Source organism: Bos mutus, chromosome 15 (assembly GCF_027580195.1).
Source record: "Bos mutus isolate GX-2022 chromosome 15, NWIPB_WYAK_1.1, whole genome shotgun sequence".
Lineage (NCBI taxonomy): Eukaryota > Metazoa > Chordata > Mammalia > Artiodactyla > Bovidae > Bos > Bos mutus.
In genome coordinates this window covers 1,825,319-1,969,497 of record NC_091631.1, presented here as the reverse complement: position 1 = coordinate 1,969,497, position 144,179 = coordinate 1,825,319, and the positions used below count along the sequence as shown (strand labels likewise).

The 144,179-nt window shown below is 44.5% G+C and overlaps 3 protein-coding genes across 4 annotated transcripts; 2 read left to right on the top strand and 1 right to left on the bottom strand.

The window, feature by feature from the left end:
- Positions 1-36,782: 36,782 nt before the first annotated feature.
- Positions 36,783-84,504, bottom strand: LPXN (leupaxin). The gene is made up of 9 exons (XM_005907376.3): positions 84,348-84,504; positions 77,114-77,271; positions 69,019-69,065; positions 62,378-62,477; positions 57,509-57,676; positions 49,644-49,817; positions 49,460-49,541; positions 38,070-38,218; positions 36,783-37,253 (listed from the first exon to the last, which is right to left on the bottom strand). Exons 1-9 carry the CDS (start codon positions 84,358-84,360, stop codon positions 36,984-36,986), a joined length of 1,161 nt encoding a protein of 386 aa, XP_005907438.1. The 5' UTR covers positions 84,361-84,504; the 3' UTR covers positions 36,783-36,983.
- A 3,264-nt stretch (positions 84,505-87,768) lies between these two features.
- ZFP91 (ZFP91 zinc finger protein, atypical E3 ubiquitin ligase) lies at positions 87,769-127,445 on the top strand. 2 transcript variants are annotated; one of them, XM_070383278.1, is made up of 11 exons: positions 87,769-88,154; positions 93,490-93,518; positions 117,114-117,323; positions 117,573-117,609; positions 118,002-118,103; positions 118,631-118,765; positions 119,414-119,464; positions 119,896-119,974; positions 120,856-120,970; positions 123,378-123,477; positions 123,683-127,445. In XM_070383278.1, exons 1-11 carry the CDS (start codon positions 87,823-87,825, stop codon positions 124,191-124,193), a joined length of 1,701 nt encoding a protein of 566 aa, XP_070239379.1. In that variant the 5' UTR covers positions 87,769-87,822; the 3' UTR covers positions 124,194-127,445. The 2 variants fall into 2 exon arrangements, with proteins under 2 accessions (XP_070239379.1, XP_070239378.1); XM_070383277.1 differs by having other exon boundaries at positions 87,770-88,154; positions 117,999-118,103.
- Positions 127,446-128,784: 1,339 nt separating this feature from the next.
- On the top strand, positions 128,785-134,260 carry CNTF (ciliary neurotrophic factor). The gene is made up of 2 exons (XM_005907375.2): positions 128,785-129,266; positions 130,490-134,260. Exons 1-2 carry the CDS (start codon positions 129,153-129,155, stop codon positions 130,973-130,975), a joined length of 600 nt encoding a protein of 199 aa, XP_005907437.1. The 5' UTR covers positions 128,785-129,152; the 3' UTR covers positions 130,976-134,260.
- Positions 134,261-144,179: the final 9,919 nt, after the last annotated feature.

The following is a 144,179-nucleotide window of genomic DNA, read 5'->3' as shown; positions in this document are numbered from 1 at the left end:
AGGTTTGGAGCTGAAATATATTGAACTGAAAACATATATTTGGGTTTCAAAATGTGATAATATAAAACATTTGTTTTCTAATTGTTAAAAAAAGAAAGAAAGAAACTAGGTGGCTTCTGCTGCCACTTAAGTTACGCTGTGCTGTGCTCAGTCACTCGGTCATGTCTGACTCTGCGACCCGTGGACTGCAGCCCGCCGGGCTCCTCTGTCCATGGGGATTCTCCAGGCAAGAATACTGGAGTGGGTTGCCATGCCCTCCTCCAAGGGATATTCCCAACCCAGGGATCCAACTCAGGTCTCACACATTGCAGGCAGATTCTTTACCATCTGAACCCCAGGGAAGCCCTAAGTTACACTAAGTAACATCAACATTTCCTAAAGCTACCCGAAGATGTAATCCAAATGCCTTTTCTATTATTAATAGTTTTTCCTTCTCTGGTCAGAACACATAACCACCAACATCCTTACAAGATGAAATCAAATGATAATAGGAGAAGCAGGTTATGGCTTCCTCTTTGTGCTGAGGTCTAATTTCTCTTTCTTGAAGTATAAGTGGCATATAACAGTAGGTTAGTTTCAATGACTTGATATTTGTGTGTATTGCAAAATGATCACCACAATAAGTCTAGTTAACATCCATTCCCATACAGTTATATTTTTTTTTCTTGTGATGAGGACTTTTAAGATCTACTCTGTTAGTAGCTTTCAAATATGCCATACGAGATTATTGACTATAGTCACCATGCTGTAGATTTCACCTCCAGGACATTTATTGTATAGCCGTAAATTTGCACCTTCTGAATTATTTCATCCTCTTGATTACACCTTTTGGGACCGTAATTGGATTCCTTGGCACTGCATGTCAAACCTCAAAAGTCTTCAGTTCTAGATTTCTTGCTTCAGAGGGGAACAGAATAAACTCCTTAACATCACTTAGCCTCACTTTCTAAAACTTTTTAATGGAATTACTAATAACCACTCTTGATGTTTTTACAGAGTGCTTTGAGGATGAAATAAAACAAAAGATGTGAAATGCTTAGTAAATCACTCAGTCTCTCTAAAAGATTCCTCTAGTTATCAGGCGGTGCTGCCCAAGGTCATCCTGACTGATGCGCCACGGCAACGTCCCTGTGACGGTAAAGGCCTCCAGCTCTGAGACCCTGAAGACCACCTTGTGAGAAAATAAAATCAAGTGAACAAGGTTGCCCTGGGCACCAGGGTTTCTCACTCTAGTGAGTTTGAATGAAGCCAGACTGGGATTTAAGAGTCTGGTGACTGATGTCTTGAAGGGGATTATTTGGACATGAAGCTCTCAGGAACCAGTTCTCTGGGATTCATCCACAGCTCCATGCCTCATGTACTGAATATTTTAATTAAAACCTTGCCTGTGGGGACCAAGTCCTTAGGGAACTTACTAAGGAAATTCATGGCTGTATGAGTTGTTATTTCTTCTCCAGTATACCCATCTGTTCTCAAAAATCAAGAAAATGAGGCTATTAACATTCTTGGAAGCAGCTGATGCGGACATCAGAGAGCAGGAAAAGGAACACGGGGTGGGGCATAGAATCACAAAGGCCTCAGACAACATTATTTCCATCAGTCCTGTGGGGTTTTTTTTTTCCTTCTTTTTTTCTCTTTGGCTATATCAATAAATATCCTTTTTTTTAAAATTAGGGTACAGTTGCTTTACAACGTTATGTTAGTTTCTGCTGTGCAACAACGGGAATCAGTCATATGTACACATATATCCCCTTAGACCTCCCTCTCAATCTGCCACCCCACCCCTGTAGGTCACCACAGAGCGCCAAGCTGAGCTCCCTGCACTATACCGCAGGTTCCCACTGGTGGTCTATTTAACACATGGTAGTGTATATATCGGAGAAGGCAATGGCACCTGCTCCAGTACTCTTGCCTGGAGAATCCTATGGACAGAGGAGCCTGGTAGGCTGCAGTCCATAGGGTCGCTGGGAGTCAGACAGGACTGAGCAACTTCACTTTCACTTTACACTTTCATGCACTGGAGAAGGAAATGGCAGCCCACTCCAGTGTTCTTGACTGGAGAATCCCAGGGACGGGGGAGCCTGGTGGGCTGCCGTCTATGGGGTCGCACAGAGTCGGACACGACTGAAGCGACTTAGCAGCAGCAGCAGCAATGTATATATGTAAATCCTAATCTCCCAATCCACCCCTATTTACAGTAGCCAGGACATGGAAGCAATCTAAATGTCCATCAACAGATGAATGGATAAAGAAGATGTGGCACAGATATCAAGGAATACTACTCAGCCATTAAAAAGGAATGAAATAGGGTCACTTGTAGAGATATGGATGAACCTAGAATGAAGTTAATCAGAATGAGAAAAAGAAGTATTGCAAATATGCTTCTGTGTCTACTGTGCCCCTTGTATTCTGAAGTCAGACCTGACTATGAGTAAAATCATATGAGTAGCAAATGACAGCTACTCCAACTTTATTCTCATCCAACACTAATCTTGGTTTCGTTTTATGAACCTTCAGATGAAATTTCATTTCTTGGCTTTCTTACAATTAGATACGAGTTGAGTGGTTTCGGAAGTGATTTATTTCTAAGTGGTAAAGACCAAGACTCCTTACATTAAAAACATTGATATTACAAGTGACTCCAAAGGTTTCTGTGGGTTGGAGGAAAGAGGGGGAATAAAAAAAGCATGTGGAGTGCATATATAATGTAGAGAGCGATGTATAATATCTTACAATATATTTAATTTTAGAAGCCACAATCTAAACTATCATGATAAGCTACCTCTTATTAAATACGATGACGCATGTCATAGCAAGCATTCTATATACATATATAAATAATTACTCATTTGTCTAAGCACTGCTTTTGAGCACTGCATACTATATGTCATGCTTATCTACACCAGTATTTCTGTCTTGGGTCAGAATTTATTTCAGCCTTTGCAGAGTTTTTCCATTTCTGAGGATATGAAGGCCCAAAATTCTCTTAGAGAATAAGAATTTTTAATTCCTCAGGAGACACAGCATCTCTCCAGTATGCCCTGCAAAATTCAAGGTGCTAATTTGAGTCATTTATCTTCTGTGCATTTAAGTATTCATCAAATTCTGAAAGGCGGTTCATGAAACAAAAAAGGCTAAGGACCACAGCTAGAACTGTTATGACTGAAGCGTAGCTGCTCTGTTCATGAGGAGCTGGATTTGGCACTTTTCTCCCCAGTCTGGGTTCTGTATGTTCAGTGCCAGATAAAAGCTCTAGATGGGCTTTTTTGTCAGAGCCCTGTGGAATGCTGGTATCATTCCATAAATCCTAAAAATAATCCAGTGTCATCAAAATTGTTAAAGTTTGGAAACTATATTTCAAACATCCCCATCCTAGAGTTCAAATGCTCATCAGCCTAATAAAGATGCTGAGAAGTATTGCAGTCAAAGCTGTTTGACGCGTCTCCTCATGGAAAAGCTTTTTCCTGTGTAAACCTATTAACTCCCGCATAGCATTAGTGTTTGGAGGGGAAAATCTCTATTAGACAGAAGTGTGCAGTCCATGAAATTCGTACAAAGTATCCCCTGGGAGCAATTTATTTCAGAGTTGTATTCTTTGAACATTTCATGCCAACTTTCAGAAGAACCGTATATAATTTGCCATATATAATTCATGGTTCTCTCTCATTATGCTGAGCGTTTTGTGAGGACTCATTTTTTGACATGTTTACCTTTCAAATGCCATCAAAATGCCTGAATGTTTTAGTTTTCAATAAAGGCTTCATGCATAAATGAATGACTTAGAACCTTTTGTTTGTTTTATTGATGGGGAAGCAAGTAACCAACCAACTGTTCCAACAGAGGTTTCCCAGGACTGGAGTCTTTCTACTAAATCTGGAAAATTCCAGGCAAATTGAGACAAGTTGAACACAGGTCTCCTGTATTGCAGGTGGACTCTGTATTGTCTGAGCCACCAGGGAAGCCCAGTAGGTCATGCTCAGTGGTGGTAACTTTTTGTTTTGTAATTTTTATTTGCAGCAGTTCTATTTGTTCACTCTGTGTGTATATGTGTGTGTGTGTGTGTTGGCAATTGAGTTAAACATAGGTCATGAATTTTTTCTTGTCGTTTAATCCTCACAATCATCCCAGGAAATGAGGTATTCTCTTGTCTCTATTTCAGTGACAAGGAAATTAAGACAGCGGTTTCATACCTGGCTCAAGAATGTATAGCCTTCCTCCAAAGAAAACCATATTTGAAAAGATACATGCACCCCAGTGCTCATTGCAGTTCTATTGACATTAGCCAAGACATGGAAGCAGACAATGTCTATCGACAGATGAATGGATGAAGACGTTATGTGGTACCTGACACACAATGGAATATTACTCAGTCATTACAAAGAATGAATATGTAAAATATTAAAATGATATGTAAAAGCTTAAAAAATGATATAAATGAAATTATTTAGAAAACAGAAACATACTCCCAGACTTTGAAGATAAACCCACGGTTACCAAAGGGGAAATGTCTGGGGAAAGGATAAATTAAGAGGTGGGTTAGGACTAACAGGCACACACTACTATATATTACTATAAAATATATAATCAACAAGGACCTACTGTATAGCTCAGGGAACTATACTCAATATTCGGTAATAACCAATATGGGAAGAGAATCTGAAAAGGAACGGATATATGTATGTGTATAACTGAGTCAGTTAGCTGTACATCTGAAACTAACACAAAAATTGTGTTAATTTGCATGCATAATCAATTATGCATGCAAAGTCGCTCCAGTCGTGTCCTACTCTCGGCAACCCTATGGGCTAGTATGGCTTACCCTCTGGAGTCTGGTAACCCACTGGACTCCTCTTTGTCCATGGGATTCTCCAGGCAAGAATACCGTAGTGGGTTGCCATGCCCTCCTCCAGGGGATCTTCCCTGGAGGGCATAGAACCAGGAGCTTGCAGTTACCAGATGCAAACGATCACATGCAGAATGAATAAACAATAAGGTCCTACTGTATAGCATGGGGACTAAGGTCAATATCCTATGAATAACCATAATGAGAAAGAATATGAAAAAGAATCAATTATACTTCAGTATAAAATAAAAATTAAATTTAGAAAAATTTAAAAAAGAATACCTCTGGCCCTGGAGCTACTTCTGTCCTGCCTTCCAAACTGGATTCTGCAGGTACAGCAAAGAGATAAGGTCATGAAATTCATCTTTGAAAATAAGCACTCAGTAATTCATGTGGGAAATAATGTGGACAAGGCTAATCCACTTCCTGCTGGGGGAGATAGAGAGGAGAAAGAAAGACCTGGAAAGCTATCATCTCGACATTAATCCAAGAGGCGAGTAAATTTGAATATGAGTTTTTAATATGTGATAAACAGGCCAAGTGAGCCGAGAGACATCTTTAGCTCTGAGTTATGAAACGCAGTCACATGGGGAAGTGGCCTACATTTTCAGCATTGTATCCGGTGAGGAGCTTCGTCACCTAAGTGAAAGTGACATTTTGCCAACCATTGGCCAAAGGGACATGTTTGGCCAAGGCAGCTGGAGTCCTACGAATTCTGAGTGTGCTGGGCAGGAGTCTACTTGATGTTGAGGGGCAGGAGACGGGAAATCTGGGCCCACTCTCGGGCAACATGTCTCGCGTGGAGCCACTTAAAGCTTCGGTACCTCAGTTTCCTCATCTGAGAAACAGGAGACGGCAGGAAGATCAAGATACAGTAAGAGGCGTGGAGAGCCAACAGTGTGGGCTAGAATCCTGCTTCTGTCCCTCAGTTCCTGTGCATCTGAACTTCAGTTTCACCATCTGGAAAATGAAAAAAAAAAATTAATTCACCTCTCACAGATTTAGTATGAATTTTGAAGAGATGATGTACATTAAAATATGGAAAACAACTGGCATGGTAAAAGTGCCCAATAAAATCATAAATGCCTCGCCCTGAATGTTCAGCCATCCATCCACTCAGGAAGACGTGCTGAACACCTGCTGCGTGCCAGGCGCTAAGTTGGGTGCCGGGGACTCGCAGGCAGAGATGACAGAGCGGCTGTTCTCAACTCACTCATTGCTTAGGAGGATACGGTGACTCGCCTCCAGCTTTTCATCCTTTAGGAAGTCACTCCACATCCTTAATCCTTGGCTTTTATCAAGCATAAAATGAGCGATGGCGTGGGAACTTGGAGTTAATCAGATGCAAACTATCACAGGGAGAATGGACGAACAACAGGATCCTCCTGTAGGACACAGGGAGCTATATTCAATATCCTATATTGAAAGTGAAAAAGAATGTGCGTATATGGACAACGGAATCACTTTGTTGTACAGCAGAAACCAACACAACTTTGTAAGTCAACTACACTCCAGTCAAAAATAAATAAATAAATAAATAAATAATAAAACTAGGATACCAGGGCGAATGCTAATAGAGTAATTGGGAGAAACAAACGTGCTCAGCAGCTCCTGGAACACAGAAAACCCTCGGAAACATTTAAGAAAGGGCGGGGGTGGTCTCCTAGGCTCTCTACCTCTATAGGGAATATGAATGCTGTGGTACTACCCTCAGGGCTGTTACTGTCTTCTTTCTTCAGAAAACAAGTCTGGAGGTTTAAGAGTCCAGCTCTGATAGTTAGCAATAGAAATCATGATCCTGAGGGAGGTAAAGCAATCAGAAACTATCATAGAATTAAGAGTGAGTGAGGAGACTTCTTTTATCATATTCACTGAGAAACGGGCTCTGAGGCTAAGATTCACGTGCGTGTGGCTCAATGGGGGTGCCTTAGGGTCAGTGCCTACGAGGGAGACGTGGCAGCCAGACCAGGGCTATGATGCGTTTTCAGTCAGTGGTATCCGACTCTGTATGACTGTAGGGACTGCAGCTCGCCAGGCTCCTCTGTCCAAGGGCCTCAGCCAGTCCCTGCATGAGCTCTGCAGTGGAGACAGACCTGGGGAACTGTCAGCTGCCACAAGGAGACAAGGGCCCAGGCCGCTGTGTCCCTCACTGACCAGTCTTGGGTGCGAGTTACCCTAAAGGAGATGGCTCTCTTCAGCCGAACATAATTCCTGAAGGGAGTTCAAAAATGAGGTTGAATCAGAAATGCAAATCAAAATCACAGAGGGGTACCATCCCACACTGGTCAGAATGGGCAGGTTTTAAAAATCTACAAGTAACAGATGCTGCAGAGGATGTGGAGAAAAGGGAGCCCTCCTACAACATTGGTGGGATTCAAGCCGGTGCAGCCACTGTGGAGACCTGTATGGAAGCTCCTCAGAAACTAAAAATAGAGCTACCTGATGATCCGTCTTCCCTTGTAGCTCAGTCGGTAAAGAGTCTGCCCGCAATGCAGGAGACCAGGGTTCGATCCCTGGGTTGGGAAGATCCCCTGGAGAAGGGAATGGCAACCCACTCCAGTATCCTTGCCTGGAGAAGCCTATGGACAGAGGAGCCTGGCGGGCTACAGTCCATAGCATCGCAAGTGTTGGGCACAACTTAGTAACTAAACCACCACCACCACCACCACCATATGATCCAGCAATCCCACTCCTGGGCATAGATCCAGACAAAACTAAAATTCCAAAAAATACATCCACCCCTACATTCACAGTGGCCCTATTGACAATGGCCAAGACATGGAAATAACCTAAATGTCCATCAACATATGATGAAGAAGATGTGGTACATATATTCAAAGGAATACTACTCAGCCACAAAAATGAATGAGATAATGCCATCTGCAGCAACACAGATGCAGCTAGAGATTATCATACCAAATGAAGCAAGTCCAGAAAAGAAAGACAAGTACCATGGGATATCATTTATATGTGGGATCTAAAGTCTGGCACAAATGAACGTATCTGTGAAACAGAAAGATTCACAGACTTAGAGATCAGACTTGCGGTTGCCAAAGAGGAGTGGGGGGAGGGCTGGAGGGAGAGGGATAGACTGGGAGTTTGGGGTCAGTAGCTGCAAACTATTAGATCTAGGATGGGGAGACAACAAGGTCCTACTGTATAGCACAGGGAACTATACCCAGTCTTCTGGAGTAAATCATCATGGGAAATGATACAGAAAAGAGTGTGTGTGTGTGTGTGTGTGTGTGTGTGTGTGTGTGTGTGTATATGTGGTTGTTGTGTCAGTCTCTCAGTTGTGTCCGACTCTGTGACTCCATGGACTATAGCCTGCCAGGCTCCTCTGTCCATGGAATTTTCCAGGCAAGGAGACTGGAATGCGTTGCCATTTCCTTCTCCAGGGAATCTTCCCTACCCAGGGATCAAACCCAGGTCTCCTGCATTGCAGGCAGATTCTTTATCATCCGAGCCCCCTGGGAAGCTCCATATATTTATATAGGGTCCAAGCAGCTCACCACGGCATCCCCTCTGGGAGACACTATCATTGACATAGAAGACGTTCGGAGCTGAAAGGGGAAACGTTAAGAGTAGCCAACTAGGGAATCAAAGAAGAAGACGCTGCAATTAACTTGAAGCGCAGCAAGTTGGCTCTTGGATATGACTTTCTCCAGCTCTCGCCAGGCCCACGTGTCATGCAGGTATGAAGTGATGTTTTCCGAGAAGGCAGCAAGGAACGTGTTTATAAGACAAAGGATGATGCTGTCAGAAACACCCAAGGAGAAGCAAAAGTGGGTGTTCTCCAGCACAGCCTGGGTGGAGGCCCCAGCCGGAGTGCTGCAGTGTGTGAGGTGTCAGCGGCGGTGGGGTATGTCCCAGGGTCTGCCTCGGCCACTTTCTGGATGGGAGACCACTTCTCCTCCCTGGGCCTCGACTTCCTCATCTTAAACACGCAACAGTGGATGGCACTAACCCTCAGGTCTCTTTTATTCCTGTGTACAAATAACTCCAGATCTGAATCGACCTTGTCAGCAAGAAAATGCGGTTAAAAAAATGGATGACTTGGCAATTGCTTAGCTTTCTGCAGGAAGTTTAATTTTGTAGCAAGGCTCTCTCTGTATCATTCATTTTCCTTCTGTCGTGCCCGTTGAAATGCTTATGGACTTTTGTATTACTGAGTACTTTTTTCCTATTCTTTTGCCGTTTTAAATTTCTACTCTATTTTTCAATTTCTTGTCTCCTGTTCACTGTACACTCCCTGGATAATTTTCGCTCACGCGATAGATATATGTTATGTGTGTTACAGAGATCTGCTCAGGCGAACATAAAGGGGGAAGATGGCGGTAATTGAAAGGACATCAAGAGGCTCAAAGGGAAACTGGACCAAAGCAGCAGGTTATTACTGTTGTTCAGTCGCTAAGTCCTGTCTGACTCTGTGCGACCCCATGGACTGCAGCACACCAGGCTTCCCTGTCCTTCACCATCTTCCAGAGTTTGCTCAGACTCGTGTCCATTGAGTCAGTGATGCCATCCAGCCATCTCATCCTGTCATCCCTTCTCCTCCTGCCTTCAATCTTTCCCAGCATCAGGGTCTTTTCTAATGAGTCAGCTCTTCGCATCAGGTGGCCAAAGTGTTGGAGCTTCAGCATCAGAGGAACTAAAGCCGTTTTGGAGGCTAAGGAACAATCAGCAGCACAGAAACCATGGCGTGACTGCAACGCCCGACCTGAATCCTACCAACGGAGCAAGCAGCTCTGAGCCCACACGCTTCCCTGCTTCATTTGCTGCAGATTTAAGCTGGGGGAAATGAGAACCTGTTACTGGCTGAACTGAGGAGTCCTGTGAGGCCCCTCTGCCCCCCACACGGCACAGCTCGCAGATCTCTCGACAGAAGGCAGGTGGGGAAAGATGCTCGTTGCCTCGGTGTCCACGGACTTGGGTGGGCATGGGGATCCTCTCATCCATCCAGTAACTGAGACCACTCTCCAAGGAAGTCAGAACACTTTCAAGAAGGAATATGGATTCTGGACACATCAAGAAATGGTGACTCGGTATGACAGATTGTAGGCTCTGTTATACTGAGTGAAGTAAGTCAGAGAAAAATGAGCATTGTATATTAACGTATATATATGGAATCTAGAGAAATGGTATGGATGAATCCATCAGCAGGGCGGGAATAGAGAGGCAGACGCAGAGAACAAACACACGGGGCGAACTGAGAGAAGCTGTGACGTATATACACTTCCGTGCGCAGAGCAGACAGCTGATGGGCGCTGCTGCAGAGCACAGGGAGCTCCGCCCGTGCGCTGCGATCACCGAGAGGGCTGGGGTGGGGGTGGGAAGGAGGTCGAGAGGGCGGGGACGTAGCATGCTTGTAGCTGGTTCACGATGCTGTACAGCAGACACAACATTGTAAAGTGAGTCTACTCCAATTAAAAATAAATTTTAAAAGAAAGTATATAAAAAATGAATCAGTATGTAGGTAAACATCAAAAAAAAAAAGATCAATGGCTGCTCCAACAGGTGCTGAAACAACTTTTTAGGTGGCTATGTGCTCACACATAAAATGCTGGACAGGTTGCCGAAAGCGAACAAATGCTTCGTTTTAAAATAGATGCAGAGGCAAAGCCGTTTTAAGTGTTCTCCTGCAGTAGCTGGGATTCTGCCTTGAGCTCTGGCAGCTGCACAATATCTAAGCTTTCTTTAATGGTGCGAAAATCTATAGTGTAAACTTGAAAGCCTTAATCTGAAAGAGAATGGTCTCCACAGTTGGGCACCAACTCACAGGCTTCCAAATTTATTTTCGATTATTTTTCTTCAAGAATGTTACATTTCAGACAAACAAGACTATTTGCTGAGTACATCTGCATACTGTCCTTGTCATTTCCCTACATGTCTCTTTCTTGTCCAGAACAAATGCCGTGTTCTTCAAGTCTCCACCATGGGATCGAGCCTTCCTCTCTTCTGCCACAGCATTTTATGTGCCTGTCTTGTAGTTGTTTATAATTTTCCACATATAACTAAAGCTACTTATACCTAGATATTGTCCTCACTTTATACCATAAACTTCTTTAATACAGGAGCTGGTTGATATACTCTTTAAAAAACATTTCTGTTGTGAAATACACCCTATACAGAAAGCATAACCGAAATTTACACAAACTCCTTTAATATAGGAGGTATATTTGATTTACCTTGTTACCATTTTTACTGCGAGACATATATATATTTTAACTGCATAAAACATGCAGGTTTAGTTTAATAGTGGAAAACCCCACTATATCTACCATCCAAGTCAAAAATAGAACAGCAGCCTCTGTACATCCACTCCCATACATCTGTTTGTATCCATTTGTGGTTTGCTGTCTTTTTACACAATAAGAGGAAAATGGCTGAAAGGTCTGGGGGAAAAAAGTACATGTGTGTTTAATTTCATCAGTAATCAAATAAATGCAAATTAGGACAACAATAAGAAAAACACTGACTTCTCTCCAAATTGGCATAATTTAAAAACCCAGTTATACCAAGCGTTGGCAGTGGGAATTCACACACTGTTGATGGGAAGATAAGTTGGCACAACCACTTTGGAAAATAACACATATTATTTAGTAAAGTTGAAACTGGATATAGCCTATGATTCAGCAATTACACTTTAAAATAGATACACCCTAGAGAACTGACTGCATATGTGCACTGAAGTACTTGACAAAAATGGTCGCATCAACATAGCTCATCTTTACCCTAGAGATAGGGTAAAGATGAGCTATTTGGTTTACCCTAGAGATAAACCAAATCAACATGAACAATAGATTGAGCAACTAAATTTTGTATTTTTCTATTGGGTTGTCTGACTTTTTCTCACTGATTTGTAAGAAGTTTAAAACAAACATTTTATACAAACACAAGTGCAGACACACACTAACTTTTTAGTTGGTTAAGTACACTACAAAAATATTATCCAATTCCCCCCCACACACACACACCTTGCTTGTGAGTCAATCACAGACCAGCGACTGAGAAATCCCATGTTACGAATGGGCGATAGGACTCCTGGGCTTGGATCTGGACAGGTGAGTGGTGATATCCTACAGAAGTTTCCCCATAAAGTGGAACTTCTCTGGGGGGAAACAGCTGTTCTTGTAAGTCCAGGTTCTTCACACAGTTTGATAGGAACAAGTCTCAATTGTCTTTATTGCAGCATCAACAGTTGAATGGATAAAGATGTGGTGTGTGTATACATTCATTACTCAGCCATAAAAAGGAATGAAACTGGGTCAGCTGCAGTGATGTGGATGGGCCTCGTGTCTGTTACGCAGAGTAAAGTAAGTCAGAGGGAGAAAAACAAATATCCTACATTGACACACATGTGTGGAGTCTAGAGAGATGGTACCACCAGTAAGCGGTAGAGTTTTGACTGGAGGCTAATTCTTCCGTCTTGGAATTCTGGACGTTCTCATCATCCCTTCAGAGCCTGGCTCAAGTTCTAACCTCTTCCAGGGAGCTTTCCCCACCTTCGGGATTCTTTGTCACCTCTGAAGTGTTCTAAATATTATTTTCTTTTTTTAAATAGATAATTTATCAGATGCTTTCCAACTCAGTAACACAAGCTGAGACCACAGAGTTTGGGAAGATGCACACACCAGTGACACTATGTGTGAAGCAGATAACTAGCGAGGCTCTACGCAGAGCACAGGAGACCCACTCAGTGCTCCGTGGTGACCTGAATGGGAGGGAAATCCAAAAAAGAGGAGATGCATCGTGTGAGCTCTGTATCAGCTATACACATCGCTGTTCACTTTGCTGTACAGCAGAAACTAAGACAACACTGCAAAGCAACTACACTCCAGTAAAAATTCATTTTTTGAAAAAGATGAGAAACGAATTCCCAGGTCTTTCCCTTCCAACCATGTCACTGCCCGGATCTTTCGGTTTGTTTCTTTTCAAGCCTTGCTTAAAATGTCATGACTTTAGAGGGGCCCTCCTCCATCCATCATAGCTTCCTAAATGTTTTTTCTATACTACTCCCTTAACAATAATCGCAGGACTTCCCTGTTGGCACAGTGGATAAGATCCACCTGTCACTGCAGGGGACACAGGTTCGATCCCAGGTCCGGGAAGATCCCATATGCCATGGAGCAACTAAGCCCGTGCGCCACAACTCCTGAGCCCAGGTGCCTAGAGGCTGTGCTCCACGAGAGAAGCCACCGCAATGAGAAGCCCGGCCACGGCAGGCAAGAGCAGCCCCTGCTCCCCGCAACTAGAGAAAGTCCAAGGACAGCAACAGAGACCCAGTGCAGCAAAAGTAAATAAACATCGTTAAAAATAAATATAACCACAAAAGCCTTCAGTGGTCATCCATCTCAAAGTATGTGTCTTGTTCCACCGCACTATTTGCAAGCTCCTTCTGAATCAGGAACAATGCAGTCTATTCCTGGTTCCTTCACGGACCTCACACCATGCCTTTCCCGCTGCTTGTACCCAGTAAATCCTGGCCGGGGTTTGGCTGTCTCCGCGGGATGCAGCATTCAAAGAGCCTAGAATGACAAGAATGACATGCCCTGGTCCATGCAGCTTCCGTAAGACAGAGGAACACTTCCTGCCAACCAAGCCATTGAACACTGTCACGAATCCCAAAGTGCATCACATCAGTCATCATATATGCAGGAGGATTTGCTTTGTTGAAGTAGGAATTATATCTGATATCCTTAAATCTGTTTGTATTCTCCAGACTGCCTTGCCACACAGCAGGAACTTATCATGAAAAGCTGTCTTTAAATGATTTATACATCAAGTAAGTCATCTATTGAAATTTACTACAATATAAGGCTACTTTTCTTTTCTCAGAAGATTGAGCAGGGACGTCAAGATTTATGTTCAAATCTGGGCTCCTTTTGTTACCACTCAGCAAGTAAGTCAACTTCTCAAAGGGTTGATTTCCTCAGCTGTCAAATGGAAGCACGAAAATCCATCTCCAAGTGAACCAATGAAAGTAAAACTTTCTTTTGATACATCAAGAGTTTTACAGAAGGTAAAGGATGAATAAGAATCAAGTAAGATTTGTTTCTTGTGAGGTGAAGCAAGTTAAACTGCAGGGATCAGAGTTTTCAATTGTAAAATGAGAGAATTGGTGTAGATTATTTTTAAAGTCTATCTTGGCTAAAGAGTCTATGAGTCTGTAATGTTCACTTCAATTGTCCAGGACTCCACATATTTTAATTTTTCTTTCCATATACATAAAACCTAAACAAATTATCTCATCCACAAAGGGAGACTCTTATTTAAAATAATTCAATCATGAATCTTTATTCAAAAGGATAATCTACCCTGATGTAAATAGTTGTCCCAATTTATGTGTGTTTTGCATTCTGCTTTTGGACATTTCAGGACGGAATTCCTCCTCGGCCTTTATTGTGCTAACTTGAGTTGCAGGCCTTACTCAGTGTCTGTCCTGCCTCGGACCACTCCTGCAGGGAGAAGGTGGGGGTTGCTAATAACCAGATGAGCATATAGTCTCTGTTTGACAGATTTCCCATGTGGACATGAAAATTTCTGTGTCCCCACAGTAACTGGAAACAAGACGTCTCCTTCTGAGTAGCTTGTGTAAATTAACGCTCACGTAATATCAGCTTGAAATGGGTCTGCTTGAGGGACAGGAAGGTAAGTAATGGATGGGCATAAAGGCTTGGACCCAAATAGCGTGGACAGAGTGGAGCAGCTCAGGAGCCAAAAGTGGAACCTACAAGAACGGTTAAGTGAGAGCTATTATAGGAATCTCAACTGTATCAAACATGCACTCATTATGATGGGCCTGTTGACATACTTTATTTTATGTTATCTTTACCGTTTAGGGCTTCCCGGTGGCTTGGTGGTAAAGAATCCACCTGCCAATACAGGAGATGCAGGAGACATGGGTTCAGTCCCTGGGTCAGGAAGATCCTCTGAAGGAGGAAATGGCAGCCCACTCCAGTATTCTAGCCTGGAGAATCCCATGGGCAGAGGAGCCTAGCGGGCTACAGTCCACAGGGTTGCAAAGAGCTGGACATGGCTAAGTGACTAAGCACACACACATCTTTACAGTTTATTCCAAATGTTAGGTTCAAAACAATCAAATGACTTTCTAGAAGTCATAGCACTGAGAATAGTAAGAATTTTCATCCAGCCCTTGACACTAGAACTAGGACCTTTACCCTGATTTGCCATCAACTGTAGTGCTAGTGTGAGGTGACTCCAATGAAAAGAGAGGCAATGTGCAGGCGTTAGGCTTTTAACTCTTAGAAGAGCCACATACTTTTTGGCCTAAACTGGGAAATAGAGGCAGAAAGAAACATGCCCAGAAACACACATTACTTGGTACTGTCATAGTTTTAATACAAAAAAACTTTAATTTTTCACAGGACCTAATTGCTTAGTGGTGAGAGAAGTTCTTGCCCAGGCTGAGGTTGAAAAGAGGATGAAAAGAAAAAAGGAACACGAAACAGGAAGAGGAGAAGGGAAAAAAGGAAGTAGAAAAAGAGGAGCAGGAAGAAGAGGAAAGGGGCTTTCCTTGTGGTCCAGGGGGTGAGACTGCTCCCAGCGCAGGGAGCCCAGGTCTGGTCCCTGGCTGGGGAACTAGGGCCCACATGCCTGCTCCGACTATGAGTCCACGGGCTGCAACTAAGACCCAGCACAGCCAAAATAAATAAATGTTTTTTTTAAAGGGGAAGAAGAGGAAAAATTTAATGATATCTATCAAGGTAGGAAAAGAAACTGAGCTATGAGTGGAGTAGACTCGATGCTCACATAGCTGCTTCCAACACTCACCTCCAAATCAGGCGTGGTGAGCTCTGTAACTCCTATGAGATGCTGAGAAGGACCCCTCGGTGAAGTGGATCCTGGCCATTAAAGCCTGTTCTCTGGTGTGTGTGGCTGAAAAGTCCTCACTGCCCAGGCAGGGGGGCAGGAGGGTGGTGAGGCAGGTCCAGGCTGTCAAGGCTGTGCATCCACAAGAAGCCCCCAGTGCATTCAGGTGATGGCGCCCAGGTGCTAGGGAAGGTCTCTCCTCCAGCTTGGACTCATGTCCGTTTCTGCTTCTCTCTCCATAAGACCCATGCTCAACCCTCCTCAGACCGAGGCTGCCCTGTGCGTGGTAGAGTTTGATCATCTCAAAATCAACTTGACCTTCTAAGCTCCCTGAGTAGCCCACTGAGATTTCTGGTCTTGGACTTCCCTGGTGGTCTGGGGGCTAGGAGTCCCCTGCCAATGCAGAGGACACAGGTTTGATCCCTGGCCCGTGAAGATTCCACACTTGGTGGGGCAACTAAGCCCACGCATCGCAATTCCTGAGCCCCTGTGCCGAAGCTATTGAAGCTCGTGGGCCCTAGAGACGGTGCTCACAAACAAGAGGAGCCACAGCAAGGAGAAGCCTGCAGACGCAACTAGAGAGGAGACCCCGCTCAGCGCAACTGGTGAAAAGCCTGGGCGTGGCCACAAAGAGCCACCATAGCCAGGAGTAAACAAATTAATAAAACCTTTTTTAAAAAAGACCTCTGGTTTTCACATTTAAGGTAAAAAAAAAATATTGAGATCTTGAAAACATGAAGTATGTGACAACTTAGATTCCTGGTAACTATAAACATCAAGCAGTTGATGAGAAGTAAGATTAATCACCACTCCCTTCCCACATACTCACATCCGTTCACACCGCCTAGGCCACCAAAGCAGACGTGAAGGTGAACTTTGGCTGTGAGTCATGGTCATTCCGATCTTAAGAAGTACATTTCCGCAGGCTTTTCAACTTTTGCTCATCTAATTACAGAACATCTGAAAGGAACAGGATTTTCGGAGGTGAACTGAATTATTGAAAAAGCAGAAGCAATGAGGGCACAAAAAACTTCCATGTGTATTCATGAGATTCACCAAACTTAGGGGTGAGAGACACAAGCATTTCACTCAAAGACAAATATCCTTTATCATAGCCCTTGGGCAAACTTTTTTTTTTTTTTTTCTTTAAACCTTCTGCAACCTTTGGTAGTTATGTTAGATCAAGGCCAAAAGCATAGAACAGAGTGCAGGCACTCGAAAAGGAGCTATAGTTATGCGAGTTAAATTTTAAACAATTTAACGACTGAAGCAAGGTGGCTTACTGTTTCCTACCAAGGTTGTGCTAACACTTTAACAGGAGGGACTTCCCTGGTCGTCCAGGAGTTAAGATTCTGAGCTTCAGTCCTTGTGTGGACCTAAGATCCCACAGGCTGCGTGCTGCAGTCAGTAAATAAATACCATGTGGGGGACACTTTAGCTGAAGGAGATGGAGAATACAAAGGTGTTCAACCTGTGAGTGAGGTTGGGAATGCGAGCAGGCGAGAAGGGTGCTGGGGGGAAGGACTTCATACTTGGACCAGCGCCCTATCCTTTCAACTACAACCTTCTCTGAGACCCTATTTAACATACTGAAACCTCCTTTGTCAGCATTAGAAACTTTTAACTTTCAAATCCGTGGATCAAAGAAATGAAAAGCATAATTCCATGATAAATATTATTCAATGAAGATGTCGTCCTTCTACCCAATTTTTGTAACAAATGGAAATTTCCTCCAATTAAAATAAGGAGAGGGCAATTCAGCGCACTCGGTCTATGCTTTGATCTTCTGCTTTAAAGCATGTCAGGAAATGAACGCAAGAAAGATTTAAACATCCCAGGGTGTTGTTCACTAAATATAAGGTTATTTCTTCTGAGTGAGACATTTCAAAGGGCTGCTTTTTACCACTTCACCTAAGCGCAGAAGTAAGCACTCTTCTTGGAGAAGAAAGAACTGAAATCTGCCAAGCCTCAAAGATGAGATGGCATCTAAATCTGAGGGAAACTTCATCCATTAGTACCTGCCTACTGCCTTGTCGTTGCTGTTTTTCAGTCGCTCAGTCGTGTCCGACTCTCTGCGACCCCATGGACTGCAGCACGCCAGGCCTCCCTGTCCATCACCAACTCCCAGAGTTTGCTCAAACTCATGACCATTGAGTCGGTGATGCCATCCAGCCATCTCATCCTCTGTCGTCCCCTTCTCCTCCCGCCTTCAATCTTTTCCAGCATCAGGGTCTTTTCTGATGAGTCAGCTCTTCACATCAGGCGGCCTGTGTATTGGCCTACCTCCTACTCACACTGAAAGACTGGGGATTAGGTTTGTTGAGTATTTTCCAGAGAGCACTTTTCACTTCTTTGTTCCTGAGACTGTAGATCAAGGGGTTCAGCATGGGAATCACCCACCCCATAAAACACAGATGCTCCCTTGTCCGTGTCCACCAATGGGTGGAGTTGGGCTGTAAGTACATGACAATGATTGTCCCGGAGAAGATGGACACGGCCGGGAGGTGGGACGCACAGATGGAGATGGCCTTCTTCCTTCCTTCTGCAGAACGTGTGTGTGCCACAGTGATGCATGTGAAGAGGGAGATGAAGATGACTGGGAAGTTGAAAAAGCCATTAAAGCTCAAGAGGAAGAAGACCGCCAGCTGGCTGAGTAGAGGGGTACCGCAGAGAAAGTGATTGATTTCATTTGAACCACAGAAGGAGAGTCTGAAGGTGTCTGCGTAAGAGCCCACTGTCAGGAGGGCACACGCGCCTGCAGTCATGGTGTTGGTGTGGTGAAGGGGCCTACACGTGGCGGTCATAGGCCATGGAGGCCAGGAGGAAGCACTCAACAGTGGCAGATCCCCCGAAGAAGGAGGACCAAGCAGCACATCCGTTTAGGAGGTGACTTTGTTCCCTGAGGGCAGTGCCGTCACCATCTTAGGAGCTATGGCTGATCAGTAACCCAGATCTGAAAAGGAGAGGTTGCTAAGCAAGAGGTGCATGCAGTGTAGAGGTGGGGGTCCGAGTAGACGACCACCATAATCCCCCCATCCCCACCCAAAGTGATGAGGTAGATGGACAGAAATACCAGAAAGAGGGGAACCTGGAGGTTGGGGTCCTCTGTTAATCCCAAGAGGCGGAACTCTGTTGCTTCTGTGCTGTTCTCCATTGAGGTTTACTTCAACTCAGCCTAAGAAAAGGAGCTGTAAACTCAGATGAAAGTATAGAGGAATGATATAAAAATAGAAAAAGAACATCTGTCGAGAAAGTCCTGTGTGTGAGGCGCATGCTAGACCCTTCTATTACATTGCAACAGTTAATCCTGTAAGGCAGGTACTATAGAGGATGAGATGGCTGGATGGCATCACTGACTCAATGGACACAAATTTGAGTAAACTCTGGGAGTTGGCGATGGACAGGGAGGCTTGGTGTGCTGCAGTCCATGGGGTCACAAAGAGTCGGACAGACTGAGTGACTGAACTGAACTGAACTGATTATGCCCACTTTACAGATGAGGAAGTTAAGGCCTGGGTGCTTAAGAGTGACCAGAACAACCTAATTAGTAGAGGTCAGAACTAAATTCCCATCTTTATACTTCTGAACCCAAAGTCTGTACACTCAAAATTTGAATTATTACCTGTTTACATCCTTGGGAAAACCACGATATGTTTGATAGACTAGTTTTTGAGATTTTATTTATTCGGTTTTAAGATGTGGAGGAAGGAGAGAAAGGGAGAAAGAAGGAATTCAAGGGAGAAAACGCTTCAGCTCTGCGTGACCTTGGTTTATCTGCAACTGCAGCATTCAGACTGATAAGAGGCCTTTCTTATTACACGAAAGGAGACAGTCCAGCCTCTTGAGTTCAGATGATAATTACACACAGGAGTGTGGCAGCTGGCATCAGAAGATGGGCTCAGCTAGCCTGAGAAATGCTATCACTCAGGAACCATGGTAATACTCCAGTCCTAGCATCCACTTTCCACCATCGTAAACAGTGCTCCAAGGAATACCTTTGTAGATGTTTCTCACACCTTTTTCTTTTCCATTAAGATAAATTCCTAGAATTTTCTATTTTCATCTTTCCCTTGCTTATTAACAGATTTCCATTCAGTAATGTACCAATTAACTTCCCAACCTGGACCACTTTCTATCACGTTTCAGTTCAGTTCAATTCAGTCGCTCAGTTGTGTCCGACTCTTTGCAACCCCATGAACCGCAGCATACCAGAACTCCCTATCACCAACTCCCAGAGTTTACCCAAACTCATGTCCATTGAGTTGGTGATGCCATCCAACCATCTCATCCTCTGTTGTCCCCTTCTCCTCCAACCCTCAATCTTTCCCAACATCAGGGTCTTTTCAAATGAGTCAGCTCTTCGCATCAGGTGGCCAAAGAATTAGAGTTTCAGCTTCAGCATCAGTCCTTCCAATGAATATTCAGGACTGATTTCCTTTAGGATGGACTGGTTTGATCTCCTTGCAGTCCAAGGGACTCTCAAGAGTCTTCTTCAACACCACAGTTCAAAAGCATCAATTCTTCGGTGCTCAGCTTTCTTCACAGTCCAACTCTCACATCCATACGTGACCACTGGAAAAACCATAGCCTTGACTAGACGGACCTTTGTTGGCAAAGTAATGTCTCTGCTTTTTAATATGCTGTCCAGGTTGGTCATAACTTTCCTTCCAAGGAGCAAGCGTCTTTTAATTTCATGGCTGCAATCACCGGCCACAGGACTGTTACGTTTAGCCAGTCCTTTTTATTTTATTTTTTCCCTTTTGACATTTGGCTCTCTAAGTGAGCAGACGCAATGTCTCACCATCTACAGGAGGCAGTTCCCTGATAGCACACATGAGAACACTGGGGCCTCTTAATTGCAGTATCTGTACAAAGTCCCAGAGAGGGATTTATCAACGACCGTGCCGTTAATATTATGAGCTGAACAGTTGTTCGGTTCTAGGTGGCAGTGGCGGCGGGGGAAAGCCTGTCCTGTGCTTTGTAGGAGGTTTACAGTGTCCCTGGCCTCTGCCCACTAGATGCCAGGAACACACCCCCTTCCTCAGTTGCGACAACCAGCAATGTCTCCAGACCCTGCCAGAAGTCCCAAAGGCCCATAGCGTCATCCCTGGTCGAGAACCACTGTTCAAGAGATTATAAAACTCTACCTGTGTTCACAGTTCATGTGACCACAATGTCATGAGTTATGTGTATTATGTATTTCACGGCGTACATATATATTACAGACCATATTCAGGTATGTGTGGTGTGTGTACTCAGTCACCAGGTTGTGTCCGACTCTTGCGAGCCCATGGCCTGTAGCTCGCCAGGCCCCTCTGTCCATGGGATTCTCCGCGTATGTATGAAGAAACTGAGACCTGGTGAGGTAAACTGACTAGTTCAAGATCCAGAGCTCCAGCAAACATCGCTGCTCACTGGTGAGTGAGCCCAAGAAGGGAAAACTGCTGGCCAAGTACCTCGGTCCCTCAACTAAAGAGATACCCGCCCTCCTATTTCATAAACCAAATGTCTTCCCCAAAAAGAGCTATGATAAACAAGATGGAAAAACTCCAGGAATGAAAGGCAGCTGACTTAGCGTGGTCTCTGAATTCTATTCCAAAACATCTTCTCAAATGCTTAGTCAATTTTCTTGGTTAATGCTGACCACCCAATTATATGTACCTAAGCTGTAGGTCAGACTTTATTTTTGGGGGCTCCAAAATCACTGCAGATGGTGATTGCAGCCATGAAATTAAAAGACGCTTACTCCTTGGAAGGAAAGTTATGACCAACCTAGATATTGAAAAGCAGAGACATTACTTTGCCAACAAAGGTCCATCTAGTCAAAGCTATGGTTTTTCCAGTGGTCATGTATGGATGTGAGAGTTGGACGGTGAAGAAAGCTGAGCACTGAAGAATTGGTGCTTTTGAACTGTGGTGTTGGAGAAGACTCTTGAGAGTCCCTTGGACTGCAAGGAGATCCAATCAGTCCATTCTAAAGGAGATCAGTCCTGGTGTTCTTTGGAAGGAATGATGCTGAAGCTAAAACTCCAGTACTTTGGCCACCTCATGTGAAGAGTTGACTCATTGGAAAAGACTCTGATGCTGGGAGCGATTGGGGGCAGGAGGAGAAGGGGACAACAGAGGATGAGATGGTTGGATGGCCTCACCAACTCAATGGACATGAGTCTGAGTGAACTCCGGGAGTTGGTGATGGATAGGGAGGCCTGGCATGCTGCGATTCATGGGGTCGCAAAGAGTCAGACACGACTGAGCGACTGAACTGAACTGAAGTGAATTGAAGCTGTAGGTCTGATCTCTAACCTTTATTACCCACTCCCCATATTGAATTGCTCCAGAATGGCATCTTGGTACATTATTAGCCTTCAAAGTGTTTCTGTTCTCCTGATGGACAATCCTTTCCGTTATGCATTGCCATCACTGTTCATAAATGTGTCCAGATCCAGAGCAGCAGAGAGAATCCAGAGTCAGGGCAGAGACAGAAAGGCCCTACTTGTCCCCAGCACCCTCCCTCACGGCCTGAATCCACACCCCATTGCTGAGTGTTGTGCCCTTCCCACCAAAGCCCTCCAGAGAACAAGCTTTTCTGCATAGCCCTGAAATAAATACCAGAAGGAGCCTTGAAAAAGCAAAGAGATTTTAACAAATATTAAAGATACTGCTTTATTTAATAAGTAACAAATAAGAGGGAATCCTCGGGTGGTCCAGTGGTTAAGAGGCTGCAATTTCACTGCCAAGGGCCCAGGTTCAATCACTGGTCAGGGAACTAAGATCCTACAAGCCATGCAGTGTGGCCAAATAAATAAAAAACAAATGAGAAAGTGTGTTGAAAACTGAAAAACATTAAAACTTTAAGGATGAAGGGATTATAAAGTCAAAATCAGCAAGACAGATAATCTGCAAATAAAAGTGTTATCAAAATTGCTTCTAAAGGGGTTTGAAGAATCACCCTCAGCTATCACATTCCATGGGGGAATCTTCCAAAGAAGAATCTCAGTGGAAAACTATTAGACTAAATTCCATGAAAAAGAGATAAAGCGTGTACCTGTTCTGTGCATCAATCTCCCCTGCCTAGGCCAGTGCCAGGAGCAGAGTAGATTCTTAAATATTTGTTAAATGAACGGATGGACTAGAAACTCAACAGCTGAGTGAGAATCACAGCTTTAATGCTTACGAGTGTGGGCCTGTAGGCAAGCCAATTTCCTCTAATAACAGAGAATGCTGAGTGAGAACCACAGCTTTAATGCTCACGAGTGTGGGCCTGTAGGCAAGCCAATTTCCTCTAATAACAGAGACTTAAGTAAGATGGAATATGAGAAAATCTAGCCACTATGTGGTCTATGGTGGGTCCTCAATACAACTGAATTTACCTTTTTATTAAACTGTTGGTCAATCAAGAGAAAGCAAACTTATGGTTACCAAATGGGGAAGGAGGTTGGGGAGGGATCCATTAGAAGTCTGGGATTAACAGATACACACTACTGTATATAAAGTAGATAAACAAGGCCCTACCGTACAGCACAGGGAGCGATATTCAGCCTTTTGTGATAACCATAATGAAGAAGAATACATATGCATATAAGAAAGAACATATATGCGTATACACGTACACATAACTGGATCACTTTGCTGTGTACCAGAAGCTAGAGCAACGCTGTAAGTCAACTACTCTTCAATTAAAAGAATAAAAAAATTTTAAAAACCAACTGGTCAGTCATATAACCTCGGCTCCTGGATTTTATTAACACGAGCTGGTAGCCACGATCTACATAGAAACGACTGCGTCATTTTCTGTTTAAGAAAAGGTGACCCAAAAATTGCCCAGGTGATTTTGTCTCATCTCAGGTTTTCACACGACAGAGTAAAGTGGGAAAATGGAAGTGAGTCCTTTTTTACACCTGCTTCTGAGCCCCTTTCTCTTAGACAAACCCATCATTTTTATCAACAGTACAAAGAATGCTGGGGGGGAAATCAGAGAAATCAAACCCAGTTCCTTGGGAATTTTGAGGTCTTAATTCAGAGCTGCCTTCAACTACAGGGATTTTGAAGGCTGCAAAAGAAAAGAAGCGCTGTTCAGTCTCTGAAGGCCTCAGATTTCAAAAAGTAAAAGATTTCCTGAGGCTACGGAGTGAGCGCAAAGGCAGTTCAGCCCCTGTTACAGTTAGTTTCAGAGCTTAAGTGAGTGGCATCAAACTACAGGAGAGGCTTGGGACCTCTTGTGTAGACGTGGAATCCTCTGGGAGGATGTTGCCTAAGTTCTCAACCCCAACCCAGGGCTCAGAACCGCGCAAACAAGGAATCAAAGCACCGCTTTCCCGAGGGAACGAGACATGACTGTGATATGAAAGAGGCTGAGAGGCCCAGGGGACGGCCAGGCCTTCGAGCAAAGGCTAAAATGATTGATGATCAAGTTCCGTCAAAATGCCTTCAAAGGAACTGCTGGGTCCAACCATCCCCACTCTGCCCGTGGAAGACTTCCTGTGAGTATCAGGATTTGGCTCTAAAACTTGGAGACAGGTAGTGCGGTTCAGTGGTCTAAGGCCCCGGATTTAGGCTCCAGTCATTTTGATGGTGTGGCTTCGAACCCCGCCGCTGCCACACCTGGAGGGTTTCACTTTGGGGGCTTCCCTGGTGGTCCAGTGGCTAAGGTTCCATGCTGCAGGCAGGGGACCTGGGTCGATTCCTGGTCAGGGAACTAGATCCCACATGCCACAGATACGAGTGTGCATGCACAACGAAGACCCAGCACAGCCAAGTAATGAACATGCCTGGTCTTCCCTGGTGGCTCAGAGGGCAAGGAGGCTGCCTGGAGTGCTGGAGACCCAGGTTCGATCCCTGGGTCGGGAAGACTGCCTGGGGAAGGAAATGGCAACTCACTCCAGTATCCTTGCCTGGAAAACTCCATAGACAGAGGAGTCTGGTGGGCTATAGTCCATGGGGTCGCAAAAAGTCAGACACGACTGAGTGACTTCACTTCCTTCTAAGACTAAATGGGGAGAAATTTTAATTGTTATTTCACTTAATGTTCACTCAACTCTATGAGAACTCTATTATGTCTCCAGTCTTACAGTTGTAAAAACTTCAGTTTATACCTAGCACCCGAATCTTTGTTTCTAATAATAATCTCTAATAAAAGGAACCAGGGCTCCTTGGAGAGATGATTGCTTCCAAGACTAGAGCAAGGACTACACCAGTCAAACCTGGAGCATCTCGTCACTCCGGAAGTAAGGAGATGCTCAAGCCTGGCTCGCTCCGTCTACACTGCAGCACCGTGCTCTACTACTCCTTTTGGGGGTCCACGCACAAGAGCAGGGATGGTCTCAGAATCTAGAGACCGTCCTCTTTTCCACAGGGACTCACAGATGCATTCTCCAATAGAGTCGGCTAAAAAAGTGAAGCTTATTAACCTGTTTCTTATATGAAAATATTTTGCTTTACAAAAAAATTTGTGTTAGAATAAATTTAAGCTTTTATTAAAAAAGAATAATAATAAGTGACTAAAGTAAGTGGCAAGCTAGGTGCTGAAAGGGCAAAGATGTTTTTGCACCAGTCTTGGAATTTTGCGGATCTCAGCTTCTTGCACATCCTACTCTGAAGACTAGACCTTCCTCATCACTCTTTCATTTGATCACTATGCAATCGGGGGGAATGGAGAGAGAAAGAGGGAGGGAGATTTAAAAAGAGAGGCAGACAGGGGAGGAGAATGGGAGGAAGGAGAAGAGAAAGGAGAAGAAGGAGGAGGGGGAAGGAGGTTAGAGAAGGGAAGGGAGGGAGGAGGGGGAGGGGAGGAGGGGGAGGGAGGAGTGGGAGGAGGGAGAGGGAAGGAGGGGGAGGGAGGAGGGGGAGGAGGGGGAGGGAAGGAAAGAGAACAAGAAGGAAAAGGGAAGAGAAGAGGCAAAGGGAGTGGAAAGAAGGGAAAGAGAAAACTTCACCTTGTACGTCTAACATCCTAAAGAGACAATCTAGTCAGGACGTCTGTTTCCATAAAATAATTTAGTTCTCCCCTTTATCCGTGTTTAATATTGTAGACCAAATTAAACAGCTTAAAATGGAGACTGTTAACAAGGTAAAATGGAATAGTCTTGGGTGTTGGTGAGAGAGAACCCGCTGCTCATCAGTTCCCTGTGGTCCTGAATTTACCTCCCTCCTTTTCTCTCCCAAAGGCTCTGAGTTCCCGGGAGGGACACTTCCATTTGGACTCCTGTGGCTCCTTCACTGTCGGGAACCTCAGAAGATCAAGCCCAGACTTCACCATCAAACGGGTGTACTCTGGGGTTTTAGAAAAGTGAAGGAGAAGGAAGGGGCCAATCCTGACTTTTAAGTTAGCTCAAGGCCACATATCTTTGATTGAATGCTGCCACCTCGCGGCCACTGCAAGGCTTTCCTGCGATGAGCTTACTGGGGTGCCGGCTGGGGGACCAGAGCCTACGTTCCCCGGCACCCTGACCAGTGAGTTCACTGAGGAAAGACGCTTTGGACTTACAAAGAGTGAAGAAGCTACTAGTCTTCTTAAAATGCTAGTTTTGTGGACTCATGGATGTCAGTGCCTTTTAAGACTCAAGAGATCATGAGGGGTTAAGGTACCCAAAACAGCAGTGGCCCAGTGGAGACAAGGACCGTCCCTAGAGCCAGATGTACAGGTTCAAACCCTAGCTCTCCCCGTCCCCAAGCCCCCTGTGCCTGGAAGTCTCGGTCAAGTCACTTAGCCTCTCCATACCTCTCTTTCTTATTAGGGGGTTGTTGTAAGAATCAAGTTAGCAGACATAAAGTACCTAGAACACTGAACACTATAAATATGTGTTATTTTGTAAATATCTAATTTGATTGAGGATTAAACAGATTTATAGAGATGAAGTGGTCCACCCAAAGCCACAAAACTGGTTAGCAATATATTTGAAATTCAATGGACATGGTTGAGTGTAGGAGATAGTGAAGGACAGGGAAGCCTGGCATGCTGTAGTTCATGGGGTCGCAAAGAATCCAACACGACTGAGCGACTGAACGACAAAAGGCTCTGAGACCCCTGACTCATTTCCATCCACCAGTTTACCCAGAATCTCCCAAGCTTCTCTCGAGTCCTCAGCCCCACTGAGGTCTCTGCCCTTTCCACGGGCGACGCCATATGCTTTACTAAGATTGGGGCCACCTGGTTTTAATGTCACTTCAGTCGCCCCATCTACTTTCACACTGCCCCTTCTGCCTTCCTAGCTCGGACCTTGCCTTGCCCTCTTCTCCTCCTCCTCCTTGAAGTGTGCTGTTGATCCAGCCTCTGCTCACTCCTGTGAGAGTGTTACTGTAGCTACTGGCCCATCCTTCATACCTTCTCTCACTTCCTCTTACCCTGTGTGTCCTCAAGCATGCGTAAGTTACCACCCTTTCCCCAACTCTCAGAAGGCTTTCTCCCACCCTAACAGACCCTGTGCTCTCCCAGTATCCCTCCTTCTACCATTAAGATTGTCATCTGCATTGTCTCCTGCCGCACCCTCAAGCCACTGCACCACAGCCTCAACTGTTTCCACGTCTGTTCTATTGAAACGGTCTTCTGAAAGGCCACTCCAGAGCCTGCCTCACAGACACGCAGGCATTGCCATCATACAGGACCCGTGCGTAGGAGGGCTCCGTCCTTGGGGTTTAATGCTCTGCAGTTGCTCTTTTCAAGTTATTAGTAATTTTATCTTCAAATGTGTGTTTTGCAGGTAAAATCTCTGAACATGCCCAGGAGGCTTGGGACCTCCACTCATACCCACCTCTGCTTCCCCTTCTCTCTTCAATCCACCGTGTTCAGAACTGCCACGACTCGCTTGTTGCCTACAGGATAACATGCAACTTCTCCAGCCTGACAGTCAAACCCAACTAGCCCAACACACCTTTTTTGCTGTATTTCTCTCTCATTTTTTAATTTTACTTTTTATTTTATATCAGGATACAGTTGATTTGCAATGTTGTGTTAGTTTCGGGTCTACTGCAAAGTGATTCGGTTATGCATACACATACACGCATTCTTTTTCACATTTTTCATCACATATAGGTGATTACAGAATGTTGAATAGAGTTCCTGTGCTATACAGTAGGTCCTTGTTGATTATCTGTTTTCTATATACTCAGTGAGTGCTGTGTGCTAATTGTTTCAGTTGTGTCTGACTCTTTGCAACCCTTGGACCATAGCCCATCAAGCTCCTCTGTCCATGGGATTCTCCAGGCAAGAACACTGGAGTGGGTTCCTATGCCTTCCTCCAGGGGATCTTCCCAGCACAGGGATCAAACCCACATTTCTTATGTCTCCTGCATTGACAGGTGGGTTCTTTACCTCTAGCACCTCCTGGAAAGCCCATATAGTAGTATGTATATGCTAATTCTCTTTTGTTACTACCAAGTACCCTACTTCATCGTACACTCCCAAAAAGGCGCACAGTGGGTCCTCAGTAAAGGAACTCCTCTCCACCTACACACCAAGCACTCTTCCCCTTTGCTTACTTCTTGCCTTTCCCCTTGGGGTTGGAATGCTCCAGTTTTCCTTTCTCATTTTCACTTGAAGATTCAAATTAAAGCCATCTCCACCATGAAGCTTTTTGCTGAGATTATGAAAAACATATGTGTGTCCTTCTATTTATAACACTTTTCCAAATTGCCTTGTAATATTTTGTTGTTGTTGTTCAGTCGCTAAGTCGTGTCCGATTCTTCGCAACCCCGTGGACTACAGCACTCCAGACTCCTCTATCCTCCACTATCTCCCAGAGTTTGTTCAAATTCACGTCCCCTGAGTCAGTGACGTTATCCAACCATCTGTTTAGCTCTGTGCATCGTCTGCCTCCTCTCGTTTTCCTTCCTAGTTCCTCTGTCTCGCACTGCCCTGACCTCTGCTGCCAGGCAAGAAGTCCTTCTGTACAGACAAGCTCATCTCAGGCCTGGATATGTGACTTTCCTAGGCCGTAAGGTCCTCGAGGATAAGACTAAGGCTTACTCACCTCAGATTTTCCTCAGGAGCCTAGAACCGTGCCTGAAAACAGAATGAGCCTACCGAATTTTGCACCTTCTACCTGATTCTCGGTCTAATAAAGTGGACTAGGAACAGAGATGTCATTTGAGGAGCTCAATTTAAAAGAAATGTATTTGTCTCTAACTCACCAAACTAGCATTCAGATCATCAGACGTGGTAATCTTAAAAAAGCACTGTATGCTTCTCATTAGGAATGAAAATGGAAAAGTATCTATTTGTAGATTTGCAAACCCTGAGGGCTTTTTTGTCTGTAAAAAATAAAAAAGAGCAGCTTAAACTGGTGCTTTGAAATATCTCCCCCTCGCCTTTAAGAGAGAAACCAGCTGTGTCAGCTGTGTCCCAGAACATTGGCGTGTGTAAACGCACAGAAGCTGGACCCTTCCTAAAACGTCTCATCTCAGCCTCCATCTCAGCTGTTCCCTTTAGTATCATCTTCTTCATCTTAAGACGCATGCATGCTAAGATGCTTCAGTCGTGTCCGGCTCTCTGCAACCCCATGGACTGTAGCCCGCCAGGCTCTTCTGTCCATGGGATTCTGCAGGTAAGAATAAAGGGCTGGGTTGCCCTCCTCTGGGGGATCGTCCCAACCCAGGAATCAAACCCATGTCTTTTACGCCTCCTGCACCGGCAGGAGGGTTCTGTACCACTAGCGTCGCCTGAGAAGCCCTGGAGATAGAGCTAATGTAGGTTAAATGAGGCCATGAGGGTGGGACCCTAAACAACAGGACTATTGTTCTTATAAGAAGAGGAGGAAACACCAGGGAGACACACGCACAGAGCAAAGGACACTCGGGGACAACGGGGAGGAGGCGGCCAGCAAGACAGAGAGAGGCCTTAGGAGACACCAAACCCGTGGACGCCTGGATCGTGGACTTCCGGCCTCTAGAACTGTAAGAAAATAAATATCCGTTCTTTCTGCCACCCAGGCTGTGGTATTTTGGTATAGCACCCCTGGCGATACAAGTGATGATGATGGCAAGGACTTCCCTGGAATTTTGTTTGAATTGTGGTCAGGCCATTGACAGGCGGTGCCTACCAGTGCCTTGGAAGGCCCCTGAACTCTTCGCCCCTTGGCTCTGCTTCCTTAACCTGGGCTCACTGTTTTCTATCTACAGGAAGCAGCTAACAGAATAGATTTCCTGTACCGTGGAAATCATTTCGTCTTGAGCACTACTTTGTCAATATGTTGCTGCAAAGGGAGATTATCAGCTCACACTCGAGTTCTTCTCCTAATCTCCCAGCATTTTCAATTCCACCAGCTTTCCTCCTGAGCCCCGAAAAAGATTTATAAAATCATATAAATACAACTAAAACCTGCCATATTTTCATAGTTTCCATGGAAATGCTAGAGATGGAAGCTGTACTGACTTCCTCACGTACCTCTTGGACTATTTTGTTAACGCCTTTTATGTGTGGTTCTTGGAGGTTTACAAAGCTCTTTTGCACTTATTATCTTGGTTAATCCTCAGAGAAAACCCACATCAGATTATTACCCACATTTAGCATATTGTGAAACTGAAGTTTGGAGAAGATAAATAACTTAACTAAGGTTGACACCGTCTGTAAATGGTACCCCCAGCCTCTGAACTTGGGTTTGTCTGATGTCAAGGCTACAGTTCTGGCCACTGTATCCCAAACAACATAGGTTACACCTTTCTTGCCCCAGGGCCCTCAGCCATCCTTGAAAATTGGGCCTTATTTCTGAGATGTATTTCACACTGTTGAAGTAAAGCCTAAGAGAAAGTGTCCCAGGCAAGGGATTGTATGAGCAAGCATCAGCCCATTCTAGTGCTACCACTAAAATTGAGTAATCTTGGCCAAGTTGTGTAATTGTCGTTTTTCATGGGTAAAATGGAAATGCCCACTCTTTTCCTCCCTAAAGCCCCTCAACCATCGCTACAGTTGATGAAATGCATTAAGCTTTCTAGAACTGGGGACATTTTATTTTATTTTAATTGGGGTATTGTTGCTTTACAATGTTGGGTTAGTTTCTGCTGTACAACAAAGTGAATCGGCTTATGTAAACACATGCCCCTCCCTCTGGGACCTCCCTCCTCCCACCTGCCTCTCACCCTTCTAGCTCATCACAGAGCCCCAAGCCGCGCGACCTGTGCGATGCCCCCAGCTGTCTGTTGCACACACAGTCGTGTGCATATGTCAATCCCAATTTCCCAACTCACCGTAGCCCCCTTCAGCACTTGCACGCCACACATCTGTTCTCTACATCCCTGTTTCCATTCCCGCCCTTCAGCACTCGCACGCCACACATCTGTTCTCTACACCCCGTTTCCATCCCCGCCCTGTAAATAGGCTCATCTTTGGCACTTTTCTAGATTTCACAGGTGTGCATTAATATACAATATCTGTTTTTCTCTTTCTGACTTACTTCACTCTGTATGACAGACTCTAGCTAGGTCCATCCACCTCACCGTAAATGACTCAGTTGTGTCCATTTTTATGGCTGAGTAATATTCTACTGCATACATGAACCCTATTAAAGTTCTGAAAACAAACACTTACTATACATCCCAACTGGAGGAGGCCATGGCAGCCCACTGCAGGATTCTTCCCAGGAAAATCCCGTGGACGGAGGAGCCTGGCGGGCTACAGTCCATGAGGTCACAAAGAGTCGGACACGACCAAGCGACTGAGTACGAGCCCGCACTCCAAATGTGGTTTGAAGACGTTTCCAGTGAATTTCTTCTAACCGGCTTACCTCCTCAAACTCCCCCACCGATGCTCTGAGTTCCTGTGTCTGCTGGCCCTCACTACCTGGGGCAAATGATGCTTCCTGCTGAAAGCACCTGGCACTCAGATTAAGGGCTTTCTTTGGTCAGAAGCATATCCAGCTTGTGTAGAGGGCAGGCCAGAGGCAGCAGAGGTCGGGTGGGGGATTGGTTGTTGTCTCATGTGGTCTAATAAACCCCAGAAGTGGTCGAGAGTTTTGAGCTCCGACTTTCCACCCCAGTAAGCTGTTTGTTAGTGCGCGTTAGTCCCTGCCTCACTTCCCTACTCTCCTGCCTGTACACCCACAAGGCTTCTAAATAAACTACTGCACACAAATCCTAGGCTCGGGCCCACTTCCAGGAGAATCGAAACTAAGAGGCCCTGCAGGCCGAGCCTGTGTAAGGGGATTAGCTGGGTGCCGGGGCCCAGCCCCACCGCTGTCTCTTTCGCCCACAGAGTGCTGTGTGCCAGCCTTCTTCTTTCCCCATGTTTCCTGGAAGCCCGGAATTTCCAACTTGTGCAACTCACACATTCACTTATAGAGCCCATAACTCCCTTCCCTTCTTTTTTCCCCTTCTCTTTCAAAAATTTCAGATTATTTTAGGAAAATCTCTCTCCCTCGAAGCACCCCTTAGAGGCACACCTCAAGCACACCTTACCTCTGAGCTTCCAATATCTCTGAACTCGTGTCTGCAAGCGGAAGACCAACCAGACAGGGAAAGTCATATTTTCCAAGTGTCACTGGACATAATGAAAACCTCCCCCTCAGCCTCCAAAACGTTAAAAAGCGTCCCTACAAGCTCCTCTCAGAACTACTATAAATATCTTCTTTCTCTTCCTCAACTCTTTCTAACCCAATTTTCTTCAAGTACCAGTTTTCAGAATAAAGGTAAATACAATTCTCTTACAATCTTCCAAATTGTCTTTCTTTTTTTCTGCAAGTAAGACATCAAGTTTTTAGAACATTTTCTCACTACAAATACACAGCACTACAGTGACATTCAAGATCGAGCCATCTTCTACGGAGGGGCACCAGACAAAGCAGCACGTGTAGCGGGAATTTCACCTCGGGCGTTATTGGAGTGTGACTGCTCCAGAATGTGGTGCGACTCTCTGTTGTACGATGACACCGTGGTGTGCGTACATGTTTGGCCTCCCTCTCCGATCTTCCTCGCACCTCCCGAGGCCGTCACAGAGCGCCGAGCTGAGCCCCCTGTGCTATACAGAGGCTGTCTCTATTTCACACGTGGCGCTGTGTATGCGTCAGCCCCACTCTCCCAGCACATCCCACCCAGCCCTTCTCCCACTGTGTCCACACGTGTCTGGGTCTCTACTCCTGCCCTGCAGATAGGTCCATCAGCACCGTTTTTCTAGAGTCCACCTGTATGTGTTAATACATGATATTTGTTTTTCTCCTCTGACTTACCTCACTCTGTATAGATTTGGGAATAGATTCGAGACACTGCTGCCTTCTGGCTAAGTTGTACATCTGTAACAAGCACAGCTCAAGCTCCAGCACTGGTCTGAGGATTCTTTCCTCCTGATCCAGGATCTCTCAGCAGATTTCCATTTCCCCTTTCACCTCTAGGTTCTCAGCACGTACATGCTGCTCTGATGGAGAGTTTTATCTAATAACACTAACCTCACAGCATTTTGAGGGCAAGTAGTCACTTTCTCAGTCTCATATTTTAATGACTGCCACCTCTGTTCTTATTAAGGACCTGCTGACACCTAACGGGCTTCCCTTGTAGCTCAGAGGGTAGCAAATCTGCTTGCCATGTAGGAGACCCGGGTTCGATCCCTAGGTTGGGAGGATCCAGTTGAAAAGGGCATGGCAACCCTTTCCAAGTGTTCTTGCTGGAGAATCCCATGGACAGAAGAGCCTGGCAGGCTACAGTCCATGGAGTCACAAAGAGTCAGACACATCTGAGTGACTAACAGACTCAGTATTCTTGCCTGAAAAACTCTCGGGACAGAGGAGACTGGTGAGTTACAGTCCACAGGGTCGCAGAGAGTCGGACACGACTGAGTGACTGAACACACACTCGTACACAGCTGTGACGCTTGCCCTTAAACACAGTCGTCACTGCTCACTTTTATTTCAGCTAGATCTCCTTTCTCAGATTCTCAAACTGAAACTGCTTTGGATGCGTCTTAATGCTGTGCCCGCCCCCACACCCCACCCCCCACCCAGGTCCCAAGGAAGGTCAGAATCTGCCACGTGTTTCCATCACATCTGCACTCCGGGCTCCCCTCCGCTTTTACACTCTGTGACGTTCTCGGGCACGTTCCCCCGGGGCACTGGAAAGATCTGCTTGGTTACCTTCTGTATTATCTTGAAACTCTTTTGCTCTTCAACGTATATACTCACACAGAGTCAAGATTCAGCGACCTCTTTTGGTCAGTTCCCAGAGTTTTTAAGTATCCACATCTCCTGCACAGGGCCCTTGTGTTTTTAAAAACTTAGTTCTGACCCTAACTCTGGAAATGATCTAGTTTGGTTTAAGGCGGGCTGCATAGTACAATTACCCCTGCAAAAGTCACTGGTGGGTATGCAGACTTCCCTGGTGGCTCAGACAATAAAGAATCTGAGGGTAACGTAGGAGACATGGGTGCAATCCCTGGGTTGGGAAGACCCCCCCACCCCCGACCTACCCCCAAACCCCGGAAAAGGGAAAGGCTACCCACTTGAGTATTCTTGCCTAGGAAATCTCATGGACAGAGGAGCCTGGCGGGCTACAGTCCTTGAAGTTGCAGAGTTGGACATGAGTGAGTGATTTTTCTTCTTTTTTAATGTGATCTAAGCTAGTGCAGTTAGGATGAATCTCAGGACTTTCACTTGCAAAGCTAGAGAAAAGCACTCTGTCTCCCTCTACTGCTCACAAACAGGGAGCTTATGCCCAGTAGCCATCCTACAAGGTTACGTGCTGGAACTCGTATGGGAAAATGACTGTCGTCTTTGTCTAAGTATCACCTTGGAGGACTCTATTCCGAAGGACCATTGGCCAAACTGAGTGATTCCTCCTTGAGAGTAGAGTTCTCAATCAATGGCACATTCTTCTATAAAAATATTTATCCTCATGGGCAGGAAGAACTCTGTCTTTTGAGAGTAGGTTTTATTTTTTAAAAGCTATAAGGGGACTTCCCTGGCAGTTCAGTGGCTAAGACTCCATGCTTCCACTTCAGGAGTCACAGGTTCAATCCTTGGTCAGAAAACGAAGATCCTGCATGCTGCATGGCACGGCCAAAAAATAAAAACAAAATTTTGGAGACTTCCCTGGCAGTCTGGTGGTTAAGACTCTGCACTTTCACTGCAGGGGGCTTGGGTTCTAATCTGTGGTTGGGGAACGAAGGTCCTGCAAGCCACGTGGCACAGCCAAAAAAAATTAATAAAATTAATTAATAAAACCTATAAGTTATTCAGAACCAAGTAAAGAGTATATTATCAGTATGAGAAAAGTATTATTTTTTAAAAAAGGAAAACTTTTAACTTTTCAGTGGTTTCCTTGTTGCTGAAACACTAGTCCAGAAGACAGAATCCCCTTTTGGACAAATATAAAACCACTTGCATTATGAAAATAAAATTTTTCACTTCTTAATTTTACCTTAGTAAACTGCGGTTTTTCTTTGACATTTTTGAATACATAGGTTCTACTGAAATCTCAAAATAGCCAATCCTTAAAAAAAAAAAAAAAAATTCACCACCTGAACGTTCTTTCTGGTTAAAACCCCAAGTTTCTTTTGTTAAATGCCAAACCAACCATGAACACCTGCAAACACCATCACAGAGTCACATGCAGTCAAGAGGATGTTTAGAAACGGAATATGTATTTTGCTTAGTCTGGTACTCGGCCAGCGGGATGAAAGGCCAACTGGCTCCCTGTCTCATCAGCCTCCCTCACAGCTCGGGTGCATTTGGAGTTCCTATTTTGTCCAATGTCACTGTTACCACTTCCTTTTAACCCTCAAATCCCCCTTACCATTCACTCCAGTAAAGGGGGCCAACAGGATAAAGCTTGGCGAGAATCATTTCATCCATTCCTGCCCTCCTGGAAGTTCTGTCCCCACACTAATAATCTAAAGACATCAGTCTATTTTAAAAATTCAGCCCTATTTTAAAAAATACCTCCAGGGAAGGGGATTTCCTCGGTGATTTAAAAATTTTTCATAACAAATAATCGTACGGTTAATTTTAATATCATGGTAAGAGAGACACGTTACAGAGCATATCAAGATCTCTTTTGAGGAAGCATGACGCCCTTTAAAACTGATTTGAGATAGAACTTGAGCAAGTCAGACTCTTGAATAGTCTGACAAGCTTTTCTACAGGTTTACTCATAATATTTTTCAGAGGAACAAATACTTAGGTGGAGCTTTTTTTAGGGGAGTGAGGGTTGGATTTCGTAATCCAAACTGGAAAATGGTGAGGTGAGGTTTAAAGCACCCTTCTTCAGAGATGCTCTAAGAACAGCCATCCTGCGTGCTTTCATGCGACCACTGTGAAGTTGAAGGAAAAGGCACATTCCACTTTTTAAAATAGCCTTATTGAGATATAGTTGATATACAAGAAAACTGGACAAATGCATACAACTTTATGAGTTTGGAGATATGCATCCATATGCAAATATGAATTTGCAACTGCCTAGTGGAAATTATTTTCCTCTGAAGGTAAACGAAGCAATGAAAAAACTTTTAAGAAGCTTTGCCATCTTTTAATCAATCACTTAAGTGCAACAAAATAAAGTGGAAGCTACAGGCCCCAATTAAAAGTCAATGACTAGGAGTCCCTCCTTTTCATTTCTTCTGATGTAAACAAAAGGCCCGTTGTACGGAAGTAAACAAGAGGTATGATACAAACTTGATTGCATATTGTGCCTGGCATACAACATGGGAAGCAGAAAATTTATTTACCAAATTAATATGACACTGAGTCATTAAAACCACAAGTTCCTTTATTTATCAGTGATGTCAGGAGTCGAAGTTTTCCAGTTAAAATCTACTTTCTCTTGAAAAGGAGAAATACACTGAAGGGAAATACAAGGAACTTCAGAGTGACACCGTGATTCCTAACAGCAAGAATAAAGCCCTGCAGCAGTGACCACCTCAACACTGTAAAGCAATCATCCTCCTGTTAAAAAAAAAAAAAAAAACAGGAACAAAGCCCACAGAGGGACTGTGGGAAAGGCAGTCTCAGGGAAATGGGGTAGCCTAAAAGACCCAGTTCTAAGGCTAAGCACACAAGACCTACCCGTAGGACCATCAACAGAGGTGAGAGTGGAGAAAGCCGAGGAAGGCTGGAGTGGAGCGAATGTGTGCGTGTGAAAATACACGTGCAGAGGCACGAGACAGCAGGTCCCAGATCAAAATTCAACTGCATTATTAAAAAAAAAAAAAGGCTTGAGATCAAAACTTAAAGCCGGAAGCCAGCCACGCCACCTCTAGGCGCTCCCTTCCGTGCCCATCCCCTTTGCTTTCCCTCTAAGCCTCCTGAGCAGAAGGTCAGGAACTAGAAGTGTACTCCTCCCCCTCTTGGCTTAAATTTTCCAGCAGATCGGAAGAGGGCGCGTGTGGGCTCAGCTGAGGTTACACCGGGAAGAGCTTGTTGAAGCAGGGATGGCAGTACGTCTTGTCGTTCTGCTCCTTGAAGACCCCCTTGGACAGCTGCGTCAGGCAGAAAGCGCACACGAAGTGCTCGGGGTGGAACTTGTAGCCCATGGCGCTGATGCAGCGGCCCGTGATGGGCTGTCCGCACCCGTGGCAGAGGGTTCCTCGGCGCTGATGGTAGTGGAGCTCACAGAAGGGACGCCCGTCCAGCTCAAAGAAGGAGCCGGTAGAAAAACCGCTGAAGCACTCCTGGGAGGTGGGGGGAAGAGAAAGACAAGGGGTGCAGATGTCAAGAAGTAAAGTATCAGCAAAATTTCAGCCTGGAAATCCCTGCTGGTTTCCTGCCAGTGGACACACAGAGGTTAGGATATCGCCCCTCTGCAAACCAGACGAGCAAATGCCCACATGGATGATGTGTCTCGTGTTTCTTTTTTTAAAGAAACTTTAAATTTTGTATTGGAGTATAGTGGATGAACAAGATGGTCAACCATACATAAACATGTATCCATTTCCTCCCAAAGTCCCCTCCCATCCAGGCTGCCACATAACACTGAGCAGACTTCCCTGTGCTATTTGGTACGTCCTTGCTGGTTATCCATTTTCAGTATAGCAGGCTGTACATATCCATCCCAGACTCCCTAACTTTCCCTCCTCCTCAGCCTCCCCGCCTCCTCGGCAAGCATAAATTCACTCTCGACGTCTGTGAGTTTGCTTCTGCTTTGTAAATAAATTCATTTCTTCTGTTGGTGTTCAGTTGCTGAGTTGTGTCCGACTCTTTGTGACCCATGGACACAGCCTCTTTCTTTTTAGATTCCGCATAGAAGGATGTCATACTGTATTTCTCCTTCTCTGTCTGACTTTACTCAGTAAGACAATCTCTAGGTCCACCCACGTGGCTGCAAATGCCATTATTTCATTCCTTCTAGTGGCCGAGAAAAACTTGTATTTCTTTTACGAAGCCCATGTCAAATTCTCTTCCTGAGCTGTGAACCCTCTTACCAGCTGCACCCCAGAAAGAAGAACCCTGCCTTTCCTGAAACCCAAAAGATAAGCGGGGATACCCACCCCGCACACAAAGCACTCTGGGTGCCAGACGGTGCCCATGGCCGAAAGGTAGTTTTCCAGCACTGGCCGGTTGCAGCCCCCACACCTGGGTGCGAACATGCCCAGGAAGTCCTTCCGGCAATACGGCTTCTTGTCCTTCTCGTGAAAGCCTGGAGAGAGGGAAAGCAAGGGTTTGCTCTTGCGGTCTGAGACCTTAATCCAAGTTAGAGACGGAGAAGAGGGCAATGATGTAAACTCTCCCACATTGAAAATGCGCTAACAGACACCTACGTCGAGGGGCTGTTAGAAGAAACGCACGAGGCAGCGCATCCACAGTGTTTCTAAATCGGGCCTGAGTCTTTGCAATTCCATGAGCTGTAGCCCACGAGGCTCCTCTGCCCATGGGATTTTCCAGGCGAGAATACTGGAATGGGCTGCCATTTCCTTCTCCAGGGGATCTTCCCAACCCAGGGATCAAACCCATGTCTCCTCTTTACCTCTCAGCCACCAGGGAAGCCTGTCTGATTTGCACAAGTATTTAATAAGCGTTAAGGTCTATTCCTCCTCAACGCCGCTGCACTAAGTATTCCTCGGCCTCTGCATTCCCAGGCCTTGATATGGCGAGCCCCGCCTCGTGTTTCAGAAATCAGCTCAAATATCCTCTAATCAGAGAGAATCTCTGCAGCCTGTATCTATTTCTTCATCTCTTTTCCATTGCCTTTTCTCTCTCACTGGAATGTTTGCTCTGAAGGAAACTAAGTATTTCGGTCTGGTCACTTTATAATCCCCAGTATCTAAAACAGTATCTGGGGGGGAGAAAAGTGCCTAATATTTAAAAAGAAAGCAATATTAAATAATAATTTCCAAATTGATGCAGAAATCCAAATGTAATCATTCAAACCATACAAACACGTGAATTAGAAATGGATGGGGGCTTCCTTGGTGGCTGAGCGGTAAAGACTGCACCTGCCAATTCGGGAGACACAGTTAGACCCCTGATCTGGGAAGATCCCACGTGTCCCAGAGCAACCAAGCCCGGGCACCACAACTACTGAGCCTGCGCTCTGGAGCCGGGGCTGCAGCTCCCGAAGCCTCAGCGCCCTCGAGCCCGTCTTCCACGACAAGAGAAGCCACTGCAGGGAGAAGCCCGCGCCCCACAGTTAGAGAGGAGCCCCGCCTGCCAAAGCTGGAGAGACGCCCTCGCAGTGAGGAAGACCCAGCACAGCCCTAAATAAACAAATACTGTGTTTTTTTTAAATGCATGGGTTCCTCTTTAACTGGGGAATAGAAAACTGTGATAAAATTGGCTCAAATTTCAAAAGGAAGTTAAAGATGAATAAATTTAGCTACATTAAAAATATATAGGAATGACTTATGTATGGCCAAAACAGATCATTAGCAAAGACAAACGAGAAACTGAGGAAAATATTTGCTACCTATATATCAGAAAAATATAACTAAATCAAGGAGCTTCAAACTGGATATACGATTTCAATTATTGTTTTATAAAATGTAAAAAAAAAAAAGAAAAATCAATCTCTAAAATTTTAATCAAGTTTTAGCCAATTAACCATATATCAAATTGATAACATGACTAAAGAAGGCAACAATTCATTCAATGGCTCTAAAACACAGTATTTTGACTGTATAATTTATTTATACATAGGCTGTATTCTAAAAAGAGCTACAAAAATCTTTTAAACTTTTTTCATAAGGTTACAAAAGCATTTATTCATGGTAAAAGCATTTATTCATAGAAAAGCATTTTTTCAGTTTTCCTGTATGAGATGTATTTCAAGATAACTAAATAGTTAATGATGAAATGGTACTGTTTATATAATCCCATCTAATAAACGCTGAAAGAGTGATGGAAAAGTCACCATTTTACAGCTGAGATCACTGGTGATAGGCAATGATCACCAACAGGGAACTTGCAAATGGAGGGTGAGGCTAACACTGCTGCCACCAGGGTCAATCTTAGCATCAGTAAAAGTAGGTCAGGCTTCCCTGGTGGCTCAGACGGTAAAGACTCCGCCTGCAATAAAGGAGACCTGGGTTTGATCCCTGGGTCGGGAAGATCCCCTGGAGAAGGGAATGACAACCCACTCCAGTATTCTTGCCTGGAGAATTCCATGCTCAGAGGAGCTTAGCGGGCTGCAGGCCATGGGGTAGTAAAGAGTCAGACATGACTGAGCAAGTAACACTTTCATTTTTCAAAAGTAGGTCAACCAGTCATTGCATACCTCTAGATATGACTCAACAAGAAGTACATAGCAGCCAGTATCTATGACCTATTCTCCCCTAAATACTAAACCTAAACTGAATCAAGTCTCTAGATCTAAATTAACAATTTACAGAAAATACAGAAGTCGGGGTAAGATGAAGATAGAGCAAATGAGGTAAACTTCATTATGAGGCAGCAGCCAGTCAAATCAAGACTAAGGGACATTTTATAGAACATAGGTTCCAGTTTCTTAATGAATCAATGCTACAAAAAAGTGAGGAAGAGAGGATTGTTACAGAATTCAAAAATTTTGAGGGATAAAGCAGTCAAAGGCAGTACATAAAGGATCTTGCTTGGATCCTGATTCAAACAAAGCAACTGAATAACGGCATTTAGAAGCTTGAGAAATTGGGGTGTGGGTTTTAGATGAAAATAAGGAACTGTTAGTTTTGTGAAGTACGAAGGGTGTTTATCAGTTGGAGATGACGTGTGCTGAAGTATTTAATGGTGAGATGATACGATTTTTAGGATTTGCTTTTAAATTATTCCCTCAAAAGAAAAGGCTAGGTGGTTTAGTAGTGGTTAGAAGAAATTTGTTTGGCTAAATGTTGGTATTTATTGAAATTTCCATAATAAAAAGCTTAAAAATAAACATGTTGAGGTGTAAGTGCTTTCGTTTTAGTACTTGAAATGCTCACTGCTAGGTGCGGATTAGAAGACCCCTGGCTCTTAAAGATCCTGTGTCCAGGTGATGCGAGATAAGAAGCCCATGGCGACTGCTTTTAAAAATCTTTGAAATAAGTCTGCTTCACAAATAGACAACTAGCCCAAGAAGAAATACTTTTAGGGGTACTGTGTTCAACATCATGATTAAGAATGAAACATAGAAGAAAGTATTGAAGTTCCAAGTTTTACTGATTAGTAGTTTAATTTCTAATTTGCTAAGTAGTAGAAACAGTGTTAAATAAATATATACGCAATGCTGCAAAACATATGGAGGTATTCATATATTTTTATATTCCTAGTGACAAAGATAAATGTTACTATTCCATTATTCTTTTAGGAAGTCATTTGATAATGTGTATCAATATTTTTAAAATATATAAATATCTCGATCCTAGAAATTAATCTACATAAATAATTCAATAGAAGAAAATTCTATGTTTAAAGATGGTCATTACAGCTCTCCTAAGACAACAAATACATTTAGTTGTTTTCAGTATTTGGAACTATAAATAATGCTTTAGTAAACATCTTCAGGCATAGAGTCTTTTAAAATTTGTCTACATGAAGCCCTGATGGAGCAACTGATATTATTAAAATTATTATAAAACTATTAAACAACATGGGAAAATGCTTAAGTGGAAAAAAAGGAATTTCAGGTATACTGTAACTTTTATATATACACAAATATTAACAAATGGAGAAAAATATTGGTAGGACAAATTTTTTGTTGCACTAGGTTAAGAAGTTAATAGATTACAAATAAAATTTTATGCAAGGTTTTATTGTCTTCACATCACAAAAAAGAAAAATATAATAAACTGATTCATCCCCACTTATTCATGTAATATATTCCCTCTGCTTCAAAAATCATTTCCTAAGACACCCAGATGGTTTGGTTCTTCACTTAACTCAGGGGTCTGCTTAAGGGAACAACAGCTAGACCGCTTTGTTTCAAGTAGAACCCTGTTACTCTCCCTCATCCCCTCTCCTAAGGTACAGAGTAAGTTAGTTAATCGGTTAGTTGGCTAGTTTGATTACCGTCTGTCTTTCTCACTAGGACACACGCCCCACGAATTCAGGGACTTTGTTTTTTGTCACTGTCTCCCTAGTTCCTAGAATAGGACCTGATACATATATAGAAGCTGCTCAAAAAACATGCACCGAATTAGCAGACCTGTGAACAGTACTGCAAAAGCAAGGTTGGGACCATCGGCTTCAGAAGAGGGTCGCCCCGCGCCAAGATTAACGGGAACATGTATAAACAGGTGAACTTTTCTAGAAGAAACTCTCCTTAGAGATTCCACCTAAAACAAAGAGGACCAGCAGAACCCTGTTTTGGCAACACCTACTGTTTTACTGGTTCCGACTGAGGGCTCTCCCTGCAGGACTAAATCGAAATTAGATTCTTCATAGCAACCCTCCCATTTTACAAGGGAGAAAAGGGAAGCTCAGCAAAATTACAAATAACCAGCTAGGCAGTGGAGGAACTGATTCAAATCTAGGCCTAGCTTCAAAGTCTAACTTGGATGTCACATCCCTGACCTTAAAGGCATTGTCACCTTGATCTCTCCATGGGAACTGTGAGTATCAGCTGAGCTTAAATATCATAACCCAATAATTTGGTAAGTAGAAGAGTGCTCTGAATGTGCCCCACTCAAACAGCATGTAAGCAAAACACAAGAAACATTATTTCTAGAATATTACTTCTGCACTTTGACAGTAGCAACCGGGTCCAAAAAAGGCAACAGGAGAAGCCAGGGGTTCAAGCCCAAATCGCGCAGCCGCAGTGATCCATAACCTCAGGTCATTTTGTGATATGCCTTGCCTCGTTCAACTATGCTTTCTTTGAAAAGCAGACGATTTAATAGATTTCTGAGGCCTCTAGATCTAAGAATGTAAACCAATAATTTTTTTAGGCTGTCCTGTGTCCTTCCTTTCTGCCTCCGAGATAAAGAAGAGCTCAGTTGGTCTCTTTGTCAAAGAACGTCTAGAGTCTGATCAAGGACAGCTGAAAGCGGGCATCGAAGTCACTTCAGTCGTGCCCGACTCTTTGCGACCCTTTGGACTGTATCCCACCAGGCTCCTCTGTCCGTGGGATTTCGCAGGCAAGAATTCTGGAGTGGAGTGCCATTTCCTCCTCCAGGAGATCCTCCCGACCCAGGGATTGAACCCGTGTTTCCTTGTCACCTGCATTGCAGACCGATTCTTTACCTGCTGAGCCATCAGGGGAAGCCAAGCAAACCAACACCCACAGCCACCCTTCCTGCTTCTGCGGCACACAGACTACATCCGTCACCTGGAGACTCGGTCAGTACGCTGACTGCGTGGCCCCACCCCACCCAGCGCTTCTGATTCAGTAGGTCTGGGTTGGCGCTCGAAACTATGCATCCTTGACAAGCCCCCAAGCTGATGCTGATGTTTCATAAAACAAATGAGGTAGAACTGAGCTTGCCTAGAAGTAGGTGTTACTTGAGAAAATTGTGAGACAGGCCAACCGCCCTAGGAATGACCCTTGTCTAGGCATTTACAGGGTAGCTGGTCTCAAGCGTGAGACAGTAGGGAAGTAACAGCCTCTGTTTCAGCTCAGGTGAGCCCCAGGAGAGGACTCAAAAGCAATCAGCCCAACTCGCTGTGATACCCCTGCAGTGACTAATCCAACAAATTGAGAAAGTTTCAGCACTTAACTTTTTGGAGGCTCTCTCCGGGACCAATTACTCTGGAGGACAGATAAGAAACACTAACAATTTGCAAAAGTACCTTTGAGAGAAGAAGGGCATTTGTACTCTGGTGAGGCTCACAGCCACGGGGGAAATTAGGGGGCACTGGCGTGGCCTGGATAATGAACAATTAAAGAGAAAGACACGAGCACTGGGGACCCGGTCCCTGTGGGAGGATGCTAAGGGCTGGTGTGCTTAGCAACGTGAGCCTTAGAGAGGAATCCTCTGAACTGAAACAAAAATGCAGATGAATTTAATTTCCCAGGAGGCTCAGCGGTTGTGCTGTCATTACAGAAACTTCGTGTGTGACTATGTGACCTGGGGCCAGGCAGGATGCCACCTAATTAATGGACTAACCACATGGCAGGAGGCACGTTTACAGAAAACAATGGATGAAAGCAACCATACAACCCAAGAGGAGCTTCTGCTTAGTAAAGGGCCTTTTTTGTCACTTGTCTCAATAAATATGCTTTGAGCGTGGCTTCATATCGATTATATAAAGTCATAAATGACCAGTTCAGCCTTGTCTAGTTAGAAGGGGCCCAAGCCAAAAACAATACGAACTAGCTACCTTCAAGGCATTTCCTGGTTATCCTATGGATTGGGGTATTTTTCTTTTGTATTTAACTTATGTCTCTTCTTAAAATATGTATGCACTGGTGTCTGCTCTCAGGCACCTTCCACATCATAATTATCCATGGGCAGTATTCACTTGCTGACTCTTTTACCCAACACACCCTCAGACTTCTATGGCAACCAGTGTAATATAAATTGACCATGACTTAGATTAAATCTCGATGAAAAATGCTGTTTAACTACAGTGCAATCTAAACATGAAAGACCTAATGATTTGTGAAAAGCACTGAACAAGCTTGAGTGAGCAAGCAGATGACTACAAAGCACTTCACTAGTGGATTTTATCAGTCCTACTCTACCCAAGTCTGTCTTCAAATAAACTGTCCCGTGTCTATGCCAAGAAAGCAAAGAGACCCAACAGCAGAAGAGGATTCAGTCTCCATCAAGGGGCAGTTACGATGCAGAAAAAACATGGAACATGCAGAAATGAAACCTGAGTCTAAATTCCAGTTCTGTGATTTTCTAGCTGCATGACTTAAAAAAAAAAAAAAGTGACTTTACCTCCCTGATGCTCAGTGCTTCCACCTAATACTTGGTAAAATTATTCTCCCAAAGTTGTGCTGGGGATTAAGTGAATAACAGTCAGGAATACACATAGGGTTTCCCAGGTGGCACTAGTGGTAAAGAAGCTGCCTGCCAGTGCAAGAGGCATAAGACATGTGGGTTTGATCCCTGGGTCGGGTTCCATCCCTAGAAGAGGGCATAGCAACCCACTTCAGTATTCTCGCCTGGAGAATTCCATGAGCAGAGGAGCCTGGAGGGCTGGAGTCCACGGCATCACAAAGAGCTGGACCCGACTGAAGCAACTTAGCACACACACATGTTAACCTGCCTGATATTTAAGACCTGACCTCCAGGAGAACTAGCATAACATGGGGCTTATCTTCATACCCTTTATTTAAAACAGAAGGATTCATGGGAAAAAGGAGAAGAGGGAAGACCATGCCACAGGTGAAATATCAAAATCGTCTAAAATTTAAAGTAGGTGTTAGAGTGGCACCTCGCTTGGCAGAAACAAAATGAACAGCAACAACAAAAACCCTGAAACCTGATAATTAAAGAGGGAGATACTGGTAAAACTGAAGCCGTCCTGGGCTTCCTGGTGGCCCGGTGGTTACGCTCTGTGCTCCCACTGCAGGGGGCACGGGTCTGGGCCCTAGTCAGGGAACGGAGATCCCACGTTCCTCATGCTGAGTGACACGGCCAAAAACCCTCAACCACCCTGAGCTCCAAAACATCAAAGGGGCTTAGGCTCGGATTATTTTAAATTCATGAAATAGTCTTCAAGGCTGGAAGCAGGATTGGTCGAAAGTCTGAAGAACTGTCAGAAAATCAGATTCCCCATCCGAACCATAGATGCAATGATTATTTCTGTAAATTTCAAGTCAGAGGGTCTCAATGTTCAGGGATGCTGGACATTTGTTATAAGAAAAGAAGTCAAGCTTTCTACTAGAAGTGTTAGTCACTCAGCCGTGTCCAACTCTGCAACTCTATGGACGATAGAACGTCAGGCTCCTCTGTCCATGGATTCTCTTGGCAAGAACACTGGAGTGGGTTGCCGGTCCCTTCTCCAGGGGATCTTCCTGACCCAGGGATCGAACCTGGGTCTCCTGCATTGCAGGCAGAGCCACAAGCAGCTCAGAGCCATTATCGTCTGAGCCACCAGGGAGGCCTGACGGAATTAAAGTTCTACGTGTTTTAGTAAAAAATGGGAATTAAATAAAATTTGGCATACTGAATGGTAAAAACCCCATCCCCTAATCCCTTTTACTAATTTTTGTAAAGCTGACAGAGAGCACAACTCTTTGGTAAAATTTATTCAAGACAGAAGACCTAAAATATTAATATGCAAGGGTCTGCATATTAATACTGCAGCGCCCTACCTGATACCAGTCCACCAGTCAGTGCGTTCTGCCTCACCCACAGAGCTTCTGGTTAGCATTAAAGTGTCTCATTCATTCTTAAATAAAGAATGGGCAAGCAAAGCTCAGCAGCACTTGGCAAAGACCAATGCAACGGGATAGAGGGCATCAAGATGTGATAGATGTCAAAGTTCAAAGTGGGCGGCAAGACATCCCTCAGAGTAGATAGTTATGGACTATCTGCACAAATCTTGGACTCTTCACTTACACCTAGGATATCAAACAGGTAAAGAGAAAGGATCTTTTCCCTGATGCTGGGAAAGATTGAAGGCAGGAAGAGAAGGGGAGACGAAGGATGAGATGGTTGGATGGCATCACCAACTCAATGTCCATGAGTCTGAGCAAATTCCAGGAGATGGTGAAGGACAGGGAAGCCTGGCATGCTGCAGACCATGAGGTCGCGAGGAGCGGGACATGACTGAGCCACTGAACAACAACAAAGAGAAACAGAAGCTGAGACAGGGATTTCTTCGAGAAAGCTGTGCCAAGTGTGCTCCACCACCATCGCCAGGAGGCATGAGGTATGGTCCCGGGAACCTCAAGTCAAGAGAGGGACTGCAGCAGGACCACTCTGAGAGCTGGGTATGGGTGCCCTGCCAGGCGTGGGGTACAGGTGATGGTATTTGACTCATCCCCGGAAAAGATCCACAGGTGAGAGTCTGGTTAAAGGGCCTACGGCCGCTGAATAGAGAGAGGCACCTGAAATTAAGTGCGGTCATTCTAGCCAGCTTCCCTGGTGGCTCAGACGATAAAGCGTCTGCCTGCAACACGGGAGACCCAGGTTCAATCCCTGGGTCGGGAAGATCCCCTGGAGAAGGAAATGCAACCCACTCCAGTACGCTTGCTTGGAGAATCTCACCGTCAGAGGAGCCTGGCAGGCTACAGTCCATGGGATCACAAAAGAGTCAGACATGACTTGGCAACTAAACAACAACAAAAAGAAAGTCAGAGTGAAATATACACCAAGCCCAGAGAGGTCAAAGCAAATTAGACAACTTAGAACCTTTCTGCCCTCCAGGCTAAACCCTTCCACCCCTGTTTCAACCCTGGAGGGGTCAGCTATGGAGATTAGCAGTGGGTGTGAGAATAAAAGCAAGAAAGGACCCGTGACCGGCCACACCCCTCTTCCCTGGCCTCCTGCAGCTTAAAGATCCCACCAGGGGAGAGAGTAGCTGTCACTTTAGATAAGTTGGAGGCTTTAGTCATTATACAGAATGAATTACCTAAGGATTTAGACTTGTGTTTTGTGTCTTAAATTTACTTTTTTCTATTTAGAGTAGTTTATTAAAATAATCAAAAAGACATAAGACTGCCTCAAATTTTTATTTAGAAGAAAACTTTCCCTGTGAATTAATTCTAAAAGTACAGGAAAAGAAAAAAGAAGCTTTCTGATTTCATACACGAGTCATATTGGTTCAAAACAAACATAAAAAGAAGAAGTCAGGAAAGAAAAATCAAGACAATGCAGAAAACAGAAGGGAGTAAAAAGCCTGCAACAGGGGCAAAACTTGTCACACAGAAAGGGTCAGGAACAAGAACAAAATCTTAATAAAAAACTTTCAGCCACGGAGGCAGGAAGACAGTGAAGCACTGTCTTCAGAATGATGAGGGAAATTGCTTCTACCTAGAATTCTATGTCCAGGACACTTAAGGCAGACAAGATATTTTCAGATGCTCAAGGTTTCAAAGTTTCTACCAGGAGCTACTGGAGGGTGTGCTCCACCAAAATAAAAGCAATAATACATATTCAAAGATGGAGGAAAGGATTTAGTACAAGGGATTCCCGAGATAAAGTATTGCTTCTCAGCAGGCAGGCTGGAGCAGAAGGATGAAAGTCTCCTGGACAGATATCTCCAAGAAAAAAAAAAAGAAACGAATGGAACTGACGTATTACCAGAAGTGGATGACCATTTTGAGAAGGATTCCGCAGCTGTGTCAGATAAATTAGTGATAATTACAATGAGAATTAAGCTAATGAAAAAGGGATCCAGATGTTAATTTCAGGAAATAACACGTGTATGAAAAGGACACCATGATATTGATCGTCATCTTCGTCATCTTCATGTGCCAGGCACTGTTGCAAACACTACATTGATATTGTCTCTTAAAATCCTCATAATGACCCTATACAGTAAGCATTATCATTTTTCCTTACTTAAAAAAAAATCTTTTTGGTCATGCCACATGGCATGTGAGAGCTTTCGATTCCCAACCAGGAATCAAACCCACGTTCCTGCATAGGAAGCGCAGAGTCTTAACCACTGGACCACGAGGGAAGTCCTAAAGTAAGCATTATTATTAGGTCCATTTTACTCATGAGCAAAGTAAGCTCCAAAGATCCCTTTAACACCCTATGGCTATAAATGCCACAGCCCAGATCTGAACCAGGCAGACGAACCCCAAATCCTCCCCTGTACTGTATCACCATGTGCTACATGACTCAGTGGTGAGCAATATTTATGTGAATGTCCACATGTACACACTGAATACTGATCTGATTTATAACTATGACCTAATTATAACTGAGAGAATAGGGGAGGGGAATTATGTTGGGGGTGGGTGGAGGAGTAATAACATTTCTAAATCCTTATCTGTCTTGGTAGAAAGTTAACATGTAATGGCTAAAATTGGACAAAAAATCAATATAGAGGAATATACTGTCTAAAATATACAAGTAAATAATGTGCTGTGCTGTGCTTAGTCACTCAGTCATGTCCGACTCTGCAACCCCACGGACTATAGCCTGCCAGGCTCCCCTGTCCATGGGATTCTCCAGGCAAGAACGGGGTGCCACGCCCTCCTCCAGGGGATCTTCCCGAACCAGGGATGGAACCTGTGTCTCCTGCATCGCCAGGCAGGTTCTTTACCACTAGCGCCGCCTGGAAAGCCCCACAAGTAAGTAACAGAAGAAGTTAAAATATTTAGAGAGGAGAACTGGACTTGGGGGTGGAAAAAGAAAAGCAAGGGAGTGTTTTTGAATATTACTCTTGGCGTAGTATTTGCATTTTAAACTATGCATTTGTATGATTTTGATTTAAAATTTTCATTTAAGCAAAAGGTATCTATGTCAGATCAGGTTGGAAGGGATGGCGTTTGGTACCGAAATGGGCACCTGGGTGGTCGAGGCAGGAACCAGGACCAGCAGAGAAGATCAGGGAAAAGCCCTGCTAACCAGCCGGGCCGTACCTTCTTCACCGAACACCTCTCCACAGTGAGCGCAGAAGAAGTGCTCGGGGTGCCAGGTTTGGTTCATGGCCGTCAGCACTTTCTGGAAAAGCAACGGAGAGTGATTAGGAGGCTGCAGAGCTGTAAAACACGAGCCGGGCTCTAACAAAAACTGCGCGAAGGCGGGGGCAGCGGGCTCACTCACGTCCAGGATGGGAGCGGCGCAGTACGCACAGCGCGGAGAGAAGAGACGGTGGTAGTCCTTAGCGCAGTAGGCCAGGCCGCTCCGCTCGAAGAAGGGGCTGGAGCCGATCTCCGCTTTGCAGTGGGCGCACACGAAGTGCTCGGGATGCCACGCCTGCCCCAGCGCGTGGATCACCTGGAGGGTGAAGCAAAGCTTGGCGTGGGGGCCCGGGCACTCGGGGGTCCGCAGTGTGCACGACTCTGGGGCGTGCTCTTTCAACAGCATCCATGGAAACGACACCCCCTGCAGTTACGCCACACTGAGGCCAAGACCTCGGGTGCACTCACGCGGCCTGTGGTCCGTGGGTATGTGTGGATGTGTGAGTCGCTCAGTCGTGTCCGACCCTCTGTGACCCCGTGGACTGCAGCCGGCCAGGCTCCTGTGTCCCTGGGATTCTCCAGGCAAGAGTACTGGAGTGGGCTGCTATTCCCTTCTCCACCTGTGGCCCACACTTCACGGATAATGGCATGGTGTCCGCTTTCCCAACTTAATAAACGCTCACTCTGCTATACTGCCCCAGAAAATTACAGACACGAAATAGAGCACAGTGGTGACAGACGACATGCTTGGCCTGGAAGGGATCCCGGGAACAGGAGACCAATGACAGTTTTTATTCCTCTGATCTGGACACCTCATCTCACACCCTGTGGAAAGTCAGGTCTCGACGCCCTTTATAAGACTTTGGATGAAGGATGGTGCCCAAGCAGGAATTTGTGGTCATGCTATGATTCTGGGAGCAGCTGAAAGTCATAATCAGTCACTTTGCACTGGGAAGATTTGAACCAAGGGAGCAGAGGGAAAATTATTCTCCATAAGGCAGTAGAGGAAAATGGTTATGAGCTTGAACTCTCAAGCCAGAGTCTCCTGGATTTGGATCTTACATTCACCTCTTACTAGACCTTGGATATGTCAGTTAATGACCCTGGGCCCTCAGTTTCCTCATCTTTACAAAGAGCTTGCAACCACTGAAGGGCTGTGTGTATGCGTGCATGCGTGCTCAGTCATTCAGTCGTGTCTGACTCTCTGTGACCCCATGGACTGTAGCCCACCAGCCTCCTCTGTCCATGGGATTCTCCAGGCAAGAACACTGGAGTGGGCTGCCATGCCCTCCTCCAGGGGCTCTTCCCAATTCAGGATTGAAGGGATAATGCAACCATTAGATAAAAGAAGACTTGTACGGTGCTTAGTCCCACACCCGGAGCACTGTGAAGGATTGGTAAGTATCACTACATTGTCTTAGGTCATAAGAAGAAAGAGCAGTCCTTGGAGGGTGGAGACGGACACACACAGACATGGATGGCCGTAGCATCAGTGTCTTGGCCCGCCCCACCTTTCCAGCGATCGGTTTCTGGCAGGAGGCACAGTGCCCCTTGGGTACTGTGGCAATTCCCAGGTTCTGCAAGTCCTGCTCCAAGCCCCCCAGCATGGAGTCCAGGGAGGCCTTGTGATCCTGATTGTCGGATACGGGTTTCTTGCTGGCATCTGCTTTCGCTGTAACCTGTACCAAGAAGAGAACCACAAAGAGAGTCATCCTCATTGGCATCTTCTGCACTATCTCTTAGTCTTTCCTGAACTTCCTCCAAGGCGCTGGAAGAATCTAACATTGCAACACCAAAAAAAAAAAAAAAAAAAGCTTTCATCTCCCTTTCACTCTAAGTTCCTCAGGCTGAATGAACTCTGGCTAGTCTTCCTGTTTGCCAATCTCTTCTGGCAGTAGGAAATTGAACATAGGAAGAGGATACCTTATCTCTTGTGATGACTGCAGGTCAACAATTCATCTTTTTATGTATTTATGTTGCAGTGTTTATTGGGCAGCTAATTTCTGCCACTCACTGTTCTAGGCTCGTGGTGCAGAGCAGTTCTCAAGACTAACCAAGTGTCTGCCCTCATGGAATTTATTTTCTCTGAGTAACAGACAGTAAGCAATTAAAGAAATAACAGATGATATGATGTCAGGTTAGAGATATGAATTATATATTGAGACAAAGAGAGTGGGATGGTGAGGAAGAATGGATTCAGGCGAGGGCAATCCGAGAAGGCTAAGGAGCTGATACCTGAGCAGATATTTGAGTGATTTACTGAGACACAGAAATATTGATAATTGTGAGAACAGCATTCTAGAGGGGAGGAAGGCCCAGAGGGATGAGATAGTCTGACACATAAAAAGTAAAAAGAGGTCAGGAGGGCTAGAACAGAGGGAGTGCAGATGAGTGAGGCAGGAGAAAACAATGGAAAAGAGGCAATGATCACACAGAGCCCGCAGAGGACAAAGCTCGGTTTTATTAATAAAAATAAATAATTGTTATTACTTAATAAAGCTCAGGTTTTATTCCAAGGGTGATGGAACCATTAGGGCGCTTCAAGCGTGAGAGGGAAAGAATCTGATTCACAAGATCCCTGCGCTAGCTGAGTGAGGAATTAGGTATGGACAAAGCAAGAGGCATCAGAGGTGCTCGTTAGGCAGGAGACTTTCAACACAGCTGGGATCGGAGATGACTTGGGCCAGTGACGGTGGAGAGAAGGTGGTCAGAGGTGGTCAGATAAAACTTGGTGGCGGTTGGATTTATTAAAGGGAAACTGCAGTGCAGCTGCGATAAAACATTCAACAGGAGACTTTGAGTGACAGAACCGTTGCCCAGCCTCGTCTCTCTCAACTCCCAGTTTCAGAGGACCGCGCCTTCCGACCAGGGGGCTGCGGTGCTTCTCCCCGGCCTGCGGCGCTGAAGTCCCCAGCCCCCGCCCTGCCCCACTTCACCTTTCCCGTTTCATCTTGGATTACTCAGGAAAAGCCCCACTGTGTACAGCCAGCCAGGCTCCCGCAGTCTCCAGAAAGTGCTCCCCTTTGCTTCAGGCCTCTGCCTGGGACAACCTCCCACCATCTCACTAAGCAAAATGCTCATTTTCCTTCGAGAAACTTATCATTTGACACACTTCCTTCCTCTCCTATTATATAATGTTAGTTCATGCTCAAGAGATTCGTGTTCTAAAGGTTAACATCGAAAAGGCCTGAAAATAACTAAGTAAAAACACAGCAATGTGTCTGTGTCTATATATACAATTATATCTATTTGCTGGTATATTTCAGAGTGCTTCTGAAAGGATTATGTGAAAAATAGAAAATACTGAATACCTCAGGGGCAGAACTGGATGGCTGGGAACACTTCACTGTATACTGTTGTACTATGGATTTTTGTACAGTGTAAAGGTATGGCTATGCCAAAGCCTTTGACTGTGTGGATCACAATAAACTGTGGAAAATTCTGAAAGAGATGGGAATACCAGACCACCTGACCCGCCTCTTGAGAAACCTCTATGCAGGTCAGGAAGCAACAGTTAGAACTGGACACGGAACAACAGACTGGTTCCAAATAGGAAAAGGAGTATGCCAAGGCTGTATATTGTCACCCTACTTATTTAACTTCTATGCAGAGTACATCATGAGAAACGCTGGGCTGGAAGAAGCACGAGCTGGAATCAAGATTGCCGGAAGAAATATCAATAACCTCAGATATGTGGAAAGCTGAACAACAACAAAGAGAAACAGAAGCTGAGACAGGGATTTCTTCGAGAAAGCTGTGCCAAGTGTGCTCCACCACCATCGCCAGGAGGCATGAGGTATGGTCCGGAACCTCAAGTCAAGAGAGGGACTGCAGCAGGACCACTCTGAGAGCTGGGTATGGGTGCCCTGCCAGGCGTGGGGTACAGGTGATGGTATTTGACTCATCCCGGAAAAAAAGATCCACAGGTGAGAGTTAAAGGGGCCTCACGGCCGCTGAATAGAGAGAGGCACCTGAAATTAAGTGCGGTCATTCTAGCCAGCTTCCCTGGTGGCTCAGACGAGCAAAGCGCCTGCCTGCAACACGGGAGACCCAGGTTCAATCCCTGGGTCGGAAGATCCCCTGAGAAGGAAATGCAACCCACTCCAGCACGCTTGCTTGGAGAATCTCACGTCAGAGGAGCCTGGCAGGCTACAGTCCATGGGATCACAAAAGAGTCAGACATGACTTGGCAAACTAAACAACAACAAAAAGAAAGTCAGAGTGAAATATACACCAAGCCCAGAGAGGTCAAAGCAAATTAGACAACTTAGAACCTTTCTGCCCTCCAGGCTAAACCCTTCCACCCCTGTTTCAACCCTGGAGGGGTCAGCTATGGAGATTAGCAGTGGGTGTGAGAATAAAAGCAAGAAAGGACCCGTGACCGGCCACACCCCTCTTCCCTGGCCTCCTGCAGCTTAAAGATCCCACCAGGGGAGAGAGTAGCTGTCACTTTAGATAAGTTGGAGGCTTTAGTCATTATACAGAATGAATTACCTAAGGATTTAGACTTGTGTTTTGTGTCTTAAATTTACTTTTTTCTATTTAGAGTAGTTTATTAAAAATAATCAAAAAAGACATAAGACTGCCTCAAATTTTTATTTAGAAGAAAACTTTCCCTGTGAATTAATTCTAAAAGTACAGGAAAAGAAAAAAGAAGCTTTCTGATTTCATACACAAGTCATATTGGTTCAAAACAAACATAAAAAAAGAAGAAGTCAGGAAAGAAAAATCAAGACAATGCAGAAAACAGAAGGGAGTAAAAAGCCTGCAACAGGGGCAAAACTTGTCACACAGAAAGGGTCAGGAACAAGAACAAAATCTTAATAAAAACTTTCAGCCACGGGAGGCAGGAAGACAGTGAAGCACTGTCTTCAGAATGATGAGGGAAATTGTTTTCTACCTAGAATTCTATGTCCAGGACACTTAAGGCAGACAAGATATTTTCAGATGCTCAAGGTTTCAAAGTTTCTACCAGGAGCTACTGGAGGGTGTGCTCCACCAAAATAAAAGCAATAATACATATTCAAAGATGGAGGAAAGGATTTAGTACAAAGGGATTCCGAGATAAAGTATTGCTTCTCAGCAGGCAGGCTGGAGCAGAAGGATGAAAGTCTCCTGGACAGATATCTCCAAGAAAAAAAAAAAGAAACGAATGGAACTGACGTATTACCAGAAGTGGATGACCATTTTGAGAAGGATTCCGCAGCTGTGTCAGATAAATTAGTGATAATTACAATGAGAATTAAGCTAATGAAAAAGGGATCCAGATGTTAATTTCAGGAAATAACACGTGTATGAAAAGGACACCATGATATTGATCGTCATCTTCGTCATCTTCATGTGCCAGGCACTGTTGCAAACACTACATTGATATTGTCTCTTAAAATCCTCATAATGACCCTATACAGTAAGCATTATCATTTTTCCTTACTTAAAAAAAAATCTTTTTGGTCATGCCACATGGCATGTGAGAGCTTCGATTCCCAACCAGGAATCAAACCCACGTTCCTGCATAGGAAGCGCAGAGTCTTAACCACTGGACCACGAGGGAAGTCCTAAAGTAAGCATTATTATTAGGTCCATTTTACTCATGAGCAAAGTAAGCTCCAAAGATCCCTTTAACACCCTATGGCTATAAATGCCACAGCCCAGATCTGAACCAGGCAGACGAACCCCAAATCCTCCCTGTACTGTATCACCATGTGCTACATGACTCAGTGGTGAGCAATATTTATGTGAATGTCCACATGTACACACTGAATACTGATCTGATTTATAACTATGACCTAATTATAACTGAGAGAATAGGGGAGGGGAATTATGTTGGGGGTGGGTGGAGGAGTAATAACATTTCTAAATCCTTATCTGTCTTGGTAGAAAGTTAACATGTAATGGCTAAAATTGGACAAAAAATCAATATAGAGGAATATACTGTCTAAAATATACAAGTAAATAATGTGCTGTGCTGTGCTTAGTCACTCAGTCATGTCCGACTCTGCAACCCCACGGACTATAGCCTGCCAGGCTCCCCTGTCCATGGGATTCTCCAGGCAAGAACGGGTGCCACGCCTCCTCCAGGGATCTTCCCGAACCAGGGATGGAACCTGTGTCTCCTGCATCGCCAGGCAGGTTCTTTACCACTAGCGCCGCCTGGAAAGCCCCACAAGTAAGTAACAGAAGAAGTTAAAATATTTAGAGAGGAGAACTGGACTTGGGGTGGAAAAAAAAAGAAAAGCAAGGGAGTGTTTTTTGAATATTACTCTTGGCGTAGTATTTGCATTTTAAACTATGCATTTGTATGATTTTGATTTAAAATTTTCATTTAAGCAAAAGGTATCTATGTCAGATCAGGTTGGAAGGGATGGCGTTTGGTACGAAATGGGCACCTGGGTGGTCGAGGCAGGAACCAGGACCAGCAGAGAAGATCAGGAAAAGCCCTGCTAACCAGCCGGGCCGTACCTTCTTCACGAACACCTCTCCACAGTGAGCGCAGAAGAAGTGCTCGGGGTGCCAGGTTTGGTTCATGGCCGTCAGCACTTTCTGGAAAAGCAACGGAGAGTGATTAGAGGCTGCAGAGCTGTAAAAAACACGAGCCGGGCTCTAACAAAAAAACTGCGAAGGCGGGGCAGCGGGCTCACTCACGCCCAGGATGGGAGCGGCGAGCAATGCGCTGGCCGCGGAGAGAAGAGACGGTGGTAGTCCCAGCGCAGTAGGCCAGGCCGCTCCGGCTCGAAGAAGGGGCTGGAGCGATCTCCGCTTTGCAGTGGGCGACACGAAGTGCTCGGGATGCCACGCCTGCCCCAGCGCGTGGATCACCTGGAGGGTGAAGCAAAGCTTGGCGTGGGGCCCGGGCACTCGGGGTCCGCAGTGTGTGCGACTCTGGGCGTGCTCTTTCAACAGCATCCATGGAAACGACACCCCCTGCAGTTACGCCACACTGAGGCCAAGACCTCGGGTGCACTCACGCGGCCTGTGGTCCGTGGGTATGTGTGGATGTGTGAGTCGCTCAGTCGTGTCCGACCCTCTGTGACCCCGTGGACTGCAGCCGCCAGGCTCCTGTGTCCCTGGGATTCTCCAGGCAAGAGTACTGGGTGGGCTGCTATTCCCTTCTCCACCTGTGGCCCACACTTCACGGATAATGGCATGGTGTCCGCTTTCCCAACTTAATAAACGCTCACTCTGCTATACTGCCCCAGAAAATTACAGACACGAAATAGAGCACAGTGGTGACAGACGACATGCTTGGCCTGGAAGGGATCCCGGGAACAGGAGACCAATGACAGTTTTTATTCCTCTGATCTGGACACCTCATCTCACACCCTGTGGAAAGTCAGGTCTCGACGCCCTTTATAAGACTTTGGATGAAGGATGGTGCCCAAGCAGGAATTTGTGGTCATGCTATGATTCTGGGAGCAGCTGAAAGTCATAATCAGTCACTTTGCACTGGGAAGATTTGAACCAAGGGAGCAGAGGGAAAATTATTCTCCATAAGGCAGTAGAGGAAAATGGTTATGAGCTTGAACTCTCAAGCCAGAGTCTCCTGGATTTGGATCTTACATTCACCTCTTACTAGACCTTGGATATGTCAGTTAATGACCCTGGGCCCTCAGTTTCCTCATCTTTACAAAGAGCTTGCAACCACTGAAGGGCTGTGTGTATGCGTGCATGCGTGCTCAGTCATTCAGTCGTGTCTGACTCTCTGTGACCCCATGGACTGTAGCCCACCAGCCTCCTCTGTCCATGGGATTCTCCAGGCAAGAACACTGGAGTGGGCTGCCATGCCCTCCTCCAGGGGGCTCTTCCCAATTCAGGATTGAAGGGATAATGCAACCATTAGATAAAAGAAGACTTGTACGGTGCTTAGTCCCACACCCGGAGCACTGTGAAGGATTGGTAAGTATCACTACATTGTCTTAGGTCATAAGAAGAAAGAGCAGTCCTTGGAGGGTGGAGACGGACACACACAGACATGGATGGCCGTAGCATCAGTGTCTTGGCCCGCCCCACCTTTCCAGCGATCGGTTTCTGGCAGGAGGCACAGTGCCCCTTGGGTACTGTGGCAATTCCCAGGTTCTGCAAGTCCTGCTCCAAGCCCCCCAGCATGGAGTCCAGGGAGGCCTTGTGATCCTGATTGTCGGATACGGGTTTCTTGCTGGCATCTGCTTTCGCTGTAACCTGTACCAAGAAGAGAACCACAAAGAGAGTCATCCTCATTGGCATCTTCTGCACTATCTCTTAGTCTTTCCCTGAACTTCCTCCAAGGCGCTGGAAGAATCTAACATTGCAACACCAAAAAAAAAAAAAAAGCTTTCATCTCCCTTTCACTCTAAGTTCCTCAGGCTGAATGAACTCTGGCTAGTCTTCCTGTTTGCCAATCTCTTCTGGCAGTAGGAAATTGAACATAGGAAGAGGATACCTTATCTCTTGTGATGACTGCAGGTCAACAATTCATCTTTTTATGTATTTATGTTGCAGTGTTTATTGGGCAGCTAATTTCTGCCACTCACTGTTCTAGGCTCGTGGTGCAGAGCAGTTCTCAAGACTAACCAAGTGTCTGCCCTCATGGAATTTATTTTCTCTGAGTAACAGACAGTAAGCAATTAAAGAAATAACAGATGATATGATGTCAGGTTAGAGATATGAATTATATATTGAGACAAAAGAGAGTGGGATGGTGAGGAAGAATGGATTCAGACGAGGGCAATCCGAGAAGGCTAAGGAGCTGATACCTGAGCAGATATTTGAGTGATTTACTGAGACACAGAAATATTGATAATTGTGAGAACAGCATTCTAGAGGGGAGGAAGGCCCAGAGGGATGAGATAGTCTGACACATAAAAAGTAAAAAGAGGTCAGGAGGGCTAGAACAGAGGGAGTGCAGATGAGTGAGGCAGGAGAAAACAATGGAAAAAGAGGCAATGATCACACAGAGCCCGCAGGACAAAGCTTCGGTTTTATTAATAAAAATAAATAATTGTTATTACTTAATAAAGCTCAGGTTTTATTCCAAGGGTGATGGAACCATTAGGGCGCTTCAAGCGTGAGAGGGAAAGAATCTGATTCACAAGATCCCTGCGCTAGCTGAGTGAGGAATTAGGTATGGACAAAGCAAGAGGCATCAGAGGTGCTCGTTAGGCAGGAGACTTTCAACACAGCTGGGATCGGAGATGACTTGGGCCAGTGACGGTGGAGAAGGTGGTCAGAGGTGGTCAGATAAAACTTGGTGGCCGGTTGGATTTATTAAAGGGAAACTGCAGTGCAGCTGCGATAAAACATTCAACAGGGAGACTTTGAGTGACAGAACCGTTGCCCAGCTCGTCTCTCTCAACTCCCAGTTTCCAGAGGACCGCGCCTTCCGGACCAGGGGGCTGCGGTGCTTCTCCACGGCCTGCGGCGCTGAAGTCCCAGCGTCCCCGCCCACTGCCCCACTTCACCTTTCCCGTTTCATCTTGGATTACTCAGGAAAAGCCCCCACTGTGTACAGCCAGCCAGGCTCCCCGCAGTCTCCAGAAAGTGCTCCCTTTGCTTCAGGCCTCTGCCTGGGACAACCTCCCACCATCTCACTAAGCAAAATGCTCATTTTCCTTCGAGAAACTTATCATTTGACACACTTCCTTCCTCTCCTATTATATAATGTTAGTTCATGCTCAAGAGATTCGTGTTCTAAAGGTTAACATCGAAAAGGCCTGAAAATAACTAAGTAAAAACACAGCAATGTGTCTGTGTCTATATATACAATTACATCTATTTGCTGGTATATTTCAGAGTGCTTCTGAAAGGATTATGTGAAAAATAGAAAATACTGAATACCTCCAGGGGGCAGAACTGGATGGCTGGGAACACTTCACTGTATACTGTTGTACTATGGATTTTTGTACAGTGTAAAGGTATGGCTATGCCAAAGCCTTTGACTGTGTGGATCACAATAAACTGTGGAAAATTCTGAAAGAGATGGGAATACCAGACCACCTGACCCGCCTCTTGAGAAACCTCTATGCAGGTCAGGAAGCAACAGTTAGAACTGGACACGGAACAACAGACTGGTTCCAAATAGGAAAAGGAGTATGCCAAGGCTGTATATTGTCACCCTACTTATTTAACTTCTATGCAGAGTACATCATGAGAAACGCTGGGCTGGAAGAAGCACGAGCTGGAATCAAGATTGCCGGAAGAAATATCAATAACCTCAGATATGTGGAAAGTGAAGAGGAACTAAAAAGCCTCTTGATGAGAGTGAAAGAGGAGAGTGAAAAAGTTGGCTTAAAGCTCAACATTCAGAAAATGAAGATCATGGCATCTGGTCCCATCACTTCATGGGAAATAGATGGGGAAACAGTGGAAACAGTGTCAGACTTTATTTTTCTGGGCTCCAAAATCACTGCAGATGGTGATTGCAGCCATGAAATTAAAAGATGCTTACTCCTTGGAAGGAAAGTGACCAACCTAAATAGCATATTGAAAAGCAGAGACATTACTTTGCCAACAAAGGTCCGTCTAGTCAAGGCTATGGTTTTTCCAGTGGTCATGTATGGATGTGAGAGTTGGACTGTGAAGAAAGCTGAGTGCTGAAAAATTGATGCTTTTGAACTGTGGTGTTGGAGAAGACTCTTGAGAGTCCCTTGGACTGCAAGGAGATCCAACCAGTCCATTCTGAAGGAGATCAGCCCTGGGTGTTCTTTGGAAGGAATGATGCTAAAGCTGAAACTCCAATACTTTGGCCACCTCATGTGAAGAGTTGACTCATTGGAAAAGACTCTGATGCTGGGAGGGATTGGGGGCAGGAGGAGAAGGGGACGACAGAGGATGAGATGGCTGGATGGCATCACTGACTCAATGGACGTGAGTCTGAGTGAACTCCGGGAGTTGGTGATTGACAGGGAGGCCTGGCGTGCTGCGATTCATGGGGTTGCAAAGAGTCGGACACAACTGAGCGACTGAACTGAACTGAAAGATATGGCTAATTCAAAAAATAAGCATAAATTTTTAAATGTAAATAAACTAAGACACACGTTAAATCAATTTTAAAACATCACACAATTAAAACTGCTAATGTAGATTTTTTTTTTCTAGTATTTTCAGATATGGGGTTCCCTGGTGGCTCAGTGGTAAAGAATCTGCCTGCCACTTCAGGAGATGCAGGTTCCATTCTGGAGTCTGAATGATCCCCTGGAGAAGGAAATAGCAACCCACGCCAGTATTCTTGCCTGGGAAATCCCAAGGACAAAGGCTCCTGGTGGGCTATAGTCTATGGGGTTTTAAAACAGTTGGCATGATTTAGCAACTAAACAACAATTTTCAGATATACAATGCGATGAGGAATGCACTCAGCTTTATTGTAAATATTAAAAAAAACTTGTTTCTAATATTTATTCATTGTCTCTCTAATAATATGCATTACTCATAATGCATCAGAAACAGCACTGGAAAGCCAAAGGTGAGCCACAGAGATAAGATTCCTGCCCTTCAAGTCACACACATTTTTATACACTGCCTTGAAATTACTTCATAGTCACTTCAAGTGTGCGTATCAAATACCCCAACCAATTCAGAATGGTTGGATTCTCTACCTTAAGAATTCTAGCTCAATAACCTAAATGGGAAAAGCATTTGAAAAGGGTCCGTGTGTATATAACTGAATCACTTTGCTGGGCACCTGAAATTAGCACACTGCTGATCAGCTATGGTGGCGGTGGTGGTTTAGTGGCTCAGTCGTGTCCAGCTCTTGCGACCCTGTGGACTGTAGCCTCCAGGTTCCTCTGTCCATGGGATTCTGCAGGCAAGAGTACTGGAGTGGGTTGTCATTTCCTTCTCCAGAAGATCTTCCTGACCCAGGGATCAAACCCGGGTCTCCCGCATTGCAGGCATATCTTTACCAACTGAGCCACCAGGGAAGCCCAGAGACTAGACCAAGAGGGGTGGATTTTCTCTCAGTAAGAGTTTAGGACTCATCCTTCCTTTCAAAGCCACGCTTGCGCTCCCTTGCTATGCTCCAGCTTGCCATGGGTCTCCTCTGTCTTACTCAGGGAGGTCTCTTTAACAGCCCTTCCACACTTTATCCAGCTTTAGTGGCAAACAGTCTGTCTTTTAGTCTAATAAATATCACCTCATTTTATATCTCATTTTATTAAGCACACTCCAAGCCCCTTGAAATCAGAACCTGTATCACAGAGTCTTTTATATCCAGATAAGACATCTAAAAAAAACTCAGCACAAATAAACTTATATACAAAACAGAAATAAACCCATAGACTAAAAAAAAAAAAATTACGGTTACCAAGCGGGTAAAAGGCTTCCCAGGTGGTGCTAATGACAAAGAACTGCCTGCCAATGCAGGAAATGTAAGAGATGAGGGTTCGATCCCTGGGTCGGGAAGATCCCTGGAGGAGGAAATGACAACCACTCCAGTCTTCTGGCCTGGAGAATCCCATGGACAGAGGAGCCTGGTGGGCTACGGTCCATGGGGTCACAGAGAGTCGGACATGACTGAAGCTGCTTAGCACATTTGGGGGTAAAGGGTGGGAGGGATAAATTAGGAGTTTGGGATTACCATGGACACATTCCTATATATAAAACAGATAACCAACAAGGACCTACCACTGTACAGCACAGGGAACCATGCTCAATATTTTGTAATAACCTCTAACAGGAAAAAGTCAGATAGAGATATAGGTGGAGATACAGAACTGAATCGTTCTGCTGAACACCGGAAACAAATTCAACACACTGTAAATCAGCTACACTTCAGTGAGCTCATCCACTGAGTTAAACTGAGTCCGGCAGAATCAGTAAGGACTTGGGGGAGTTTCTGAAGCGGGAGGGCAGGGCGGAGGTCCACAGAGAGAAGCCCTGCGGGCTGCATCCCAGGACGGTGCTCACCTGATGCTGCAGCTCACACAGATGCGCCATCAGCTCATCCAACTGTGCGGCTGCTGAGGTTTTAGAAGCTGGTGGTGATTCCTTTGGCTCTTGAATCTCACTGTAAGGAGGAAAGAAAAAAATCAAACTAACACACCAAAACTCAAATAAGCGTTAGACAGTGCCTAAAATACCAGAAAATGCAGTTTTAACTATTAGCCCTTTGCATGCATGCTAAGTCACTTCAGTCATCTCTGACTCTTTGCGACCCCGTGGACTGTAGCCCGCCAGGCTCTTCTGTCCATGGGGTTCTCCAGGCAAGAACACTGGAGTGGGTTGCCATTTCCTTTTCCAAGGCATCTTCCTGACCCAGGGATTGAACCTGCATCTCTTACATCTCCTGCATTGGCAGGTGGGTTCTTTCCCACTGTGCCACCTGGTTAGACCCACTAACCCCTTAGATAGGACTAAAACTAGACCAATTCAGCAATTTTACTTCCGAGACTCTATCCTACAGAAAAATTGGACATATCTATAAAGATACGTACACAAAGACATTCCTTGAAACACAGAAGCAGTATAGTCTTATGAGCAAATTAAAACTAAATGGAGATACAGTCACATAAATTATGGTCCACCCACACTATAAAATACCCTATGGCTAAAAAAAAAATGTCAACAGATTTATATGAACTAAGGAAGACTTCTAATTTATACTGCTAACTTAAAAACCAAGGCCCAGAACAATATGAAAACTCTCCTTCCATCGACATCATTTCAGAAACACGGATCCATAAGTCTGGAGCTGCACACACAGATCTGTAAGAAGACAGGCCCGACAGCAGTTACCTATCGAGCTGGTAATTAGGTGGTGGGAGGAGAGACGCTGCTGGAGGTGGTCTCGCAGCTCACCCTGGATATTTCCGGTTTGTCTCACGTTTTTTGGTTTGCGTTTGGCTGCGCTGCGAGCCTTGCGGAATCTTAGTTCTCTGACCAGGGACTGAAGCTGAGCCCGGCAGTGAAAGCGCGAGTCCTAAGCACTGGACAGCCAGGTGGACAGCCAGGGAATTCTCTGCTTTGTTTTTTTTTTTTTTTTAAGACTATTTTTCAGAGCAGGTTTAGGTTTATACACAATAGTAAGCAGAAGATACCTCTTTGACTTTTTACATATGTGAGTTCATAAACTAATTGTGTGTGTGAAGTTATATTTTCAAAACAAAGGTCAGCTATCCTAGGAAAGAGACACTGAGAGAAGCCGGTGAGACGGCAGGAGCGGCAGGCTGGGCGTCAGCAGCGCGATTCTCACGCACAGGCACATTCACCAACTACGATTCCATTAAGTAACTTACGGTATACTACATTAATATAGTCACAATGTTGCGAGTCCTATGAAAAATTATGTTCAATATAAAATGAGTAATGTTAAATGTAGAACATTTTTAAACTGCTGCTGCTGCTAAGTCGCTTCAGTCGTGTCCGACTCTGTGCAACCCCATGGACTGCAGCCCACCAGGCTCCTCTGTCCATGGGATTTTCCAGGCAAGAGTACTGGAGTGGATTGCCATTTAAAACTGTAGAGGAATACAAAGAAAAAAATAAAAGCACATATTCTCCTCCTTTTGAGAGGCACTGAACACCCTAGACACGATGCCTTATGTTTTTACACTCTTCTATGATTGTGTATGATTTTAGGAAATTTGAATATTACTGGTTTTCTTCATGTTTTCGAGTTAACATTTTTCCCATCCCCTAATTCACATCCTTATCTATCCTTTGCAACCATAATAGTTAACAATTATTGAATGTGTATAGAACATTGCTGCTGCTGCTGCTAAGCCGCTTCAGTCGTGTACGACTCTGTGCGACCCCATAGACGGCAGCCCACCAGGCTCCCCTGTAACCTGGGATTCTCCAGGCAAGAACACTGGAGTGGGTTGCCATTTCCTTCTCCAATGCATGAAAGTGAAAAGTGAAAGTGAAGTCGCTCAGTCGTGTCAGACTCTAGCGACCCCATGGACTGCAGCCCACCAGGCTCCTCCGTCCATGGATTTTCCAGGCATGAGTACTGCAGTGGGGTGCCATTGCCTTCTCCAGTATATAACACTAGGCCCTCTGTAAAGAGTTTTACATGGGTTCTCTTTAAATCCTCATAAAAACAGTAAGAGGTAAGTAGTACTACCCCCGGAGAAGGCGATGAGCGACTGAGCGACTTCCCTTTCACTTTTCACTTTCATGCATTGGAGAAGGAAATGGCAACCCCACTCCAGTGTTCCTGCCTGGAGAATCCCAGGGGCGGGGGGGCCTGGGGGGCTGCCGTCTATGGGGTCGCACAGAGTCGGACACGACTGAGTGACTCAGCAGCAGCAGCAGCACTACCCCCAGATGAAGAAACTGGGGCCTAGGGACGTTAAAGCCTTTGCTGTACCCTATACAAAAGGCAAACATCAGAGTTTGGGCCTGCAGACTGCTCAGCTGGTGTTCTCTATCACTAAATTATCTTCTGAAAGATGTATAAAGGCTATACAGTGTGTGCTATAATCTATGGAACTGATCATTTATTGTTAGACACCTAGATTGTTCCTGATTTTCACTGTTGTAGTCAACACTGCTAAATAAATGTTTGATACCTTCACTTCCACAGAGTACATCCTGAGAAGTGGAATCACTGCGTTATACAAGTAACGGAATCTGGAGTAGTGTTTGTCATCAAGTTAATTAGGAAGCTTAGCTAACAACCCACCAAACTATGTGTGTGTATATGAGAGAGAGAGAGACACACACACACACACACATAAAGCCATAAATAAAGTCAAATATTCTAAAGCATTCACTAAATGTGTTTTCATACATGACAACAAAAATCTTACTATTTTACTTATTTTATATATTTATCAACTAGGGAAAAAGTAGAAGAAAGATGGACATCTTCCTCTCTTAACAAAAAAAGACCGTCTCTTGGGTGCAACATGTGCTACTGGCTCACGTACATTTGAACATCTAACAGCAAGGGCAATGTCGGAGGAAAGTGGATCTTTTCCCCTCTTAAAGGACTTTGTCCTTTAGGTACAATATGGCTTCCGGCCAGACACAAGTTTGGGTTTTTTTTTTTTCTTTTTTTGGAAGAACAAAAATGGTCAGGTATGCAAGTGACGGATTTAGTCTTTGGAGGTTTCCAAGGACAAAGTGCAAAGGAGCTCTCTCTCTCTCCCACAACTCTTTTCAGTCTTAATCCCTCAGGAACTGCTGCCACAGCACGTGTCTTAGGAGTACAATAGGTGGCAGGACTGAACACCTCTTTCCTGTGTCCCAGCGTAGAACAAATGCAGCTTCTCACGCCGCCCTGTATAATCCAAAAACCTGTTCATCCTGCAGATGGGCATCCTTGTTCTTAGTGAAAGGACTCTCACTGGTTAGTTCCCCCCATTTTTTTTTTTTTTGGCTGTGCTATGTGGCATGCAGAGTCCTAGTCCCCCAGCCAGGGATCAGCCCTGCGCCCCCTGCACTGGGAGTGCAAGCCCTCAACTGCTGCCTGCCAGGGGAGTCCCTCTCTCTAGCTGCTAACTAGACGCCTAGTGCATCGTAGAAAGAAAGAGAGATCGTTGTCATAATACCCTAGGAGTAACTGAGTCAACAGTATCAACTTCTAAATGAGAAAGGAAAGACCTCTTGAAGTGTCAATGATGACTTCACTATAGGAAACGCTCCTGAAAAGACTCAGCGCTCCTTTGATTTCTCCCTCCATCTCTAAGATGATGCGTGCTTGCTAAGTCGATTCTATCGTGTCTGACTCTCTGTGATCCCCTGGACTGTAGCGCCCCACCCCCCACCCAGGCTCCTCTGTTCATGGGATTCTCCAGGCAAGAGTACTGGAGTGGGTACTCTTCTCCTTCTCTAGGGGATCTTCCCAACCCAGGGATTGAACCTGTGTCTCTTAGTCTCCTGCACTGGCAGGCGGGTTCTTTACCATGGACGCCACGTGATAAAGCACGTAAGTATGCCATTAGTAACAATTTCATTATGCAGAGGTCTTAATAATACCAACAGGGGTGTCAGGATGGCCGAGGGGTCTAAGGTACCAGATTTGCTGTATAGTACAGGTATCTCAGCTCGGTGCTCTGTGATGACCGAGAGCGGTGGGCTGGAGTGGGGAAAGATCCAGAGGGAGGAGACATATGTATACTTAGAGCCAACTCACGTTGTTGTTCAGCAGAAACAAAGACAACTTTGTAAAGCCAAGTATCCCCCAATTAAGAAAAAAATCCTATGATAAACCATAAAAAAAATACAAATATAAAAGTTGAGTTCAAGACTTACCAAGTGAAGAGCTTTATTTTTTCCCCTATTTATTCCTCTGCAATATGTTTATGAAGTGTCCCTCCCTATTCTTAACTAAAATTATTTCGGGTCATATAAAAGATGTATTTCTAAAAATCATCATATTGTTATATCCACACCTGGTATTGAACATACTTTCAAGGTTGAAAGTAATGTTTGGTTAATTTAAGCAAGTCAGAGGGAATGGTGGAAACAGCAAGCAGGAGTCTTGCTTCTGTGTCTCATGCTGAATCTGCACACGGAAGCCTTGTGGGCTCCGAATTTTATCAGCCCGGGGTTTGGATCAGCCCGTTACATATTGACTAGGTCACCTGCATTTCATATCACTCTCCTACACAGATCGACATGGTGAGTATCCTTCAGTAGTGGTATTTGCATCGATTGAGATCTGCTCAGGAAAATTCAAAGACTGAGAGTAAGCAGAAGGAATTTAATTCAGCAATTTAATTACACGGGTGATGGAGAGCTCAGAAGCAGACAGGAAACACCGAGGGAGCTCAGAGATCAGGTTCAGCAAGAAGCCGTTAGTCAAAGGCACAAAACGCAGAGGCAAAGTTACCAAGCCCCGGGAGCCCAGGTTCCCAGGCAGAGGAGGGAATCAGAAGCCGTAAAAGGAGAGACACTGAGGAGAGAGAGAGCCTGGGCGAGCACGCGCCCTAAACGGCCTTGCCTTGCACCCCTCTCCCCCCAGCACGTCCACCCGCCCCACCCAGTCTCGCCCAGCGCCTTCCATTGTTTGCAGCCGGTGGGAGCCTACGACCCTGGAGCTGGTAAAACCCGACCCGCAGGGGTCAGCTCTCCTGGCCCAAAGATCTGTGTGTGTGTGTGAGTCACTCAGTCGTGTCCGACTCTTTGTGACCCCTGAAGGCTCCTCTGCCCCTGGAATTCTCCAGGCAAGAACACTGGAGTGGGCTGCCATTTCCTTCTCCCCAAAGATCTGTACTCAGAGGAAAGGCGCCCGGAAGTTAGGACGCCGCTCCGTCAGCGGGTCACGAGGCCAGATATAGGGCAAAGTGGCCGCCGGTCGGGCTGGGTTTCATACTAGATATCCCTGTGTCTACTAGCTTTTACATTCAAGTCTTGGTTTCTTCAATATAAAAAAATATTAAGTGAGAAGCTACAGTGTACCACGTACTTAATGTTTTACTTTTTTTTTTTTCTTTTGACAAAGGAAAGAGACGGGAAGGCCTAAGGGGCACACCCAGCAGGCAGCTTCCTAGCACTGGAATAAGCTGGCGATAGGTATTAGTAAGTTGGCTTCACTCTCACATGAACAGAAAGCCCCCTAAGATGGGAAGTCGTGCCAAGGCTTCAGAAGAGAGCACAGGCCCTCCTTGTATCTTTGTGCCACATGTGAGTTACTGGTTGCAATTGTGAAACCACGCTAATGTGGTGTAGTTCTCTTCACCAAGTGTGAAGCTTTAGCATTTACATTTTAAACCCTTTGATTTCTTTCCCAGAATGCTGTCTGATGAACAGAAACAGTGGCCCTTTAATTTTTTAGATTGTCAAACTCTGCCTTGCCCAGAAAAAATCATTTAGTAAGTAGAATCTGCAGCAATATGTAACTTTTATTAAAAGGAAATCCCTCCACCGCTAAATAAATGTTGAGTAACCCTGAAAATTCATTGGAAGGATTGCTACTGAAGCTGAAGCGCCAATACTTTGGCCACCTGATGCAAGGAGCCGGCTCATTGGAAAAGACTCTGATGCTGGGAAAGATTGAAGGCAAAGGAGAAGGGGGCGACAGAAGATGAGATGGTTGGATGACATCACTGACTCAATGGACATGAATTTGAGCAAACTCCGGGAGACAGTAAAGGACAGAGGAGCCTGGCGTGTTGCAGTCCATGGCGTTGCAGAGTCAGACACGACTTAGCAACAGAACAAAAACCACATGTATTCATCAATCTGCCATGGAAACCACTGTCTTAGTTCCGCCCTGATCCTGGCTCTGATTTTGTCAGCGTCTTGCTGACATTTCTTTGGCTGTTTTCTCTTTAGTGAACAGCAGCACGGTGTCTGGAATAGCTGGGTCGTAGCACCTGTGATGACTCGGGCTGTTTACATTTTGTCAGGAGGTTAGGAAACAACAGCGCCCACCCGCGCGGATGAGAAGATGACCCGTCTGGAAGCCAGGCTCCCTGAGAAACCACCACGTGTCAGCAGGCAGAATTCCATCACTGCTCACAGACCATGGAATGAGGGGCGGGAAATAGGAATGCTAGTAACAAACACTTGAGAAAGCAAATGATGGCCCAGACATAGGTTGACAACAATTCTCTAGTATCCTTCATTTTAAAATATTTAATGAAAAAGAAAAATACCTGTAGACATTGGGTCCCTGGATTTCGGTAGTATACACAAGCTGCACCTAAGACACGCAAGTGACAGAGAAGAAGTAAGAATGAATTTCTCATTATTTGCATGTTGGATACACAACAAAGTCCCGCGGTAAAGCACAGGGAGCTATATTCAGTATCCTGTGATAAACCATCATGGCAAAGACTATGAAAAAGAAATAGATAATACATACATGCTGCTAAGTAACTTCAGTCGTGTCCGACTCTGTGCGACCCCATACATACATGTGTGTAGATGATAACTGAATCCCGTTGCTGCACATCAGGAAGTAACACAACATTGTAGATCAACTACGCTTCAATAAAATTTTTTAATAAAAGATAAATTTAAAAAGAATCCTAGTACTTACCCACAGCCAGAGTTAGAAGATGTTTGGAGCTTCTAAAGGGGACTGACGACTAGCATATGTCAAATCTTTCACAAGGCAGAGGAGTAGCAGCCGTCCCATAGAGAAAGGCCAAATGCTCAGCACAGTAGCTGGCTTGTGATCAAATACAGGGACCACCCAACCCACCCCGCCCTCAAAGCACTGAAACAGGGACGCCACCCCTCTCAGAAAAGAACCACAAAACAACATGAGTCAGGGCAAAGCCCCTGGAACTATACAGGACGGAGTCGGGGAAGAGTACAACGCGGTTCAATTTAACACACGGGAAAAAATAAGGAGTGACTCTAAAGGGTAGCTGACCCGTAGTTTATTTCATGAGCAAATATTTATTAAGTGCCTGTCAGGTGTGAGGGCTAGGGGATGCAGGAGTCAAAAAACAAAACAAAAGAATAGAAATTGTTCCTGAGCCTTACATTACGGTGGTGAGAGACATATGATTAATATGTAAAAAAATAATAAACATTAATGATGGGTAGGAGATAAGAAAGGGGCTTCCCTGGTGGTTCACTGCTAAAGAATCACCTGCCAACGCAGGACATGCAGGTTTGATCCCCGGGTCAGGAAGTTCCCCTGGAGAAGGAAATGGCCACCCATGCCAGTATTCTTGCCTGGGAGATCCCATGGATGGAGGAGCCTGGTGGGGGCTATCGTCTAGGGTCACAAAGAGTCAGACGCTCCTTAGAGACCAAACAACAACAAGGGAGACGAGGAAAGGGGGAGGGATGGCGTCCACCGATATATTGGTTGGGAAGGAGTGCTTGGGCAAGGACTTAAGGGAATGAGGACACTGTGCAGATGTCACGGGCACCGCGGTCGAGCACCTATGTGGCCTGAGTAGAGCACACCAGTGAGACAAGAAGTCAGGGCCCAGTTCATGCAGGTCGGCGAACACATACTTTATTATTCAGACTGCGACACATTTGAGAGTGACGTGAGGTGGAAGTCGCTCAGTCCTGTCGGGCTCTTGGTGACCCCATGGACTATACAGTCCATGGAATTCTCCAGGCCAGAACACTGGAGTGGGTAGCTATTCCCTTCTCCAGGGGATCTTCCCACCCAGGGATCCAACCCAGGACTCCGGCATTACAGGCGGATTCTTTACCAGCTGAGCCACCAAGGAAGTCCTTGCAAATGAAAGAGAGTACTAAAAATAACTAATATTACATTAATTTTTAAAATGTGTATTTATGGACCAATATTTTTATTTTATCATATTGGTAGACCAATCAACGAATTCTACTCAAAATAAAATTTTCTAGAACATTTTAAAATGACACATAGCTATGAACATGAAAGCAAAAAATTTTTTAGACTTTTTATATTGATTACTCAAGCATTTTAAAATGGCACAAGTAAATATTTTTGAGATATATGTATGCATATCTTAATTGGCTACTTAGCCATTGTCTTTAACATCATGATGCTAAAATTTTTCTGAAAAAATGCCTTTTTTCAACATGATCTTATTTATTTTTACACTTTTTATTAAATTGCAGTCTTCTTTGAAGCTGTGTCTTACCGTTAATATATCTGAAATTGTTGACACTGTTTCTCCATAGCCCATAATAATTTTAATTGAGAAGATACTCCCTGTCTAGATGGTGATGAACCTTTAAGTTTGGAGCAGATTCTGCTGAGTGGAAGATATTCTCAATCCTATTTTTTGTATTAAAATGTGTAAATATTTCAGCTCCAATATTTTCACACGTGCAGTATTTCTGCCTCCATTCAGCACAACTTTCTTCGATATTTTTACAAGACAGAGGTCTTAAATGATGCCTTCTAACGTTTCATCAAATGTAGATACTGCAAAATCATAGGCCTTCACAATTTCAACCCATTCTGATGGGAATATAAATTTATTCAACTAAAATCAGGAGGTCCATCAAAGTTGAGATGTTTCCAAAACATGATTTTCAAGTTAGGTCATGAAAATGTTTGAGGGCTCATCTTTTGATTGGTTCATTTCCTCCCAGGCTTTTGTAAGGAGAAATCTGAGCTACTTCCTTTTTGCAAACTTTGTTGCACATAATTGCAACTTGTTTAAAAACTTCAAAAGCTGAATTTTCATGCTACATGCATTAAATAATCTGATTAAATATTTCCAACTGATTTTGCCCATAACATGGCCTCCATTGAGGTTGCTTTACAAAGTTACTTTTCAAAGGCTCAGACATTTCTAAAACCCAGTTGATGGCAGGCAATGAATAGAGAAAATATATACAGCCATGCTAATATATATTTTTAGATTCAACAACAGCTTCTGTCACAAAAGTTTTGTAGATGATATACACACACACACACACACACACACACACACCCTGATTGTGTGTGTGTGTGCACATGTGATAAGTTGCTCAGGCATGTCTAACTCTTTGTGACCCCACGGACTGTAGCTCACCAGGCTCCTCTGTCCTTGGGATTTCTCAGGCGAGAATACTGAAGTGGGTTGCCATTTCCTTCTCCACTGATTGTGTGTAAATATATATAGAGAGAGACTTTGTAAATTTTAAGAACCACAGTTTCTATTCTGATTGGTAGAATACAGAAGCTTATTTGGATGCAGTCATGAATTTTGTGCACATCACGACCAGTTCCAACTACCTATCTGCTCCACAGGCTTTCAAGTATGAAAAAAACATTGATTTTACCATTAGGCTGTGCTCCATCAAAATTTGTATCAGCATTATCACCCCCTCAAAACAACATTGATCTCCATTGTTGAACCTTTCAACTAAATTTACAATGGCATTAGCAATATCAGATGTTTCATTTTAGACAGAAGAATAAACTTCTAAGTACTTTTCTGTGGTCCTTTGAATGAGCTGTAACAATTAAACCAATTTGGAACTAAAGTTTCTAATTGAGGCCTCTAACTGATTTAATCTGACATTATCTGGTGGCTTGCAAAAGGAGTCAATTAATTATCACTAGTTCACTTTAGTTACAAGCACAAGAAAACTTAGAATTGAAAATGAGCAAAATTAATTGAGGAGAGTCATTTGGTCCGTATGGAAGGTGTGTATCACAATGGCGTGTAAACACACCTCCTGCAGCTTCACATACTGAATCATCACCTGGCACGTTCTTCTTAAGTATTAACTTCTCAAAACCAAAACTACACATTTAATTGTCTCAAGAAAGTTGATGATCAGACTCCTCTGGTGATCCAGTGGTTAAGAATCTGCCTGCCAAGCAGGGAACACGGGTTCAATCCTCGGACAAATACTGAGCCCAGGTGCCCCAATCTTGAAGCCTGCACTCCCTATAGCCCATGTTCCTTGACAAGAGAAAGCCCACTGAAACTAGAGAAAAACCAACACGCAGCAATGAAGACCCAGCACAACCAATAAATAAATCATAAAGCTTTTTTAAAAAGAAGAGATGATGATGAGGGTGTATTCTGCACAAAGTATTTGTTCAACTTTGTTAATATTTATCATCCAACATGGGGCAGCGGGGAGTAGAAATATCATTGCTGGTTCAAAAACTAGAAGACACAAATATTATGAAGAAGCATCAAGATCTACTTCAAAAGTTAAGCATAAATAGATCCCACTTAGGGGGCAGATGCTTAAGCACTGGACCACCAGAGGAGTCCCAAACATCAACTTTATTGAGACAGGTAAACGTGTAGTTTTGGTTTTGGTTTGGATTTGGGCCAAATGCTGCTGGAAGTGTTCATTAAAAACATTACCAAATAATAAAACTAACATCTTTAGTATACAATCAGTGATAAAACTGCTTTAACAAGAACACTGGATCATGGAAAAAGCAAGAGAGTTCCAGAAAAACATCTATCTCTGCTTTATTGACTATACCAAAGCCTTTGACTGTGTGGATCACAATAAACTGTGGAAAATTCTTCAAGAGATGGGAATACCAGACCACCTGATCTGCCTCTTGAGAAATTTGTATGCAGGTCAGGAAGCAACAGTTAGAACAGGACATGGAACAACAGACTGGTTCCAAATAGGAAAAGGAGCACGTCAAGGCTGTATATTGTCACCCTGCTTATTTAACATATGCAGAGTACATCATGAGAAACGCTGGACTGGAAGAAACACAAGCTGGAATCAAGATTGCCGGGAAAAATATCAATAACCTCAGATATGCAGATGACACCACCCTTATGGTAGAAAGTGAAGAGGAACTCAAAAGCCTCTTGATGAAAGTGAAAGAGGAGAGTGAAAAGGTTGGCTTAAAGCTCAACATTCAGAAAACGAAGATCATGGCATCCAGCCCCATCACTTCATGGGAAATAGATGGGGAAACAGTGGAAACAGTGTCAGACTTTATTTTTCTGGGCTCTAAAATCACTGCAGATGGTGACTGCAGCCATGAAATTAAAAGACTCTTACTCCTGGAAGGAAAGTTATGACCAACCTAGATAGCATATTCAAAAGCAGAGACATTACTTTGCCAACAAAGGTTCGTCTAGTCAAGGCTATGGTTTTTCCTGTGGTCATGTATGGATGTGAGAGTTGGACTGTGAAGAAGGCTGAGCGCCGAAGAATTGATGCTTTTGAACTGTGGTGTTGGAGAAGACTCTTGAGAGTCCCTTGGACTGCAAGGAGATCCAACCAGTCCATTCTGAAGGAGATGAGCCCTGGGATTTCTTTGGAAGGAATGATGCTAAAGCTGAAACTCCAGTACTTTGGCCACCTCATGCGAAGAGTTGACTCATTGGAAAAGACTCTGATGCTGGGAGGGATTGGGGGCAGGAGGAGAAGGGGACGACAGAGGATGAGATGGCTGGATGGCATCACTGACTCGATGGACATGAGTCTGAGTGAACTCCGGGAGTTGGTGATGGACAGGGAGGCCTGGCGTGCTGTGATTCATGGGGTCGCAAAGAGTCGGACACGACTGAGCGACTGATGTGATCTGATCTGTACCCTATGGCAAGAGTGCTCAGCCTCTGTTTCTTCAGCAAGATGTGTATGACGTTAAGCCGTAGTTTCCTATATTTCTCTCTGACCCTGAGGAGACTCTCTGCATCTCACAGATCATCTCACAGACCACAGCAGGGCACAAGCAGCGCTATGACAGGTGGCCAGCAGGGGAAAAAATATCTCCTCATTTTTCTTGCCACCACTTAAACCCAGAGGAGTCAGCTGCCACTGACTGCTGTGCTTGAGCTCTAGCTATAACAGCCAGCACCATGAGTATCACCCTCCAAAGGGTGCTGCCAGTTAGATTTTGTCTTAACAGGATCAGGAAATGAGAGACTAGTCATTGTCATTAGTCATCTCTTAGATCCTAGACCTCGCTTGTAGCTCAGTTGGCAAAGAATTCACCTACAATGCAGAAGAGCCAGGCTCGATCCCTGTGTGGCGAAGATCCCCTGGAGGAGGAAATGGCAACCCACTCCAGTGTTCTTGCCTGGAGAATCCCATGGACAGAGGAGCCTGGTGGATTACAGTCCGTGGGGTCACCAAGAGTTGATCATGACTTAGTGACTAAACCACATCTATTAGATCCAGCTATAATTAAAACTGAACATTCAAAAAACAAAGATCATGGCATCTGGTTCCATCATTTCATGGCAAATAGATGGGGAAAAAATGGAAACAGTGACAGATTTTGTTTTCTTGGGCTCCAAAATCACTGTGGACAGTGACTGCAGCCATGAAATTAAGAGATCCTTGCTCCTTGGAAAAAAAGCTATGACAAATCTACACAGAGACATCATTTTGCTGATAAAGGTCCATAGAGTCAAAGTTATGGTTTTTCCCGTAGTCATGTACGGATGTGAGAGGTGGACCATAAAGAAGGCTGAGCACAAAGAATTGAGGCTTTTGAACTGTGGTGTTGGAGAAGACTCTTGAGAGTCCCTTGGACTGCAAGGAGATCCGACCAGTCCATCCTAAAGGAAATCAGTCCTGAATATTCATTGGAAGGACTGATGCTGAAGCTGAAACTTCAATACTTTGGCCACCTGATGCGAAGAGCTGACTCATTTGAAAAGACCCTGATTCAGGGAAAGATTGAGGGCAGGAGGAGAAGGGGCTGAAAGAGGATGAGATGGCTGGATGGCATCACCAACTCGATGGACATGAGTATGAGCAAGCTCCAGGAGAGCGTGAACAGGGAAGCCAGGCGTGCTGGAGTTCATGGGGCTGCAAAGGGTCAGACAGAACTGAGTGACTGAACAACAGCAATAATAAAATAAGGACTCCGCTCACGGCACATGTGTTTTATATACTCCCACAGGAGACTGTGAGAGAAGCCAGAAGAACCAAATGGGGGTTTATAATCCATGCTGGCTTACTTTAAAGCTAATACTAATTTTTAAAATTTCACAAAAATATGGAAAATCTGGGGTAAAAGGTAAAGTCAATAAGAGGATGTCAAGAAAATAAGCAAAAACCCAGGTTCTTCCAAGTGAACCAAGACATATGGTCACCCATGAATCAGGTCGGTGTGAAGACTGTGGCTTTTTACTGCAAATGAGACGAGAATTCATCGCGGGGTTCTGAGTAGGAGAATGAGGTGATCTGATTTAAGTGTTACAGGATTATCCTGACTGCAATTTGGAGAAGAAATTGCAGGGGGTCAGGTGAGGGGGCCAGTTAGGAGTCTATGGGTAGACCTCACAGTGAGAACAGAGACAATGGCTCCCTAGAAAAGAGAGAAATGTGTGTCCTGAAAACTGTACCAGCATAGCTGGAAGGAAGAGCGGTTAAAGAGGAAGCCTTCCCACAGGCCCGGATTTCAAGTCTGTGCTACTGGTGACTTCATATGGTGTGCAAGGATGGGTCAGAATACCGTAGTTCAGGGACTTCCCTGTGCTACAGTGCCTAAGAGTCCGCTCTTCCAGTGCGGGACGCACAGGTTCAAACCCTGGCCGGGAAGCTAAGATCCCACATGCAGAACAGTGTGGCCAAAAGGAAAAAAATCATCGTTCAGAAACGCCAGATATGAAAAGCGTCTTCTTGATTCCTCCTATAGTAACCCATTCTCACCAAGTAAGCTTCTAATTATAAAGTAGATGCATGTAGACTTATCCATAGGGAAGGATATATACCAACATGTATCAACAAATGTTATTCGTATCTGCTCTACTTGATCCTTTAAATTCTAGCCAGAAGTTAATAAATTGGATTTCCGGGGAGGTTAATTCATAATCTTTCCTGAGTGTAGTTTTTTTGTGTTGGTTCCTTAGAGCTTCCTCACCTCTGCATATACAAATAATTGAATTTCCTAATATATTCAGCAGAAAAGAAGAGCCAGAAAGTGAATACCCTAAAAAAGCCATCCTGACAAGATTTAGCTAAACTGTCACCTGGCCTTGCCCAGGTGATCTCTGGCCTTACTGAGCGACATTCCAATCAAACTGCAACATGCATGTCTGATACCCAAATGGTGATATCAGAATATCCCAAGTGAATTATACAATACTCTGCCAGCTCCAGGCTCTAATAAGAAAAAAAAAGTTTCCAAAGACTTATTCTTCTATGATACTTTTCTCAGTGCTCTTCCTCTTTCCAAAAACAACCACCTTTATCATTTAAAAAAATTTTTTTTTTAATTTTTAAGGAGAAGGTTTTTTCTGTCTCTTGGATATGTGATTCTCCTTTTTGCATAATTTTATTTGAGATACAATTAATTTTCAGAAATGCACTCAAATAGGTATATTCAAGATACTTCAATAAATGAAAACTTACTGGAAAGGGATTCGTGTCATCAGGAACGGAAGGGACCTTTGAAGTCTCATCAAGGTTACTCTCCTTTCTCGAATGCTGATCCAGGGGAGGAGAAGCTGCCTTGGAGTATTCATCACTTTCCTGGAACATAGAGTATTCCAGTTCCTCCAACAAGGCATCTATATCAAAAGATACAAGGGAATCATGATATGGACTATGCACATCTTCTAGAATAATTATCCTCTTGAGTATCCCCACTATGCCGCCATTTATCTCCCTCTTCTCTTAGGTTAAGAGTTAAATCTAAACTCAAACATCCTCCCTTACTCCTTATTTGACTTCAAGAATATGGTCTGTTTTACCAGGAGATGTTTAATGCCCTCTGCATACTGTGGCCTATCTCTTATTTCCGACAGCTGCGTTCAATCACATAGTCTCACTCTACAGTTTGACTTTCTATCAGATCAGTCGCTCAGTTGTGTCCGACTCTTTGCGACCCTATGGACCACAGCACGCCAGGCCTCCCTATCCATCACCAACTCCCGGAGTTCACTCAGACTCACGTCCATCAAGTCAGTGATGCCATCCAGCCATCTCATCCTCTGGCGTCCCCTTCTCCTCTTGCCCCCAATCCCTCCCAGCATCAGAGTCTTTTCCAATGAGTCAACTCATCCCATGAGGTGGCCAAAGTACTGGAGTTTCAGCCTCAGCATCATTCCTTCCAAAGAAATCCCAGGGCTGATCTCCTTCAGAATGGACTGGTTGGGTCTCCTTGCAGTCCAAGGGACTCTCAAGAGTCTTCTCCAACACCACAGTTCAAAAGCATCAATTCTTCGGCACTCAGCCTTCTTCACAGTCCAACTCTCACATCCATACATGACCACAGGAAAAACCATAGCCTTGACTAGATGAACCTTTGTTGGCAAAGTAACGCCTCTGCTTTTGAATATGCTATCTAGGTTGGTCATAACTTTCCTTCCAAGGAGTAAGAGTCTTTTAAGTTCATGGCTGCAGTCACCATCTGCAGTGATTTTGGAGCCCAGAAAAATAAAGTCTGACACTGTTTCCACTGTTTCCCCATCTATTTCCCATGAAGTGATGGGACCAGATGCCATGATCTTCGTTTTCTGAATGTTGAGCTTTAAGCCAACTTTTTCACTCTCCACTTTCACTTTCATCAAGAGGCTTTTGAGTTCCTCTTCACTTTGACTTTCTATATTGCCCCTTATTCATTTTTATCATTGAGAGTCGATCACCCACGAAGATCTCCAATTAGAGAAATGTAAACAGGGGCGTCCCTGGGGTCCAGTGGCTAAGACCCCGCACTCCCAATGCAGGGGGCCTGGTTTCAATCCCTGGTCGGGGAACTAAATCCCACATGCCGCACTGAAGATCAAAGATTCCACGTGCGCAACTAAGACTTGGCACAGCCAAGGAAATGAGTAAATTTAAAATACATTTTTAAATTACTTATTTTTGATTGGAGGATAATTGCTTTACAATATTGTGTTGGTTTCTGCCATATAGCAACATGAATCAGCCATACGTATACACATGGCCCCCCTCTGGAACCTCCTTCCCACCTCCCTCCCCACCCCACCCTGCTAGGCTGTCTCAGGGCAACGGATTTGAGCTCCCTGCATCATACAGCGAATTTCCTCTGGCCGTCTAATTTCACATACGCTAATGTATATGCTTCCACGCCACTCTCAGTTTTTCCCAACATCTCCAGCCCCCGCTGTGTCTACAAGCATGTTCTCTACGTCTGCATCTCCTGCGGCCCTGCAAACAGGTTCATCGGTGCCGTCTTTCTAGATTCCGTATATATGCGTTAATATTTAATGTTTATCTTTCTCTTTCTGACTTACTTCGCTCTGTATAATAGACTCTAGGTGTAAATGCTACCTGTTTTCCTATCAGAAAAATATAAGCAATTATTTTACAGTTTTCCCAAACATACCAGTACAGTAAAACTGATTCTTAATCCTGAAGTTTTTTTTTTTCCTTAATATCCCCAGCATGTAACAAAATTCTCAAGGTATTGGTACTCTGTCTTTTAAAGTGTGGGGAGAAAAATGGATTGATTGGAAACATACTGCAAAATCGAACAAGATGCTTCAATCCAAACAGTTGAAATTTGTTTCTCTTGTAGTTTTCTTAGGAGAAACCAACGGACTTTCGTATGAGTATTACACTATCAACTTTCTGTTTTCAGAAATTAATAGTAATAATTAATAAAATCAACACAGGACATATTTATTTACATTATTCATATAAATAAAATATAATATTAATATATTGTATGATATATATAATAGTTATATATTTATGTATTAGTCATCCTAATACTTTGAGTCAAGTGATAGTATTGTCCTTATTTTGTAGATTAAGAAAGAGAAAAATATCTTGTGTAAGGTCACACTGCTCCTGAGTGCCAGCTGATGGCTCAGAGGGCAAAGAGTCCTCCTGCCAATGCAGGAGATGCAAGGAGATGCAGCTTCAATCCCTGGATCGAGAAAATCCCTGGAGGAGGAAATGGCAACCCAGTCCAGTATTCTTGCCTGGAGAATCCCATGGACACAGGAGCCTGGTGGGCTACAGTCCACAGGGTTGCAAAGGGTCAGATATGAGCGACTAAGCACAGTCTACTGAATGCAGAACCTGGCTGATCCTGAACTATCTGATCCTTGACGTCTGCAAGTCAGAAATGCCAGACCTCTTTTCCATGTGGATTCTCTGGGTCATCTTTCCATGACATGTGCTTCTCTGAGGCTGTTTTCTCATCCACATAATGAAGCAATTGTATCACAATAGTAGATTTTAAATTGCAGATCCACACCCAGGAGTGAACCTCCAGTGAATTTCTTATCAGAGACCGTAGCGTTTTAAACTTTACAAAACACTGGATTATATTATTCCTAAAGGATCTACCTATTGGAGAAGAAAATGGCAACCCATTCCAGTGTTCTTGCCTGGAGAATCCCAGGGACAGTGGAGCCTGGTGGGCTGCCGTCTATGGGGTCGCACAGAGTCGGACATGACTGAAGCTCTACCTAGCTCTAAAGTCTTCAGATGGGGAAAATGAACTTTACAGGTCATTAAAAAATGATTTCATTTCCGATGTTGGGGGATGGGTATTTCTTAATGGCATAAGAAAAGATCTGATCATTTTTTTTACAAATGAAATCTTCTACAGATCTTTCTCAAGCATCTGTCTCACAAATATATTGAATTGTATGCACCATTTTGGACATAAACAAATTGAGCTAAACTCTTCAGGGCTAATGATCCTTCAACAAATAAACTTTAGTGGAAAAGAAGAGACAGAGGGGGACCAATAGGTTAAAAAAGATTCAAGAAATTTATAACTGAGTACTACTGCCTGGAAAATCCCATGGACAGAGGAGCCTGGTACGCTGCAGTCCATGGGGTCTCGAAGAGTCGGACACGACTGAGTGACGTCCCTTTCACTTTTCACTTTCATGCATTGGAGAAGAAAATGGCAACCCACTCCAGTGTTCTTGCCTGGAGAATCCCAGGGACAGGTGAACCTGGTGGGCTGCCGTCTATGGGGTCGCACAGAGTTGGACACGACTGAAGTGACTTAGCAGTAGCAGTAGTGGATGAATCTTAAATAAACAAGCAAGAACCAAAGAAGAAAGAATTAGAAATAGTGACTAATTTCAGTGACTGAAAATTCAATAAGTAGTAAGCACTGTTAATGTATTTCAGGTGTGACAAGGATATTTGATAATATTGTAGTTTCTGTTAATATTTTAGGTGTGATAATGGTCACTCATGACATTCAGTTCAGTTCAGTCGCTCAGTCTGACTCTTTGCGACCCCATGAATTGCAGCAGGCCAGGCCTCCCTGTCCATCTGGAATTACTATTAAGAATTTTATGGATATGATATTAGGGTTACTTGCATAACTATATATATATGTTTATAGATGAAATCATACAATGCCTGAAATTACTTTAAAATAATCTAGGAGTAGAAGATGGGTGGATGTATAAATGAAGTAAGATTGACCAAGAGTTGTTAACTGTTTAAGGTGACTTAGGAGTACATCAGATTTAAGTTTTTTTTTTCCTCTTGTAAATTTTAAAATTCTCTATAATAAAAGGTTTTTTCTTAATTTTTTAAAGAAAACTAAGATAGAAATAGAAAACAAAACTTTTTCTCTCAGACTGAATGCCAAATTTCTGAGTTCCATATTTTTATTCTGTAGCCCTCTATTAAGATACAGCTTCTTTCTTTTCTATTTCCTAAGCTTTACTGAAAACAGAAGTCATGGTTCCTCTCGGATTCAAAATAACAAAGCATTTACAATAAAGATGAGGGGAGAGAGAGGGGGGTTCAGGATGGGGAACACATGTACACCCATGGGTGATTCATGTCAATGTATGGCAGAAACCACTACAATATTGTAAAGTAATTAGCCTCCAATTAAATAAATTTTAAAAAAAGATGAGAGTGAAGACCCTCTACAAGAGAAGCAAGCCATCTCCCTAAAAGTAGGTTACCCTTACAAGCACCAGCTAACCAGAGTCACTAAAACTCCTTTCAGTCATGAGTTAACAGCCCTTTCTCTTCCTGTTTCCTATGCGTATACATATCACCAACACTCTGAGATTATCTTGCCTTTTGGCCAGATTCTGTAATTTGAAGATGACTAATTTCAGAGGATGAGATGGTTGAATGGCATCACTGACTCGATGGACATGAGTTTGAGCAAACTCCGGGAGTTAGTGATGGACAGGGAGGCCTGGCGTGCTGCAGGCCTTGGGGTCGCAACGAGTTGGACACGACTGAGTGACTGAACTGAACTGAACTGAATTTCAAATGTATGACAAATAAGAGATTACTGCTGCAGGGTTGGGGGTATCAGACTGAAAACTCTACCATCCATTTTTATAGCCCTTTGTCTGAGGAAATCCAGCAATGTCAACATTCACAGGAAAAGAATTAAGGGAGGTCTCTTGAGTGTCTCAGTGGATTGTAATGACTTTGTTCAGAGCTACAGTTTGCTCCTGGTTCAGATTTGGGTGAGATCTCCCTAGTGGACATAGACTACCCACAATGGGGGCAACGCTGCCAAGAGGAAATACTGGCCCGCTGGGCTGACTCGTCCTCCCCACTGCTTCCCCACGTGGGAGAAGACAGACCCACCCAAGTCTTTCTGGTGGACGTTGAGCTGCCGATCGTCTGAAGGAATGGCTGAGGTGCGGTTGTTAATGGCTTGGTGAGGTCCGGCCACCTGGCTGGCACGCGTGAGCGCTGCCTCCAGGCCACCTGGTACTTTCTGTATTTCGGGACCAAATTCGTCTGCCATTCATCCTGCTGAGGAAATGTGAAACTGCACCAATCTATCTTTTTTTAATCTTTTAATTATCTGGGTTGTCATATTGGCTGGAACACCAGGGCCAACAGACTTCTAAAGGAACACCTTGTCACTTAATCAGGCTTTGGTTTAGTCATTTAGTCAGGTGTTCCTACAGGTGACGCTGAACAAGTTATTTTGTTTTTTTGATTCCTTATTTGAAAGAAAAAGACGTGGATACTACGTATTTCAGAGCATTGTTTGGAACACTAATGTGATTAACATATATAAAAATGTAGAGTTTCAGCTTAAGTCACTGAATAAGGATTAGTTCCCTTTCCAATTACGACATGAAAGCCATCTTTCTCTTTAGTCGCTCAGTCGTGTCTGACTCTTGCCACCCCGCGGACTGTAGCCCACCAGGCTCCTCTGTCCATGGGATTCTCCAGGCAAGAACACTGGAGTGGGTTCCCATTTTCTTCTCCATGAAAGCCATGCTGCTAAGTCGCTTCAGTCGTGTCCGACTCTGTGCGACCCCATAGACAGCAGCCCACGAGGCTCCCCCGTCCCTGGGACTCTCCAGGCAAGAACACTGGAGTGGTTTGCCATTTCCTTCTCCAATGCATGAAAGTGAAAAGTGAAAGGGAAGTCGCTCAGTCGTGTCCGACTCTTAGCGACCCCATGGACTGCAGCCCACCAGGCTCCTCCATTCATGGGATTTTCCAGGCAAGAGTGCTGGAGTGGGTTGCCATTGCCTTCTCCTTGAAAGCCATGACATATCCCTAAAAAAGCAGAGCTGGATTCGGGTGGAACTCAGCCAAAAACATGAATCTCTCCAACCCTCACACAGGATAAGAATTGGGATTCTACCCCAAGTTCAAAATATATTCTACTCCACGTATTAAAATAGACTTTCCTTCCAAAATAGTTCACATTTTAATATTAAATACCCTTTTCCTTTTCATTAACATCTCTTCCCTTCTGTAATTTGCCTTTCTTCTTTCCTCTACTCCTCTAGCTCTCAAAACACATTTTTAAAAAAAAGACAATATGCAAGATTTTTTTTGTTGCTGTCATTTGCACTTTTGACATACTACCACCCAAGACACCATGGAATTATACAGCTTGGACACTGGGTAAAGTTTAGTGACTCAGTGTTTGTAAGCATGATGGCAACAAAAATTGGCAAAGGATATGGCATGAGTCCTGAGAATGACAAGCCTGACGGCACGCCCAAGGTCTGAAATCAGGGTCTCTCTGAGCAATGCGGCCCACGGTTTCAGTGCTGGTTTCAGTTGCTTTGGCGTGGAAGGAGGTATCGTATTTGCAGGCCATGGTCATCTGTTCCTTCAGAGCTGCTCTCAATAAAAAGCTTAGCAATGAAGGCGCTGGAGTAACAGTGCTGTGTCTTCTTGATTTAATGCTCAACGATGGAACAGATGAAAAACTCTGGCCTTTCTCCACCCTTTGTGGATCCCTCATTCTCACACTTCTAGTCCATTTATTCTCCTTGTGACACCCTTTACCCAGTGCCCCCTATTTCTGCCCCCCCCAAATCACATTTCTGAACTTACCGACTCTGTAGCCCCCCTATGATCTCCTCGCAGCCCCCCAAGGAGCTAAAATGCTCCTAACAAAATCACGATTTCAAGCATAATTCAGTTCGAAAATATTTGTGCAGAGTTGACTCTGTGGTTAGTACCAAATTCTTTGCCTATTGTGCCTCTAAAAACAGCAAACCCATAGTTCCCCAAAATAACATAGTTCCTCATGCTTCACTCTTGGTTGGTCTGAGGTCAGGAAAGCAGTGAAAAGAAAATCTTCCAACACTATCCTCCATCTGGCTAGAAGTACACCCCACCACACGTGGAGATGGCAGCCGAATCTTCAATCCCTTCGAGTTGCTCCTCCAAGAAGCTCCTCACTCACCCAGTTCCTCCATTGCCTCACAGCCGAGATGCCCTGGTCCCGCACACAGGTTGTAGAGCGCTGTGTTGGCATGTGCTGGAGAAGAGGACCACAAAGGGACTGAATGAGCCAGCGTGAAGCAGCCTCTATAACCCTTTTTTGGTTCCTGTATTTGCTTAGCACTTCCTCTCTTTAACCTCTGAGCTTCTTCCCTGGTAGTTCCGAGGTTAAAGCATCTGCCTGCAATGCAGGAGACCTGGGTTTGATCCCTGGGTTGGGAAGATCCCCTGGAGAAGGAAATGGCAACCCATTCCAGTATTCTTGCCTGGAGAATCCCATGGACGGAGGAGCCTGATGGGCTACAGTCCACGGGGTCACAAAGAGTCGGACACGACTGAACGACTTCACTTTCCTCTCTTTTGATGAGTTTTTTTTTTCTTTTTTCTAAGTCAGAGTTTTAAAAACTGAGACATAGAAAGATGGGTTGTTGGATTTGAGTTCTGGTTGTGCATTGGCCAAGGTGATAAAGAAGCAAAATTAATTTTGAAAAATTTGAGAACCTACTTGCGCCTGGATTTATCTTGAATTCATGGGAATGGCAGATTTGTATTTGTGTTTCTTTCCCAGAGTGGGTAGGGTAGCCTGCTGTGAAAGATTCTGATTTTTTTTTTTTTCTATGATGCTCAAAGACCATGGAAGCATAATCTCCTTCATAAAATTTCCATCAGAGTTAACTAGCATTCAATTCATTTTGCTGTCTTTATTTACCCAATTATCCAGAAATTATACTTATTTGCTTTTCTAAATAGATCATCAACCCATTAAAGGCAGAACAGGATTCTCTGGACCAGGCTTACAGTTGGATTCTCTGGCCAGGTTTATTTCAGTGGTTTAAAATGCAATCATCTAGCAGTGTCATGAAGAATGAAACTGGCAGATTTGACACCAGGTTCTTAGGGGCAGATGTTTCAGTCATGCACACTTGCTGTCTAGTTATATGGCCTTAATTTCTCTCAAAAGTGACACTGGTCAGCTTTCCCTGTTTTTTGGCTACTGGCATTTTATTCACCTTGAATAAAACAAAGCAATTTCAAAAGGTCTGCTATAAGGTGGCCGTACATAAAGAAGTAAAACTATGGTCTTGTTAAATAGATATTAGCCCCATTCTTACCAGTAGTGAAATAGAAATTTGCTAAAGTTAACACAATTAGTAAGTAGCTTTGCTACTTACTATAATACATATAATAGATTTAATGTCAAAGCCTGTGTTCTTTCCTCTACAACCCAGTGGTCTTTTTTTACGGTTAACTGAAAGGAATAACTCATTCTCCCTTCCTTTGTGACTCTTAAAAACTTTTTTATTTTTTAACGTAAAGGAGATCCCACCTCTGCATTACTTTTCGCAGCCATTGGATGTCAGCGTCATTCCAAAAGTCTGCTCACTGCAAACACAGCTTTGAAAAACTCCTACCCACACTATGCCAGTTTTTACAACTGAAATGCCTTCAGCCCCATCAAAGTGCAAAACACTCCACAGAGAAGATGAACATTTGCCCAATCTGAAGTGGTAACTGAGCCAAAGCACTGGAAGGAAAAAGGCTCTTCAGCACTTGGCTTGCAAAATATTGGACTCCATCTGCAGTTCAACTAAATGATTCATGTGAAATGTAGAATTGGATTCTGAGAGCTTGTTTCCAGCCACTCACTTTGGAGATTTTTAACCCTGGGTGCTTTCGTTTCCGGGACTGAGTATTCCTGCAGATCGCTCCTTCATTATAATGGAGGAAAGGAAAAAAAAAGGGAAGCAATGCAAGAAGTTCAGAGCCATCACCGAAGGCAACTCGGTAGATGAGCAAATGCAAACTCCCGTTTGATGCACTAGTCATTGAGTTGCACACGCTGGTGGAAAAAGAAATTCTTACAAAGCTGCAGTTCTGACCGTGCTTCCTGTGTAGCAGCGACATTTAAAAACCGCAGCAGCAGATGGTTTCGGGGTGGGGAGTGGAGGGAGGTGGTGGTGGGAAGCCTTCAGATGTCTGGGGAGGTCACAAGAGTCACGCTAACAATGCTTCACCATTCTTCCTTCCAACCCGGCGGCGGGTGCCAGTCCTCAGCCCTGATATCCAGGGGGAAAAAAGCAATTCCACAAGTCATTCCACAAACTTTTATTAAGAATCGGATGAGGGGCAGGAATTGTGCCAGACCCACTAAGAGCCGACGGGACCAGTCAACTCCTGACCTCCAGACGCGCACAGAAGTTGGGATAGTGCAGATGTATGTGAACGCTGGCCGGTCCCCGCGGCGGCGCCGTCTGACCAGAGGTGAGGGTTACTGCGTGGCCACCCTGACATGGTTCGCCAACACCGAGCGAAAAGTTACGGAAAACTCTACCAGGTGACTCCAACCAGCGACTGGCTCGGTAGTCGTACCCGGATGCGGGCGGTCGCTCAGGCCCAACCCGGAAACACCGCCTCCCGGAAGAGCGAATTCGAACTAACGGGACAGTCGACTACCTCTCCCAGCGCGCAACGGTCAAAGCCTCCCAGCATCCTCTCCGCCTCGGGGTTGCCATCTGTCTTCCGAAGGCTCAGGGGGAAGCGGAACTTCACTTCCCAGGATGCCTCGGAGCGAGCCGACCAGGCGCATGCGCCAGAAGGCGGGTCCTCCTTGCCCTCACGACCCCGCCTCTGTTCCACCGCCGCCATTTTTTCAGAGACTTTCATCCGGCGGCCGACGGGGCTTTTTTTCTTAAAGGAGAAGCAACAGCTCAAAAAAAAAAAAATTCCCCCCCTTCTTCCCCGCAAGACCTCGCTGCGCTGGGGACAGAAAGGCCACAGACAGGAAAGTGGGGCCGGGGTGGAGGCGGAAGGACGCCGAAGCTCCCTCCGCGGTTTAAGGGAGGATAGAAAGCCCTTGTGGCGTTACAGGCTCCTTAGGGCGGCAGGTGCGCGCGCAGCCAGCCCAGGGTGCGCGCTAGGCGGGGAAGGAGGTGCGTTTCCCACCCGCCCCCTCGCGAGGCCTGCCCCTCCACTGTCCCGGGCGCGCGTTGAGCTCCGGAGGTTGGGGGGAGAAGGTCACTTTGGGATTGTCGCGAGACGCAGCCGTTTAACGGTGAGAACGGGTGCGCGGGGAAGGAAACCTCGCGCGCTCCCTTGGAGCCGTTTCCTGATTGGTGGAAGGCCGGGGTGGGGGTGGGCGGAAGCCCGGGACGCCGCGACGTGAAAACCCGCGAGGGGCGGGGCCAAGGAGCCGCTCCTTCCTCCTGATTGGCCCGCTGTGCGCCTGTGGCGGGCGCGCGCGCGCGCCGCCAGCGCTACCGGCCCTTGAGTGGCAGGGGGCGGGGGGGGCGCCCTCGGAGCCGGGCGGAGGGGAGGGGGGAGAGAGGCGCGCAGAGTGAGTGAGCCGGCCGCTCCGGGGGGCGGGGGGAGCAGCGCCGCGGCCGCCGCCGCCGCCGCCTCCGCCGCCGGGACCAGGGGGTGGGGGCGGACACGTCCCGATGCCGGGGGAGACGGAAGAGCCGCGACCCCCGGAGCGGCAGGACCAGGGAGGGGGGCCGGCGGCGGCCGAGCCCCAGCCACAGCCCCCCGAGGCGGCGGCGGCGCCGCCCGCGGGGCCCCCCAGCAGCCGCGTGCTGAGGGGAGGCCGGGACCGGGGCCGCGCCGCCGCGGCCGCCGCCGCCGCCGCCGCCGTGTCCCGTCGGAGGAAGGCCGAATACCCGCGCCGGCGGAGGAGCAGCCCCAGCGCCAGGCCCGCCGACGCCCCGGGGCAGCCGGCCCAGGCCGCGAAGCCGCCGTCCCCGGCCCAGGGCAAGAGGAGCCCGCGCCTGCTGTGAGTAACGCCGTCTCCGCGGCGGTGGGAGCGACCCCCCTCCGCCCGCGCAGCCCTCGCGGCTCCCGTAGCGGCCGCCCCACGTGACGCGCCGCCGCTCTGCCCCCTGCCGGCCGGCTCGGCGCCCCGCCGCCGGCCCGTCCGCGCCCCGCCGCCCGCTCCCGTCTCAGCGGCCCCCGCGGGGCGCGCCTCTGCCGCTCGGCCCCGCCGGCTCGGGCTGTCCGCGCGCCCTCTGACCGCCGGCCCCTTCCCCCGCGCGGCGGCCTGCGCTGTTACGGGGCGTCCGGGCTGGGAAACCGGCGGCGGGGGCTTCGCTCTCAGCGCGCAGGATGAGGTCGTTCCCCCACCCTTCCCTCGTGATCAGTCTCAGTTGTACTGGGATCTTTATGCAGTTTGTTTGTTTGTTAACGTACTAAATTTTCACATTACTTTTCACTGGTTTTCTTAAAAAAAAAAAAAAAACATTAGTAGGATAAAAACGTGGCTTGCCAATTTAAAGTGTAGACTCTGAAATGCGTGTTTATTTTTTTGACGACTGTCAAAAACAAAAACTTTGAATATTTCCTACGTCTCATGCTTTGTATTAAGTGCTGCACTTTAAGTCTCACAAACTCATCTCATTGAGCTTAATTAACATTATCTCCTATAGATAAAACTGAGGCACACACTAGTGTGTGTTTTTGGATATGTTTTAATATAGGGATTTCGTCCTTAAAATTTTGAATAATATGAAAGGAATTCTTCCCGAGAGGTCGTAGAAGAACCAAGATGACCAGGAATCTACATATTTTTTAAGTGGTTCATTAAAATGTTTCTGTGCCTAAAGTAGTGAAGCACACGTGTTTGTAAATTGTACAAATGAAGAACATTAGGCGTGGAATTAGTTGCTGAAGACTTTTGTGGCTTTTTGAGTTTCAAGTGAAAAATTTTAAGTGAAAGCAGGAAAAATTGAAGGTGAGGGGAGAAATCAATGTTAAATGCCCCTGCCGCCGCCGCCACCCTACCTCCCCAGTAGAGATCCTGACAATATTTGGCTTACACAGGCCCGGTCAATTTAAAATTTGAAACACACCTACTCCACAATTAAAAGTGAAGTCTCTGATCGTGGCGTACTTGTCTTGGAAGACTCTCAGAAAGAAGTAACATTCAAAGGTATATTGTGTTTTAGATGTGCTTTCAAATTATTGGATGTTATTTGATTAACATGTGGCTCAGCTGGTAAAGTGGAGGAGATAGCAACCCACTCCCGTATTCTTGCCTGAAAATCCCATGGACAGAGGAGCCTGGTGGGCTACAGTCCATGGGGTTGCAAAAAGTCGGACACGACTGAGCGACTTCACTTTCTTTCAGCTGGTAAAGAATCCGCCCGCATTGCGGGAGACCTGGTTCTGTCCCTGGGTTGGGAAGATCCCCTAGAGAAGGGAAAGGCTACCCACTCCTGTATTCTGGCCTGGAGGATTCCGTGGATTGTATAGTCCATGGCGTCACAAAGAGTCGGACAGTTGAGCGACTTTCACCAATTAACATAATTTAGAGAATTGTGTAAATTAAATTTCTGTGGACAACAAAAATTTGTAATTATAAATGATTGAGCTGCAGTTAGAATTCTATTAATAATTGCTGTAAATAAATTTCATAGACACAAAAAATTTAAACAGTTTTTACTATCATAGATTTGAAAAGATGTCATTGGCCTTATTTGGATATAAATTCCTTGGACAGGTTAAACTGCTTGTGCCTCGGTTTCATTATCTGTAGGAGATAATGTTAAGCTCAATGAGATGAGTTTGTGAGACTTAAGTGCAGCACTTAATTCAAAGCATGGTACGTAGGAAATATTGAAAGTGTTTGTTTTGAGCAGTGATATGCTGCCTATTATATACCTCTACTGTATGTAGTTACGGAGTAGTTAAACCTCTACTGGAGTTACATAGTTGAAGGAAATGGCACCCCACTCCAGTGTTCTTGCCTGGAGAATCCCAGGGACAGAGGAGCCTGTTATATAGTAGAGGTATAACTACTGTGTAGTGGAGTTTTTCATGTAAATTCTGCCAAATTGGACTTTTAATTTTTTCTGTAACCATACACAGGAAGGTTAATAACTTAATCTTTTAAAATTTCCTTCCATTTTCACCTACCCATTTGAAAGTTATATATGGCTATATCTCCTTAGCACCTTTCCCTCCCATTGATTCATCAGTTTTACTTAGAGAAAATCTTAAGTGTTAGTTTTACCAGCTCTCATGATTTATTAATGTTCCCTAACTTCTGTCAAAAAAGTACAGAGTACTTTTATTTCCACAATGTAAACGTTACAACAGTTGAAGTTGGATAAGGATGACTTAATTAAATCCCTTCAGTTTTTTTCTCCACAGTATTCTTTGTGGGGAGGAAAGAAAAGTCTTAATTCTTAAAAGTCCATTTCTCTCTCATCCAGTATCATAAAAGATCATAGTGTTCTTTAAGCCTCAGAACTATTTTTTAACTGTATATTTTAAATTATGCAGTTTTGATTGGATTGTTTGGTAAATTTTCACTTTAATAATTTTTTTGTTACATGTTTTCAATTTACTACATACCCTGGAAATCGAAGGACTCCTACAGCATTTCAGCTCTGTAAACCTTGATTTAGCAAATAATTGGGTCTGGTAGTGTGCTGAGCCAGGATTTATAAAGAAAAATGAGACATGGATTTCAGTAAAGGGGGATAATGCATGAATTAGTGGAGGTTTGTCAGATGTATGCACGGTTTACAGATTTTCAGAGTGATACATTTTAAAAAGTAATTGAGAAACTTTATCCTTTAAGACATTTCAAGTTTTGAAATGTGTGATCACTGAACCCTGGTCAAGTGCCTTCTGACCTTGATTTCAGCTCTGTTTTCCAAATAACATTTCTCCCAATAAATTCCCAGTAATCAACTGTTTAACCTACCTTTGTTTTTCTTGATCAAGGAAACAGCAAAGTGACTTGTACAGTAACTTCAAGTGTCAGTAAATAGACTTGGATTGATTGTAATCACTTCCTCTTACAAGGCAAAATAGGAAAAAAGCATTGCTTTTTACTGCTTACTAAGTGACCTTGGGCAAGTCACTTAATCTCCTTGAATATGCTTCTTCATCTTTAGCTGATAATTTATGATTTGTGGAATGAGCTTTACAGTTAGATGGCAATTACTGTTTTTATAAACTTGGCTAATCTTCTAACAATTTTTCTATTTGCATTGACATACTCAGGAATTAATGAAAAGAATAGGAACTCTTTGTGAAGGGGAATAAAAAGAATTTTTCAGTAATTGTGCTGAAGCAAAAGGCATTAAGTTAAATCTACAATTATTTTAAATTAAAAGCTTAAAGGCTAATAGTAAGGAAAGATAAACCAAATTTGAAGAAAGGTTATATATTAGTACTAAGAGGCTCTTTATTTGCTGTATTTTAGCCAATAAATTCCAGAGTTAAGATTGTTATGCTTCAAATGCAGATGTTTATAGGTATCTATGTATGCGTTATATACAGGTATCTGTGTATACATACACACACTCCAGCTTATTTCTGATTTAGAAGTTAAAACATCCATTCTCTACTAATAGGGAAACACTGTAATTGTTAAAATAAGATTACTTTAAATGCAGAACACTTATTTTCTTCCTGCTGTGTGATAATAAGTCCTTTGATTATCTGATGCATTTCAGAATTTAATACTTAAATACTTTTTTTTTTAATTTCTCACTTAGCTGTTGAGAAAAGCTGTTCTTTCCTCACCATAAGGAATATAGGAATATAGGCTAGAACAGTATTCCTAGTGGTAAACCTACAGGTTCAGATGGGTTAGAAATGAAACAAATACTGCACTGTTTTCCAGTATATGGAATTCCATTTGCGGTTTGTATTCTTGCGGAAAGTAAAATGGTAGTAAGCCTTTGCTTCACACTTTCTTTTTGTAAGGAGAAGGTGATGGTCATGATAGTGAGAATGAAGAGGCAGTAATACTCTGAATTGGAAAAAATTCTGGATTCTGTGGCTCTTTAGAGAAGGCTTCAATTGTATAAGCCCGAAATCCTGAGTTTTCCTTTTGCAGTGATCTTGGTAAAGGAAACACTGAACCATTCCCATAGGCTTTCAGAAAGTTTATTGCATAGTATTTAAACATCTAACAATGATTTATGTAACTTTTCATTTAGAGCTAAGATGATGAGCAATATTCCTGTGTTAGTTGTTAATTGGGACATTAAAAATATAATAAATTATAATATCAAGCTTTAAAAAAAATGAATGAGATGAGAAAAATGATATCTAGACTCTCTGAAGAGAACAGAATTTGTATTATGCTGTGGCTTTAGTATGTGCTTGGATATTCTTTGTAAGAGTCTTCGTTTGTATTAGGTTTATTTTCAAAAAAGAAAAAAAAGGAGAAAACTTTATACTGCTCAGAGATGCTGTTTGGCATCTTGGGAAAGATCTGAGACAGATCAACTTTGAATTTGGGTAAGGGCTGTAGAGGAGAGTCATCATCCTGTACTCAGCAGTTAACATTTGATAGAAATTTCCCCGAATTAAAAACATGTGAATGACATTTTTTTTAACCGCCAGTTTATTACACACGAGACTCTTTACTCTTCCCATCTAATTTGTAAAGTTCAAGTTACATTTATTTCTAGGTCCAGTCTGCTGCCATTTTAGAAATAGATTTTGACTTTAGTTTAACAAATGAATAATTTTAGGATTTTCTCTTAGGTTCGTTAAATTTTTAATATGAGAATTGTCAAAATATATCCAAAGTAGAGATAATAATGAACCCTCAGTATTTATCACCTGGATTTAACAGTTAACCGAGGTTTTGCCATTCTTACTACCTTTATCCTTCTTCCCTGTTTTTCTTTTGGCAGAAGTATTTTAGAGGATATCTCAAATATTTCATTGCACCACTAGGTACTGCATTTGTGTAAAATAAAGACATTTTTCTTCTATCACCATTTAATACAACAAAATTAGCCCTAGTTTCTTTGTATCGATATTTTTTTACAGTTAAAAACAACTATTTTGAATGATACTCTAGTTATGTGCTGTCAAATATGATAGCTACTTGTGGCTATTTAAATGATATTAATCAAAACTGAAAATTCAGTTCCTCAACTACATAGCTATTTCAGTCGCTCAGGAGACTACCATATTGGACAGTACAGATGTAAAATATTTTTTATCATTGCAGAAAGTTTAGCTGGACAGTGCTGCTCTAGATGTATCACTCTGGAGATGAACCTGAAAAGGATAAATGTTTGTATTTTAAGAAAATGTGCAAGATTATTCATTTACCATTTGATTCTCTTTTCTTTCAGATGCATAGAAAAAGTATCAACTGAGAAAGGTAAGATGGGTCCTTCTTAGCACTCAAACCTTACGTGACAACTTTATAATCTGATAGAAAATAGAATGAGCTTCAACCTGATTATTCAAATTGCTCCAATTTAAAAGTGACTTATTTAGTAATGAACTGTTGGAATAGATAGGCCATATTTAAGTAGTGGCAGGTTTGGGCAAGTGGAACATTTTAGTAGTATTTAAAAACCTAATAATGGGAAATCAGATTATTTGATGTCACTTTATTGTAATTTTTAAAGTTACTTGGTTTTTCAGTAAAATAGCAGAGCGAAATGATACACGGTATACACAGTACAGTATAGATTCTTGTGGAGAGTCATAAATGCATTTTGAAGAATGCAGAAAGAAAAGTGTTCTAAGATTGCAGCCTGGTGAATAATTAAATGGGCTCATTAGGTTATTTCAAATAGCAAACCAGATATATGTATTAAAAGTATTCTTACCTGGATTATGAAGGGAAGCTAATGTCAGTTTTTTTTTTTTTTTTAAACGCTTTTTTAAAAAGACTGTTCTGGCTTTGCAGATTGGATTATTAAAATTGCCCATACCATGTTGAGCCAGTTGCTCATTTATTAAATTTTTTTCCTAGTTATTGACTTTGTTCCTTGATACTGCGTTCAAATGCATCGCATCCTTCTTAAAACTAAAACAAAGATACGTTTAAGCATATTTCATTTACTTTGTCTAATCTTGGTCCAGTCCTAAAGTATTAATCAGTTAATTTATTATGTATATATGTAATATGAATACATATTATTCTCAGTGTGGACTTTTCTCTTTTAAAGAATGCTTTGCAATATGCATGTACAGGTCAAGTGTAGAACCTGAATTTATGCCATTTAGAAGAATGGTAGTATGGTTAGGAACCAGTAACTTAATTACTCTGTGAGTAATTAGGTATCAGTGACCAGGTTTTTTTTTTCCTCTGAATTTTAGAATCTGCTAGTATTTTATTTCATAGTATACCAGGCAGAAGTATTTCATACTAGGCAGGTTTTTGTGTAGAAAGCTTTGCATGACTGTTTTGTTTAGGAAGTTTTGGGTTTTGTTGCTGTTGATACTTGGAAATTAGAATATGTCTGCCAAGAATGGAAGCTCTTGTGTTCCTTATTCAGAGATCATTTTGGAAATTGTAGGATGTGGGGGGAATGTTGTGACAGGTGACAAGTAACAGCAACTTCTATTAAGACAAAAGCCACAACCTGCATCTGTCAGCTAGAATTATCTCCTGGGTCTAAAGACATTATTTTGGGTTGCCTTGCAGTGAACTCACAGAATGTGGTAGAAATTAAGAACTCTGTTGTAGATAACTTTTTAATTGATCTTTTGTGTCAATTTCTTAAACCAGAAGTTGGCATGTTACGTAAAGTTTTGCATTGAGGAGAGATTTAATCAGCTTGTTAAATGCCCTGGATTTAGAGTTAGAACTCAGAGTTTGAATTCAATTTCTGTCTTTTATTGCAAATAAACTCTGCACAGCAACTATTAGAGTTGGTAAATTGAGCAAGGTAGTGGGATACAAGAGTAACATACAGAAACCTGTTGTACTAACAGATTTCTTTATGTTAACATTGAAATATCAGAGAAAGTAAAAAAAAAAAAAAAATCCCTCTTAAAATTGCCTCAAAAAGATAAAATATCCAGGAAAAACCCTGACCAAAGAGGTAAAAGACTTAAATGTGGAGAACTGTAAAACGTTGATAAAGGAAATTGAAGGTGATTCAAAGAAATAAACATGGAACCACAAAAGATTAAGAATTACCAGATCAATTCTGAGAGAAAAGAACAAAGCTGGAAGCATCACCCTCCCATACTTTAGACTGTACTACAAAGCTACAGTCAAAACAGTGGTATTGGCACAAAAACAGACGGGCACCAATGGAGTAGAATAGAGAGCCCAGAATAAACACATACACCTGTGGTCAGTTAATCTTCACCGAAGAGGCAAGAATATCCAGTGGGGAAAAGACAGTCTCTGCAGCAAGTGGGGTTGGGAAAGCTGGGCAGCTGCATGTATATCAGTGAAGTTAGAGCACTTCTTCACACTATCAGATCAGATCAGTCGCTCAGTCGTGTCCGACTCTTTACGACCCTATGAATCGCAGCACGCCAGGCCTCCCTGTCCATCGCTAACACCCGGAGTTCACTCAGACTCACGTCCATTGAGTCAGTGATGCCATCCAGCCATCTCATCCTCTGGCGTCCCCTTCTCCTCCTGCCTCCAATCTCACCCAGCATCAGAGTCTTTTCCAATGAGTCAGCTCTTCGCATGAGGTGGCCAAAGTACTGGAGTTTCAGCTTTAGCATCATTCCTTCCAAAGAAATCCCAGGGCTCATCTCCTTCAGAATGGACTGGTTGGATCTCCATGCAGTCCAAGGGACTCTCAAGAGTCTTCTCCAACACCACAGTTCAAAAGCATCAATTCTTCAGTGCTCAGCCTTCTTCACAGTCCAACTCTCACATCCATACATGACCACAGGAAAAACCATAGCCTTGATTAGACGAACCTTTGTTGGCAAAGTAATGTCTCTGCTTTTCAATATGCTATCTAGGTTGGTCACGACTTTCCTTCCAAGGAGTAAGTGTCTTTTAATTTCATGGCTGCAGTCACCATCTGCAGTGATTTTAGAGCCCAGAAAAATAAAGTCTGACACTGTTTCCACTGTTTCCCCATCTATTTCCCACGAAGTGATGGGACCGGATGCCATGATCTTTGTTTTCTGAATGCTGAGCTTTAAGCCAACTTTTTCACTCTCCACTTTCACTTTCATCAAGAGGCTTTTTAGTTCCTCTTCACTTTCTGCCATAAAGGTGGTGACATTTGCATATCTGAGGTGATTGATATTTCTCCCAGCAATCTTGATTCCAGCTTGTGTTTCTTCCAGTCCAGCGTTTCTCATGATGTACTCTGCATATAAGTTAAACAAACAGGGTGACAATATACAGCCTTGACGAACTCCTTTTCCTATTTGGGACCGGTCTGTTGTCCCATGTCCAGTTCTAACTGTTGCTTCCTGACCTGCATACAGATTTCTCAAGAGGCAGATCAGGTGGTCTGGTATTCCCATCTCTTTCAGAATTTTCCACAGTTTATTGTGATCCACAGTCAAAGGCTTTGGCATAGTCAATAAAGCAGAAATAGATACTTTTCTGGAACTCTCTTGCTTTTTCGATGATCCAGTGGATGTTGGCAATTTGATCTCTGGTTCCTCTGCCTTTTCTAAAACCAACTTGAACATCAGGAAGTTCACGGTTCACATATTGCTGAAGCCTGTCTTGGAGAATTTTGAGCATTACTTTACTAGTGTGTGAGATGAGTGCAATTGTGCAGTAGTTTGAGCATTCTTTGGCGTTGCCTTTCTTTGGGATTGGAATGAAAACTGACCTTTTCCAGTCCTGTGGCCACTGCTGAGTTTTCCAAATTTGCTGGCATATAGAGTGCAGCACTTTCACAGCATCATCTTTCAGGATTTGGAAAAGCTCAACTGGAATTCCATCACCTCCACTAGCTTTGTTCGTAGTGATGCTTTCTAAGGCCCACTTGACTTCACATTCCAGGATGTCTGGCTCTAGGTCAGTGATCACAGCATTGTGATTATCTGGGTCGTGAAGATCTTTTTTGTACAGTTCTTCTGTGTATTCTTGCCATCTCTTCTTAATATCTTCTGCTTCACACTATACTTAAATTCAAATTGGCTTAAAATGTAAATATCAGATATAACACCATAAAACTCAGAGAAGGTAGGCAAAAAACATCCTTCTATGTAAATGATAGTAGTGTGGACTAAGAGAAAATATTTGCAAACACTGCAACTGACAAGGGTTTAATTTCCAAAAAAATACAGACAGCTCATGCAGCTCAATATCAAAAAAACAATCAAAAAATGGGCAGAAGACCTAAACAGACATTTATCTGAAAAAGACATACAGATGACTTACCGAGCACATGAAAAGATGCTCATCAGTGTTAATTATTCGGGAAATGGAAATAAAGCTGTAATGAGGTACTGCCTCATACTGGTCAGAATCACCATCATCTGAAAGTCTATAATAGTAAATGCTGGGAAGAGTGTGGAGAAAGGGGGGCCCTTCCACACCATTGGTGGGAGTGTGACTTAGTGCAGCCACTGTGGAGTGTAGTATGGATGCTTGTTTAAAAGCTAAAAATAGAGCTATCATGATCCAGCACTCCCTCTCCTGGGTGTATTATCAGAAAAAGATGAAAACTCTAATTCAAAAAGATAAACATGCCCAGTGTCACGCAGCACTGTTTACAGTTGCCAAGAGATGAAAGCAACCCAAGTGTCCCTCCACAGATGAATGGATACAGAAGATGTGTATTGTGATTGTGTGTGTGTGTGTATATATATGTATATTTTCCAGTGTGTGCACACATGGGTGCACACACACACTGAAATATTACTCAGCCATAAAAACATATGAAATAATGACTTTCGCAGCAACATGAATAGACCTAGAATTATCATACTAAGTAAAGTCAGTCAGACAAATATAAATAACAGATAATTGCTTATGTGTGGAATCTGGAAAAAAAAAAAAAAAGATACAAATGAACTTAAATTTATGGTTACCAAAAGGGAAAGGAGGATGGAATCAGGACTTTGGGATTAACAGATACACACTACTATATATAAAATAGATAACCGGCAAGGACCTATTGTATAGCACAGGGAAGTATAGTCAGTGTCTAGTTATGATGGAAGAGAACCTGAGAAAGTACGGTGGGGGTAGGTGTGTGTAAAACGAGTCCCTTTCTTGCACACCTGGCACTAACTCGACGACGTAAGTCATCTGCACTAAAGTTGAAAACAAAGAGAAACACCTGCATTATGGGTGAGTCAGTCTTTAAGTCCCACTTCAATCCCCTAGATAAATGCTCTGGATCTGCAGTTACAGCTTGGGTTGAATTCAAGTTCTGCCTTTTATTGCCTGGTTAGTACTTCGATGGGATAAATTCTGCCTTTTATTGCAGATAATCTAGTAAACTGAATCCAGTAAAGACTCAATAAAAAGTAACTGTTGTTAAGCTTATAAAATTTCAAAGAAATCCTCTCCAACTCCCATCTCAGTCTCTGTGTAAGTTCAGTTACTACAGTAGTCATTCAACTCTGAGCTGCGTATGTAGGTATGTAAGTGTCTCATAGTTCTACAACTAGATCACTGAATATAGAAATGGAGACGATTTTCTAAAGATATCTCTGTGTTTCATTAGTATTAAAAAGATGTTTTCAGGATTATTTTTACTCTTACTCCAAACAACTTGGAAATTAAGTGCTTTCCTTTGATTAAAGGTGAGAACTCTGGACATGTTTGAATAAATGATAATGTACACTCAAAAAAGGAACTGGCTGTTGTTTTAAAATTATTAAATTGCAAAGTGCCATGGTCATTTTTCAAGCTGAAATAGTAGTAAAGAAGTGCATTAGGTCCCTGTGCCTACTGTGTTTATTTAACCCTGGTGGATGTGTCTAGAACGCAGTAGAAAATTGCCTCACGAATAGTTCATTGAGCAGGTGATGGTTGAGCATTCGCTGTGTGTCCAGCACCATCCTAGATACTAGGCTGTGCGGTAAATAAGTGTGGGGTGAAGACATTCTAACAGTGTGACACAGTGAAAGTTAAGGAATGGTTTGCTCCAGTGTAGTTACTGATAATCCCAGTGTTGCTTTACCTGCTAATTCTGATCTCACAGACTTTGTTTCTGGGTGGTGTGCAGTGTAGATACCACGACACACAGTAGTTGCATGTAAGACAGCCCCTCCTTTTTTTCCCTTAAAGAATATCGAATGAAATTAGAGCTTGGAGGAAACAGTTTGGAATCATGGTTGTTTAAAATTTTGATTGTATTAAAGTGTGGGCTTCATCCTTTATTTAATATCATTTTGCTGTCTTTAGTTACTCTTCCTGTTGTAGTGATGTTTGGAAAAGATTGCCTAGACAGAAGCACCAAATGAGTTAATCAGATCTAGGGATTTATTTAGATTGTTTTCATCAGAGTATTTCTCTTTTCCTGTGGTGGTATATAAATACTTAATTTTTACCATTTGAGTTTCTGCACAAAGGATGTACAAAAAACATTGTCTTCACAATGATACTCTTCCAAAGTTGGCTTAAATAACTAGTTTTGCTTTCAGTTTTTAAAAAAAGCAAAGGACTTGCTTTCCCTGACTTCTTCAAATATGTTGAAATCGACTAATATTAATATTTCAAAATGGACTTTGCTAATTATTTATGGAAAACAAAGTAGAGCTAATTATAGAAATACACAGAGTCACACGATCAGGTTTCTGAGACTCAAGTTCTGACTATTGTAATGCTTATGTCTCAAGAGGCTGACAGTACACTAGATAGACATTTTATCTATCCTATTTCCTTCCTAGCCCTTTATCTTAAGGTGACAGGAACCACATTATTCCTCTCAGGGTGAGAAAGATGTGCTCAACAACTTGTTCCTTGTTAGGAATGCCCCGTAGCCTTCAGACTTTTTTCTACTTCAAATACCCAGGCCTCCGATGGTTCTTCCTTTCTGTTCTAGTTTCCTAGACGTGCAGACATACCTCATGATTAGTGTGGATTGTGACATGGGCTTAGAAAGCCTTGATTATCAGTTCCTTTCGGTTATAGGATGTTTTATCAATCAGGTCAATGAGTCTTTCTGTCCCTTACATTTACAGAAGATAGGTGTATAATAATTTGCCTATTATGATTCAACATATCAGAACCATCTTAACACAGTTATAAGTTTATCTTGTTATATATAATAAGATCAGATCATTCACTCAGTCGTGTCCGACTCTTTGCAACCCCATGAATCGCAGCACACCAGGCCTCCCTATCCGTCACCAACTCCCAGAGTTCACCCAGACTCACGTCCATCGAGTCAGTGATGCCATCCAGCCATCTCATCCTCTGTCGTCCCCTTCTCCTCTTGCCTCCAATCCCTCCCAGCATCAGAGTCTTTTCCAATGAGTCAACTCTTCCCATGAGGTGGCCAAAGTACTGGAGTTTCAGCTTTAGCATCATTCCTTCCAAAGAAATCCCAGGGCTCATCTCCTTCAGAATGGACTGGTTGGATCTCCTTGCAGTCCAAGGGACTCTCAAGAGTCTTCTCCAACACCACAGTTCAAAAGCATCAATTCTTCGGCACTCAGCCTTCTTCACAGTCCAACTCTCACATCCATACATGACCACAGGAAAAACCATAGCCTTGACTAGATGAACCTTTGTTGGCAAAGTAATGTCTCTACTTTTGAAATTGCTATCTAGGTTGGTCATAACTTTCCTTCCAAGGAGTAAGTGTCTTTTAATTTCATGGCTGCAGTCACCATCTGCAGTGATTTTGGAGCCCCCAAAAATAAAGTCTGACACTGTTTCCACTGTTTCCCCATCTATTTCCCATGAAGTGATGGGACCAGATGCCATGATCTTCGTTTTCTGAATGTTGAGCTTTAAGCCAACCTTTTCACTCTCCTCTTTCACTTTCATCAAGAGGCTTTTTAGTTCCTCTTCACTTCCTGTTATAAGGGTGGTGTCATCTGCATATCTGAGGTTATTGATATTTCTCCCGGCAATCTTGATTCCAGCTTGTGTTTCTTCCAGTCCAGCGTTTCTCATGATGTATGCTGCATATAAGTTAAATAAACAGGGTGACAGTATACAGCCTTAACGTACTCATTTTCCTATTTGGAACCAGTCTGTTGTTCTATGTCCAGTTCTAACTGTTGCTTCCTGACCTGCATACAGATTTCTCAAGAGGCAGATCAGGTGGTCTGGTATTCCCATCTCTTTCAGAATTTTCCACAGTTTATTGTGATCCACACAGTGAAAGGCTTTGGCATAGTCAATAAAACAGAAGTAGATGTTTTTTTCTGGAACTCTCTTGCTTTTACCATGATACAGCGGATGTTGGCAATTTGATCTCTGGTTCCTCTGCCTTTTCTAAAACCAGCTTGAACATCTGGAAGTTCACGGTTCACATATTGCTGAAGCCTATCTTGGAGAATTTTGAGCATTACTTTACTAGCATGTGAGATGAGTGCAATTGTGCAGTAGTTTGAGCATTCTTTGGCATGGCCTTTCTTTGGGATTGGAATGAAAACTGACCTTTTCCAGTCCTGTGGCCACTGCTGAGTTTTCCAAATTTGCTGGCATATAGAGTGCAGCACTTTCACAGCATCATCTTTCAGGATTTGAAATAGCTCAACTGGAATTCCATCACCTCCACTAGATTTGTTCGTAGTGATGCTTTCTAAGGCCCACTTGACTTCACATTCCGGGATGTCTGGCTCTAGGTCAGTGATCACATCATCGTGATTATCTGGGTCGTGAAGATCTTTTTTGTACAGTTCTGTGTATTCTTGCCATCTCTTCTTAATATCTTCTGCTTCTGTTAGGTCCATACCATTTCTGTCCTTTATCGAGCCCATCTTTGCATGAAATGTTCCTTTGATATCTCTGATTTTCTTGAAGAGATCTCTAGTCTTTCCAGTTCTGTTGTTTTCCTCTATTTCTTTGCATTGATCGTTGAAGAAGGCTTTCTTATCTCTTCTTGCTATTCTTTGGAACTCTGCATTGAGATTTTTATATCTTTCCTTTTCTCCTTTGCTTTTTGCTTCTCTTCTTTTCACAGCTATTTGTAAGGCCTCCCCAGACAGCCATTTTGCTTTTTTGCATTTCTTTTCCATGGAGATGGTCTTGATCCCTGTCTCCTGTACAGTGTCATGAACCTCATTCCATAGTTCATCAGGCACTCTATCTATCAGATCTAGGCCCTTAAATCTATTTCTCACTCCCACTGTATAATCATAAGGGATTTGATTAAGGTCATACCTGAATGGTCTAGTGGTTTTCCCTACTTTCTTCAATTTCAGTCTGAATTTGGCAATAAGGAGTTCATGGTCTGAGCCACAGTCAGCTCCTGGTCTTGTTTTTGTTGACTGTATAGAGCTTCTCCATCTTTGGCTGCAAAGAACATAATCAGTCTGATTTCGATGTTGACCATCTGGTGATGTCCATGTATAGAGTCTTCTCTTGTGTTGTTGGAAGAGGGTGTTTGTTACGACCAGTGTATTTTCTTGGCAAAACTCTATTAGTCTTTGCCCTGTTTCCTTCCGTATTCCAAGGCCAAATTTGCCTGTTACTCCAGGTGTTTCTTGACTTCGTACTTTTGCATTTCAGTCCCCTATAATGAAAAAGACATCTGTTTTGGGTGTTAGTTCTAAAAGGTCTTGTAGGTCTTCATAGAACCGTTCAACATCAGCTTCTTCAGCATTACTGATTGGGGCATAGACTTGGATTACTGTGATACTGAATGGTTTGCCTTGGAAACAAACAGAGATCATTCTGTCGTTTTTGAGATTGTATCCAAGTACTGCATTTCGGACTCTCTTGTTGACCATGATGGCTACTCCATTTCTTCTAAGGGATTCCTGCCCACAGTAGTAGATATAATAGTTATATATAATAGTTATATTGAGATCCTTTTTCCTCCACTACCAGTTGAGAGTTGCAACTGGCAGAAGAGGCCCAGGGTCCTGAGTGGGCAGACCTCCACTCAGCAGATAAGAATCGGAAACCCCTAAGAGATACTCGTCTGGACCTGTGGACATAATCTTATCCTTACACTGAGATTGTGGGTGGGCAAGATCCTGTGACACAAAGAAATTAGCTCTGAGTTAATGACCCCTGATCTTTTCAGTCCCAAGAAGGATCAAGCTCCTCGGAATTAAAACTAGCCAGGTTGATCTCACTGTTAATATACCCAGGCAAGTAGTCCCTTTTGCTTTAGTACAGTTAATTCCCTACTGAGAATTCCTGAGGGTCTGTCTTTTGCTTACATATCTCCTTAAATGTGACTGGCTTGTTTAATCCTAGACTCCCAGTATCCTACCTTCTTATTGACTGATTCTGTTTGTAACTTTAACTCTGAGAATTTCTAAACCCCATTTCCTTTACTGTGACTCTCTCTATAAACTTCTGTGTCAGTTATATATTGTATAACAAACCATCCAAAAGCTTGGTGGTTTAAAAGACAGTAGTTTGTTATTTTTCATTTGGGCCATTCTCATCAGTGGTCTTCCAGTTCAGACATCCTCGTGTCGTGTGGTCTCAGGACAGTGGTCCAGAAGCTGCAAGGCCTCTTGGAGTCATCCCACGGAAAGCAGGATCAGCATGCAAAAGTCAGTTGTATTTGTGTGTGAAAATATTGCTTACGATAGTACCACAAGTATGAATTATTTAGGGAGAAATGTGACAGAAGTTGTCAAGTATACACTGAAAAGTACGAAACACTGCTGAGGGAAGTTATTAATAAAACCTAAGTTGCTGGGAGGGACTGGAGGCAGGAGGAGAAGGGGATGACAGAGGATGAGATGGCCGGGTGGCATCACCGACTCGATGCACATGAGTTTGGGTGAACTCCGGGAGTTGGTGATGGACAGGGAGGCCTGGCGTGCTGTGATTCATGGGGTCGCAAAGAGTCAGACACGGCTGAGCGACTGAACTGAAAAGAGCGGTGTGCCTTGTTCATGAGTTTGAAGACTCATTTTTAAGGTTTTATTTCTCCCCATATTGATCTGTAAGTGCAGTATAATCAAAATCCCAACAGGTTTTTTGGTGACCAGTTTTGACTTTGAAAACTTCTTGAAAGAGTATTGGGGACCCATAGGAGTTTGCAAACTACACTGTGAAAACCTTAGTTTCCACTCAAATCCCAACATGTTTTTAGCAGTGGGATTGATTCTCTAAGAGAAAGAGAAAGAGATGGGTGACTTCATGGGCTTCCAGCTATGACTGCCACACGTAGGTGTTCCGTGTTTATTTAACTGTTACTTGATTGAAGGACATTTGGTATTTCTCAGGTTCTACCCCAACCCCTGGAGGGGGAGGGTAGATTACAGGTGATTGGTTTTTTTTTTTAAGAAATTATTAAGATACACCATACATGTATAAAAGCACACTTAGGGACGTGTACAGCATCGTGTATCCACAAAGCAAGTCCAGTCACGTAAACATTACCCAGCTCGACACAACACGGTCAGCCATCCCTGAGTGTAACCACTGTTGTTACTTTGAACAGCACAAAGTAGTTTTGCCAATTTTTGAGTTTTATGTAAGTGGAGTAATTCGTTTTATACTCCTGTGTAGGGCCTCTTTTGCTCCCCATTATGTGACGTTCTTCTGTGTTGGATTTGTTATGGACTGTTTATTTTCATTGCTATGTACTGTTCCATTGTGGGAATATATCACAGTTTATCTATTTTTACTACTGATGGGCGTTTGGGTAGTGTGAGTTACTGGCCTTTATGACTCCGTGCTGCAATACCTATTTTATTAACACACTTTTATTGAGGCACAGTTTACATATCGATAGTTTAAAATACACATGTTTTTAAGTGTGTAATTCTGTCTGTGTAGATACGTCTTTTCTGACATGTTGTATACAGACTTGTACTTAAAATATGTGAGGTTTTCTGTTTTGAGTCTGACTTCTTTCACTTAGCACAAAATTTTTTAGGTTACTGCATGTTGTAGCATGTATAAATATTTTCATTCCTTTGTGTGAAAATACTCCATTTGATCTAAACAGATTGTTCATCACTTGATCTTTTTAAATAGCTACTGTGAATAATGATGGTGTGAATGTTCGCTGCAGTTTTAGATTAAGAATTCACTTTGTTGAAATAATTCTTCTTGTGGTCTTTTAGTATCTTACATAAATGAGCCGCTTTTTTGGCACTTGAACCTGAGACTGGGTGGAAATGAACCAGCTCTCAAATCTGAATTAAACTCTTGGACTGGCACTTTCCCATTTCTTTTTTATATGATAAGTGTGGTGTAGTGGAATGAATGTGGACTTTGGACTTAGATATACCTGGGTTCCAATCTTAGCTCCACCATTTAATATGTGAGCTTGCGAAAGTCAGTTACTTGTTTTCCTCAACTATTAAAAAAAAATATTATTTGGCAAGATTATGAGGACTAAGTTTAGAAAAAAGGAGAAAATATTAGGCACTTAACAAGTATTTAAGGTTTGTTAGTTTTCCTCCAAAAATGTAAATATTTAATTAGAGATAAGACTTACACTCTCATTTGTTCCAGCCTGTTAACCAGCCATTCCTGTTAACTCTGTAATCTTGGATAAGTTGTTTAATTTCTCTCAGCCTCAATTAGAAAAGTGAGGATCCAGTCTGAAGGAGGACCAGATCATATTAGGGTAAAACTTAGAACTTGAAGTGTTTTATCGTGATGAAATGGCTGTCGCCTTTTGGATTTGATGTTAGATTGTTTTAAAAGGATTGTCAGCTACTCTCAGATTGAGAAAATTCACTTTATGTTTCATCTTGGTACCTAGAAGAATTGGGAGACGCATGCCTGCCAGCAGCACCAGTGTCTTTTTGTCTCAGTTCACAGCATCCCCCGCTCTCGGTTTGTCCGCTCTTCCTCATCCCACCGTGTGGTATTCACGGCACTCACAGTGGCTGGTGGTACCGTACTCATGGGACAGAGTGAACCATCATGAAACATAGACTTCAGTGCCGTTTAGTCCATTGGCAGTGCTGTGCTCCCAACACCTCGATCTGCAGAGGCCCTGTGCCCATTAAAGGGAGTCATTTCCCACCCGGCCCCTTTCCAGCCTCTGACGGACACTTAGTTTTGTTTGTTATATAGGAGTGCTGTTTAACGATGTTATGTTCATTTCAGGTGTACAGCAAAGTGGTTCAGTTATACATGTATCCTTCTCATTCGCATTTAGGTTGTTACAGAGTACTCACCAGAGTTCCCTGCACTGTACAGTAGGTCCTTGTTCGTTATCTATTTTAAACATAATGGTGTGTATCTGTCAGTCCCAAAGGTGCTTGATTCCTCCTCATGAGAAATACTGCGTTTTGTTTGTCCATTCGGTGTTGGACAGCTGTCTTGGTTGTTTGCACATTTGTGGATTGTACTTTACAGACATCCATGCACAGGTATTTGAATACCTGTTTTCAGCTTTGAGGGCATATATGTAGGAGTGGAGTTGACAGGTACTTTGGCCGCCTGATGCAAAGAGCTGACTCATTAGAAAAGACCCTGGTGCTGGGAAAGACTGAGGGCAAGAGGAGAAGGGAGCGACAGAGGACGAGATGGTTGGATGGCATCATCGACTCAATCAATGATCATGAATTTGAGCAATCTTAGGGAGATAATGAAGGACGGGAAGGCCTGGCGTGCTGCAGTTTTGGGGTCGCAAAAAGTCGGGCGTGACTTAGCAGCTGAACAACAACCAGTGGTAATTTTGTTTTTGTTTTTTGAGGAACTGCGAAATATTTTCCACAGTGGCTGCATCATTTTACATTCCCACTAGCAGTGTACAAGGAGTTCCAGTTTCCCTACATTCTGATACTTGTTATTTCCATTTTTAAAATTGCTGTGGTTGTAGGCATTGTGGTGTGTATGAAGTAGTCGTCTCATTGTGGTTGTGATTTACATGTCACTGATGACTTATAGTGAGCGTCTTTTTGTGTGATTTTTGAGCATTTGTCTGTCTTTGGATAAATATCTGTTCAAGCCCTTCCCTTTGCCCATTTTTTAACTGGATGGTTTGTCTTTTGCTGTTAAATTGAGTTTTTTAATATTCTGGATATTAGACTCCTATAAGATATGTGACTTGCAAATATTTTCTTCCATTCTACAGACTTCACTTCTAATTTATTTAGTGCTAGCTCTTCACATTTAGGTCTCTGATCCATTTTGAGTTAATCTTTGTGTATGGTATAAAGTAAGGGTCCGGCTTCATTCATTGTATGTATCTCCATTTGTTGAAGAAGCTATTCTTTCCCCACAAACGGTCTCGGCAACCTTGTCAAATTATTTGACCGTAAGTGTTTGGGTTTTGGGGGCTTTCCCAGTGGTTGGATGGTAAAGTATCCCCCGCAGTGTGGGAGCCACATTAGATGCGAGTTCCATCCCTGTTTGGGAAGATCCCCTGGAGGAAGTAAAGCATCCCAGTCGGGTGTTCTTGCTGGGACAATCCCGTGGACACAGGAGCCTGGTGGGCGACAGTCCACGTGGTCACAGAGAGACACGACGGCGCGCACAGAGAGCACGGGCGCACATCTGGACGTTCGCGTGGCTCCCTGGCTGTGACTCTCCACCCTGTTCCAGGCCCACACTGTACTATAGCTTTGTAGTAAGTTTTGAGATTGGACAGAGTACTCCAAATTCACTTTCAAGATTGTTTTGACTAAACTAGGCTGCTTGCATTTTCATATGAATTTTAGGATCACATTGTCAATTTCTGCAAAAAAGGAAGCTGAAATTTTTGATAGGGATTCTATTTAATCTGTAGATCTTTGGGGGGAGTATTGCCATTTTAGCAGTATTTAAGTATGTTTTTCTTTTTGATTGAATTGTAAGTGGAATCATTTTCTTAATTCTCCTTTTTGGATTGCTCATTGCTGGTATAGTTTAAAAATTAATTTTTGCCTGTTGATCTTATATTCTGAAACTCTGCTAAATTTTTGTTACCTTTAGTAGTTCTTCTTTGCAGATTCTTTAGAAATAAGGTCATTTTATTTGCAGATAGAGTTAGCTTTACTCTCTCCTGTTTGTGTGCCTTTCTTCTCTCGCCTAAGGCTCTGGCTAGAACTTCTAGTAAAGAGTTAAATCCATGAGGAGGAAAAGGGCATCGATACTTTGTTTCTGATTTTAGGAAAGGAGCTTTTGCCAGTAAGTATCTTAGCTCTGGGGTTTTGATAAATGTCCTTTACCAGGCAGAGGAAGTTTCTATTGTGTGTTCTTATATTGAAAGTTTGTTGATTTTGTCAAATGCTTTTAAACTACATCAATTGGGATTGATTTTTGTGTGTTGAACCACCCTCCTGATCCTAGGATCACCTGGTCATAGTTTTAATGTGCTGCACTGTCTCGATATGCTGCTGAATTTGATTTGCAGGAATATTGATCTGTAGTTTTCTTGTATCTTTGTCTGGCTTTGATATCAGTTATGCTGTCCTTATGGAATGAGTTGGGGAGTTGGGAGGTTCCTTCTAGGCTTTTTTCTTTATCACTGGGAGGTTTCTGATTACCAACTCAGTGTCTTCACTTGTTAAGTGTGTTCAGATTTTTGGTAGTTCGAGCCTCCTTTTTTTCCCCTCAGTCTAACTAGAGGCTTGTTGATTTTGTTGATCTTTTCAAAGAACTAACTTGCTTTCATCTTTTTCTCTGTTGTCTTACTGTTTTCTTATTTATCTCTACTTTTTATTCCTTTGTTTTGCTAGTTTTGGGTTTTGTTTGCGTTCCCCGCCCCTTTTTTCTTTAAGGTGTAAAGTTCAGTTCAGTTGCTCAGTCATGTCCCATTCTTTGCTACCCCATGGACTGCAGCATACCAGGCCTCCCAGTCCATCACCAATTCCTAGAGTTTACACAAACCCATGTCCATCGAGTTGGTGATGCCATCCAGCCATCTCATCCTCTGTCGGCCCCTTCTCCTCCCGGCTTCAATCTTTCCCAGCATCAGGGTCTTTTCAAATGAGTCAGTTCTTCGAATCAGGTGGCCAAAGTATTGGAGTTGCAGCTTCAGCATCAGGCCTCCCAGTGAACACTCAGGACTGATCTCCTTTAGGATAGACTGGTTGGGTCTCCTTGCAGTCCAAAGAGACTCTCAAGAGTCTTCTCCAACACCACAGTTCAAAAGCATCAATTCTCGGACTCAGCTTTCTTTATAGTCCAACTCTCACATCCATACATGACCACTGGAAAAACCATAGCCTTGACTAAACAGACTGTTGTTGGCAAAGTTATGTCTCTGCTTTTTAATATGCTGTCTAGGTTGGTCATAACTGCTTCCAAGGAGTAAGCGTCTTTTAATTTCATGGCTGCAATCACCATCTGCTGTGATTCTGGAGCCCCCAAAAATAAAGTCAGCCACTGTTTCCCAATCTATTTTGGCATATCGAGACAGTGCAGCACATTAAAACTATGACCAAGTGATCCCAGGATCAGGTGCGTGGTTCAACACACAAAAATCAATCCCAGTTGATGTAGTTTAAAGGCATTTGACAAAATCAACAAACTGTCAAGATCAGATCAGTCGCTCAGTTGTGTCCGACTCTTTGCAACCCCATGAATAGCAGCACGCCAGGCCTCCCAGTCCATCACCAACTCCTGGAGCTCACCCAGACTCACGTCCATCGAGTCAGTGATGCCATCCAGCCATCTCATCCTCTCTCGTCCCCTTCTCCTCTTGCCCCCAATCCCTCCCAGCATCAGAGTCTTTTCCAATGAGTCAGCTCTTTGCATGAGGTGGCCAAAGTACTGGAGTTTCAGCTTTAGCATCATTCCTTCCAAAGAAATCCCAGGGCTCATCTCCTTCAGAATGGACTGGTTGGATCTCCTTGCAGTCCAAGGGACTCTCAAGAGTCTTCTCCAACGCCACAGTTCAAAGGCATCAATTCTTCAGTGCTCAGCCTTCTTCACAGTCCAACTCTCACATCCATACATGACCACAGGAAAAACCATAGCCTTGACTAGACGGACCTTTGTTGGCAAAGTAATGTCTCTGCTTTTGAATATGCTATCTAGGTTGGTCATAACTTTCCTTCCAAGGAGTAAGTGTCTTTTAATTTCATGGCTGCAGTCACCATCTGCATTGATTTTGGAGCCCCCAAAAATAAAGTCTGACACTGTTTCCACTGTTTCCCCATCTATTTCCCATGACGTGATGGGACCGGATGCCATGATCTTTGTTTTCTGAATGTTGAGCTTTAAGCCAACTTTTTCACTCTCCTCTTCCACTTTGATCAAGAGGCTCTTTAGTTCTTCTTCACTTTCTGCCATAAGGGTGGTGTCATCTGCATATCTGAGGTGATTGATATTTCTCCCAGCAATCTTGATTCCAGCTTGTGTTTCCTCCAGCCCAGCATTTCTCATGATGTACTCTGCATATAAGTTAAGTAAGCAGGTTGACAATATACAGCCTTGACGTGCTCCTTTTCCTATTTGGAACCAGTCTGTTGTTCCATGTCCAATTCTAACTGTTGCTTCCTGACCTGGTATAAAGTTAGGTATTGATCAGACATGTGTTGTTTGTTTGTTTGTGTTTTAATGTAGCCGCTAATGCCACTCTGCTGCTTTTGCTGCAGTCCATGTTTTGTGATACGTTGTGGCCTTTGTTGGGTGAGTGCTGTTGCCTCTGTAGGTGCAAACCCAGAACACCAGGGAATTCACTCAATCTTTTTAAATATCGTAAGTGGCCTAATATATGGTCTTTTCTGGATAATCTTCTGTGTGTACTTGAGAAAATTGTATATTCTGTTGTTTCTGTATCTGTTTTTTTTTTTTTTTTCCCTGTTTTAATTATTTTAAATACTGTTGTGCAGGTCCTCTATTTCCTAGTTGAATTTCTGAGTAGTCATTTTATCCATTACTGAAAGTAAGATATTGAAGTTTCTAACTTATTTTAGTAACACCTGTTTTCCCCTTCAAATCTGTTGTTTTTACTTCATGTATTACATATGTATAGATTTATAATTTACATTGTTTTGATTGACTTTTAATATACAGTGTCTAACTTTGTGTCCTTACAGCAGTTTTTGACTTGAAGTCTGTTTTGTTTGATACTTGTAGAGCCATTTTCTGTTGATTGGATTGTTTGCTCTCAAAAGATGTTGAGAACCTGTGAATGTAAGATTGTTTGGATAGGATCGTGGAGCTTCTTGTTTGCATGGGTTTGTGTCTTAGACTTGGTGGGGGTGTTTTGTCCTTTATTTCTCTGAGTGTTGTTTCTGTTACAGTTACTGAAAACTAACCAAACTGATCACATGGATCAGTCTAAGTCAATGAAACTATGAGCCATGCCATGTGGGGCCACCTAAGATGCACGGGTCATGGTAGAGAGTTCTGACAAAACATGGTCCACTGGTGAAGGGAATGGCAGATCACTTCAGCATTCCTACCTTGAGAACCCCATGAACAGTATGAAAAGGGAAAAAATATGACACTGAAAAATGAACTCCCCCGGTTGGTAGGTGCCAAATATACTACTGGAGAAGAGTGGAGAAATAACTCCAGAAAGAATGAAGAGACGGAGCCAAAGGGAAAACAAAACCCAGCTGCAGATTTGACTGGTGATGGAAGTCAAGTCTGATGCTGTAAAGAATGATATTGCATAGGAGCCTGGAATGTGAAGTCCATGAATCAAGATAGATTGGAAGTGGTCAACAGGAAATGGCAAGAGTAAACATCGACATTCTAGGAATCAGTGAACTAAAGTGGACTGGAATGGGTGAGTTTAACTCAGATGACCATTATATCTACTACTGTGAGCAAGAATACCTTTGAAGAAATAGAGTAGCCATCATAGACAACGAAAGAGTCCGAAATGCAGTACTTAGGTGCAATCTCAGAAACCACAGAATGATCTCTGTTTGTTTCCAAGGCAAATGATTCAGTATCACAGTAATCCAAGTCTATGCCCTGAGCAGTAATGCAGAAGAAGCTGAGGTTGAATGGTTCTGTGATGACCTACAAGACCTTCTAGAACTAACAACCAAAAAAGATGTCCTTTTCATCATAGGGGACTGGAATGCAAAAGTAGGAAGTCAAGAGATCCCTGGAGTAACAGGCAAGTTTGGCCTTAGGCTATAAAATGAAGCAGGGCAAAGGCTAACAGTTTTGCCAAGAAAATGCCCTGGTCATAGCAAACACCCTCTTCCAATAATACAAGAGAAGACTACACATGGACATCACCAGATGGTCAACACCGAAATCAGATTGATTATATTCTTTGCAGCTAAGGATGGAGAACCTCCGTATAGTCAGCAAAAACAAGACTGGGAGTTGACTATGGCTCAGATCATGAACTCCTTATTGCCAAATTCAGACTTAAATTGCAGAAAGTAGGGAAAACCACAAGACCATTCAGGTATGATCTCAATCAAATCCCTCATGATTATACAGTGGAAGTGAGAAATAGATTCAGGGGATTAGATCTGATAGAGTGCCTGAAGAACAACTATGCATGGAGGTTTGTGAAGTTACAAGAGGCGGTGATTAAGACCATCCCCAAGGAAAAGAAATCCAAAAAAGGCAAAATGGTTGTCTGAGGAGACCTTACAGATAGCTGAGAAAAAGAAACAAAAGGCATAGGAGAAAAGGAAAGATGTACCCATCTGAATGCAGAGTTCCGGAGAATAGCAAGGAGAGATAAGAAAGCCTTCCTCAGTGACCAGTGCAAAGAATTGAGGAAAACAACAGAATGGGAAAGACTATAGATCTCTTCTGGAGAAGGCAGTGGCACCCCACTCCAGTGCTCTTGCCTGGAGAATCCCAGGGACGGGGGAGCCTGGTGGGCTGCTATCTATGGGGTTGCACAGAGTTGGACACGACTAAAGCGACTTAGCAGCAGCAGAGATCTCTTCAATAAAATTGGAGTTACCAAGGGAACATTTCATGCAAATCTGGGCACAATAAAGGACAGAAACAGTATGGACCTAACAGAAGCAGAAGATATTAAGAAGAGGTGGCAAGAATACACAGAAAAACCATACCAAAAAAAGATGTTAATGACCCAGACAACCACACCTAGCGTGATCACACACCTAGAGCCAGACATCCTGGAATGCAAAGTCAAGTGGGCATCAAAGCTAGCGGAACAAAGCTAGTGGAGGTGATGGTATCCCAGCTAAGTTATTTAAAATCCTAAAAGATGATGCTGTTAAAGTGTTGCGCTCAATATGCCAGAAAATTTGGAAAAACTCAGCAGTGCCCACAGGACTGGAAAAGGTCAGTTTTTATTCCAATGCAGTGCCAGAGAATGTTCAAACCACTGCCCATTTGCACTCATCTCACACGCTAGTAAAGTAATGCTCAAAATTCTCCGATCGAGGCTTCAGCAGTATGTGAACCAAGAACTTCCAAATGCTCAAGCTGGATTTAGAAAAGACAGAGGAAACAGATCAGATTTCCAGCATCTGCTGGATCATAGAAAAAGCAAGAGACTTCCAGAAAAAAATCTGCTTTATTGACTGCGCCAAAGCCTCTGACTATGTGGATCACAACAAACTGTGGAAAATTCTTAAAGAGATGGGAATCCCAACCCACCTTACCTGCCTCCTGAGAAATCTGTATGCAGGTCAAGAAGCAACAGTTAGAACTAGACGTGGAACAACAGACTGGTTCCAAATTGGGAAAGGAGTACTTCAAGGCTGTATATTGTCACCCTGCTTATTTAACTTCTATGTAGAGTGCATCATGTGAAATGCAGGGCTGGAGGAAGCACAAGATGGAGTCAAGATTGTAGGAAATCAAGATAATCAGGAAATATCAGTAACCTCAGATACGCAGATGACACTGCCCTTAAAGTAGAAAGGGAAGAGGAACTAAAGAGCCTCTTGGTGAAAGAGGAGAGTGAAAAGGCTGGCTTAAAACTCAGTGTTTAAAAATCTAAGACCATGACATCAGGTCCCATCACTTCATGGTTAATAGATGGGGAAGCAATGGAAACACTGACAACTTTATTTTCTTGGGTTCCAAAATCACTGTAGATGGTGATTGCAGCCATGAAATTAAAATTTTGATGTTTACTTCTTGGAAGAAAAGTTATGACCAACCTAGACAGCATATTAAAAAGTAGAAACATTATTTTTCCAGCAAAGGTTCATCTAGTCAAAGCTATGGTTTTTCCAGTAAAAGCTATGGTTTTCCCAGTAGTCATGTAGGATGTGATAGTTGGACCATAAAGAAAGCTGAATGCTGAAGAATTGATGCTTCTGAACTGTGGTGTTGGAGAAGACTCTTGAGAGGCCCTTGGACTGCAAGGAGATCCGACCAGTCCATCCTAAAGGAGATCAGTCCTGGGTGTTCATTGGAAGGACTGATGTTGAAGCTGAAACTCTCAATACTTTGGCTACCTGATGCGAAGAGCTGACTCATTTGAAAAGACTCTGATGCTGGGAAAGATTGAAGGCAGAAGGAGAAGGGGATGGCAGAGGATGACATGGTTGGATGGCGTCACTGACTTGATGGACATGGGTTTGGGTAAACTCTGGGCGTTGGTGATGGACGGGGAGGCCTGGCATGTTGTGCTCCATGGGCTCGCAAGTAGTAGGACACAATTGAGCGACTGAACTGAAGAGATTCCTTCTGCTCCATTCTGTACTCTCCTTCTGGGACTGTGTATATTGGTTTGTTTTAATGGTCCCCCACTGATCTTAGTCTGTTTCTTTCTGTTCTTCAGAGTGGATGCTCTCAGTTGACCTAAGTTTGCTAATGTGTCTCCTTTCTCAATCTGCTGTTTAATGAAACCGTCTAATGAATTTTTCATTTCAGATATTATACTTTTTAGCCCCAGAATTTGATTGCTTTTTATAATTGCTATCTTTTTGTTGGCATTTTTTCTGTTTGTTGAGCCATCATTCTTCTGATATCCTTTAGTTTCGTAAGATTTCCTTTAGCTGTTTGAGCATATTTTGAAAAACCATGTTCTTTGTCTTATGTGGTCTGTCTGAAGGCTGCTTGCTTTTGCTCAGCTCATGACCTACAGAGGTTTCCTTACATGGCTTGTGTAGCTTGTTTCTTGCTTCCGTGTTTACTTGGTTGTTGTCAACCTTTGACTGTATCGCAGAGTCCTCAGACTTGATTGTGGCAGGTGGTATGTGTGTGCATTTCTGATGAGGGACAGTTTTGCTGTTGTCACTTTGACAATGTTTTTTTAAAAAACTATAGAGTTTTAGGTGATGTGTGGGTTATTCAATAAAACAGGCTGCTGTGCTTTATTTGTAAAGATAAGCAGTTCTCATCAGATGACCATCATTTGTCCTGTGGATAATACCCACAGTTTGAGAAGATGTGGGCATATCCTTTCATCATGAAGTAGAGAAGAGCTTTATTGAGTATAGGAGGTTATGGAATAGGTTTCAAGCCCACATTAGTGTAGCTAGGTTGAGTAAAAGAAATACTTTTAATTTTCTCTTTATTATTTAATGTTGCAGTACTTTATAAAGGGTTTTGAGTTTCTCCCTTTGAAGAAATTTTCTTAAAAGCAGTGGTGACCTACATGTTAAAGTCCTTGATTACTAGCCCAAGACAGGATTTTTAATTTTAGGTCTACTTAGATAATTTTGTGATCTTGAACAAGTTGAAGTTCCCACTGCTATTCATCTCTGCATTTCAAGTGAATTCTGTTTCATTACTTTAATATGGTCTCATAAAACTTTCAAACCAGTGTAGTTAAAACTGAGACAACTCCCAGTCACCACCTTGCTCTGCAGTAAAGGAAGCTAATTTTTTGTATCTTTTTTAATAAGCACTTTCCCCTAAATATGGAAAGTTACATTGTTTCCGGTTTTTATTTTAAACATGCTATAGTGAGCCTCCATGTGCCAGTTTCTCTTCATAGGGTAGATACTGTGAGGCGGAATTACTGGAAGTGTTTTTAGATCTTCCCTGGAAGGTGGCGAGTATTTATGTTTCTTATAATCTGTACAGAAGTATTGTGATATATATAGATTGATATGTAGATAGGTAGATTTATACTGTCTATATATACACATATATAATATTTAGACATTTTATGGATGTGGGTTTTATAAGTGTGATCTTAGTTTTGTAGGATAAATTCTAGTAGTTGAACTTGATGGGAAAGGTATATATACTTAAAATTTTGATAGATATTGCCAAATTGTCCATTATAGAAAGGTTTTACTGATGTCCACATGTTGATCTCTGTCAAGACTTCCTATTTTCCTACAACCTTGCTGATACAGTGTGTTGGCAGACGTTTCGATCGTTGCCAGTATTCTAAGGGAACACTGCCACGGCACTGTTGGCTTCATCGGAGTGTCTCCTGTTATGAGTGGGTTGAGCTTTGTGGTCATTGTTTTGGTTTGTTCACACGTTTGAAAACCATTTTTACTGAGTTGCTATCTTTCTGTTGGGCCGTTAGACTTTGATTATAGTGGAATTTGACATGCTGAAAACTTTTTATGTTTATAAAGTTGGATGTATCAGTCTTAAGACCTAAAATCCTATGCTGTTCTTACAAAGGACTTTTCTTTTCTGAGATTATTGAAAGGATCTTCCATGGTCAAAATAGGCTCACTTTTAATATACTGAGTAAAATTGAATAGATGCAAAGGAATTCCTTTTGATGGAACTGCACTTTTGCACTTACTTGCAACATTGTTTGATTGTTAAACCATCTAGAACTGTGCTTCTTTCTTGCTCATGTGTCTGTAGATCTGGTCATCTTTTGGGGACCACTCTCTTCTGTCTTAGATCTAATGATTAAAATATAGAACAAAAGGTTAGATCTTAGGTATATTTCTCTTAGCATTTTATTTTTTAGTATATATATAAACTATAAATATAAAATTGCTGCTTTGCAACCTACAAAGCAGTTTCTTTAGACTGATGACAGTAAGGATAAGTTTTTATCACATTTCCCCCTCATCTTGCTTCTATTATATCAGTAAAATTCTGTCCACAGGTGGTGGGGGGTGAGTGTTATCTTCAGAGATACACAGAGATGATTATTGGCCAACTGTAAACTCTAAAAGAATGGTGTATGTTTTCCTCTAGATCCCAAGGAAGAGAAAGAGGAGGAAGAATCTGCCCTCGCTCAGGAAGCTCCCTCGGCAACAGCTCGGCCTAGCCGGGGCTGGCGCGGTAGCAGCCGCACATCCGTCTCTCGGCATCGCGACGCAGAGAACACCCGCAGCTCTCGGTCCAAGACTGGTTCCCTGCAGCTCATCTGCAAGTCAGAGCCAAACACAGATCAGCTCGATTATGGTACAGTGCCAGGAGAGAGTGATTGTTTAATCGCCAGTTGCCTGTTGATTTTCATGTCATGTTGAACATTTACCCGAACAGCCTGACTTGGGGTCGCGTGCGGTGTTACAGGAGGGCCTTCCTTGGTAGCCGACGAAGAGTTCTCCATTAGTGTAATAGCCCTGAACTGTGATTTGGTTTGAGCCTCTTGGCTACAGAGAGAAAATATCTGTACCTTCATACCACAAGTTCTGTTTGTACCTTTTCTAGATGCTGCAGAAGAGCATCAGTCTCCAGGTGGCATTAGGTAAGAAGCTGCAATATTTCATAGTTAAGCCCTTGGGGACGTAAAGGGGATGAAGGCTGGTCAGTCAGATCACATGGCTCAGAGGTTTTCTACTTGAAATAATTGATGTTTTCTAACTGTTGTTAAATAATAGTTGTTTTTTAACTGTTCGTGTCACTGAGCCATCTTTGGCTTGCCTTTGAAATGAGAAATGTCTGGGATTTTTGTCTTTTTAGTTCCAGTTATTATTCTGGGGGAAAGAGCTAGGTGGCAGTCCAGCTAGATCATTAGAATGAAAATCCTAGATGATGCTGTGAATCTGTGGCTGCGTCTAAGTAAATTGCTGAATAAAATCAGTCAGATAGACTTACAACAGCTGGGATTTCTAATCTCTGTTGGCTTCTTTTTAGCAGTGATGAGGAAGAGGAGGAGGAAGAAGAGATGTTGATCAGTGAAGAAGAAATACCGTTCAAAGATGATCCAAGAGATGAGACTTACAAACCCCACTTAGAAAGGCATGTCTCGGTTTGTTGGTGAAAAATAAGTTAGGAAAGCATTTTTGCGTGCTTTTATTTCACCTTGTTGCCAAACTAATGGATATGGACTTAATTTTTAAAGGAGTAATTTTGCACCTGTTTTACAAACCTAGCATTATCCTGTTACTCCCTGCTACAGCACACTCTCGCATCTGTAGAACTTTGTTTTGCTCGTATTCAAATTATTATGACATCTGCCTGTTTTAAGATGTCATGAGTTTCCTGAATACTTAGAATTTTTTTTGCTTTTGTTTTTCTTTACATCTATAGTGGGATTTGATTCTAAGGCTTTGTTAGCTTGGGGGTGGGGGTCATCTCATTGGCTTTAAATATATGTATGGTTACTGTCCATATGACAAATAGTGGCTGGAAACCACATTTAGTATCCCAAGGAGCATAATTTTATAATAAATCAGCGATAACTCCAGGCTTTATCCTTCTATCACAGGTGTTCTTGAAAGGATCCTTTGCTCGATGCCAATGTTGAAATATGTTTGTATTTTCAGGGAAACCCCAAAGCCACGGAGAAAATCAGGGAAGGTGAAAGAAGAGAAAGAGAAGAAGGAAATAAAAGTGGAAGTCGAGGTAGAGGTGAAAGAAGAAGAGAATGAAATCAGGGAAGACGAGGAGCCTCCTAGGAAGTGAGTAGGCAGTTACTCCTGAAAGTGGAGGCTTAGCAGATTTTCAGGTCACTGTTGGAAAAAAGGGTAGGAGTGGGAGGAAAGATGTTGACCTGTACATATTGCCGTCTCAAGCAGCTGACAGTTTGATTGGAAAGACTTCTCTCAAAAGCTTGAAAAGTTTCATTCACAGCAGTACTTAACGATGTTCCATTGAGTACAGTAGGTCAGTGGCTGCAGGGACGCAGAGAAGGGAGTAAAGAGAGTAAAAACAAGTATGGCAAATAAGGCATGTGATGTAATGGCTTTGATCAGGTGAAAGCGCGTGCCTGGCAGTTAGTTCCTGTTGCAGAGAGAGCCGCTTTTAAGCGTGTAGGCTTTTCTCTCTCTCACAAGGAGAGTATCCTTTATATTCTTAGGGCTTTTAGATAATAGACTAATTTCTTCTACTTTTTCAGTTAACTTGTGGTGTGGTTTTATTTATAGGTAAAGTTGCTTCAGAGTGAAATCTTTGGTTTTGCAGGATTTGTTTTTGGGTTTATGTGTTGTGGGTTATCCGTTGTTTCTGCCACCAGCTGTTCAGTCTTGAGTGTATGTCCTCAGTTAATCTTTTACTGTATAAGCTTCAGTCTGGACTATGTGGACAGTTACTCTGTTCTTTAATTACAGGAGAGGAAGAAGGCGAAAAGATGACAAAAGCCCACGATTACCCAAAAGGAGGTGAGTAATTTACAGTCCTGCAGGGTTGTGCCTTCTTGCTGGCAGTGGGCCCTTCACTCATGTGTTAAGCCTTGGGATTACCCTGTGGGAACGACTAGCTAAGAATCTCACAGAAGCAGCTTCATTGGTGTCCTTGATGCACAGCTACTATGTTTTACCTTCCATTGCAGGATCTTAAAGTTTCTAAAAAATTTAACACTTCTTTGCCTTTGGGAGAGTTACTGGTTTATTTTGTGCTTTTTAAAAAAACTAAACATTTGGCAGTCTGATTATTTCTAACATAAATTCTGTGCAAGCTATAAGCTAGTAAAAGAGATTTTAATTCTTCGTACTATAGAATAGCTATCCCCTGTAGTGCAGTCGGAGTGAAAGGCCAGTGTGCATACTGCCTCCCTGCTGTTGCTGACTTTTCCCTTCCATGTTGTTACTAGAAAGAAGCCCCCCATCCAGTACGTCCGCTGTGAGATGGAAGGCTGCGGGACCGTCCTTGCTCACCCGCGCTACCTGCAGGTCAGTGGGGCTGTTCCAGAGGAGGCGGACTCGCAGAGCGCTTCCCGTTACTAGTTCCCGAGCTCACTGAGACTTTCTAGTTTGTGAACTGGTGCAGGCTTCATCATTACTGTGTAATGTCAACAACAGTCATTTATTAAACATCAAATGACTTGAGTTGGGCTTTTGTTGTTGTTTTAAGTGGTTAAGAACCTGAATGTAAATGGTTCCTTGGAATCTTGGGATATTCCAGTATTTCTCATGGTGCAAATGCGCCTGATATAATAGATGATTGTGTGATAACACACCAAGACACAGTTAAACAGGTTTTGTTTTTAGTGTCTATTATTAAAGAATAAGGTTAAACTAAAACGTAAGATTTCTTGATTACTATTTTGAATAAATTTTTAGTTTGAGGTTTTTATTTTAAGTGAGTTTTTTTAATGAGTAAGGATACAGCTTGTATTTAGGTCTGGCAGAAGACATGAAATATTAATTACTAAAGCTTAAGAAGTGTTTGGTCTTTAGCAGCAAGTATAACATACGACTAAGGCCTTACCCCCTGATTCTGGTTCTGTTCTGATAATGATGGCTATGACTCCTTGGCCATGTGCCATTCGCTGCACTAAGCACTGTGCAGTACACGATGTCTGTTCCCACAACGCTGACGCAGGTGTCGTCACCTCCCTGCTACACATGGGGACTGGAGCTCGCGGTGTGTCTTCCGGGGTCACGAGCGCGCGAGCAACAGAGCCACGTGCTGAAGCACTCCATGGCAGTGGTCCCTGTTCACGTACAGAGGGCTTGGTTTTCTTTCAGTACTTTTGACTTTGCAAAGGAATGAGCTAAGCTTTCTGGAAGCCCTAATTTTTCTCTCTCTTCACTTTATTTTACTTTTTCAGCACCACATTAAATACCAGCATTTGCTGAAGAAGAAATATGTATGTCCCCATCCCTCCTGTGGACGACTCTTTAGGCTCCAGAAGCAACTTCTCCGACATGCCAAACATCATACAGGTACTTTCTTAGAATGTTTATCAAGTAGCTAAATGCCCTGTTAAGTGTGTAGATTGGTAACAATATTTTTTTCTAACCTATCCATCCATCCATCACCAAGTTTGTTTATACTACTCTTTGTTTTACAGCCAATAAACCAGAGGCTGAGCAGCATTAGGTAACCAGTGGTTACACAGCTAGTTTTTAGCAAAAAAATAATAATAATAATTTTGGGGGTGGTTTCTAATTCTGCTTCAGTTAGATAGATACTTGTAGTAACTACCTGGACTGAAAATGAGGAGTATGTAGAGAAAGCCTTAATGGTGAGGAGGCTTGCTTATAGTTTATATTACCTACTAAAAATCTCCCAAGACTTCTGCTACTATTGGAATCACAAAGGCTAGCTATTGAATCCACATGTAACCTCCTGTGGGGCTTCCCAAGTGGCTCAGTGGTACAGAATCCACCTGCCAGTGCAGGAGCCACAGGAGGCACGGGTTCAACGTCTGGGTCAGGAAGATCCCCTGGAGGAGGCATTGGCAACCCGTTCCAGTGTTCTTGCTGGAAAATCTCATGGACAGAGGAGCCTGGCAGACTACAGTCTGTGTGGGCCTGAAGACTTGGACACTGCTGAGCAACTGTGCGCGCATGTAGCCCCCTACAGGAACTGGTGGCTGGAGAAGAGAAGCTGAACACCTGTGTGACACATGTTGTCGAAGGAGTTCAGACAGCGTTCATTTTCAGCCACTGGACAATTGTGGTCAAGTGCAGCTAAATAGGAACAGATTGGGCTGGGTAAGGTTAGTGATGATTCCAGTAACGCTGCGTATTTATAAGGATGGAATGGGGCGACGTGTAAGGTGCTGTGTGCTGCACGGAGCCGGGCACCTGATGGGCCCGGCACTGGGGTGTACCTGAGGTCTTCATGGCTCCACAGGCTGCAGTCCTTGCCTCCCGCTGCGTCTCTTCAGTGAGGACGCTGCCCCCACTGTTTCTCTAAAGGAGCTGCCATTCCTCTGCCCCTTCTCCCTGTTACACTGTTTCATTCCATAGAAAATAATTTCTGACAGCCAGTTTAGACTACTTTAGCTGGATTTTATAAGCGGTCTATGACAAACACTGGTTTAGAAATTAAGTCCTTTCCAAATATTTGTATGTAGTTGATACAATTTTATGATGTCAGTGTTAAGAGAGTTTTACTTTTCCAAATGAGTGTGAATTGGCTTCTTTTGAAAATATAATTTCCTTAAGTATGTGAAATGCTCCACGTGGGTTCGTCATGCTCCCGTGGAGCTGGGAATGTGGCCCAGACCTGAGAGACGGTAAGCTTTGTCTCTGGGGTAGGAGTGTGCGTTTCAGACCCTACTGTTGGTGAGGAATGCAGACGGACGGGCCTGGCGTTGTGAGCTCCCTGCTAGAGGTGGCGTGTCTCAGGCCCCGCCTCGACCTGCTGAGTCCGCCTCTGTGTCTCCTAGAGCCCCAGGTGCCGCCTCCGTGCGTTCAGGTGGGAGAGACGTGGCTCTTCTCCTACACTTGCTTTTAGAACTGTTTGGGATGGAGGGTAGGATTACATTGGGTGTTGTTTGCCTCTTATCTTGTTTTCGCTGTGACTGTTTCTGGTCATTTTAAGTGAAAGGCATATGAAGAGTGTAGTGGCCATTGTTTAACAAGTAGACATTGAGCATGTGTTGGTCCACTTTCTCCCCAACCAGTTGATAAAGAAGAAAAGAAGTCCAGTGCTCCTTTGCCCCATAGGATTTTTGAGAGAAGTTTAAATTGTTTATCTTGGGTAATTTTTTTTTTTTTAAAACCTGAAACAGAAGCTATGAGTACCACTTTGTGTACGGATCGGTTTTCTTTAGGTAATGTCAGATTCTTTTTTTTAATGCTGCTGTTCGTTGAACGCCAGCTTCTTTGTATGTAACCATTCAGCTTTCACAATCTGTGAAAAAGCTGTTTTAAGAAAAAAGCTATGAGAAATAAAATTGTTTACTTGCTAAGCAATTTATCCTGCATCTGACTTACTGGTAAAACTGAGATTAGGATTCACGTTCTCATATTTCTCTCTAGCTGTGTTTTTTATTTTTGTTACTGTAAACACAGTCTTATGTTAATGAATGGCTAGACTGGAAAAAAAAAAAAAAAGATGAAAATGATACTTTACTTTTCTGAGTGTGCTGTGCAGTCTGTGTGGGATTTCAGTTGCCCCACCAGGAACTGTTCTTGGCCAAGAAGCTTAACCACTGGGTTGCCAGGGAATTCCCTCCTGCTGTTTATTTTCGTTTTGTTTATCCAGGGTGCTTACACTCTACATTGCTTTTACTCTAAATTCACCTGCCTGGTTATCTGCTTACTTTTTGTAAGCTAGGAAAAAATACTTAAGAGGGATTCCAAATGGAACACTAACTAATCACACTGTTTTTCTCAGATCAAAGAGATTATATCTGTGAGTATTGTGCTCGAGCCTTCAAGAGTTCCCACAACCTGGCAGTGCACCGGATGATTCACACCGGCGAGAAGCCTCTCCAGTGAGTACTCGTTCCTGGGGTGCGCCCTGCTGGAGGAAGCCCCTCTCCTGGCACATGGCTTTTCCCCATGTGAGAGCGGGCATTGACTGGGGGGTCATGCCTACGGACCTGTTTCGATGACTCATCGTTTGTACATGTGACCCTGACCCTGGATGAGAGGGCCCTTCCTCTTTTTGATAAGCTGTTTTCTTTCTCACTCTCTCAGATGCGAGATCTGTGGATTTACTTGTCGGCAAAAGGCATCCCTTAACTGGCACATGAAGAAACACGATGCAGACTCCTTCTACCAATTTTCTTGCAATATCTGCGGCAAAAAGTTTGAGAAGAAGGACAGCGTGGTGGCGCACAAAGCGAAGAGCCACCCCGAGGTGCTGATCGCCGAGGCCCTGGCCGCCAACGCCGGCGCGCTCATCACCAGCACAGACATCCTGGGCACAAGCCCCGAGGCCCTCAGCCCGCCCGCTGGCGGCCAGGGCCTGCCGCTGCTTCCCGAGCCGCTGGGAAACCCCGCCCCCGGAGAGTGCCTGCTGCTGGAAGCTGAGGGTGTGTCCAAGTCCTTCTGTGGTGGGGCCGAGCGGGTGAGCCTGGTGACCGACGGCAAGCTCTTCGTGGGCGGCGGGGGCGGCACGGGCGCAGACGGGCTGGTCATGAACTCGGATATCCTCGGTGCTACCGCAGAGGTCCTGATCGAAGACTCGGACTCGGCGGGGCCATAGCCAGGGGCGGACCGGGCGCTGGGACGGCTCAGACTTTGTATTTAAAAGACAAAAAGGACAAAAAAAAAAATTTAAAGCATTTAAAATCTAGTGAAATAACTGAAGGGCCTGCTCTTTCCATTGGGTCACAGCGCACACACACACACACACATACACACACACACCCCTTCTTCTCCCTCTGTCGTCCCCTTTATAAAATTGACGTTGCCTTTCTCAGAAAGCTCGACAAAGAAGCCGCTGCAGCAGCTCTTAAAGGAAGGGTTCTTTCTAAACTCTTTTCCAACCAGGCAGACTTCTGCTCATCAGCAGACGCCCCCTTTCACCCTGTGACTTCAGTGTGCTCTGGATCAGCTTTTAACTCTTAATGATACATTGATGTCCTCTCCGCCCCTCCTCCTCTCCCGCTGCCCCGTGGTCCTGGCTTCTACCTTGCAGCACATGTATCTTCCAAGTATCATATACTTCTAGTCTCCGGAGGCTGGCAGCTTGACTTGGCACTTTAGGGCCCCTGAGCAGGGTGAGCTGTTAAAACAGCGCACATCTCTCACCCCCCTCCCTCGACTCTCTCCAGGTGAAGGAAGGAAGGCAGGCTGCGTGGGGACCACCTCCCTACTCTTGGCCTTCTCCGTCTTCCTTGCCCCCGCCGCCCAGTCCCTCCATAAGGTTCTCAATGGTGCTCACTTGCTCGCAAGCAGGCTCCCGGCAAGGAGGGGCCGCCCGCCCCGTGGTCTCTGACCATAGACAGGGCTCTATCGGTGAGAAGTCCCAGACTGATGACAGAAATTTGCACTTTGAACATGTGTGTTTTTGTGTTGTGGAACCTGAGATTCCTTATTTATTAATGGAAAGTCTGATTTTTTTTTTGTCTTTGTTGCTATATTTTGTGGGGCTGGGCAAGATTACATTATTCTGACGTGGGGTCCTTTGCATAAGAGGTACTTGTAGAAGGCAAGATAGAGGGTTGAGGAAGCACAGCCAGCCCCTGAAATCATAGCGCTCCAGTGGCCTTTGCAGAAAGCTGGTCCTCAGCACCAACAGAATCACTACAGTGCTTTTCTGGAAGCCTCTTCAGGGAAGGACAGTGGGGGTGTGGTAACTTGTGCTCTTTGAGCTTGCAGAGCATCGAGGTTCAGGAATTTTGAGGGGATGAAGGTTATTCAGGGTCTGAACTACAGAGCAAGGTTTTCTCCTGAGAGTTCTTCATTTGCTTCTCTGTGCCCATCATTTCTCTGTACACACCCCCTGTCAGCCCAGCTCTGGCCCCTCTGTCTTTGCTGTGTTTCATCATGGGTTCGTCTCAGCTCCCAGTTGTTGAAGGGCACTGCTGTCAGAGAAGGAATCTTCCGAGTCAGACGGTTTTAAGTCACGGGAACTTGTTCTGTTGTGTTTCCCTTGTAATGACACTTCAGAAAAAGGATGTCTTCAGCACAGTGGATAGTCCGCACAATGCTTTGGCCTTCACCTGAGATTCCAGGGAGATTCCAGGGATTACCATTGCCCTTGAGGTAGGGATTTTCATGGGTGTATCGCTTACTACTGTCCATGGGAGAGAGACAGTTTTGTACAACTTCATAACTTCCAGAAGACTAAAGACCTATTTTGGCTCATTTTTAGAGAACCAGAAGGGCAGTTTCTATCCTACATACCTCAGAAACTGGAATTAAAGGCTTGCCCTGTTCATTGTTTGTTAGAAATGTATAATGGCTGTTGGAAAGAATGAAGCTTTGCTGAGAACAGAATAAGGAACAGCTTGTTTTTCACAAACACTAAAACTACAAAGTTTGTCAGTTTTCTCTCTGATTTTTCCCCCTCCTAAAAAAAAGGGTAACAAAACGCCATCTCTGAAAGAGGCTTGCTCTACACCCACTGGGTGTGAGTGTTGGATGCCAGGGGGTAGGGAGGGACACGTCTGCAGTGAGCGTCTTAAGACGTGCTGTTTGTGTTCCCTGTGGAGGCTTTGCCATCGCCTCCAGGGCTGGGCAGAGAGTGGAGTGGATGGAAGGAATATGGAATGTGCTCTCCTGGCTGCAGTGAGGACTTGGAGTTGACTTTGGTGTGTGGAGTAGATGTAAAACTACTATAAGATTAATTGGACGGGTCTACAACGAAGTTCTTTCCCCGTAGAAGTCCTAGCAGGCGTCTGTAGCCGACACTTGTCACGGTCACATTTGTCTTATCCTTGGTCTCCGTGAATTACACTTGCAGCGGTTAGCCATCGAATGTTTTAGCCGCCTACACAAAAGCAAACTGCATTTTTAAAAGAAAACTTGGAGACAGAGGGAAAATGTTTTCTTCCCTTTATCACACTCCTCCCCACCAAAAGCAGCTCATCAGTTCTCATGATTTGAAACTCCCCTTCTCACTCTTCATAGCTACCGTTTGCCTGTAATTTGCTTCAATAAATTATTGTAGCAGATTGAGGTGAATTTTCAGGTATTTTTCACGGGTTTAGTTTGTTTTTTTTCCTTTTGAGAAAGGGATGCCAGCAAAGGAAAGAGTTGCTTTAAGTGACTGTCACCAGTTTCTCTTCCCTTTAACTTTCTGCTCCTCAGATGTTTACGTCACCATCTTTCTAAGGAACTCGGTCTTAAAATTCTCCGTTTCCTACTCTTAATCAAATTCTGGTACATTTTTAATACCTTCTCCCCGCAGCGTATTCTCCATCTTTAATTGGCAGTTCTGAATTCTGGAAACGTACTTGAAACAGGCGTTGTTTCTCCAGGGTGTGCTTCCCCCTTGTTTGTGGTTGCCTGGGGTTATTTTGCATAATTGAGACTTAATATGTTGCAGAGAATTTAGATAAACACTGGCCAGGATGACTGGGAGTAAAAATAGCTACATTAAGGTATGGAAAAGCACCCACATAGAGCACTTGAACCTCCTTAGAACCTGTTTGGAGAAAAATATAGAGTGTACTAAACCTCACTAAGGTTATTACGGTCAGGCTGTTTGAAGCACCATCTTTCCCTCCTGCCTTTTTCCCACCTTCCAATGTACTCAAGAAAATTGAAAAATTGTAATGAATCAATTTAAAATATTTTATTTCCTAAAAGCCTTTTTTGCCTGTTGTAATGTGCAGGACCCTTCTCCTTTGATGGGAGAGAGACCTGAATCTAGGTCGAAAAGGTTATGTAAAAAGAAACTATAATAAAAGGGATACTCTGCTTTTCAAATCCTTGTTTTCTCTTAATCTAGCTAAGGCATATCCAAAATAAAATGTAAAGAAGAAAAATAAAAATTGTCTTCATGGAAGCAACTGGTCTTCCTTGGTTGTACTGAGTTATAGTTACGCTGGGGTGAAATAATTGATGCTGCTCAATGAGAAAACCAAGTGCCCTCAGAACAGGTTGATGTGGCAGAAACTGTTGTTTGCCCTTGTTGCGAATCAGGTAGTTAGCTTTTGACTCTGTTTAGTTCTTGATTTCTAATACTGACATGCCATTCTGATCATTTGGCAAAATTGAAAATCCTTTCCGTGTTTCGACAATCTGGAAAAGGTGGCCATTTTAATGTAGTAAAGGAAGCTGTGGGGTTAATTTCACTCTGATGATGACAATACTCTGATAGCATTTAATATCAGTGCTCCTTCACAAAACTCAATGTCCATAAAAGTACAGAGTTAAAAAAAAAGACTCCTGCTGCCTTCCTTAAAGGCCTGTTGTGACAGTCCCCCAGCCCATTTCTTTCCCTCTGTGTCCCTCGATCGTTGTTTGTGGGACTTTTCCCCTGAGAAGGCATTTGTTTCGATTCACAGGTAGTGTCTGTGATAAAATAGAACTGCTTGATTCATTTGGGGATGAAACATGTGACTCAACCCAGTTGGCATCACCCTGGAACCTACAGCTACATGGGATAAAGTGATGCTGTGAGCACTTAAACTCTGCCTTCGCTTCTCAGTCCCGTTTATTCTGTTATGAATTTTGTTAAGAATTTTCATTTTGTTAAGAAGCAATGTGGTATGACTGGGATAAGGAAGAAGAAGAAAAGCGTGTTGTCACTTGAGTGAGACTGCCTCAGAAATGTTACCAAGTCAGGGTTGGGTGTTTCCTGTCTTTTGGAAGAGAACAGGCCTAAACAGTGCCTGCCTCATCCTGGAAAGGGAGGCACCATGATTGAGATGATAGTGATGCTCCCTTAGCTGACTTGTAATCAAGTGATAATTCATTTTTAAACAGAGCAAAAGGGTGGGAGTGGGGAAAGTGCTGTATTTTTACAGGGTCTATTTCATGTAAACTTTGTGTCTCGAAAAATATGAACCACCCAAAGAATGAAATTGGAAAGTCAGTGGGAGAAACAGCTGTAGAATCAAAGACCTATATTTAAATTTTGAACCTAGGTACTGGATTTTGTGCACATGAATTAACTTCTTTAAGCCTGCATTTCATATGTAAAATAAGAAAACTTTATCTTGTAGAACTATTCTAAAGATCAAATAAAGGCTTTAAAGCAGGTAACCATGTTTGGCCCAGGGTAGATGCTTAATGAATGGCAGCTGTATCAGTAATAGTAACAATATTATTGTATACTAGGCCAAAGAAGAGAGAGAGGGACCTGGGGGGCACAGGGCGGGTGGTAAAAAGATGGACTGATTGAACGTGTGTATGAAATAGGTCACATTAGGCAGGGCATCCTGAGAGGTAGTGTGACAGCGACCTTGTTGCTAAGTGCGAAAGCAAAACAGTGCCGTGAGGACAAGTACACGAGGCGCTGAGGAGGAGAGGGATGGAGGCAGACGCTGCAGGACAAAAAGCCGATTGAGAAGGGGCCTCTGATTCCACGGGCGCAAAAGTCCACAGCCAGGAATTCGCTGCCGCCTCAGCCAGGCCGGGGGTGGGGGTGCACAGTCCCGTTAGGAGAGAGATGCCCAGTGCATTTGGCCCGCGAGGCACATTTCTGATTGGGACCAGTGTAGACAGACCCAGCTCCCTCGTTTGCTGGGCCTGGCCGTTGAGCTAGGGGATGGCTTTCGCGGAGCATTCGCTGCTCCCCCCTCACCTCCGGGACCTGTGTAGCCGCTCCATCTGGCTAGCACGGAAGATCCGTTCAGACCTGACTGCTCTGGTGGACTCTTACGTAAGTTGCCGACTTTGCTGTTGTCTGTTTTCACTTCTTCTCTTCTGACCCCGCCCTTCATCGTATTTCCGCCCCGTTATCCATTACAGAAGCCCTAACCAAGCAGTTGTTGTAAACACTGGGCACCTGTCGTTTGACACGGCCCTTTCCCTGGAGAGAAGTCCTTTAAGACGTTTCTTTCTATATGCTATTTAGGAAACATGCTCTTTAAATCAGGAAGTATACGTGGGGTTCTAGGTAGGTTTGTCTGTATGTCTTGGAGGCTGTTCCTAATTTGAATACCTGTCTGAATTCTTCCAGAGTAGATGAACCGTGAGCCCTCCCAAGTGTGGGTTCTTCATGTATATGTTGTTCTGACTTTTTAACTATGTAAACATAAGGCTGAGGGAGGTGCATAGAGCTGGGGGAAGAGCAGTATAAACCAACCAGCTTTTCCTATTACAGTATTAGGGCCCTATACAATCAGAAGTGTTTGTGTGTCTAAATAGAAAGGTCACCTATTAAAAAAAAAGTCTCCTGGAAGAAACCCTGGGGAACTGGGGAGGGTGTCCAGTTCTTAAGGCGCTGACCATGGGGTTAGGTACATTTTCTGTAGAGGAAGATTCCCGTCAGTCTTCACCTAGGGCCTGCCGTGGGAACTGCAGACTCCTGTGGAGAGCTCTGAATTTAAGTTCTCGGAGAGTGGGTTTCTCTTCCTAAAGCCCCAACATTCAGAAATCAGACTTTAAAATACAGATTAAATATATATATAGCTATTGACTTCTCTAATAAATGACTCTCCTCACCAGTGAGAGTGGGCAGTGGAGAGAGCTGTTAGAACAATTCTTTCAAGGCTGTATTTTAGAGCTGCTTAGGTATGGCCAGTGTCTTTAGGTATATTTAAAATACTTAAACTCCAGTATGATGGTAATATTCTAGGTGCCAGCAGGGAGTGTTGAGTGGGGAGGAAAAGCTATTCTAGACCAGACAGTGGCTTTCAGCCTTTGGCACCTAGCAAAAGCTACGATTCCCCCAAGAAAAGTGAACAGGTATCCAAGCGGTGTGTATAAATTCTGGGATGCCAGTCACGGATCCCAAAGGAAGAATTCCTCTTGTAGACTATTTTCTTTACAATCTGGACCCTTGACCAGGGAAGTGAGTAGCGTGCGTGTGGGACTTAGAGGTGACGTGAGAACGGTGGAGTGAGTGCAGGAGGGGTGACGTTTCTCTGTATCCTTGGCCAGATGAAGCATCAGGGTCTGAACGGGAACATGAACCTGGACACTCTGGAAGGCGTGCCGACGGCCAGCTCCAGCAGGTGGAGCGAGCTGACTGAGGCGGAGCGGCTCCAAGAGAACCTCCAGGCCTACCGCGCCTTCCACGGGATGTTGGCCCGGCTGTTGGAAGACCAGCGGGCACACTTCACCCCGGCTGAAGAAGACTTCCACCAGGCGATACACGCTGTCCTCCTCCAGGTGGCGGCCTTCGCGTACCAGCTGGAGGAGTTGATGGCGCTGCTGGAGCACAGGGTGCCCCCCAGGGAGGCCGGCGGGCCGCCCCTCCTCCCTGGGGACGCTGGTCTCTTTGAGAAGAAGCTGTGGGGCCTGAAGGTGCTGCAGGAGCTTTCTCGGTGGACGGTGAGGTCCGTGCATGACCTGAGGACCATCTCTCGACAAAGTGGGGTCCCCGCACGTGGGAGCCGTTGTGCCACCAAGGACAAGAGAATGTAGCGGTTATGCTCCCTCTCACTTGCTTTCTCTCCTGACGAAATAGACAGTGTTCTCTGAGGCCTCAGCCTTAGCTTTGAAAACCTCTAAAACCACAGCCATTTTCACAGGGTTGGAGACATGGACAGATGGGCACACAGGTTTATTCTGGGATGAGTGTGTGTACGTGTGTGTGCGTGTGCCATAAAGGAATGATGGGCACACAGGTTTATTCTGGGGTGCGTGCGTGTGTGTGTGTCCGTGTGTGTGCACGCGCGTGCCATAAAGGAACGCGGACAGGGCAGCATCCCCCCACCGCAGTGTTCCCATCTTTCCTACCCACTCAACAACCTCTGCAGGCGTGTAACAGCCTCACAGGATAAATATATTTTTTAACTCCAGTTGTGGATGACTCTTCTGAGAAGACTGAAAGAGTGAATTAAAAATCATGGACTCTCACCAGCTCAGACTCTCGGATAATAAAGATCGTGATTAGCGTGTGTTGAGTATCTGCTGTATTGAAGCGCCCTGCCAGGGGCTTTACGGGAATCACGACCTCGCACAACCCCGCTGAGGGAGGCGGTGGCATCTCCGTTTGGCAGATGAGAAGACAGGCTCGCAGGAGTGGGTACAGCTTGTTCAGGGTTACCCGCCTAGCAGACCCAGGCGTTCCGCGTCCCAAAGCCCGTGTGCCCTTCACTTCAGAGGCCTGCTTACGGGCCTCTGTCACGGCTCCTCTTTGCCGCAGAGGGGTGGGAAGGGCGTCCGTGTACTCTGTCCCCGGGGCTGAGGAGACAGCCCCCAGCTGTGTCCTGGGGGCGTTAGAGGCAGCGTTAGCACTTGCTGCCGGCACTTGGCCAGGAAGAGAGCAGTGCAGACCCTCAGGTCGGTCCGCCACGCCTCTGGAGGCTGGCGGTGTGCAGGCCCGCCGTGTGCTCTCGAGTACGCGCGGATGCCCTTGGGTGTGCGCTTGGGCACAGCGTCCCCCAGGCTGCCTCAGGCCGCCGCAGTCAGCACCGCAGAGTGACACAGGCCCTGTAGCCCCGAGCTCGCTGAGCGGCGGGTAGGACGCTGCTCGGCTGAAAGAGTGGAAATCCTCCTCCAGCGGCCGCGCTCTGGCCTTAGTCACGCGGAGGGCGTGAGGCCCGCTGTGTTCCCAGCCGAGCTTCTGAGGCCACGCAGCACGGCCTGCCTACGCCTCGGCAAAGGGCCCGGCTCTGCGCGTAATGTTCCTGAGAGGAACGCTGACACCGACTCGTGAACGCGGGTGTTACAGGAAAGGCCACTTACAGCCAGCCGGGCTTGCGAGCCAGCGGGGCGGGGCATCAGAAGTCCCCGGCTGTCGCTCCCTTCACAACGCCAGTGGATGCACGCTCAGGGCTGGGCTCAGATCAATCTGGCTTACTTACTTGGGCCTTCTTTTCTTCTTTAAAGGACCACCTTCTTTTCTTCTTAAAAGACTGCGAGTCAGAGAGGGCTGGCTGCCTGTGGGTCTGTGCCCCGCACCCTGTGACCTCAGGGTGCACAGCGCTCGGGAAGGGCTCTGGCACGCAGGGAAGGCGGGGTGCCCGACTGGACTGGAGTCTGAGAGGCGGGTAAGGGGCACGCGGCTGAAGGCCGGCGGGGGCGCAGAAAGCGCTTCCCGAGGAGGCAGGGGTCCAGTGTGTCTCAGAGGCAGGGGGAGGAACAGAGAAACCATGAGAAGAGCCAGGGAAGAGTGTCCTTACCAGAAGCAAATGAGGCAATAATGCACAGCTGGGTCCAGTCAGCACGAGAAATTCATTGCTGTGTCTGCAACGCTGGTTGTGGAATGTGTCACTTTGCAGTGAATGCATAAAGGCGTATTTCATTCAAGCTTTTCCTTGTTTCAATGGTTTCTTCTGCTTAAGAGCAGTATTTTGATAAAACACTTGCTTACTGATATGAAATGCTTAGATTTATCTGCACAGTACATTAGGCTCTTTTGGTTTAATGAAGAATGATCTGACTGACATTTCTTAGTGAGAAGTACTGATTACACCTTTAAGTCCCCCAATGGGTACAATTTTTTGAAAAAGATTTTGTGTGGTGGGTGGAGGGGGAGGGCGTTTTTAAAGCCTTAATTGAATTTGTTACAATATTGCTTCTGTTTTAAGTTTTGGTTTTTTGGCCAGGAGGCATGCAGGCTCTTACTTAGCTCCCCAGCCAGGGATGGAACCCACACTCCCTCCGCTGAAAGGCGAAGTTTTAACAACCGGACTGCCAGGGAAGTCCCTGTGCAATTTTTAAAATGTATTTATTTTTCTGGCTTCTTCGGGTCTTGTGCAGTGCCCAGGATCTTCGGTCTTGGTGGTGGCATGCGGAATCTTTAGGTGGGGCCTACGGAATCTCATTCCCCGACCAGGGATCGAACCTGGGCCCCTGCATCGGGAGCGTGGCGTCTTAGCCACCGGACCCCCAGGGACGTCCCTGCTGTGTGTTCACATTGAGTGGACGTGGCAGGGCACACATCTGCAGGAGTTTCAGACGCCGTGGAGCGTGGCTGCAGCTCTGCCGAGTCGCACCTGAAGGAGTTTTTATCTACTGGATGCACATTTGAAGTGGCAGCGGGTCCAGGAAAGGTGTAAGTACTGACGACTGGATGAGAGGAGGTAGAAGGATCAGGTCACAGAAGTAGTGTGTCTTCTGAGGGCATTCCCCGGCAGCATGCTAGGAGCTGGGTGTCGCTTTCTCCTGCAGGAAACGTGGACAGACTTCTTAGAAAAGGATAAAGGGGAAACAGGCACTTGTCCATAATAACAAAGACGTAAACGCGTGGATCTGAATGTGCAGACGCCGCATCATGCTTATCTGAAATGGATGCAACGGACTGACAATCTTTCGTACACATATATGCTGCTGCTGCTGCTAAGTCGCTTCAGTCGTGTCCGACTCTGTGCGACCCCATAGACGGCAGCCCACCAGGCTCCCCCGTCCCTGGGATTCTCCAGGCAAGAACACTGCAGTGGGTTGCCATTTCCTTCTCCAATGCAGGAAAGTGAAAAGTGAAAGGGAAGCTGCTCAGTCGTGCGATTCTTAGCCACCCCATGGACTGCAGCCTACCAGGCTCCTCCGTCCATGGGAGTTGCCAGGCAAGAGTACTGGAGTGGGGTGCCATTGCCTTCTCCAGTACATATATATAATGCTACATATAATAAGGCCTCTTTTAAATTTATTTTTAATTGGAGGGTAATTGCTCTACAATGTTGAGTTGGTTTCTGCCATATGTCAACATGAATCAGCCATAGGCATGCAGACGACCCCTCCCTCTTGAACCTCCCTCCCACCCGCCACCCCCAGCCCACTGCTTTAGGTTGTCACAGAGCACCAGGCTTAATAAGGTCTGAAAAGGTAAAGTTTTAGTTCACAGCCCCTAACTTCTATTTTGTAAAGAGAACTGGGACTCCCTTGATGGTCAGGTGGTAAAGAATCTACCTTCTAATGCAGGGGACATGGGTTCAATTCCTGGTCAGGGAATTAGGATCCCACGTGCTGCCAGACACCTAAGCCCACATTCCACAGCCAGAGAAGCCTTCTCCCCGCAACGAAGAGCCTGCTTGCAGCAACGAAGACCCGGCACAGCAGAAGTAAAGAAACAAACACTACCGCCGGAGAAGGCCTCTCTGTGGGGACACACTCCTGAACCTGTCCAGGAACTGCATGTATGAGAGTTGGCAAATTCTTCATGCATTGATTTCCAAAGGTAATTTGGAAAAAGACTCGAAAATTAGCACAAACTGAAAGTCCACGCCTGGAAGAAAATTGACATTAAGACAGTCAGGTTCGAGGGAAGTGAGAGTTTTAAAACAAATGGAAAGTGTGAGGTCACAGCCCGGGAGTTGCAGTTGATTCAGGCGGCTGTGGACTCAAGCCCGATGGGTGACTCATCGTTGTGACCGCCGGTCAGAGGGACAGGACCTTTAGGTAAACAGCTGAAAAGTCGTTTAGAAGGATTTCTCTCTGTGAACCCTCAGCTCATGACGTAGCGGGGCGCCTTCTCTTTCTTTTGGGTAAAATAGAAATGCAGGAAGCAGGGGGATGAGAAAGGGATTGGTGATGAGAAAAAGGGGGAAAAAGAAAGATGTGGATGTCACTCCAATTGATGCATCTGTGTGTGTGTATGTGTGAGTGTTCGGGCAGGGCATTTAAAAAAGGATGCTTTGGCCTCCTGCCTCTCATCCTGCCTCAGCTTCAAGCCTCAGACCCAAGAAATGGCCACCCAAATGACAGTACATTTAAAAAGTGAAAACAAGGGACTTCCCTGATGGCCCAGTGGCTGAGCGTCCAAGCTTCAAACGCAGGGGGCCTGGCTTTGACCCCTGGTCCTGGAATTAGATCCCGCGTGCCACGACTAAAGAGTCTGCATGCCACAGTGAAGACCAAAGACCCCGAGTGCCTCACCTAACACCTGGCACAGCCAAATAAATATTTTTTTTAAAATGAAGATGATAAAAATGAAAGTAATCATTTCATTCAGAAGCTTCTATTGAACTCTTAAGATCTACAGATAAAAATGATAAAAATATAATTTGATCTTTTGATGAAATACGTGTGGGGTGTGAGGTATGAAAATCCACACTCGTGTGGTTCTCAAAATACCCTATTTTGACAACAGTCTATTTTTGGCAGATGGATGCCAAAGTGAAAGAATAAGGGACCCGGTAACGGCTAACAATAAAGATTTTGCCTCAGCAAGACCACGAGTTGCTGCTTTTATTTCTGTATCTGGATGAACAGGGGGAATTTCAAGTGATTTCAACACAGGATGAAACGTAATCCCTCCGGCCAGGGCCAGGCTCACTCGAGCGTGCTGGGTAAAGCTCTATGATGCCAGGCCACTGGGCACAGCTCCCAAGGCCAGCCAGGCAGCCTCAAAAAGGTAGATTTCCCCTACGTTTACCAGCTTGCCTGCAGCTGATGGAGATTTTCTTTTATCCAGCTTTACATGCAACAGAAGAAACCTTAGGCAGAAACCAAGTTGAGGAAAATCCACGCTGGAAAATATTAAAACATGCCTATGAGATTCTGCATTTTTCTCCACATGTTCAAAGTCATATGAAAGGAGGTACTGCACTGACTGACGTTAGATGCCTCTACGCCGTTTTATGTCATTGCCTCAGTCTTCTGAAGCCCCCGATGCTGGGAAAGACCGAAGGCAGAAGGAGAAGGGGGCGGCAGAGGATGAGATGGTTCGACAGCATCACTGACTCAATGGACGTGAATTTGAGCAAACTCCAGGAGACAGTGGTGGATAGAGGAGCCTGGTGTGCTGCAGTCGGTGGGGGTCACAAAGAGTTGAACAGGACTTAGCAACTGAACAACAACTCCCCTGAAATACTCTGACTAACAGGGCAAACACCAATGAGTGCTAACTTGTCCGAATTCCCTCCTCTGGTATACGAGAGCTTTGGAGAGTTCTGGCTCCAAAGCTCACCCCACTACCCCTGGCTGCCGTGGGATCGCTAAGAATCAAGATCTTTCCATCCCGAAACATCCATTCTCCATTCCTGTGATTCACTCTCCTTGCACACAGCCAGTCTCTGTAACAAACTGGACTAAGTTTCCAAACTCGGGAGCAAGTCAGTCTCTCCTGAGCTGAAATGGCAGTAACAACTCACTTCACAGGCTTTTATACAGCGCAGACACGTTTGAGTATCTTAAAGTATTTGTCAGTGACATGCGAATATCGAGTATACTTAACGCCTCCAACAGCTTGGACTAATGGCAGACTTCTTGCTGAGAAGAGAGCTCTGCAAGGGTCTCAGGGATAAGTCCCGGGGGCTTCCTAGGGGTCATTCGGCCAGAGCCTGGATGGCACCCGGCTTGTTGCACTGTGGGCCTTTGGCCACTAGAGGCCGATGTGGTTTCACGCACAGCCTCCAGGAAATCACCCACCTCCCTGGAGAGCTGAGACGAGGCTGTCCACTGCATCCAAAAGACGGTTCCCACAAGCATCACACACGTTCTGGAGACGCGTGGTAAAGAGCCAAGGAAACATGCAAACCGAGGCACCCTCCAGGAGCAGTGTTACTCGCTCAGTCGTGTCTGACTCTGTGACCCCATGGACTGCAGCCCACCAGGCTCCTCTGTCCATGGGATTCTCCAGGCAAGGATACTGGAGTGGGTAGCCATGCCCTCCTCCAGAGGATCTTCCTGACCCAGGGATCGAACCCAGGTCTCCAGCATTGCAGGCACACGCTTTACCACGTGAGCTAGAGGGAAGATTCAAGACACCCACAGGACGCGTTAAAGCACGCATTTAGACCTGGAGTCATCCTGCCGTGTACCACCACCCTCCTCCTCACATGGGAGGGAACTCAAACTTCATTTAGTTTAATCGCATCATTAAATGCCTTGCAGGAGGACTTCCCTGGTGGTCCACGGGTTAAGAATATCTTTGCCTTGCAATGCCAGGGACATGGGTTCGACCCCTGGTCCAGAGAGATCCAGCACATGCAGATTAAGTGAGTGTATGCCCCACATCTACTGAAGGCCTGGCGCCCTAGAGCCGGTGTTCCATGACCAGAGGAGCCGCCCACCACGATGAGAAGCCTGCACCGCAATGAAGACTGGCTCCTTCTTGCCAGCAACTAGGGAGAGACCCTCATGCAGCAGTGACGACCCAGGGCAGCCAAAAATACGTGAATAAAAAGCAAACAAAAGACACACTGCACAAGGAAGCCAGAGGCGCACCCGGTGCCCCAGCTGCGCACTAGGAGAACGGGTTTGATCCAGGCATTCTGCACTGGGCTCCCCAGCTTCTCCATCAGACTGGCCTCGTCTTAGGGAGCCTCTGGGCGGCCCCTCTGCATGTGTTCACTCTTTCACACCCAGAGTGACAGGCACCTCCTGAGAACCCGGTGAGGTAGGTACTGAGGTTCCAATGTTACAGCTGGAGAAACAGAGGTGTGAAGGATTGATGGTCCCCTGCCCCAGAAACACACATGTTCTCCTGAGAAAAGACAACAGAAAGTGGGGTGCAGATTCAGTCATTCTGGAGTCTAACCAAGGCCTGGAGAAGCCCCGAGGAAGGTGGGGGGGGGGGTGGTGCAGAGCCGCTTAAAAGAGCTTCTTTGGGAGCCAGGCTTTGAAAAATGGCCAGGATTTTGCCCCCAGGAAAAAATATAAGCCGGGCGGGGAGTGGCGGTGGGCAGGGTAGGGGATGGGCAAGAACGTCTCGGATAGAAGCAGCAGCCCTTCTCAAGGTCTGGCCGCCAGAAGGCATGTGGCATGTTCCAGAATGTTCTCCATGCCTGCAGCTCGGGGTTCTCCAAGAGCCCCAGTGGGAGGTCGGGCAAGAGGAGCAAGTGGATGACACCTTGAAGAAGGACTCTAGGAAACGTTTGTGAAGATGGGTAGCGCTGGCATCTGCCCTTTGTTTTAGAAAATAGACTCAGACAGCAATCAGAGGTGGGAGCTGCCGGAGACAGAGACTCGTTAAAAAGATGCTCCTCTGCTCCCAGTAAGGTACGTCCAGCTCTTTGTGCAAATGTTAGAGGCTTTCCTGATCCCTTAGACCCGGCGCTCGGGTGGGGCGAGGCAGGCAGCTCACAGTGATACGACCGAGGGGCTTCCCTGGTGGGTGCAGTGGGTACGCATCTGCCCACCAGTTCAGGGGACACAGGTTCCCTTCCCGGTGGGGGAAGATCCCACGGGCCCAGGGTCAGTAAGCCCAGGGGCACAACTCCTGAGCCTGCCTCTGAGCCTGTGGTCTGCAGCAGAGAAGCAAGCACAGCGAGAAGCCCGCACCGTCGGCAGAGAGCGCCTGCGCGCACCAGCGTGCGCACAGCCAGAGGCAAAGGTGACGTGTTAAAGACGGCCTCCACAGCGTGGTGGTGTCGTGACCGAGCGTCGTAAAGACGGCCTCCACAGCGTGATGGTGCCGTGACCGAGCGTCGTAAAGACGGCCTCCACAGCGTGGTGGTGCCGTGACCGAGCGTCGTAAAGACGGCCTCCACAGCGTGGTGGTGCCGTGACCGAGCGTCGTAAAGACGGCCTCCACAGCGTGGTGGTGTCGTGACCGAGCGTCGTAAAGACGGCCTCCACAGCGTGGTGGTGTCGTGACCGAGCGTCGTAAAGACGGCCTCCACAGCGTGGTGGTGCCGTGACCGAGCGTCGTAAAGACGGCCTCCAAAGCGTGACGGTGCCGTGACCGAGCGTCATAAAGACGGCCTCCACAGCGTGATAGTGCTGTGACCGAGCGTCATAAAATGCATGTAGAAGCTTGAAAATGTGATGCGGGATCACTGAGGGAAGCCAGCAAGGCCTTTCTCAACTGGCTATGTCCCCCCAAGACCTGAATGCTGACCCGAGCCAGCTGCCAGGAGACCTGCGGGGAAAGCACTGACGTCAAAGGGAGCCTTACCCGCGGATCCCGAGGAAGAGGGAGCTTCCTGTCCTCAAGACACTGCTGGAGAGAGCCTGGTGTGGCATGCAGGCTTCGGTTGGGGGGTTCGGGGGAGGGCGGAAGGAATCAGAGGTTTGCTCTGGTCTGGATGCTCTCACAAGGTAGGGGTGAGCTGGGGCTTCCCTAGTGGTCCGGGGCAAAGCCACCCAGCTCCCAGCGCAGGGGGCCCGGGCTCCGTGTCTGGTCAGGGCGCTAGCTCCCACCCACCGCAACTAAGGGGTCCTCGCGCCACAGCGAAGCCGGGAGGCCTCACGCGCCACCAGATAAAAAGGTAACTGTTCAGCTTCTCGGGGAAAAACGTGTCTGCAAAGCCAAGTTTCAAGAGAGTTTTAAGGAAAAAATAAAGTCTGTCTGTCTATGTGAGTGAGAAGGTGCAGCCAAATAAATATTTTTTAGAAGGCAAGAAAGTGAGGCACGTCCACATCTGGTTATTCTGTCGACGGCACAGCGATCTTACTTTTGTGTGTGATTAGAAAAATCCACGCAGTGACCTCGTTCTGCGGCGTGGATCACAGGCTCAGGATAACTCTGAGTGAGGTTTCAACTCTGTGAGATTGTTGAAACGTTTAGGGTCACTGGCTGTGAGCCGCAGACCGACCTGTGAGAGTGTCATGGTCCTGCGGGATCGTTGTTTCGATTCTGGACATCCCTGGACACCAGGGCTACTTTCTTCCTCCATCCCTAACAATAAGATTCTGTGAGGACAGGGAGCTGAGCTTTCTTCGCACTGCTGACCACAGGCAATGGGCTGACAGCCAACACTGATGGAAGTCAGTGTGTGTGACGAGCACGTCCATGTAGCTAACCAGGGTGGCTCCTTCCAGACACAAGTGACCAAGACGTCAGTCACAGAGCCAGCCCTGCTTTCTAACAGACTCTGATTCCAGAACAAATGACCCCTGATTGAATCCTTCCCCAAACTAACCAACCCAAGGCCAAGGCCTGTGGCTTCGAAGCCCCTAACATGTGCGTTCTGAGGTGCCTGTTGCAACAAGCCAATAAACCCGGCTTTGGTTGCTCCAGGTGTTGGTCTGGTGGTCTTTGGCTAAAGGATAGCAACCCTGCAAAGAGAAAGCATTGGAAGAGTTTTCAGCTGTAAAGTGACATGTTAGGGTCTGTATTTTTAAAATGAGTAATCGAACCACTACACACAGATGGGCCTGTGGGGGCAAGACCAGAAAGAAACAGAAAAATCCAGATGATGGAAAACCCGAATTAAGAGTCACAGTGGGGATGGAGCACAGAGAACGCCTCTGAAGACCAGCTCAGAGGGCCTGGAGCGGGAAGATGGTGATGAGGCCAGTGAGCCCCAGAAACAGGGAGTGCCCGCAAAGCACCCTCCCAACCAGGAGGGGAGGGAACACACAGGAGCATCCCCGCCTGCAGATGGTGGGCGGAACACGACGGGAAGTGAAGGGAAAGTCGCGCAGTCGTGTCCAACTCTCTGCGACCCCGTGGACTGTACAGGCCATGGGATTCTCCAGGCCAGAACACTGGAGGGGGAGCCTTTCCCTTCTCCAGGGGATCTTCCCAACCCAGCAATGGAACCCAGGTCTCCCGCATTGCAGGCGGGGTAATGTAGGAGATGGGAAGACTGTTTTTTAAATACGCTGAGTGTGGAGCACAGAAGCAGGGTGCAAGGGGTGGGGGAGAAGGAAGCTGAAAGGGGAAGTTGGGCTCAACCGCGAGGGTCTCGGTTTAGATCAGCAACCCTCTTCAAAGTCAACATAAAAGACACCTGGACAAGAAGGAAGGAGAAAAAAAATAAAACTCCCCAGGGATCAGGTTAGTTCTTCTGCCTTAGTCCTAAGGGCAGCTGAAAGGGTCCCCTTGTCCACGTCCAAGCGCAGACCCCCCCCCTTATTCTGATGGTCACAACTGCTGGAGTAGACTTCGGGTGCATCAGAAAATCACCCTGTTCTGCATTTCCCATCTTTGGCAAATTTGCATCATGCAAGAAGGGTTTCAACGTGTTCCTTTTATCCTATCTGTACCCGCACCTCCCTTTCCACACGACTGCCTCCTGGTCTTGCGTCAAGGCCCAGGTCACAGACCACGTCCTTCGTGAAAGCCTCTCTGTGTATGCACCGTGCCCCTCTCCTCTCCGCCGCCGCCCTCCTGGCCACATCGCCGACTGTCACCACGGCGTCTGTTACTGACTGCCGTGAGGACCGCTGCTGAGAACAGCAGCGAGCGCTGATGCTGAACTGGGTGCTCTGCACAAAGCAACTCATCTCACCCCCACGAAACCCACCGCTCTGGAGGCTGGTGTCGTTTCTACCTTACAGAGGAGAGAACTGGAGTTCAGAAAGGAGGCCAAGTGACTCCCCAGTGTGGCAGAGCTGGGAACTGGCCGAGCTGCGATTCAAACCAAACTATTTGAATATAAAAGCCATCAGTTCAGTTCAGTTCAGCTGCTCGGTCGTGTCCGACTCTTTGCGTCCCCATGGACTGCAGCACGCCAGGCCTCCCTGTCCATCACCACCTCCCAGAATTTATTCAAACTCATGTCCATGATGTCGGTGATGCCATCCAACCATCTCATCCTCTGTCGTCCCCTTCTCCTCCTGCCTTCAATAAAAGCCATACATTTTTATTAAATTTTAAAAAATTTGTATGGGGATACAGCTGACTAACAACGCTGTGACAATTTTAGGTGAACAGGGAAGGGACTCAGCCACACACATACATACATCTCTTCTCCCCCAGCTCCCCTCCCGTCCAGGCTGACACATCACGCTGAGCAGAGTTCCCTGAGCTGTACAGAAGGTCCTTGCTGGTCACCTATTTAAAACACAGCACCGTGTACGAGCCATCAAAGGTCCGTTCTGCCACTCTGTGAGTCCCCAGCCATGCTTTCTCTTTCCATAGCTATTACATGACTCAGCACGTCATACAGCGTTACTTATGTCCATGTCTCTGCTCTGCTGGAAGGTGGGCTCCTTGAAGGCCCAGGATGTGTCTTCCCTGGAATAATGTAGATGCTCAGCCAAGGTTACCAGGACGAGAGGAGGGAGGCGGCTAGAGACAGAGATGAAGAGAAGGGAAGGTGGCGTGCACCAGGGTGACCACTGTTCACATCGATGCTTCCCTAACGTTTTCACGGAAATGATGCCAGTTGTCGGGCACACTGGGCTACCTTGGAGGGGGTCTGGATTCCAGGAGAGAGGCACTCTGGGCTGGAGGGAAGTGAGGGAGCATGGCAAGGACTGTGTCTGGCAGCCTCTGTCCTCAGTCACTCTAGTGCTGAAGGGGTCAGTAATTCTTGGTGGCCGTTGGACATTCTGTGCTTTATATGAAGGCTTTAACAAACTATTTCCTAAAGACTGTCTATTAAGTATTTTAGACTTTTGTGTTACAAGGTCTCTGTTGCAACTCTTCAACTCTGCCATTGCAGAGTGGTCTCTGGCTAAAGGGCATCAATACTGCAAAGAGAAAGCACTGGACGTTTTAAGCTGTAAGGTGGTGACGTGTGAGGGTCCACAGTTTTATAAAATTGACAGTTATAGGTGAGACAAAAACAAGTGAGTGGGGCCATGTTCCGATAAAATTTTATTGACAAAAAACAGGTCCCAGACTGTGGGCCACGTCCGCTGACCCCAGATTTATATGAATTTTATGTTTCAGAGCTTTGGGTCCGTCTCCTCTCAGCCTAATTTTTAAACTTTGATGAAGTTGTAGGGAAGGCAAAACTTTACTTCTGCCCGCCTTAGATTTTCAGCCGAAGCTCTCTCTTTTTTTTTTTAATAGTTTATTACAGCACGCACTGCACTTTACTCAGAAAGAAACTGAACCAAAAGTAATTCAAAATGGTGGCTTAAAATTCCAATTTCTGTAGCATCTTCAGCAAGAATAATACATCTGTAGAGAAAGGACTGGATGAACAAAAGCGTAGGCTTCCCAGGTGAGCAAACCATGGGAAGGTAAATCTATGTGGGTTGAAAGGAAAACTAATGGAGTAAAGTTTACCTGCAGATTCGTCTGGTGCCATCTCTGGGCTGATAAGAGTCTGACTTAGAAAAAGTAGAATTTAAATCCTGCCCTTAGGCAGAAAGACAGGAGCTTCTTCTGTGTTTGCTGCTTCTTAACGACCTTTAGCTCAAAATAATTTTGTGGTTTCCTTCAACGTTCAACTTATTAACTTGTACTTTTATGAATGGTCCTTTTGCCACCATATCTAAAAATCTTTGCCTAACTCATTCCACAATGATTGCTCTCCTATATTTTCTTCTTCCGTGTTTTTCGTCTTCCCCACGTCGTAAAGGGTCATCTTTATCAGGAGCCCCTTAAGAATGAACACATGTGTCTGTGCTAAGTCACTGCAGCAGTGTCCGACTGTGTGTGACCCCATGGGCCTTAGAAAGCATCACTACAAACAAAGCTAGTGGAGGTGATGGAATTCCAGTTGAGCTGTTTCAAATCCTGGAAGATGATGCTGTGAAAGTGCTGCACTCAATATGCCAGCAAATTTGGAAAACTCAGCAGTGGCCACAGGACTGGAAAAGGTCGGTTTTCATTTCAATCCCAAAGAAAGGCAATGCCAAAGAATCCTCAAACTACTGCACAATTGCACTTGTCTCACACGCTAGTAAAGTAATGCTTAAAATTCTCCAAGCCAGGCTTCAGCAGTACGTGAACCATGAACTTCCGGATGTTCAAGCTGGTTTTAGAAAAGGCAGAGGAACCAGAGATCAAATTGCCAACATCCGCTGGATCATGGAAAAAGCAAGAGAGTTCCAGAAAAACATCTATTTCTGCTTTATTGACTATGCCAAAGCCTTTGACTGTGTGGATCACAATAAA

Bases quoted from the DNA above. Each gene is read 5' to 3' on its own strand.
- ZFP91 (XM_070383277.1), top strand. From the start codon at position 87,823: ATGCCGGGGGAGACGGAAGAGCCGCGACCCCCGGAGCGGCAGGACCAG. The intron at 88,155-93,489 runs GTGAGTAACGCC...CTTTTCTTTCAG, and splicing joins AAGAGGAGCCCGCGCCTGCT to ATGCATAGAAAAAGTATCAA. The intron at 123,478-123,682 runs GTGAGTACTCGT...TCACTCTCTCAG, and splicing joins ACCGGCGAGAAGCCTCTCCA to ATGCGAGATCTGTGGATTTA.
- CNTF (XM_005907375.2), top strand. From the start codon at position 129,153: ATGGCTTTCGCGGAGCATTCGCTGCTCCCCCCTCACCTCCGGGACCTG. The intron at 129,267-130,489 runs GTAAGTTGCCGA...ATCCTTGGCCAG, and splicing joins CTGCTCTGGTGGACTCTTAC to ATGAAGCATCAGGGTCTGAA.
- LPXN (XM_005907376.3), bottom strand. The intron at 62,478-69,018 runs GTATTTTTCTTT...TCCTCCTTACAG, and splicing joins CAGGGACCCAATGTCTACAG to TGAGATTCAAGAGCCAAAGG. The intron at 49,818-57,508 runs GTGGGGCGGGCC...TTCACCCTCCAG, and splicing joins AGAAACCGATCGCTGGAAAG to GTGATCCACGCGCTGGGGCA.